Raw genomic sequence first — 114,671 nt, forward strand, 5'->3', positions numbered from 1 at the left:
TGTTGGAGCAGTGCTTGACAGTCGCCTTCCCCAAGGGGACTTGGTAGCGCAAGAGGGCCCTCCGCTGCTTTTAATCTTGCAAGAGAGAGATGGGTAGTTTGAAAGAGAAAAGACTGGATCTCGGGCTGGTGCGGGCTTTTTCCCTCCCATCTGCTGAAAGGAGGACCGGATGGGTTACCGTCACCCTCAGAATTACCTAGACATAGGAAATTGGTCTTGGGGTTACAGACTGCTGGGTCACTCAGCAACCCATAGTTCACTCAAACACAGATATGCCTAAGAAAAATTTCTGAAGCTTAATGGCTGTTCATTTTTGACAAGTGTTTGAGTGGTTACCTATGACTCCTAGTGGTAATAGAAGGAAATTTTATAGGAAGAAGGCCTTCGTGCTTAGAGTTCTGGAGCTATGATTTAGGGCCAACATTTATCCTTTGCCAGCTCTGGTCTACTATAAGATGTCTGTGTCTGATAACCATGCCTACTAAGCCCGAATCTCAGGACCTTAGACTGAACCTCAGAGCAGTCCATGAATAGCACAAGCAGGAACCTGTTTACTTTAGAATTGAGATAAAGCAAACTGTAGTTAGTGTGTAGAAACGCTGATAGAAGCATCATTGCAGTGGGGTACCCAAAGTATAATCGTCCATTGAAGACCTCAGACTTTTTCATATCCTGCCCTGTAGGTCCTCTTGCCTCTGGCCAATGTGGCGCTAATTGACTACACTCTGGAATTCCTGACTGCCACGGGTGTGCAGGAAACATTTGTCTTTTGCTGCTGGAAAGCTGCTCAGATCAAAGAACACTTGCTGTAAGGCTCCACATCTTCTTCTTTCCATGTTTCACCATCTTTTCCCAGTTTATTTTCAGGATGGTTATGACAAAGTTAAGGCATGTGAGGAGGGAAAAAATTTGCATCTGTTCAGCTCTCACATAAGGTTTAGTGTCTGCCTCGCTTCTCCTGAGGCAGGCTGCTGAGCACCCTCTGCCCTGAGGTTCTGGTGACAGAAAGTCAAGGCTGACGTGGTTTTCTGAGTCTCACACAGTTTGGTCCAGGGAGTTTTGCTTTTTATTTGATGGCTTCATTGTTACTAGAAGAGCATCTTTATCTTTCCACTGAGTTTCCAAATATTGTATGTTCTGACCCCAAGGACAAGAACAAGCTCTTAACCCTTCTCTCCCTGCCGTCCACCTTCGTTTCAAGCCCACAGGAACTTCTTTTTAACTTAAAATCTTGGGAGAGTGAGTCTCAGAATTTACGAGTTTGAGAAATAAAGGCTAATATATTAGCAGGTTTTTCATGATACAATGTTTAAATTTGATATGGATTTCAGAACAAGAAAGATGACATGAAAAAATATATTCCTGGAATACTTTCATACCCCAGATTTCAGCCAGATTTTGAATTCAAGCTCACATTTGAAGACAGAAGTCGAGGAACAGAAAGGAAATAGCCTAATTTCTCTTAACACATGAAACTAATGACACTGGATGCTGAAACCACTCATTATAGTTTATAAGTCTCTTTGAAGCCAAGGACGCTGGCAGGAACCCAGAGAAGCCATAGAGAAGTGTGGATGCTAAAGGGAGGTTGAAAGTCAGGTCTGTGATCAGTTGCTTAATTTACCATTCATCTCACTGCCTTTCCTGTAGGAAATCCAAATGGTGCCATCCTACATCCCTCAACGTTGTTCGAATAATTACATCAGAGCTATACCGATCACTAGGAGATGTCCTCCGTGACGTGGATGCCAAGGCCTTGGTGCGCTCTGACTTCCTTCTGATATATGGAGATGTCGTCTCAAATATCAATATTACCAGAGCCCTAGAGGAACACAGGTCAGGGTGGGAAAAATGGCAGGGATAAGACTTAGGGACCAGCAGAGCCCTAAGACTACTCTGCCTCATGTTCTTTATAGGTTAAGACGGAAGCTAGAAAAAAATGTGTCTGTGATGACAATGATCTTCAAAGAGTCATCCCCCAGCCACCCTACACGCTGCCACGAGGACAACGTGGTGGTAGCTGTGGATAGTACCACGAACCGAATTCTGCATTTCCAGAAGACCCAAGGCCTCCGGCGATTTTCATTTCCCTTGGTAAGTGGGTATCTGGGGAACCCCAGGTGGGAGGAGCTGAGCTTCTAGAAGGGTAAGTTAAAGCCTCTGTGACCTCTCCCACAGAACCTGTTCCAGAGCAGCAGAGATGGAGTGGAGATTCGGTATGACTTATTGGACTGTCACATCAGCATCTGCTCTCCTCAGGTGAACTCTCCAGAACAGGGCTACAGACCCAAAGAGTAGAGCTCTCGGGGGTCTGTTATCGCTCCAGGGATTATGTCTTCTCCCTCTTTCTCTTATCTGCTGTATAGTAAAGAGCTACTATTACCTCATTCCCGGTATATTGGAAACCAAGTCTATGTTTTGTTCCATAGTCAATTATTATGGGGCTGAAGGCTCTCTGGGACTTAATCTTTGTTTCCTGAGGAAGTACTTAACTTTAGCACATGCTGTTTCCCCCCACAGGTAGCTCAACTCTTCACTGACAATTTTGACTACCAAACTCGAGATGATTTTGTGCGAGGCCTATTAGTGAATGAGGAGGTGAGAAATAGTTTCCAAAACCTCTAGAAAAAAAGATTTATCTTACTCTGGTAACCGTTGGTTCCCTTCTGTGTTTCATTAAGCCTTCAGAGGGAGGAAGATAGCTAGAAAGCTGGGAGGAACAGTCCACAAAGGAAACATGGGCCGTCGTTGAGTGGCAAGGAGGTTTAGAACGGGGTTCTGCTTTGGGACTCTTTTCCTGTCTTCTGGACTGGGCGATCTCCCTTTCTCTTCCTTTAGATCCTAGGAAACCAGATCCACTTGCATGTGACAACTAGGGAGTATGGTGCCCGGGTCTCCAACCTACACATGTACTCAGCTGTCTGTGCTGACGTCATCCGCCGATGGGTCTACCCTCTCACTCCAGAAGTGAACTTCACCGACAGCACCACACAGAGCTACACTCATTCCCGACACAACATCTACCGAGGGCCTCAAGTCAGCCTGGGCCACGGCAGTGTTCTGGAGGAAAACGTGCTCCTGGGGGCTGGCACTGTCATTGGCAGCAACTGCTCCATCACCAACAGTGTCATTGGCCCTGACTGCCACATTGGTGAGCGCAGGTGTCCCACAGACACAGGGCTGGGGTGTGTCTCCAGAGGCTGGGGGGGGGGGGGTGCCAAGGGTTAGCCCTTACCAGTAGGAACTAGAGTGGCTATCTAAGACAGGAGGAGAGAGAGCGGGGAGATGGCCCCAGGGTTGAGAGCACTTACTGCTCTTGCAGAGGACTCGGGTGTGGTTCCCAGTACTCACATGGTAGTTCACAACCATCCTTAACTCCAGTTCAGAGGAATCCAGTGACCTCTTCTGACCTCCTCTGGCACCAAACATACATGTGGTACACATACATACATGCACACAAAACATTAAAAATTCAGTTAATAAATCTTGAGGGTGGGAGGAGAAAGAAAGAAGGAGAGTCCTTGTGCTTGTTGGCACACTTTTGTTTTTTGAGACAGCTGGCCTTGAGTTTACAGAGACCCACCTGCTTCCACCTCCCAAGTGCCGGGATTAAAGTCATGAGCCACCACCCACAGTGTTGGACCCACATTTACAATCCCAGCACCTGGGAGATGGAGACAGGAGGATTACAAGTGTGAGGCCAGCCTGGAACTGTATATTGAAACCTGTATTAAACAGCACAGGCAGGAGGGCAGGAAGAAGGAAGTTAGCTGGCCACAGTTGTGTATAATCCCTTCTACTCAGGAGCATAACTTGAGGCAGGGCTTTGAGGCCAGCTTGGGCAACAACACAGTGAGACCCATCTCAAAAACAGTTAACAAAAACAACAACAAACAAAAAAAAAACCAGAAAAGCGCACACAGGAGAGAATAAGAATTTGACAGCTGATACGTGGCCTATGACTCTTGGGGGGAGGGGGGTGGTTATCAAGACAGGTTTTCTTTGTGTAGCCCCGGCTGTCCTGGAACTCTGTAAACCAGGCCTACCTCTACTTCCTGAGTGCTGGGGATTAAAGGCGTGCCCCACTACCGCCCGGCCCAGTGTGACTCTTAAGATGACAGTTCACATTCTGGAATGTCCTCTGCTGTGTTCATATTTGGATCCAAGTGTAGAGTGAGCATGTACCTATGCTTAACCATTACAGTTTACAAAGGGCATGTGTGTTCTTTAGCCCTGGTAACAACTAATGTGAGGGAGTGCTGGGTGTTCTGAGTGTGGACTTGAGGTGTTCTTTTTGCTCTCCTATAATGGTGGTTTTCCTCTTCACAACTCAGTTTGGTTGAAGAATATAAGACTAGTAGTTAGCCCTTTGAATCCAATAGTAGGATTCAAATTCTGTAATCCACACATGACTGTTATAAGGTTTATTTATAGTTGATTCTGAAAAATCGTGAAGGTTCTCAGGGAAGCATATGTAGAGTGTAAAATTATTGTAAGCGTAGTAGAGAATGGGCAGTCTGCTCTCAGGGCTGACCTGGGAAGGGTCTGGATGTTTCGCATGTTGACAGGTGAATGTCAGAGTTAGGTGGGAGCTGGGGCTGGTGTCAATCAGCCTTGTCCTCCATGAAGGACTGTTTCGGAGGTGGACCCTGAGTGACCAGAAGTCCTCCTCATTCTGAGCCAGGTGATAATGTGGTCCTGGACCAGGCCTACCTGTGGCAGGGAGTCCGTGTGGCTGCTGGATCACAGATACACCAGTCTCTGCTCTGTGACAAAGCTGAGGTCAAGGAGCGGGTCACACTGAAGCCACACTGTGTCCTCACTTCTCAGGTAAGGCCCGTTCCAGGCTGGGCACAGTCGTGAATTGAGTAGTGATTGTGCCCGGTCGAGGGACCATATTCCCGTAAACATTTCTCTGACCTTCTGCTTAGCTTAGTATAAAGCCAGAACGAAACAGGAAGCATTATTCTGATGGTCAGTGCATTAAATCTGTGCCACTCCATCCTTTTTTCTCTCTCAGGTGGTTGTGGGCCCAGATATCACCCTGCCTGAGGGCTCGGTGATCTCTCTGCACCCTCCAGATGCAGAGGAAGATGAAGATGATGGCCAGTTCAGTGATGATTCTGGGGCTGACCAAGAAAAGGAGAAAGTGAGGCTGAAAGGTGTGAGGTTCAACAGGGGTGGGGCATCTGTGCATCTCCCTGCCCCGTAGGAGAAGTCGGTGCTGCTGCCAGGCCTTCTCGGAAGATCAATCAATGCCTTTTCCAGGTTACAATCCAGCAGAAGTAGGCTTTGAAGGGCAGGGATACCTCTGGAGAGCTGCAGATGTGAACATGAAGGAAGAGGAGGAACTACGGCAGAGTCTGTGGGGTAAGCCAGACCTTAGACCTGCCTGCCTGCTGCTTAATCTGAGTAGTTTTGAGAACTTCGAATGCTTCGGAATCTGATTATTATTGCATCCTCAATTCATACTGACAGGACCCATATTTTGATGTCTGTCAGTGTTTAGGTCTGGTTTTTTTTTTTTTTTTTTTTTTTTTAACTTAGTGGTGTGTGTGTGTGCACGCATGCCTGAGAACATGTTTGTGTGTTTTTGTGTGTGTGTGTGTGTGTGTGTGTGTGTGTGTGTGTGTGTGTGTGCGCGCACGTTTATGCATGCATGTGCCGTGTCAGTAGAGGTGAGAGGACCACTTCCTAGGCTAGTGCGCTTGCTGTGTAGTGAGCGTGACCTTGAGCCTCCTGCTGCTCCATTTCCTCGGTGCTGGTCTTACAGGCGTGCACAGCGCACCTGGTTTTGTGTGCTGCCAGGCTTCTGTACGTGGGAGCCAAGTACTCCACCACCTGAGCTTTTCTTGTTCTTAGGACTCACAATCAATGTGGAAGACGAAAGTGAAACTGAAAGTGAGCGAAGTGTGGATTCTGAGGACCTGGACAGCCGAGCGGGGTCCCCTCAATTGGATGACATCAAAGGTGTGAACAAAGTGGGAAGTTTACCCTTTGCTTGAATCAGCTAGCCAAAGGCTCAAGTTTCTCCCATCCCGGCTTTGCTGTAAAAGCCTGAACCAGATGACTTAAAGCAGAGCAAGAAGGAATTTCTTTCCTTTCAGTATTCCAGAATGAGGTCCTGGGAACACTGCAGCGAGGCAAAGAAGAGAATATTTCCTGTGACAATCTAGTCTTGGAGATCAACTCTCTCAAGTAAGAGCAACCCCTTCCTGTTTCTTCTCTGTGCTGCCCCAAGAACAGAGATGTTCTCTCCAAGCATTTCTTCCCAGAGTAGGAGACTGGATAGGAGAAGGCCAGGAGTGTTTGAAGCAAGAACATTGGCATCTAGCCTCAGAGTAGATTTCCTTTCCTCCAGCATGCTGTCAGAACCCTCCTGCACTTAGAGCTGAAAGACAGTGAACCCTGGAGTTACTTCTGCTGCAGCAAAAGGCCTGGAGAGAGCAGCTTGGGGAAAGAGGGCTTTGTTTTGGCTCACAGTTTGAGGATACAGTTCGCGGTGGCGGGAGCTGGGAGCAGCTGGTCACATGGCATCTGCAGCGAAGCAGCGGAAGTGAACGCTGGTGCTCAGCCCAGAGAATAGGTCTTCCCACATGTCCAGAGATTTGTCTGCTGGGATGATTCCAGGTCCTGTCAAGTGGACCGTCACTATTAACCATAACACGTGTGAATCTCCCCACAGGTATGCCTACAACATTAGCCTAAAGGAGGTGATGCAGGTCCTCAGTCATGTGGTCCTGGAGTTCCCCCTACAACAAATGGATTCCCTGCTTGACCCAAACCGCTACTGTGCCATGCTGCTTCCTGTAAGCAAAGACTGAGGCCAAGTGCAAGGGAGTGAGTGGAGGCAGCTAAACGTCTTTGCAGTGCTTGTCTTAGAGGAGGTTGGGAGGCAGTGGGCTTGCTGTGGGGCATATGTTGCTTCTGGGTCCATTCTCCTTGCCTGTGGAAGGTGGTTGGTTTCTGGAGTGGCAGTAGCGGGTCCAGGTCTGGTAGTATTTAATACTGAATGGTCTTTGAGACCCCAAGATTGAGAGCATTCCAGGCCCCCAAAAGGACATTCAGAAATAGTACTAGAAATCAGCTATTATGGAACATATCTGTAGTTTAACTCTTCCAGGAAGTTAAGGCAAAAGGATCACTGGAGCCTAGCCAGGATAACACAGCAAAATTCCATCTCAAGACCAAAGTCTAAAACAACATGAAGAATAGACCTGGTGTTACAGAGCCCACAGTGATTTGACCCAGAACAAGATTAACCCCTGGCTGGGGATAGGTATTTTGAGACAGCATCTATCTGACCCACTTTTCCCTTCCCTGAGAAAGGTAATTCTTTCCAACTTCTCATTGGAACAGTTCTAAATGCCTCTTACATGATTCTGTAATGCCTACATCATCTCCCTCTTGTCTTTCGTGTCATCAATATTGATTGTCTTTGCTGTTCAGCTTCGGGAGTATGCTAAGGAATATACCACAATTCATTTCCCCCTTCCCCTCCTTCTCCCATAGCTGCTCAAAGCCTGGAGCCCTGTTTTTAAGAACTACATAAAGCGTGCAGCTGACCATTTAGAAGCACTGGCAGCCATTGAGGACTTCTTCTTGGAACACGAAGCTCTTGTTACTTCCATGGCCAAGGTGAACACCATCTCACACTTCGTACCCTCCATGTGCTTTGAAGCAGGCCTTCATGACCCCTGTAGAAACACAAAACTGAGGTTAACTTTTGCCTATCCTAAGTTGGTTCACCATACCATCTGTCCCTGGGATCTTTTTTTTTTTTTTTTTTTTTGGTTTTTCGAGACAGGGTTTCTCTGTGTAGCTTTGCGCCTTTCCTGGAACTCACTTGGTAGCCCAGGCTGGCCTCGAACTCACAGAGATCCGCCTGGCTCTGCCTCCCGAGTGCTGGGATTAAAGGCGTGCGCCACCACCGCCCGGCTTGTCCCTGGGATCTTGCTAGGGTAATGCAGCGCAGAGCCAGACTGGTGCTGGTGAGGCAGCCATTGGGGCTGGCCTGAGGTTGCACTAGCCAACCATTCATCAGGAGGTCCACGGGTCATGTCTGTCTCAGTACAGTTCACTCTTGTCTCTCCGCTTGGTGTCTGTTTGTTTTCCTCAAACTGGCCTTAAATTTGTGATGCAGTTGACTTTGAATTCCTGATCCTCCTGCCTCTACCCCCAACCCCCAAATGTTGGCATTACAAGTGGCACATACCACTCTGCCCGCTTGTCTATTTTAAAGAGGCTACTTGGTGTGTGGGAGGAAGCTGAGAGCCTGGAGGTGCTAAGATCTCTCCGATGTTAGCCATTATTGTTATTATATCCTTGCTGGATCCAAGGACCCTGAGCTTCCCCTTTGCTGACTTCCTGTAGGTTCTGATGGCCTTTTACCAGCTGGAGATCTTGGCTGAGGAAACAATCTTGAGCTGGTTCAATCAAAGAGACATAACTGACAAAGGCCAGCAGTTGCGTAAGAATGGACAGGTAGGTTAGGCTGCCCTCCGCTCCCTGATGCCCTAGTCCTCCACCTAGTCCTCCACCTCCACTCTCGGGACTTTGTGGTCGGAGTTGTCTATCCAGCAACAAGAACAAGGGAGAACATGTTTCTCCCCTCTGCTTCCTTACAGCTGCAGAGGTTCATCCAGTGGCTAAAAGAGGCAGAAGAGGAATCATCCGAGGATGACTGACCTGACTGCCGGTTCCCATGGTGTGTTATTGGTAGTCCTCCTAACAGATGAGGCAGAACAAGAAAGCTACCTGCAGAAGCATGCATGGCCGCTACAGACTGAGACTTAACAGAAGTTGCAACTACAGTATTCTTCCTACTGCTGGCAACCGTGTGCTTCTCCTCCTGACTGACGTTGGGATGCGGGAGGTTAGGAAAAGTTAGACAGCCCCTGCAGTTGGAGGTAGGCCAGAGGAAGCCCTTTGTTCTCCAGCTTCCCTCGGGGACAGTAAAGAGCAGCTGACCCTCTCTCTTGTTCGTATTTGTTAATATTAAAAAGAGGGGTGTATTGGGCATCTCAACAACTCTGTCTGATCAGCCAGGAGAGAAAGTGAGGTGATCTGATTTAGCTGCTTTTAGCCAACACCTGGAGGGAAGCGAGAAGGCTTGTGGTGGCCACAAGGTGGTGCTATGCTACCTGATTAATTCCGTTCCCCTGGCACATGGGAAGAGAATGGCTGAACTGCCTTCCCAAGCTCCATAGACCAGTCTGTGGTTGTGAAGTGGTGCGCCAGAGCCTATTTCCATAGCCTTTCCTAGTCTGAACACCCTCTACCCAAGCGTGACGGTGTCAGGCATATATGAAGTCATCTGCCACTCGAGCCTTTTCCAGTTGACCCAGTACTGGTTCTGTCAGAGATACTGGGCCACATCATCTTAACAGATAAGGAAATCAATCCCCTGGATGTGAGCACATGCCTTTAATCCCAGCACCCTGGAGGCAGAGGTAGGTGGAGCTCTGTGAGTTCAAAGCCAGCCTGGTGTACAGAGTGAGTTCAGGGCCAGCTGGGGCTACACAGAGAAACCCTGAGGGCAATGGGGGAGTAAAGAAACCCACCTAAGATGTTATGAATCTTTCAGGGCATAACTAAGGACTTTGACCTTATAGTTCAGAACTCTGTCTGCTTTAGTGAAGTAGAAACTGTCGCAGAAGCAAATGAACCCAAAAGCCAGGGATGGATATGCTAAGAACATAGACATTCCTGTGAAGGATGCTTCCTCTTAGGCTAAGTTTAACATGTGGCAGGAGTTCTGCTAAATAGTCATGTGTTATTTGACCTTTGCCGTCAGCCTTGTGAAGTAGTTCTTGTCGTTTTCTGATGAGATGCCTGCAGCTCAGAGAGGCCATGTGACTGGTCACTCACAGAGGCAGAGTTGGCCTCTGACCTTAGAACTGGAGTCTGTCACTGCTATGCAGCTCCCATGACCTCAGCACTCTCCTTCTGTGAGGTCTTTGCTGCCTTCATATAGAGTGGGTCATTAAGTTTCTCATGACACTAACCTGTAGTAAATGTCACCCTACACACACCTGACATCATATACGAAAGAGGTGCCTTTGTTTGATTTGAGTGGGAAGAACAAGCTAAAGAAGGGGCTGCTAAACTCTGCTTGCTGCAGAGGCTTTTTTTGAAAAGGAAAAACAAAACCAAAAAAAATCTTGGCATGGTAGCAACACTTGTCAGCACTTGGAAAGTGGAAGCAAGCAGTTCAGGAGTTCTAGGCTAGCCTGGGCTATGGGAGACCCTGGCCAGGTCCAAGATCTAATACCTGGAGCACATACAGAGATGATGGCCTGACCTATGGGACAATTAAGCTGTAAGACATCTTGATCTGTTCCAGATAGTGCGCAGATCAGAAATGACAGAACTTTAAGAAGGGATCCTTCTAGTTATGGTAATAGAGAAGGTTTCACCAAACTGTGATGCTAAGTCAGCTTAGGAAGAGAAGAAGGAAGGTTAAAGCACATCCAAAGCAGAGATCGCCAAGTCCGTGAAGGGATGGTAGGAAGGCATGTGACTCTGTAAGAACAGGAGGGGTGGTGAATGATGTGGCAACACTGTGAAACATTGAAAATGGAACAGTAAGGGCTAGAGAGTAGATCAACAACTAAGAGCAGATGTTCTAACAGAGGACCCAGGTTCGATTCCCAGCACCCACTGAACATAACTCCAGCTCTAGGATACACATGCTACACAGACACACATGTAGCAAAACACTCATTCACATGAAATCAGTGTTGCTGGGTGGTGGTGGCTCACATGTTTAATCCCAGCACTTGGGAGGCAAAGGCAGGTGGATCTCTGTGAGTTCGAGGCCAGCCTGGTCTACAAAATGAGTAACAGGACTGTTACACAGAGAAACCCTGTCTCAGGAAAAAGAAAGAAAGAAAGAGAAAGAAAGACGAAAGAAAGAGACAAAAGAAAGAAAAAAATGTAATGGAATAGTAAAAGGTGACTTAGAATAGGTGGTTCTTCTTACTGGGGTAGTGTTATTAACAAGCCAGTATAAGGTCTAGCACAGCGGTCCTCAACCTTCTTTTGCCTCGACCCTTTAATACAGTTGCTCACGTGCTGACCCACAGCTATAAAATCATGTTCATCGCTACTTCATAGCTGTAATTTTGCGAATTACGAATTGTAATGTAAATATCTGTGTTTTGTGGTGGTCTTAGGTGACCCCTGTGAAAGGGTTGTTTGATCCCCCCCTGCCCCCCCCCAAATGGGTCTTAACCCACAGGTTGAGAACCACTGGTCTAGAGCCTTAGAGGAAAGTAAAGATGTGGAGAGAGGAGCTCACACAGAGATCCACTTATAAAGATGTCCCTGCACACACACCATTGCCACTTACAGATCTAGCCAGGTGACTAGCCTCTTCTCTACAAGAAATGTACAGTTAAGTCTGTAAACGATGGTAGAGAAGAGATCACCAGAGAAATAGGTTCAAGAAAGCCATAAGAAACCAGGCATGGAGCATGACTGTAATCCCAAGATCTGTGTATAGAGTTTACTGATAAGTTTCACTGTGGTAATGGAGTACTTGGGGGGTGAAGGCAGGGAGATCAGGAGCTCATGGTTATCCTCAGTCATACAGCCAGTTTGAGGTCAGTCCAGGCTATGTGACACCTTGTCTCAGAAATTGTCACAAGTTTCCAGACTTACAGAGCCTGTGGGTTCCCAGCATGATGAAAGTCCCATGAGATTTCAAGATGTCAGAGCCCTCGACTCAGTCAGAAATATGGTTGGGATGGGTATTAAGTTGACTGAAGAATTCAGGAAAACTGTGTGAGTGCTGGAACACTGCATCCACACATTTACTAGAACCCCCAAGTCTAAAACAAGTACAGGAAGGAAAACATGGCCTTTGAATGTTGACACTTTCCTTTCCTTAACCCTCCCAAAGAACAACTTCCCCTGACTTTACCACCCTTCAGTGAAACTTAAGTTATTAGCCGTAGCCCTTGTTCATGGAGCTCCCAACCTGCATTTTAGTGCCTTACATGCATTAAATTTTGGGCCAAGGCCCAAACATTGAAGAATCCTCCAGCATGAGAAGTAGAAACAAAACACATGAAGGGAAACAAGGGAGCTCTGGAAAAGTAGGATACTCTGAGAAGTTTGAGGGCAGAAAGCTATAATTAGGATTATGAAAACTCAAAAGAGGGAACTACTGTGTCCATAAAGAAAAATGTCACAAAAGGGGAGAATTGGAGAAAAAAGAGTTCTTAGAACTTCTGAGGGCTGGCAAGATGACCGAGCAGGTAAAAGCACTTGCCACCCCAGCCTGCTGACCTGAGTTCAGGGAAAAGTTCAGTCTCCAGGACTCATAATGAAGGCGAGAACTAACTCCTGAAAGTTGTCTGGCCTCTACATACCTGTGCAACTGCAGTAATAATAGTGACAGTCTTAAGTGACTGGAAGACTGCATAGGATGGGGACACCTCATTGCATGCTCAGCCTTACATGTGCTTGGCTTTACTCAGGAGCGGTCAGTTTGATTTCATTCTCCCCAAGCCTGGCTACACTTGTTTTTATTCTCTCTGGACCTACGTAAATACCAGTATATCGGAGTATTGAAATCTGATATATTGGATAAATAAGTGACTAGAAGGGTTCTAATAACAGGAAACCTTATAATAAGATGAAATTGTCAAAAATAGTAGAGGCAAAAAGGATAGGAAGAGTCAATCCAGAAGGTCCAACATCTAATGAGAATGACAGCAAGAAAGAGGTTAGGACAATATCCATTCAGGACATTGTTGCATTTCTAGATACTCCAAATGCCTGGCACCATGAATGAGGAAAGAGCCCCACTAAGCAAAGCCATTACATACCTCTAGTCCAGCTTATCAGATGCTGAGACAGGAGGATGATTTGAGCACAGGAATTTAAAACCAGCCCGGGCAACACAGAGTCCCAGGAATTAAAAAAAAAAAAAAAAAAAGCCCAAAGGCTTCTAGAAAGAAGCCAAGCCTTGAAACCATATCAAGCCAATCCCTTATTGATGGAACTAGAAAACAAATGCCTTCAGAATTCTGAAGGGAAATTTTTTTCAACTCATTTTTTAGAATGATTTTGCTTGTGTGGAGGTGTTGGGGAGCACACACATGCCAGTGTACCTGTGGAAGTCAGGCTTGCAGGAGTTCTTCCTCCATGTGGACCCTGGGAATCCAACTCAGGTTGTCCGGTGTGGCCTTTACACTGAACCACTGCACCAACTCTCAATCATAGATTAGCTATGCAGCTCAAACAACCTGGGCTTTAGTGGTAGAAATGTTGCTACATTCACAAGACCGTAAAAGGTGGAACATCAGTAGGCAATGTCTAGAATGTGTAAATCAAGAAATAGACCAGGTGATGGTGGTGCACACCTTTAATCCTGGCACTCAGAAGGCAGGGGCAGGTGGATCTCAGTGAGTTCAAGGACAGCCTGGTCTACAAAGTGGGTTCCAGGACAGCCAGGACTTACACAGAGGAACCCTGTCTTGAACCCCCCCCCCAAAAAAAAAAAAAAAGAAATAGACAGACAGGCTGGAGAGATGGCTCAGGTTAAGAGAGCACTGGCAGCTCCTCCAAGGTCCTGAATTCAATTCCCAGCAACCACATGGTGGCTCACAACCATCTGTAATGAGATCTGGTGCCCTCTTCTGGTGTGCAGGTGTACATGCACACAGAACATTGTATACATAATAAGTAAATTAAAAAAAAAAAAGAAATAGGCATCATGTTAAATGCCTGTAACCCCAGCCACTTGAAAAGCAGAGACAGGAGAGTAGAAGGTTCAAGGTCATTCTGGACTTTTCAGTTTTAATACTGGGGCCGGAGAAGTGGCTCAACTGTTAAGAGGGCTTACTGCTCTTACAGAGGACCTGAGTTCAGTTCCCTGCATCAACATCATCGGTGGGTGGCTCACAGTTTTCTGTAACTCTAACACCCTCTTCTGACCACTTGAGATACCTATCATGTGTGCACATACACACATATATAAATAAATCTTGCCAGGCATTGGTGGTGCACACACCTTTAATCCCAGCACTCAGGAGGCAGAGGCAGGCGGATCTCTGTGAGTTCAAAGCCAGCCTGGTCTACAGCGTGAGCAGGACAGCCAGGGCCACACAGAGAAACCCTGTGTTGAAAATTTAAATAAATATATTGTGGGCTTTTTTGGACTGCCAGCGCCCAAATCATGACACGAAGACTTATTTTTAGTTATGAATGCTCAGCCCTATCTTATACTTGGCCCATTAGCTCTTATAACTTAACCTGTTTCTCTTGATCTATATTTTGCCTCAGGGCTTTTTACCTTTTTTCTGTATACCCTCTGTGTCTGGCTGCCCCTGGGCATCCCCCTTTCTTTCTCCCTCGTTCTCTCTTCTCTTTCCTGCTGGCCACCCCAGCCTATCCCTCCACTGCCTGGCTATTGGCCATTCAGCCTTTATTAGATGAATCAGGTGCCTTAAGCAGTCAAAGCAACACCTTTTTACATTGTAAATAAGTGCAGCATAAACAAATGTAACACATCTTTACATCCTTAAACAAATGCAACAGAAATAAATGTAACACGTCTTTAGTAACACATCTTTACATCCTTAAACAAATGCAACAGAAAGGAATGTAACACATCTTTGCCTAAAGTAATATTCCACAACAATAAATCTTGAAAACAAGTTTTAATACTGTTTAGTTATGCATACACATTACTTGGAGAAAAAGATTAAATGAAGGATATGAAGTTAAAACATAGATTATGTAACTGGGGCTGGAGAGATGGCTCAGAGGTTAAGAACACTGGCTGTTCTTCCAGAGGTCCTGAGTTCAAATCCCAGCACCCATATGGTGGCTCACAACCATCTGTAATGAGATCTGGCTACCTCTTCTGGCCTGCAGGGATACATGCAAACAGAAACACTATACATAATAAGTGAATAAATCTTTAAAAAAAAAAAACAACATAGATTATGTAACTGCTCCTGATTATGTTCTTTTGCCTGTAATAAAATATGTGGTTATGATGTAATGAGAAAGACTATAGAGGAAGAATGATGTTAGATTATGAAGAACCTTGTGTAACATGTTGAGGGTAAAAGGCATGTTGGGTAATATGAAAGTTTTTGAGCAGAGGAGGTCGTGACATTTCAGGTGACTGAAATGCAGCCATAATAGCACATGATAATCCCAGAAAGGAGGGTTGCAGAGAGTTTTGAAGCCACCTCTGGTATACATTGTTACAACTGAGAAGCTGAACCACAGACTGGCTATACCCAGTTCTGATTTTGACACCTACTCTCCCAATCATACACATTCTCTCTCTCTCTCTCTCTCTCTCTCTCTCTCTCTCTCTCTCTCTCTCTCTCTCTCTCTCTCTCTCCCCCCCCCCCTCTCTTTCTCTAATTTTTGCATGTGGGGGTGGGGGTTCAAGACAGGGTTTCTCTGTTTAGCCCTGGCTGTCCTGGAACTCAAGAGATCTACCTGCCTCTGCCTCCTGAGTGCAGGGACTAAAGACGTGTGCCACCAAGCCTGGCTGCTTGCACTCTTTTCATTTTTCTTTTTCTTTTTTCTTTTTTTTTTGGGGGGGGGGAGGGGGAGTTGTGTAGCCTTGGCTGTCCTGTAGACCAGGCTGGCCTCGAACTCAGAGATCTGCCTGCATCTCTCTCCTGAGTGCTGAGATTCAAGGCGTGCACCACCACACCTGCCCAATCCATTTCTCTAACTTGCGCACAGGCGCTGAGGTTATAAGGATGAGAACTTGAACTTGCTCAGCCCTCAAGGAGCTTAGTTTAGTATCGTCCTATGACAGCAACTGTGTTGTCAGCAGAACCCAAAAAAGCTCCACACCGAAACCACCCTCCTCCGGGGATCCAGTTGGGTCTTCAAATCCATCCTTTCTGCAGAAGGTGGCACCTGTGTTCCACCCCTCTCCGGCTGCACAGGAGCCAGCAAACCGTTCCCTTGGCCCACCGGGTGGAGACTTCCACCTCCAGCGGCCTGAACCCGGATCGCCAAGAACCGAGCGCCGCCCGGCGGGTGGGCGGGCAGTCGGCAGAGAGCAGCCAGCGCGGCTCGGCGTCGGGGCGGGGCGGGGCCGCGCTGGGCTCAGCCCAGAGCCGGGAGGGCCGAGGCCACCGGAAGAGTCGCGGTCGCCAGCCGAGCGCCGGGGAGTGGGGAGCGGAAGCGGCGGCGGGCGGCGCTGGGACCCGGGAGCGGCCGGAGAACAAGGGAGCTGGCGCCCCGGCCGGCGGCTGAGCGGGGCTGAGCAGCGGGCCGCGCCGAGCGCCGAGCGCCGCGGGAGAGGCCCGGCCCCGCTGCCCGAGCAGGCCGCGCGCCGCGTCGCGGGGCCGAGGCCGGAGCCATGGGCGAGACCAAGATCATCTACCACCTGGACGGGCAGGAGACGCCGTACCTGGTGAAGCTGCCCCTGCCCGCCGAGCGCGTCACCTTGGCGGACTTTAAGGGCGTTCTGCAGCGGCCCAGCTATAAGTTCTTCTTCAAGTCTATGGATGACGATTTTGGGTGAGGATGGCCCCCGCCCCGCCCCCGGGGAGCCCCTGCCGCTCCGCTGCTAGGGGCCAACGCGGCCAGTTCGGACTTCCCTCGCTGCACTGGTTTCTAGCCCCGCTTGCAGCAAGGGAGCGGCTCGGTCACTTGGGATCCTCTTGACTTTGAGGGACTCCCGATCACCTCCTGGAGGCCTTGTCCCCCTAGTTCCTACCATTCAGGCCCCCTCCCTCCCCACGGATCAGCGGCCCCCGTAGACGTAACATCCCTTCCACTCCAATCCAAAGTCAGGAGTCCTCAGCCCGCCTTCCAGGTGCCACCTTTTAAGCACAGAGTTGGGGTTATTGACACCCAGCCTGCCTTCTCCCATCCTCTGAGCGCTGCGAGTCAGAGCCTTATTTGGAGTGTGCTGTATCTAAGGCCACAGCCGGTGGGACTTTGAACTGGAGAGGGAGTTGGGGGGTGTTCTGCCAGGCTAGATGCTGGACCTGATGTTTATTGAGCGGTCTCCCCTCTCCCCTGGGCAGATGGGGTGTTGCCTGACCCGGAGGAGGAGTCCTCACTAACCAGGTGCTGGGCCCTTTTCTCGCCAGATGGTGATCCCAGAGGAGATGTTGCATAGGGCTTCAGAGCTTGGATGGGAAGGCCAGGGAGGGCCTATTGGTGTTCTCTTGTCTTCCCCTCCCTACCCAGCTGCAGTTTGGAAGCAGGGACTGCCCCTTTAAGGGAGGTTGGAATGTTGGAGCCTGAGGGTTCTGTAGCAGCTGGCCTGAGAGGGGACACACACACACACACACACACACACACACACCCCTCTCCCAGGGGCCGAAGTTTGCCCACGTTAACTGGACAGTGGGCCTAGAGGCCATGGAGAACACACACACACACACACACACACACACACACACACCCTCTTCTGGACCCTCCAGGCCTGAAGGTTCCTCTGATGCACTTGCCTGAGGCCTGCGCTGTACTTGCAGCTGAGGCCCCAGAGCTGGGTGAGGGGAGACATTCTTCTCCCCAGTGTTCATTAATCTGGCTTCTCTCCCAAGGCCCGCCCTCCAAGCCCCAGGAGGCAAGCACCTTCTGTCTCCTGCCTGGCTTACTTGTCATCTTCTGCCCTGGATCTCCGCATTTGATGAGCTCTTGAAATACTGTGCATGGCAGTGTTTTGTACAGTGGAGAATAGATCTGACTATTCTCCTGATTCCGTTCTCATCCCAGGATGAGTACTCCACTGTGGTGATGCTTGTCTGTCTTTAGAGTTAGGCGTGCCTGGTTGGAAGATCTTTTCAGGATCTATCTGGAAGAGCTGGGGAGAGGTGGGTGAGTGTCTCAACCTGACTTGAGCAAAATAAGGGAGCAGGGCCTGAAGGAACTGGGATAATATTTCAGGGTATGCTGGGCCAGATGCCTTGAGAGATTAGAATAGTCTTGTTTCTCCACCCCCACTTGCCTCTGCCTCCCGAGCAGACCACCGTGGGCTGCTTCCTGCCTTCCCAAGGCTGTTGTGCAAGCAGGCCTCAGTACAATTATAAAAGGCCTCCCCTTGCATCTGCTCACCGCTCACAGAATGTTTTTCTTGAAATTAACTGCCTGTCCACTCTTTTTTTCTTAGCTGACTAAACTAATAATACTACATCAACTACAGACAGGCCTGATTATCTGTTTCTATTTATTTCTACACTATGTCACAAATAAATATTAAACTATTGAACGGAGCAGCGTTTATCATGTACCACCTGAAGCCATCCTGTACCCATCTGTGGTCCCGGAGCCCCCTTTGCAAATTATCAGTTGGCTGTTCTAGCAGGGTTGAGAACATGCTCAGAATGAAGTGGATGTGATTAATTGTTGACTTAACACACACACACACACACACCAAGGATAAATGAGCAAAAGACCCAGTAGGGCTCTCCTATTACAGAGGGCTAATCGCAGAGGCTCCTGTTCATTTTTTTTTAATTTTACAAGCCCGTCACATGGTACTTACAATCTGCCTGACAGTGATATAATTCTTTACACATCTTTCATCTCTGAGCCCTCATGCCAGCCTATGAAATGGGCACTAATGTCCCCACTTTGCAACAAAGGAAACGAGAATGCAAAAAGCCTGAAGAGCTTGGCCTGTGTCACACAGCTAGTAAGTGACAGAGATTGGTTGGTAGGGGGTCTCACTCCAAAATCTGAAGTCTTGCTCACACCGCTGTAGGGGTGTGTGTGTGTGTGTGTGTGTGTGTGTCAGAGAGAGAGGAAGCAGACATAATACTGAGGAATACTATGCAAATGACCATGTTATAGATTTTCCTCTTAAAAAGATAGTAAGCCCTGGCAAACTGGGAAAGTAACAGGGCGCTCCAGCCAGCCTAGGCCAGTGACCCCTGTTGAGAAGAGAGAAAGCAGGCAGGGAGGAGGAAGCCTGCCTTACCTCAGCCTCAGAGGTTAGAATGTGAGGCCTTAGGAATCCCACTCCCATCTGCTCTCCAAAAATATTTGTCCAGCTCGGGGTAGACTTAGCTCTCAAATTCCTTGGAGAGCCGATAAAGGCCCTTGCCTTGGTGAAGCCCGATGACCTGGGCTCTAGCCCCAGGACCCACATGGTAGAAGGAAAAATCCAACTTCCACAGATTGTCTCTGACCTCCATACACCTGTACACACACACACACACACACACACACACACACACACACTAAAAAGTAATAAAAATCTGGAAAAGAAAAGGGCACTTACATTTAATGAAAGAGTGTAGATCTTACTCAAACTAGAGAGAACCAGTAACTAGTTTTTATTCTATTCTAAGAGTCTCATTTACCAGGATGAGACAAAGGCGTGGATAAGTTAAAAAGACATCTCTAAGCTGGGAGAACTAAGTGGCAGGATAGGGATTTGAGCCCAGTTTGTTTATCTGACTCTAATCTGAGTAAGAGGGGGGGAGGGAGACTGCTGTGGAGCCCTGACTGCCCAGCCCTCCCACCAAGGGTGCAGTCTAAGGTTCCTCCAAAGCTGCTGAAGTCCAGCTGAGCATCTCGAGTCAGCAGAGGCTTGTAGGCCTGTTGGTGACCCCCAGAAAGAGAAGAAACATCTGGAGGATGGAGTGGTGGGGGGACTCAGCCGCACTTTACTGCCGCAAGGACATAGTGTCCGTGCTGTGTGTCATGGGAACCCTCTTTTCCTCTTGAGCCAGGTTATCATGCAGGGCTGCAAGCTTGGGGAACCCAGTGGCAGACTGGCTGATAGGTCTGGGCTTCTTTCTTAGGGTTGCTGTGGGATTAGAGATGGTAGGGAGCTAGATGGAAGGGAGATGATAGCCTTGGCTCAGGAGCTTCATCGTAAGTTCAAGAATGTGAGTATCACAAGGAAACCACTGTAAGAGTGAGAGGGGCCTGAGCTTCACAGCTTCCTCGCTTGCTGCATCCCCAGAACTGTAAGCATGTGGTCCTCTAACCTGTGGTCTGGTTGTGTACTCCTGGGGTGAGTGAGAGTGTGATGGTCCACAGCAGTTCCCATTCCCATCTCTGGCCCCAAACCATGGTCGGTATCTAACTTCTGGCCCTGCCACATTCCCAAGGCCAGACTGCATGCCAGGACCAGTTTCTATGGTCCTTCATGCCCCACATTACGTCCCCTCATCCCCCATAGACCCATTACATCTATCATCAAATGGGAGGAAAAAATGCGACATAGAGTGAAAAGAGAATTGAAGTCAGAACAGCCTGGGGTTCAATTCCAACTGTAACATCTCTTAGTATTGTAACCATGAATAAGTTAACAAATGTCAGTTTCTTTATTCATGAAATGAGAATTATGTTGTCTACCTAAAGGAGGCTGGAGTACAAATTATTTATATAAATATATATTTTATATATATATATTGTTTTGTTTTGTTTTTGTTTTTCGAGACAGGGTTTCTCTGTGTAGCTTTGCATCTTTCCTGGAACTCACTTGGTAGCCCAGGCTGGCCTCAAACTCACAGAGATCTGCCTGGCTCTGCCTCCTGAGTGCTGGGATTAAAGGCATGTACCACTACCGCACGGCTTATATATTTTATATATGTATGTACATGCATATATATTTTTTGAGACAGAGTCTCTCTGTGTATCCTTGGCTGTCTTTGAACTCTCTGTAGACCAGGCTGGACTTGAACTCAGAGATCCATCTGCCTCTGCCTCCTGAGTGCTGGAATTAGAGGTGTGTGCCACCACTGCCCAGCTTTTTTTTTTTTTTTTGTAAAATTATGTGTTCTGACTATAGTAATAGAAGATATAATAGATAAAAATGGAGAGTCACACAGACTAGGATTCAAACACCAGCTTTCCACTTGTTAGTGGTGTGTTTAGGTGGATTATTGAACCTACGCTTAGTTTCCCACTTTTCTCCCCTTATAGCATCATTGTGGGAATGACATGATGCTCCAAGTGCTTAGCATGATGCTGGGTCCATGACGCATGCTCAGTAAATAAAGCCAATCGTCATTCCTTTCCTTTTTTCAGGGGCAGGGTGGGTAGGGGTCCTCGTATATCCCAGGCTGGCCTCAAACTCAGTCTGAAGGTAAGGATGACCTTAAGCCGCTCCTCTGGCCTCCACCTCTCTAGTGCTGGATTACAGGCATGCACAACTGTCCCCAGTATGTGGTGTTGGGTCAAACGGTGTTGTGAATGCCAGGCAAGCACTCTGCCATCTGGCCTCCACCTTCAGCCTCCTTTCTTCCTTATTGTTTGTTCCTGATAGAATCTCATTATATTGCCCAGGCTCACCTCATAATCCTCCTGCCTCAGCTTCCCAAGTGCTGACTGGATTACAGATATGTACCACATGGATGTTCGTGAATGCCTTCTCTCCTCTTTCCTAGTTCCTTTAACTCGTGGCCCACAGCTCTCAGAACAAAGTCAGGATTCCTAGTTGAGAAATGAAGAATAGTAAGAATTGTGCTGCCTTTTCCCAATTTGAAGGTCAGAGGGAAAAGGAAAGTCATGCTGGGAATAGGGCATGCGCCCTAGGGGTTCTGAGGTGTGGCGTGGGGCCATTATAATTTGCAGTCACCCAGTGGCTGAGCCGATGCTCTAGTGAGGCAATTGGCCCAGATATGGCCCTGCCAGAGGGGTGGCCCAGAGCATAGTGTGTATTCCTGACTTCTGACTCCCCCCACAGCTCCTTCCTCTCTGTCCTACTTCGTGGAGGTGCTAAGGATATGTCCCTAGTCCCTCCTCACAGCTGAACAGTCTTGTGTTGATGGCTTGATCTCACACTTAGGGTAAAGGACAACTCAGATTATGAGGACCCTCCACTCCTACATCAGAAAGTTCTCTCTGACATCCCCCTTTCCCTGCAGGGTGGTGAAGGAAGAGATCTCGGACGACAATGCCAAGCTACCCTGCTTCAATGGCCGAGTGGTGTCCTGGGTAAGGAGCCGTCAGCTCTAGCTGTATCCCTGTGGTGGGGCAGAGGGAGGAAAGGCTTAGCTAAGACTTCAGCTGGTGATTTGATGCCCCCGTATCTGAATTTCTAATGATTTTTTTAATCTAGAGTCTTCAGCCTTTAATGAAATGTGAGGGAATAGTGGAAGGGGAGAAAGGGAGAAAGAGGAACACACAGTGTTGATTCAGAGGTCTCCTCTGTCCATCCAGACACCTGCTGCCAGCTGACATCCTCTGTCACTTGTGCTGTGCCCCAACTCTGCTACAGTAACCCGTGCCCGCCAGCCCCTCTCCCTCATGCGCCTGGCCAACTGCCCTTGCGTGGGCCTGTCTTCTTCTCTGTCTCACTCTCTCCTGTCCTTCGTGTCCTGCCGGAAGCCACAGCTTGCTTTTCCCTGGCCCCCCTGTGACCACTTATTTTCTCCTCGGCAGCTGGTATCTGCCGAAGGCTCACACCCGGAGCCGGCTCCCTTCGGCGCTGACCATCCACCGGAGCTGCCGCCTTCAATGGAACGCACGGGGGGCATTGGGGACTCTCGACCCCCGTCCTTTCAGTAAGTGGGACTTGAAGGTGGGCATGGCCCATGGAAAAGGGGCACCTCAGCTCAACCCAGGGCTGGATAAGGGAGCCCCCAGCCTGCTCTCTTCTCCACCAAGTCCTCTCTACCTTTTAGCCCTCATGCTAGTGGAGGCAGCCAGGAGAACCTGGACAATGACACGGAGACCGACTCCTTGGTGTCTGCTCAACGAGAGCGGCCCCGACGGCGGGATGGCCCAGAGCACGGTGTGTATTCCCCACTTCAAGCCTCCCCTCAGCAGCTTTCAGCCAGCTCCCTCCTTCTTCACCCTATTCCCAGAGTTACGGATATGCCTGGCGCAGCCCCTGGCCTGCCCGCCTCATATCCCTTCTTCCCTACATTGGGCCTGGCATGGACCCAGCTGCCTACCTCCCTTGCAGCAGCCCGGCTCAATGGAACTGCGAAGGGCGAGCGGCGGCGGGAGCCCGGTGGCTATGACAGTTCATCCACCCTTATGAGCAGTGAGCTGGAGACTACCAGCTTCTTTGACTCAGATGAGGATGACTCCACCAGCAGGTGGGCCTTGACTTTCATAGGTACTGGGATGGGAGTGGGGGCGCTGGGGGGGGGGCGGGGGGGAACGGGGACACGGCAAGTGACTCATGAGGAGGCCTGAATCCTCGGATGCTTCACCTCTGGGAGGGGTGTGGGCATTGTGTTGGAGCCAGGGCTGTGGAGTGCCTCTTACCGGGCCAGGATGGGCCAGCCTGGTGGGGAACGACTTTGGGCCCACAGGTTCAGCAGCTCCACAGAACAGAGCAGTGCCTCGCGCCTAATGAGGAGACACAAGCGGCGGCGGCGGAAGCAGAAGGTCTCGCGGATTGAGCGGGTATGGGCTCTTTGGTGTTCAGGATGAGCAGGGCAGATTATGAGTCCTTCCCACGCAGGACCACAGCTCTTTCTTCCTCGGAGCTCTTGTGTTTGGCTCGGTGTTTGGAATCTTAGTGGGCAGGGGTGGGAACCCCACGCCTGCCTGCTGCTCACAGCCACTGTGTCTTCCAGTCTTCCTCCTTCAGCAGCATCACGGACTCCACCATGTCACTCAATATCATCACAGTTACTCTCAACATGGGTGAGTCTGGGGAACAGGTTCAAGCTGGGAAGGCATCAGGGGCTTCTGGGAAATACAACATACATTTTCTGGGACTTGGGGTGGGATCTCAGTGACAGAGTACAAGGCCCTAGGTCCCATATCCAATACAGGAAAAAAAATATATGTTCCCTATTCTCAAGTTGTTCTTTTATGAATAACACTGATAAGTAATATAATCGGTTCAGTATTTCACTGTCAGGGCTATAACAGATAAACTCAGAGCTGTGGGAGCAGAACGTGGCACCCCGGGAGGCTTCCTGTGGGAGGTGACTTCTGAGAGCCCTGTCCCTGCTCATCTTGTCCCTGCATCCCTGACTCTGACTCTTTAGAAGACAGCTGATGCCTGTGCCTCGGCAGGTGGGCCCGCCCCTGAGCTAATGACCGGACTTCAGTCAGTCCCAGAACCCACATGGGAGAAAGAGAAAACTGACTCCCAAAGTTGTCCTCTCACCTGCACACACACAAACAACAAAACAAGTGGATAAAAATATAACACATTTTAAAGGCAGTTAAATATAACAGAAAGAGTTTAACTTGAGTCTGAGTTTAACTCCTGACACCCACTGGCTTAGGAAGGGCACTTACGTCTTGCCGATTTGTAAAAGTAAGTCTGGAATCCCTGCCTCATAACCAGTAGAAAAATCAAAAACATGTTTAAGTGCATACTGTACAGTAATATTTGCATGGTTATTATGTCAGTCACGGCCTCTCTGCCCTGTACTAATGGGTAGGAACCCGATGGCCCCTCTCTACCCTGTACTGATAAGGAGCCCTGCCCCTTTCTACTCTGTACTAATAACCAGTTCTGGCCCCTCTCTTCCCTGTACTAATGGATTGGGGCCCTGCCCCTTTCTTCTCTGTACTAATGGGTAGGAGCCCTGCCCTTCTCAAAGTGTTAAATTATTCCCTGCAGAAAAGTATAACTTCTTGGGCATCTCCATTGTGGGCCAAAGCAACGAGCGAGGTGATGGAGGCATCTACATTGGCTCCATCATGAAGGGTGGGGCCGTGGCAGCCGATGGACGCATCGAACCAGGAGATATGCTGTTACAGGTATCATTGCCTACCCTGGGTGGTAGAGAGCGAGAGGTCCCTGCTGTCTGGAGGAAGGCCCTCAACCAGCTCCCCCTCCGTCTCCTGAGCCCTGCCTCTTCTCTCACACTTAGCCCTCTTTTTCAGGTAAACGAGATCAACTTTGAGAACATGAGTAATGACGATGCAGTCCGAGTACTGCGGGAGATTGTCCACAAACCAGGGTATGAATGGAGTGGGGTTCGGGGAAGATGGGAAAGGCATTTCTGGAAGCAGGCTTGGTCTGGCCTTCATACATCCTGCCTTTACTAGGACAACCTTGTTTTCAGGCCCATCACTCTGACCGTAGCCAAGTGCTGGGACCCAAGTCCACGTGGGTGCTTCACATTACCCCGGAGTAAGTAGACAAGGGATTCAGCCCTAAAGTTGGTGTTGGCGTATGTCGACTCTGTCCCTCATGTCTTCAGCTTACACGTTGAGCACCAGAGTGGGCGGGGTGGGCACCCTGTGACCCCTCGTACTCCCTGCAGGTGAGCCCATCCGGCCCATCGACCCTGCAGCCTGGGTCTCTCACACTGCAGCCATGACAGGCACCTTCCCTGCCTATGGCATGAGCCCGTCCTTGAGCACCATCACCTCCACCAGTTCCTCCATCACCAGCTCCATTCCCGACACAGAGCGTGAGTATTCAAGCCTGTCCCCTGGGCCAGCACACAAGGCCAGGCGGGAGGCCCGATGACCCGCTTGTGCACCGTGGAGGGCCTTTGGGGGTCTCTGCTCATCCCAGGTGCCTCACACTGCAGCCCTTCCCCAACAGGCGCTTAGAGCCACACTGCACGTACTTGCTTCCTCACATATGGTGAGCGCCCACAGAGCCTCAGTTTCCCCACTGGACTCCCAGCATATACTTCACCAGGTTCTAAGTAGAATGTTATTACTGTGTGGTATGAAGGAAACACTCATTTTTATTGTCATAACATCTACACTGTGCTAAGTACCTTCATGAAAGCACTGAATTACTCTTTCACGTATTCTTGGGTGTACATTAAAGTACTCATTTTCACGGAAGGGAAAACTGTCCCAGTGGGAGAGCTGGGATGCCGCTCTTCCTAACTCCACGGCTCCGCTTTGTCTCACTACCCTGCCTCTCCCCCCAGGCCTAGATGACTTCCACCTCTCCATCCACAGTGACATGGCAGCCATCGTAAAAGCCATGGCCTCCCCTGAATCAGGGTTGGAGGTTCGAGACCGCATGTGGCTCAAGATTACCATTCCCAACGCTTTCATTGGTGAGAGAACCTTACAGCTGTAAGAAGGACGGGACAGGGTGGGGGGTCATGGAGCAGGGCAGGGGTAGAGGGTCATGGAGCAGGGCAGGGGTGGGGGGTCATGGAGCAGGGCAGGGGTGGGGGGTCATGGAGCAGGGCAGGGGTGGGGGGTCATGGAGCAGGGCAGGGGTGGGGGGTCATGGAGCAGGACAGGGGTGGGGGGGTCATGGAACGGAGCAGGGCAGGGGTAGGGGGTCATGGAGCAGGGCAGGGGGGGTCATGGAGCAGGGCAGGGGTAGGGGGTCATGGAGCAGGGCAGAGGTGGGGGGTCATGGAGCAGGGCAGGGATGGGGGGTCATGGAGCAGGGCAGGGATGGGGGGTCATGGAGCAGGGCAGGGGTGGGGGGTCATGGAGCAGGGCAGGGGTGGGGGGACCCAGCAGCCCCCATGGGCAACTCCTTTGAGCTGTTAGTGCCTCAGGCTCACAGCTTCTGTGAAGCCAGAGGAACCCAAACCAACTGGCAGCCTTATCCCCAGGCTCAGATGTGGTGGACTGGCTGTACCACAATGTGGAAGGATTCACGGACCGGCGGGAGGCCCGCAAGTACGCCAGCAACCTGCTGAAAGCCGGTTTCATCCGCCACACTGTCAACAAGATCACGTTCTCTGAGCAGTGCTACTACATCTTTGGTGACCTCTGTGGCAGTACGTGCCTCCCCACCGCCTTTTTTTTTCTCCTTTTTTTTAGAGATAGGGCCTTGCTATGTAGATCCTATTGGCCTGATACCTGCTGTGTAGCCAGCTTGACTTTGAAATTGCAGAAACCCTCCTGCCTCAGCCTCCTGAGGATTGGATTATAAGTGCATGCCACGACCATACCCAGGATCTCCACCTCCCCTTTCTTGTCCCCTGAATGGGAGTAAGGATGTGATGTGATAGCTGACCCCAGGAGACCTAGGTAGGCTCAACAGAGCTGGGGGCTGTTCAAAGCTTGAGCCCTGTGATCTAAGCAGCCCAGTCTGGCCTCTCCATTGGTCTTCCATCGCTGTGTTGAGCCTGGCATACTCCGAGTGCCTGTTCTGTGACTGGCATGGTGCCAGTGGTTTCTGAAGAGTCAACCTACATCCCACTCAGTCTTCACCTCTCAGTGGGGGTGGGGTGGGTCCTGTCCATGTTATCAAATGAGGAAATAGATTTATTGGTGTAAAATAGTCTACCCCAGGTTCCACAATTAGAAATAAAGGAGTTAGACTTGGATCCAGATCTTTTGGTTCTAGTCCCCACTGTTCTGGGCTGCTCAAGATACATGACGCTCCCAAAACATTGTCTCAGCAAGACTAAACAGAGTGCCTGCCCTTGTCCATGAACCAACAGGTACTACTGAGTCAGGATATGGATTGGCCAGGGAATCCTGTCTTTCTAAGAGCCTGGGGGTGAACCATACCATGGAGTAAAGCTGGAGAAATTGTCAGTCCAGTTGAAGAGGACTTTACAAACTGCACTAAGGAGTTTAAATTTGATCCTGAGAGGGTGCAAAGCCATTGAGCATAATTAAGTTGAATTCCCTGTGGAGACCCTTCCTTCTCGGTTGCCTCCAGATGATGACCTCAAACAGACATTGCTGTTCACACCAGCAGCTAAGTCCCAGCCCCAGTGCCCGCAGCCACCTCTGCCCAAAACAGCTTTCCTTCACACCTGTGGTGCTGGCTGGCACCCAATGGCTAACTCAGAATGCTTCTGGGACTAGAGTGGCCGATACCACAGAACACCATCCCTTGGTAGAGGGTGGGGTTCCTGTCCCTCAGCAGCCCTTACAGAGTTGTGATGGACTTTGGACTGGCAGTTCTGGGTTCAAATGTTAGCTCTGCCCTTACTGTGAACATCAGTAGGTGCTTCAACTCATAAGTCAGAGGTGGAAGGAAGGAAGAGTAGAACCTAGGCCATAGGGCTGTCTCGAACATCATATAATGTATGTAAACCACTTAGAACAGTGTGCAACCTACAAGAAGTGCTCCGTAAAAGTTGCCTACTATTCATATATTTAATTGATTATAAGGTGCACTTTTTATTTTCACATTCCATTATCTTAAATTGGGTATATCTTCCATTGATAGTTTAGTAGACTCATAGAAACTGGTTATTATTGATATTGTTAGCAGACATCAGCCCAGGGTCCCAGACCTCTTGCAACATACAAAGCTTCCAAGACAGCTATGGCAGTTTTGCTCAAAAGATGTTTCCTTCCTGGCCCCAACTTGGTCCTCCACCTAGGCCACCCAAGGCTCAGCTCAGGATGTGCTGACAGAAAAGCCTTTTTCTTTGCAGAGGCCACAAGTCTGAGCTGGGAATGTGGCAGGCTCAAAGAGGAACTATGTGCTCACCCTGGATATACTGTTGGTCCCCAGGGCAGCACCCTACCGCTCTTTGCGTTTGAGCCAGTACAGGCCACTGCTTCCCTTCATTGCCTGCACGCTGCCACCCCTCTGACAAGTTAGTGGCTTGGCTGGCAGGCTCCATAAGCAATTTCAGAGTCCCATACCCTGGCTTCTTCCTGCAGAGCTGACTGGATCACCTTGGTTCTTGGAAGAAGATCTCATGGTATAGAAGGCTTCTATAGAGCAATTATAGCTTTCTTAGAATTCATGTGCACATGAGCAAAGGATGTCCTAGGCAGGTGATCGGTCCTACTGTCCCTTTATACTCCTTTCAAGGAAGTTCTAGCTCTTGTGAGAACAGCTTACCTTTAGGAAGTGCACAATTTCAAGGATGTAAGAAAGGAAGTAGTGTTGTTGGTGAACTAGTACCAGTTCTGGCTGCAAGCAGGGTGGGGAGTTTTTTCTGGCCCTTCCTACGTCATCCCCACTCTCCACAACAGCACCAGGAAAATGTGATCAGGGCAAGAGCCTTCTACAAAGGAGGCCCTCAAACCATGTGTTCATTTAGGACTCTGCCCTCCTCTTGCTCTTCTAATTTACCCTGCATGCGGGTTAGCTGACCTCTCGGTCCTGCTGGAGTGACACAGATGTACACCCCATCAGCCCGTCCTGGACGCCCCTCATCCTCTTCCTCCTTTGAGACAGGATCTTACTGCACAGCTCTGGCTGTCCTGGAACTTACTATGTAGACCAAGCTAGTTGGTTTGTTTTTTTGTGGGGTTTGTTTTGTTTTGTTTTGTTTTGTTTTTAGAGACAGGGTTTCTCTGTGTAACAGTCTTGGCTGTCCTGGAACTCCATTTGTAGACCAGGCTGGCCTCAGTCTCACAGAGATCTGCCTGCTCCCGCCTCCCAAGTGCTAGGATTAAAGGCATATATCCACTACCGCCCAGCCCAAGCTAGTTTTGAAGTCTCAGGGATCGGCCTACCTCTGCCTCCTGAGTGCTAGGATTAAAGGAGTGGGCTATCACACCCACCTCATTCTGAACTTTTATTTTTAAGAATTATTTTTACTTTGTGTTATGAGTCCTTTGCCTGCATGTATGTCTGTGTACCATGTGCATGCAGTGCCCAGGAAGGCCAGAAGAAGTTGCTGGGTCCCTGGAACTGTTGTTACAGATGGTTGTGAGCCACCATACATGTGCTGGGAATCAAACCCAGATCTGTCAGAGCAGCAAGTGCTTTTAACTGCTGAGCCATCTTTCTAGCCTCATTCTGGACTTTTAATAAATCATCATCATCCATATCTTATTCTTATTTGTCTTGGGGGAAAACATTCACCTTAGTTGTCCCAAACATGCCCCTCCTAATTAATCTGAGAAGGTAAATGTATAAGGCCACTCTCTGCTCTGCTCTGTCTGTAGCTGGGTTAACTCAGGCTGTTCATTTGACCTCTCTGGACTTCTGTTTCCTTGCCTAGAGAATTGACGATTAACCCTTTGTGAGTTGCTGGGTAGTGTGTATTGTTTTAGTTTTTTGTTTTTAATGTGCATTGGTGTTTTGCCTATATGAGGGTACCGGGTACCTGTTATGAGAGGCCATGTAGGTGCTGGGAATTGAACCTGGGTCCTCTGGAAGCGCAGCGAGTGCTCTTAGCCTCTGAGTCATCTATCTCTCCAGCCCCATATGTAGTGTGCTTAATGAATCATAGTACAATACAGAGAGGCTTCTAGTGCTTCAGCTTTCCACTCCCTGACTTTATTTCCCTCTCAACAGAAGAGAAAATGGCTAAAGAGGTGAGAATGGGTGGGCGGGCCGGGTTGTTTTTGTTTGTTTTATTTTTACTTTGTTTTTGTTTTATTTGGGAGATTTTATTTTTCAGTTCTTTGAGACTGTCTAATAATGGAGGCCAGGCTGGCTTCCAACTTGCCATGGAGCCCAGGTGGGCTTGAACTCATTATCAGGTCTCTTGCCTCAGCCTTGAACGGTACTTAGGGAAATCTTGAAGGCACTGGGTATTCGATGTGGTGGATTGGCTGCAGAGCTGTGAGGAGTGGCCAAGGAGATCTGCAGGCCTCCCATTGTGGCCATAAACTTAGCATTGTTGCCTGCCGTCCATCTTTGGCTGCAGACCTCCTGACTGCGTGGGACACAAAACAGACCAGTTTACCGAGTCCTCTTCCCACAGATATGGCCAACCTGTCACTTCACGACCATGACGGCTCCAGTGGCGCCTCTGACCAGGACACACTGGCTCCTTTGCCGCACCCAGGGGCTGCCCCTTGGCCTATGGCTTTCCCTTACCAGTACCCACCACCTCCGCATCCCTACAATCCACACCCCGGCTTCCCAGAACTAGGCTACAGCTACGGCGGCGGGGGCAGCGCCAGCAGTCAGCACAGTGAAGGTAAGTCAGAAAAGCAGCCGGAAGGCGTCTGCAGCCCACCCAGGCATCCTCTGTGCCTCCATCCTGGCCCTGTCTGTTCCCTACAGGCAGTCGAAGCAGTGGCTCCAACCGAAGTGGCAGCGACCGGCGCAAGGAGAAGGACCCAAAAGCTGGGGACTCCAAATCAGGTGGTAGCGGCAGCGAATCAGACCACACTACCCGCAGCAGTCTGCGGGGGCCGCGGGAGCGGGCGCCCAGCGAGCGCTCAGGCCCGGCGGCCAGCGAACACAGCCACCGCAGCCACCATTCGCTGACCAGCAGCCACCGCACCCACCACACGCACCCGAGCTACGGCCCGCCCGGAGTGCCCCCTCTTTATGGCCCCCCGATGCTTATGATGACCCCGCCGCCTGCAGCCATGGGGCCCCCAGGAGCCCCTCCAGGCCGTGACCTGGCCTCGGTGCCCCCGGAACTGACGGCCAGCAGACAGTCCTTCCGCATGGCAATGGGAAACCCCAGTGAGTTCTTTGTGGATGTGATGTGATCAGGACCCCTTCCCACCCCCACCCCACCCCCGAGCCGGCTGCATCCCTTTCTCCATCAGTCGGTCTTTTTTTTTTTTTTTTTTTTTAACTTTGGTACCTAAAAGGGAAATAAATGGAACTAACTGCTCCTGCTTGCTGGTAGCAGCAAGGATGAGGGTCTCTGCTCATCCATGCTACAGCCCCTAACCTGCCTCTGGCCCAGCTGGTGCCTCTGCCCACTAACCAGCATCCGTTCCATCCGGTTCTGGGTTCCCAGAATTTTTCATGTCCCTGGCTCTGCACTGCTAGTCCTACTTTCCGATGCTCCATTCTCACACCCCAGTGGTGTCACACCCCAGTGGTGTCACACCCTAGTACCCACCTCCCCCCAACCCTTTTCCCCACCGCCCCAAGCATGTGTGCAGAGATCTTGATTTTACCCCGCCACACTGACACCAAAAAGTGGCCTTCCCCTTCCTAACTGTCCTGCCCACTACTTCAGGCCTTCACCCACAGCTGTAACCACCTCTAGTAGGCACCCATGCTGTCTGTCCCTGCTTGGAGCCGGCTAGTCAGAAGCCCAGAGAGCCTCCCTCAGGTGCCAGGACCACTAGTGGCTTCCGGGGAATATCTCTGCTGGGCCTGGACCCTCATCTATGCCTGTCCTGTGTGCTGGTTCTCTCAGATCTAACCCTACTAACCAACAGGCTCATCTAATTTCTGGGCCTGAAATTTTTTTCTTCTTTTTCTTCCTTCAAATTTCCCTGGGCCTGGAGCAGCCAAGAATTTCGGGCTCTTTGACTTTCTGTGAGCCCCCAGGAAAGGGAGGCCCAGCCTCCAAGGAGACCAGGAACTCTGCTTCAGCAGCCCCTCGGGGCTTCCCAAGGATGTCCAGCCCCCACACCCACACAAGTGCAAGGTTACTAGGCTTCTGGGAAGGACTCAGCTTCACCCAAGCATGACAGACTGTTCTTTCCAGAGAGAAGTAGAGAAGTTTTCTCCCTACCCCCTCACACAGACAGACAGACAGACAGACAGACACACACACACACACACACACACACACACACACACACACACACAGAGTGTGCCTATGCAAGTTTACATAAGCCTCAGGGCTGGTCCCTGCCCACAGGGCTGGACCCTTTCTCCAAGTCATCTCCTAGACAGTGGGGCTGGTCCCTAACTGCCCGCTCCTCTTCCTGCTCGTCCGAAAGCCTCCCACACATGTCCCCAATACCTCGGTACTTGGATAAAGGCCAAAAGCTGGGGCTCAACAGAGGGTTCTCCAGGTAACTGACAGGTCGCTCTCTACTTCCCTCCTGCCCCTGTGTCCTTACACCCTGCCCTGTCTTCATCTTCACCGTGACACCTGAGAACAGAGTCAGGAAACACAGGCCAACTGAAGTTATACAAGAGGACCACTGGGGCTTCCAGAAAGTTCCGGTTATTTTTAAAGTTGTTTTCCACCTTAAATCACAATTTTCTCTTTAAAACTCTGCTATAAACTCTACTGACTTCCCAGACTCACATTTTCAGGGCAAAGGTATCAGAGCTGGGGATGTAGCTCTGGGTAGAGTGCTTGCCTAGCGTGCCCTGGGGTTCAGTCCCCAGAAAATGCCTCCTGCCATCAAGATGTCCTTAGCCCATGTTTGGGGGCAAACTGAGGTGGGGATATTTTGACATTCATTCATTTAACAAATATTTCCTAGGATTTTAATGAACAAAGGGCTATGTTAGAAGCATGACTCAGTCTTACCTGTCTTCAGTACTCTGTGACTCTGCCATGTCCTGTTCTTTTGAGACCCCCTCCCCAGTGCTCATGCACTGGATGCCAGTGTTTCCATTGTCCATCTTTTGCTCACTTCTCTTTCTTTCCCAAAATAGTGTCATCCATTCTCCTTTCAATTGCTGTTGATATGCTGGCCACTTCCTCCACTCTTTAGATCTCTTTACTCACTGGACATCTCCATAGGCGTGTCCATATGTCCCTAGCCCAGTATTCTTCCTCTTGAATTCCTGTCTTGGTGACCTTCGTCACAATCTACATAGGCCCCCCAGCCAGAAACATTTATGCGCTTAAAATCCTTCTTCCTACATGGTGTTAGTCAGCATATCACACCCTTCCACTCTGACACTCTTTCTGAAGTTCAGTTGTTCCGCTCCCCTTCTTAATTTACAGAGCATGGGATTTGGAGTCAGGTTGGTTTGGGTTTGAATTCCAGTTCTCCATTTTTGGTTGTGTAATAGAGTTATTTAACCTCTCTGGAGCCTCAGTCCTCCTGTATGTAAAATGATGATAATAATACCTACCTCACAGGGTTGTTGTGAGGATTTAAATTAGATATTGTACGAAAAGTGCCGAGCACAGTGCCTGGCACACAATAGAGTAGGTGCTCAATAAATGGTAGCTATTATTATTATTATCATTACTGATTTACTCTAAACTGGCGAACATTTAGGGTATGTTGGGAAGGGAAAGCTTTGGCAAAGATAGACATGAAGCCTTGAATGGTGGTTCAAGGGTTAAAAGTATCTGATTTTGATCACTGAATAATGTCCCAAAGTGATGATCTTTTGAGAAATGTCAGGTCTTCATCCTGCTATGTCCTGGCTTCTGGAAGGAGGTTGCTAGGAAAAGTAAGGTTAGCAACCAGATTTCCCCACCCCACCCCCCTTCCTTTCTGCCATAGTAGTCTTGGGCCTGCTCGGGCAACAGGATGCCTCTGCCTACTGAGAGAGAAGAACCAAATTTTCTTGATTTGGCGAGAACCAGACAGGCTGTTTGTGTCCAGGGTTGGCTCCGCCTCATTCTCTCAGTCTGGATATCATAGAGGTGGAATTTCTTAATTCCATGCCCAGCTAAATTGGGGTGGAGGGCAGACAGGGTCTCTTATGTAGCACTGGCTGTCCTGGAACTCTCTATGTAGACCAGGCTGGCCTCGAACTAACTGCCTCTGCCTCCTGAGCGCTGGAATTAAAGGAGTGCATCACCAGCACACACAGTCACAGGTTTAACTAGTTTTGCCAAGAATTAGTCTCCCTCCCCACCCTTTGTCTTTGGATAATTATCCCTGGGAAAAGGCTCAGTCGTGACTGCAATAGATACATATACCTTGGAAGAATCGTGGTGTTAAAAAGCAGTAAATTCAGCTTATGCCAGGTTGTGTTTGTAAAGTGAAGTTAGCCAGTCTTCGGAATCTGGAGACAATAAAAGACTTAAGTACTTCAAAATTTACAACTGGTTTCAACAAACAGCTTTGATCTCTCGAAGCCTGCCGAAACAATCTAACTAGGAACAGGGAAACTTGCAGAGACTACACTTCCCGTGATACTCAGTGAAGCAAATGAATGGGTGGAGCGTACCACGACGCGTGTTAGCGCAAGCAAGACGCACTAAGGCCGGCGTCTGCTCTCTTTCTCGAAGGCGGTCGGTAGTTGTAGTTTTGCTAAACCTAGAGCAGTCTGATTTAGCAGCTTGAAAGCTGCGGGGGCTGACGGGACTTGTAGTCGCCGCTGGAGGCAAGCGCGCAGGCGCAGCTGAGATCGGGGCGGGGCGGGGCGGGAGCACTGCAGTGAAAGCCCAGGCAGCGGACAGGCGAGCAGGGGGCGGGCGGACATCTTGGGATCCGAGAGTGGCCAGGCCGGCCTTTTGGGGGCTGCTGACTCCAGGTGAGCTGGGAAGCTGGACTTACGGGTCCTTACCGGGCCAGCGAGGGCGCCGCGGTCGCCTGCCGTGCCTTGCACTGCTCTGGGTGGAAAACTGCCCGCACTCGGGAGTGGCCTCAGCCTTCAGACCCGGGAGGGAGCAGACGACCGGGCGGGGGTGCCTCGGGCGCGATTGCAGCAAGGGCGGGCAGCGACGCCCTCCGGTGACCCGCCGGGCGTCTCTGGGGAGAGACACGGGCCCGAATCCTTGAGCCGGGACGCCGCGCGGCGCCCCCGTCCCTAGAATCCTGACAACCGCTCAACCCTGAGGCTTCCCGTCTCCCCCATCCCCCCGGGACAGTGACATCTCCTTGTGCCACTCCCTTGGACAGTGACAGGTCTCGAACCTTGCGATATTCCTTCCTCCTGTTTACCCCCACGGCTCTCTCCCCCCAGACCTGTGACAGCCCCCGCATGCCGCCGTGCCATCTCCCCGGCCTGGATATCTCCTCCCTCGGCTGAGAAAACCCCACCAGCTTCTCATGCCTCACGAACCTCAGAGCAGGCCTGTCTCAGCTTTCCCTTTTTCTGCTGTCAATCTTCTCTGCCGTTTTTTTTTTTTTTTTGCTCCTCAAAAGCTCCTATGACCTTTGCCATAGGAGAACTTCTTGAGGGGCTTCCGCGGCCGTGTTTGCTGCCGTGGGGTCACCCTAGTGTATTGCTAGCAAGTACAGCTAACCGTTCCCTTAACTAAATATCCCATTTCTGTCCAGCACACACACACACACACACACACACACACACACACACACACACACACACACAGACACACACACACAACCTGCGGTTCTAGTGCCCTGAACCATCTACTGCTTGATACCTGTGGACTTGGTCCTTTGCTCAGGACGCAACCTCCATTTTGCATTTTTTTTTTTTTCTCTCAGCTTTGGAACTGTGAGATTCGCATGAGTCCACCACCTTAAGAGACTTGTCATTGGTCTTGGGTTTATTTTCCAGTTTCAGAAAGAAGGTCGATTAAACTAACCCCTGTGAAATTAATACCTGGGCTAATCCAGAAAATCTAGAACCAGATTATTAACCCCTTCTCTCAAATAGTCTAAAGTAGTTTTGACCCAAATAATTTGGACATTCGAGGCACTCTTATCCCTGACCATTGCTGATAAATGTCAGGCCTGCCATTGGTAGATCTGGAGTTACAACTTAGATGGCAAGATTAATGCTACACACAGACCTTATTTTAATTGCACTTTGAAATTTTGAAAGGACAGTGACCAGAAATAACTTTAAGAGTACTCACTGCTCTTCCAGAAGACCTGAGTTCAGATCCCAGCACCCCTGTCAGGTAGTTCACCACAGCTTCCACATCTAGCTTCCACACATACACAGCATACACACCAGCATGTACATTTGTGAAGGTAAAAATTCATCTTTTTTTAAAAGAACGGTAGTAGTCAGCTTGGATCATTAAGTGTGGTTTGTCTGCGCTGGGGCCTCTGCTCCTTTGCCTGCTTATCTCACTGCCTGGGAAAGACGTGCCTGCTTCAGCCACATTCCTGGGTCCACGTTCGAGCCTAAGGGCCGGCTTTCGCTCTCCTACCCTCCACCCTCCTCACCCTGCACACCCTTTCCTGGAATGTGTAGACTTCTAGAGGTCCATGCCCTGCTGCCTTCTTGGAAAGGTAGTGCTTGCTCTAAAGGTTATGCCTGGTGGCGGTCCCAGGCCCAAGCCAGCTAGAGTAATTCCTACCGCCATTCCTGCATCCGCAGGCGGGCCTTCTCAGTGACTCACGGGAAGGAGCCTGAATGAGACTCTGCACAGCAGGAGGTTGAGAAGAGTCCTTGCTGAGCGCAGCACTGTGAAGAAGGGGTGGGGGTTACCCTCCGGTTCAGCCGTCAGAAAAGGCTGGATGAAAATGGCCTTAATCCTGGGCCCCACACTCTGCAATTGCCTTCTCCTATCCAGTGTGGAATAAACAGGAACTGGAGCCTGGCTGAGGGGGAGGGGCTTCCCTGGGAGAGCGGCAGGGTCACTTGCTAGAGGACTGAGTCAGGAAAAAAATCCAAGCCTGTACAGCCCCGACGTGGGCAGGGGTTCTGAAGATTTCCTTTACCCTGCCCCCACCTTTCCTTCCTAGGTCTGTTCTCAGAGCAATGGGTCACAGAGACTGAGCTGCCACCATGATTGGAGGTTTATTCATCTATAATCACAAGGGGGAGGTGCTCATCTCCCGGGTGTACCGAGATGACATCGGGTAAGTTCCTTGGCTGAACATGCAACCTCCCTCCTGCCTCAGCCTGAGCATGCCATGTAGCCCGGTCCCCGTTAGGCACTGGCCTAGCAGCAAGGCTCAGGCCCTCGGAATGACACCCCCAACCCCCAGGCTTAGGAATTCCTGCCCTTCCTATTCCTGTATCTTTTAGGTATAGATCTGGTTGCTAAAGATGAGTGCTTTTTCCCAGTCAGACTGATTCTTCCTTTCGGGAGGGAGCACTGTCTCCAGTGGGTGTAGTTAGTACCAGGGGTACTAATCCATCTAAATCTTGCTTTCAAAATGCTTCTCATATTGAGAGCCTTCCCTCAGTCCCTGTCAAATCCTCTTTGGTGTGTTAACTCAGCTGTTTTCGGTTGTCCTGGGCCCTTCCTGGTTGTGAGCAGGTTTGAAGCGCTCTGTGGGCGCTCCGTGTCCTGAGTCCCTCAGACCTTACAAAGAGCTCACCACAGCCCCGTTTCTCACTCTGCCTCACACTGTGGCTCTTTGCTGACTGAGAGATCCTCCACTGCTCTAACCTGAGGCTGGGCTCCTCCAGGACTTCCTACCATGTGATTCTTCCTCAGAGAGCTTGAGATAAATAGTCAGAATAGATCTGTCCTAGCTCTCCTGTTTTCTTGTCTCCCTGGCTGATGGGCTAGCCTGGTGTGGCCTTGTGGCTGTATCCATTGTTTTGTGGCAGTACCTAGCCTAAGTGAGCCTGGCTGGTCCCACCCTTCCTGTTCCTCCCACCTCTGATGGTCCCGGTTGGTGCTACAGCTGGGCCACGTGATGCCCGCCCTGCATGCCTTGGTGTGCTCTCTACCTGTTGCCTGTCTTGTCCGCTTCCCCGTCATGGTATGTGCTGCCCCGCCGCCGCCGCCGTGGTGTGTTGTGTCGTCTAACCCTCTCTCTCCTTGCTGTCCCTCTCCTCCTCTTGCTGGCGTCATTTCTCTCATCCCATCTCATTGGCTGATGTAGCAATAGGTAAGCAGCCTGTCACGCTGCCTGCCACGCAGGTACAGGCGGGTAGGGGGTCCTGCTCCTCGGAATTGTTTCCCTTCATCTTTTTCCATCCCCTGAATTTCCGGAGTTGGATCTCAGAAAAGAATTGGGTCTTACAGTCCATAGCCCCTTCTCCCCCGATAGAATAGAGTCTTCCCCAAGGTCATTCTAGCCTTGTCCAGCTTTCAGAGGAGTTGGCTTTCCCCACTTCTCTCTTCAGGGTCTGGAACTTTCTGGGAAGCTAGAAAGGTGACAGCTGGGGTATATCTGGGAAGTTGAAGTCAGGCCTGGGAGTCACTTCCATCATTATCCTTTGACTCCCCTACTTCTCATGGCCTTCAGATAGCATCCCAACGCAGGCCTTCTTCCCATGACCCTAGTGGTTCAAGCCTTGACTCTACATATGTGGAGGGTGGAGCTGCCAGCATCTGTAAGTGACCTCATGGGCTGAGGTCTGCCTCGATGCTGAGCAGACTCTTCGCGTCCTTTTCCCTCAGGAGGAATGCAGTGGACGCCTTTCGGGTCAACGTGATTCACGCACGGCAGCAGGTGCGCAGCCCTGTCACGAACATTGCCCGCACCAGCTTCTTCCATGTTAAGCGGTCCAACATCTGGCTGGCAGCCGTCACCAAGCAGAATGTCAATGCTGCCATGGTCTTCGAGTTCCTCTACAAGATGTGTGACGTAATGGCTGCTTACTTTGGCAAGATCAGTGAGGAGAACATCAAGAATAATTTTGTGCTCATATACGAGCTGCTGGATGGTGAGGCTTTGGGGGACTGATGGCCTTGGTGGGGATTAAGCTCATTGGGAGGGTCTGGAGACTCCAGCATCCTCGGAACTTTGTTTACCGAGCCTCTGATCTCTTAGGTGATGACCTCTGCCCTTGATACAGCCAGTCCAAATCCAGACCTAAAGGCTGTTTTGAAGTAGAACACAAAAACAGGCCAGCCGTGGGGTGGGGAAGTTTTGGGCTTTGCTGGGGCTGGGAACTTGACTGTGGCTTTGGCGGCCGAGCCACTGTTCTAGCCTTTCCTCTGCAGTTGGAGCCTTCGTTCACAGGCTGTCTTCCCAGCTCTCACCTCAGCACTTGTGCAAGGCCTGGAGAAGAGGAAGTCTTGGAGGTCCCTTTGGCTGTGCGCTTTCCTCTCCTAGAGTCTGACTGCTTCCCCTTTAACAACATCTGTTTTCTGGAGAAAATGAGGACTCATGATTTTTTAGCCTCTTACCCACTGACCATGGGACTCTTCTGTGATTTTTTTACATTAAAAAAAAGTTCTAGCCGGGCGGTGGTGGCACACACCTTTAATCCCAGCACTCGAGAGGCAGAGGCAGGTGGATCTCTGAGGGGTTCGAGGCCAGCTTGGTCTACAGAGCGAGATCCAGGAAAGACGCAGAGCTACACAGAGAAACCCTGTCTCCAAAAACTAAAAAAAAAAAAGTTCTATTTTCTTATGAAGAGCAAATCATTAGCTGAGTGCTCTAAACTGGAAGGCCTTACTGCAGATGGTTACACATAGGCATGAGGACCTGTGCTAGCCAGGAGTACCCAGGCCAGGGGAAGGACTGGATTGATGGAAGGAGCCTTTGGTTTTCTCTAGAGGCTAGTAATTCCTTTCTTTTTATTCTGTTTTTTGTTTGCAAGACAGGTTTTATTTTCTTTGTGTAGCCCTGGCTGTCCTGGAACTGATTCTGTAGACCAGGCTAGCCTTGAACTCTGAGATCCGCCTGTCTCTGCCTCCGGATTGCTGGGATTAAAGGCATCTGCCACCACCGCCCAGCTATAATTCCCTTCTTGTTGCAGAGATTCTGGACTTCGGCTACCCACAGAACTCAGAGACAGGTGCACTAAAGACCTTCATCACCCAGCAGGGCATCAAGAGTCAGGTACTTGGACTGTGCAGAACCCAGGAGGGCACCTACACTCCTTTCCAGCTGGTCTCCAGCTCTTCCTGGCTGACTCATGAGCCTGCCCAAGACAGGAAGTGCTGGCCTCAGCCTCCTGCCATGCCTGCAGGCCTGTTTTGCCCTGGGTCGATCTCCTACCCCAGAAGCTGCCAACTCAGCTTCTCTGTTACCAGGAATACAGCTCAGTTGGTTTCTTCTGCACCGAGGGCAGGGGGTGTGGCTGCTCCGAAGAGCACGTGGGCTCTCCTCTCCGGCTCAAGCCTCATAGCTTTCCCCTTTTTTTTTTTGCTTACTGTGCTGCTTCCTGTCGCGACCTTGCTGGCTCTGCGGCCTCTAGCATCAGGTAAGTTGTTCCTTCACATCTGCCGTCGTGATTTCGCTCTGTACTACAGACCCGCCCTGTAACGGTTGTGAGGGAGGGTGGGTGACAGAGTAATGAACAGAAAGGAGAGCTTTCTTAGGATAAGGTTGGAGTGGGGAGAGGAGTGAGGTCACTGGCCACCTTTACCCCATATAGACAAAAGAAGAACAATCCCAGATCACCAGCCAGGTGACTGGGCAGATCGGCTGGCGGCGGGAAGGGATCAAGTATCGGCGAAACGAACTCTTCCTAGATGTTCTGGAGAGTGTGAATCTGCTCATGTCCCCCCAGGGTAAGTGCCTTCTCATGATAAAACCCGGGGGGCAGGGCAGACCCTGGCCTTTCTGCCAGCTTAGCTGCCGGGCCCCCCCCCCCCCCCCCCCCCCCCCGTTTCTCTCTTCTGTCACAGGGCAGGTGCTGAGTGCCCATGTGTCAGGCCGGGTGGTGATGAAGAGTTACCTGAGTGGCATGCCTGAGTGCAAGTTTGGAATGAATGACAAGATTGTCATTGAAAAGCAGGGCAAAGGCACAGCGGATGAAACAGGCAAGAGGTACTGAGTCAACGGGGCTCAAGGGAACAGAGATGGGTAGGCCTTTGAGAGTCGAGCAAGACTAGGAAGCCACAGGTTCCTCTTGGACTTCATTTCCCCTGGAGTTGCTGTCTTTCCAAGATCATCCAATGATAAGACAGATGAAGGGACCTCCATTGTCCTCAGAGAGCAGCCGCTTTGTTTGGTCCCCAGCAGCAGGGTTCTCAGGTGCTAAGGAACCTGAACTGCAGGACAGGGAGTCCCGCGTCAGGAAGCTGTCCCGTAATCAGAGTGGCCAGCCTGCTGTGGCCTGGTCTCCTAGTCTGGCACGTGCTGTACTGTGAGCGCTCTGCTTCTGTTCACAGCGGGAAGCAATCAATTGCCATTGATGACTGCACCTTCCACCAGTGTGTGCGACTCAGCAAGTTTGACTCTGAACGAAGCATCAGCTTCATCCCACCTGATGGAGAGTTTGAACTCATGAGGTGCCGCTGGGGTGTGAGGAGGCAGGGCAGTCCTGGAGGAGGTGGGAGGAAAGGTGGGACCAGCCCTGTGGTGTCCATCTGTTCTCTCCTCCAAAGATACCGCACTACCAAGGACATCATCCTCCCTTTCCGGGTGATCCCGCTGGTGCGGGAGGTGGGGCGCACCAAACTGGAGGTCAAGGTGGTCATCAAGTCCAACTTCAAGCCCTCGCTTCTGGCCCAGAAGATTGAGGTGAGGGCAGGAGACTTGGAGAGGGAGGACTTGACTCGGGGAGCAGGGCCAGGTGCTCTGAGGCCTTCACAGAGCTCACGGGTGTGTCGCTCCTAGGTGAGGATCCCAACCCCACTGAACACGAGCGGGGTGCAGGTGATCTGCATGAAGGGGAAGGCCAAGTACAAGGCCAGCGAGAACGCCATTGTATGGAAGTGAGTCTTGAGGAGGCCACGGCCAGGCTCCAGATGCCCTAGTGTACCTTCTCATTAAGTTTCACCTTCTGTCCTCTTATGTGGAGTATGGGGTGAGAGAAGTGTGCTAGGAACCTGTGCTTGTATCGTCAGCCTTGAGAGAGAGGGAGTGTGTGTGTGTGTGTGTGTGTGTGTGTGTGTGTGTGTACGCCTGCACTTGAGCTTGTATATGTGTCTATTTTTCAAAAGTATTTCCCACTGGCCCTTGTCTTGTGTCTGAAGCACACAGTCTGGGTAAGGGAGAGCTCACTCATCCATCTAAGAAGAATTGAAGCCCCAAGTACTTAAAGGTGTAACAAGTAGTTCTCAGGGTCCTGATCTCTCATCCTTATCCTGTCACTCTCATAAGCTCATATGCCCTTATTCCCTCTCCTCCTCTCTCTCCATGCTTGAAATAAGCAATCCCTACTTTAAAAATTCACCAAACTGCCACAGGCTCCTACTGCCCATTACCCTGTGTTCCTAGGATCAAGCGCATGGCAGGCATGAAGGAATCACAGATCAGCGCAGAGATTGAGCTTCTGCCCACCAACGATAAGAAGAAATGGGCTCGACCCCCCATCTCCATGAACTTTGAGGTATGGCAGAGGAGGGGCCCAGTGCCATGGCTGGGTATGATGGGAAAGTCAGTGATCATTCAGATCAGCCTCCACCCCTTAGGGATGAGGAAGCTGGGCCTCCATTGAGAAGCGTCTTGAGTTGATAGACCCATTCTCTTTAAACCTCTTAATAGTAGTTGAAGTTTAATCTGACAGAAAGCTTTGACTTCTCTTGACTTGTCACAGAACGGTTCTTGAGAAACGTTTAGATTGTTTGAAAGACTATAATTTTGTTAGAGACAAGACAACAAGCTGACTTTGCTTTGTGTGAATTAGACTTAGCAGCTTTTTTTCCACTTCATTTTTGCAGTCCATAGTGTTGACAAGGATAACTATGTTCAAAGGTAGTTTTCTGGTTACCTCCTGACAGTTAGAGAAGTGGTTAGCATCTCAGCTGGGCCTTCTTCAGACATGAGATGATTCCTAGTGACTCTTTACTCGGTAACCTCCGAGTGGGCTCCCACCCGAGTGCTCTTCTCTTGCTTCTGGACCCAGCCATTCAAAACCACCTGTGGTAGATGAGGGGGTGACCCATGGAGCTTGCCAGAGTAGAGCTGCCGTGATAGGAAGGTCGTGTTCCTAACCGGAGCTGTCCTCTGCCCAGGTGCCATTCGCGCCCTCTGGCCTCAAGGTGCGCTACTTGAAGGTATTCGAGCCGAAGCTGAACTACAGTGACCATGATGTCATCAAATGGGTGCGATACATTGGCCGCAGCGGCATTTATGAAACCCGCTGCTAGCTGCCCGTGGCAGCCGGCCACCTCCCCACCAACCCTTTTCCAGAAGTCCAAGGACCCCCAGTGACCACTCGCCAGTGTCTTCCCTCCCTCCTGCTCTGCTGCCTTCCCTTACACCGGCCCCTGAATCTAGGTCTCAGCCAGCCCCAGTGGGACTGGTGAGGCAGTCCCCGGCTTCTGGGCAGGGTGGTTTTTGAGGCTTCTCTTCCATCTGTCTGTCCTGGCTTAGTGCCAGGCCCTGAGTTTTGTGACCAAAGCCAGGTGGCCCCCTCTCCTTTCTACCCTTGTGGCCACACCTCTGCAGTGGGAAGGTTGACTACCCCTCACCTCAGAGCTCCCCCAAAGGCCAGTAACAGATTCCCAGCCCATAGCCCCTACTCTGCTTTGGGATAGTATGCTTCGTTTTGTACACGTGTGACTTCGTCCAGTTATAAACCCAATAAACTGTAGAGTGGAATTGTTGACTAGGTGTTAATGGGGCTGTTGGGGAGGGTCTGGTGGGACCCTGGCTGTCCTAGAACTCTGTGTGTAGCCTCTGCCTCCTGAGTGCTGAGATTAAATGCTTTGGTTTGTTTGGGTCTTGTCACATGTAGCCCTGGCTGACCTAGAACTTACTGTATAGACCAGATTGGCCTCCCAAGTGCTGGTATTACAGATATGTGCCTCCACTCCAGGCTTTGTTTGCTTTGAGGTGGGTTTCCATTTTGCACGCCCAGCTGGCTGCATTCAGGATCCTCCTGCCTCACCTCCAAGTGCAGTGTCGCAGATGTGCTAATTAGCACATATCAAGGAAGATTTGTATTGGTTCTCGCAACTGTCCTGAAAAGCTGATGTTTCAACTCAATCCGTCTCTCTATTAAGCTAGGTTCCAGTCTTGCTGTGTAAACCACCAGAGGAAAGATGTTTCTTTTCCCCACGCATCTTGTCAAACTCCTCTGGTGAAAACCTTCATCGCTCCAGAGTCTCCAAGGGAGTTGGTTGTGTGTTAGGACAGAGAGAAGGGTTGCCCTCGCCAGTTACAGCTTGCCAGGTTTCAGCTTTTTTAAATGAAAAAAAAAAAAAAAATCTACTAAAAGTAAATTTCAAGCATAAGCAGAATAATATAACAAACCCCACATCCTGTCACCCAGCTTCAACAGTAATAAACTAACTCATGGCCAAATCTAGTGTGTAACTTAACCTAAGGTAGCCTATAAAATTTCTACAATTGCATCAGGATCCAGGTATGCTATCAGATCCCCTGCAGCTGCAGTTACAGGCAGGTTATGAGTTGCCTGACATGGGAGCTAAGAACTGAACTTGGGGTCCTTTATAAGAGCAGTATGTGCTCTTAACCACCGAGCTGATTCTCTAGCCCGATTGTTTTTGGTTATTCATGTCCCTGAGTGTTATGCCTGCACCACATGCATGCAGTACTCCCCGATGCCAGAAGGGGGCATTGGATACTCTGAAACGGTGCAGAGAGTTGGGAGCAGTCATGTGGGTTCTAGGAAACAAGCCCCAATCCTTTGAAAAAGCAGCAAGTGTGTGTGTGTGTGTGTAGGTGCATGTAGAGGACAGTGTTGGTTCCTCAGTTGCCTTCCACCTTACTTTTCAACAGTATCTCACTGAACCTGGAACTCTGATTTGGCTCCACTGACGAGCTAGTGAGCCCCAGGGATCTTGTCTCTGCTTGCCCAGCACAGGGATTACAGGTGTGTGAGAAACAGTGTTCCTAGAGACTTGAAGCAAAGCAGTTTATTTTTTGACTCTGCAGAATCTGTCATCAGCCTGGAGAAGGAAGAGGCAGATGCGGCTGCCTAACCCTCTGATTTAGCACCAAACAGTGGTTTGGGTTTTTTTTTTTTTTTTTTTTTTGGTTTTTTTTCTGAGACAGGGTTTCTCTGTGTAGCTTTGCGCCTTTCCTGGAACTCACTTGGTAGCCCAGGCTGGCCTCGAACTCACAGAGATCCACCTGGCTCTGCCTCCCAAGTGCTGGGATTAAAGGCGTGCGCCACCACCGCCCGGCTAAACAGTGGTTTTTAGAGTTCCTGATCAAAATAAATAAATAAATAAATAAAAACCCTGCCCTTCCCCCGCCCCCAGGCTGATATTCCAGAGTCACAGTCTCTCCCATTATCTTTTCTAGCACTGTCCCCACCCCAAACCCCTATCCTCCTGGGTTGGAGGTCCTTCCTCAATTTCCTGGTATGTAGCTGACTGACTTCTCAGCTCTCAGGTAAACTGAAAGTGCCTAAGTAGCAGTTAATCTCTGCAAGCTAGGGAAAGCAGGGCGTCTTGCCTCCTGCTTACTGTGACCCTTCAATGAGCACTAAGTACACCTTACACTGATACAGACCATAGGGACTTATTTCTTACAGGTGACTTTTATTTGGATCAAACTCAGATCGTCATGCTTATATAGATAGCACTTTGCTAAGTCGTTTCTCCAGCCCCGATCTGTATTTACTGTAAACTGGTTATTACATTGCTGGGTGGTTTTTTTTTTTTTTTTTTTGGTTTTTGGTTTTTTGTTGTTGTTGTTGTTTTTGTTTTTTGGTTTTTCGAGACAGGGTTTCTCTGTGTAGCTTTGCGCCTTTCCTGGAACTCACTTGGTAGCCCAGGCTGGCCTCGAACTCACAGAGATCCGCCTGGCTCTGCCTCCCGAGTGCTGGGATTAAAGGCGTGCGCCACCACCGCCCGGCTACATTGCTGGTTTTGTAGCTATGGGTGACCTTTTTTTTTTTTCTTTCTTTCTTCTGAGACAAGGTTTTTCTGTGTAGTCCTGGCTATCTTGGAACCCACTCTGTAGACCAGGCTGGCCTCAAACTCACAGAGAGCCGCCTGGCTCTGCCTCGGGAGTGCTGGGGTTTAAGGTGTGAGCCACCACTGCCCAGCAATCTTGAATTCTTGGTCCTATCACGGCCTCCTGATGTTAGGGTTACAACAAGCCACCGTGCCCAGTTTTATGAGATATTGGGGTTCAAACACAAAGCTTCGGGCACAGTAGACAAGCACTGTATCAACCAAGCTATGTCCTCAGGCATACCGATAGCTCTTTTAAACTTTGAGCACCAAGACTGCTGCTGCCCATTGCAGTAATGCTTAAGACGGGTGAGTGGGCAGTCCAGCGTAGTGGCACATGCTTTTAATTCCAGCACTTAGGTGACAGGCAGGAGGATCAGGAGCTCTAGGTTACTTTGGACTGTATAGGGAGATTGTCTTAAATAATACGGTGTAATTTGAGCACATTAGGAACAATTTTCATGTTACTATGAAGCAGTAGTGTTATTTACAAAGTCTACTTGGCAAATCGAGGGGTCTGTACAGACCCTGAGATTCAGTTTTAGGGTGTAAGAAAATCTGCTTTGTCTGTAGATCCTGAATAAACAATTTATAGAGGGCTTCTTGCTGATGGTTTTCTGGCAGTGGGTGAGGTGGTGCCTTAGGGGGGTGGAAGCGTGGAATAGTCTAGTTCTCGATGACTTGGTTGAACACCCATGGAGTGTGAAGGAACTGCGCACAGGGGCGGGTAGAAGGCTGGGCATCACCAAGCTGATTCAACTAACTGGACGACACGAAACCGACAGATTCCGGACTGAGCAGAGCTGAGCGCTGGCGTGAGTCAGCAAAACGCCGCGGCCTCAAGGCCTGGGGGACGCACGGCGCCACGTGCCTGCGGGGAAGGCTCCGAGCTAGCAAAGCAGCCCACGTCCACGACAGAGGGGCTCCCCTCGCAGCACCTCCTGTGCTCCTCGCCCTGACAAACCTCGGGCGACTCTGCCACACCCTCGATCCCTTCACTTTCCAGAAAGCGGTGAAAATCGCACGGGTGACTGAGAGTCGTGAAAAAACACTGCGCAGGCGCACAGGCCGCCGTCCCTGCTGGACGCGGCGGCGTGTGTGTGCGCAGTTCCTGTAGCCCCGCCCCCTGAGCTCACGCAGACCTCGGCTTTCTTACGTCATTGCTGCGCGTGCGCCTCGGGAAGAAGGGGGCGCGGTTTCAGGGGGAAGGGCAGAGAGGCGGTCCTAGGCCCAGGTCTCATCACGACTGCGCAGACGGGATTCCGGCTGAACATGGCGACTTGCGCCGATATCCTGCGGAGCGAGTTCCCAGAAATTGACGGGCAGGTCTTCGACTACGTGACCGGTGAGCGAAACGGAATTAACTGCCCGGGGAGGCTGAAATGGAGATCGTGGGGGAAGACTGAGGGTGGACAGTGCAGCAGACTGCCACCTGGTCTCTCCTCTGCGTGACCTCGTATCTTGAGGGCCGCTGGGGTCTGGAGCCCCGAGTGGGCTGAACAGACCCTGAAACTGCTTGTCTATCTGCCCTACCCGGTGTCGTTCTTGTTCTGCGGTGCCCGGCCCAGGCGTCTTGCACAGCGGCAGCGCGGACTTCGAGTCTGTGGATGACCTAGTGGAAGCTGTGGGGGAACTATTGCAAGAAGTGTCCGGGGACAGCAAGGATGACGCGGGCATCAGGGCTGTCTGTCAGCGCATGTACAACACTCTACGCCTGTAGGTGCTAAGGGAGAGGAGTGCAAACGTGGGGCAAGGTCTGAACCCTGTAAATCTTTTCTCTCAACTGACTGCTTTCTGTCCCTACCCACGCAGGGCTGAGCCACAGAACCAGGGAAACAGCCAGGTGCTGCTGGACGCCCCCATCCAGTTGTCAAAGATAATGGAAAACTACGGTGAGAGTGAGGGGAGATTGAACTAGCTGCCTTCCGCCTCCACCCCCAGCCACCGCTCCTTGCGGCTTAGGACTCCCTCCATCTCTTCTACAACAGGGCTTGTAGGAGCTTGTGATACTTTGTGAACATAAAAGCTTGTGATGAGCAGGGCTTTAGTCCCAGCATTTAGGAGGCAGAGGCAGGCATGAGTTCAAGGCCAGCCTGGTTGGAAGGTTCCCCAGGCTGTTGGCTGTAGTAGGAGGCACAGAGCCTTGGAGCTACTAAACATATTTGGTTTTGCCGAGTTTGTGCTTTAACCAACAGCATAGTCTTGTCTTTAAGTGTGAGATCTTTTTCTTCCTTATTTCACGTTCAAGGCTGATAACCATCTATCCCAGTGGTCATTACTATTGTCTTAAAACACTGTCCTTTTTTTTTTTTTGGGTTTTTTGTTTGTTTGTTTGTTTGTTTGTGTTTTTTTGTTTTGTTTTTTGTTTTTTGTTTTGGTTTTTCAAGACAGAGCTTCTCTGTGTAGCTTTGTGCCTTTCCTGGAACTCGCTTTGGAGACCAGGCTGGCCTCAAACTCACAGAGATCCGCCTGGCTCTGCCTCCTGAGTGCTGGGATTAAAGGCGTGCACCACCACCACCCGGCTGTCCTTGGTTCTTGTTAGTCACTCAGAGTCTTCTCTTCCCTTCCCTCATGGAGAAGGTGACTGCTTTTCTTATCACTTACAGACTGTGACACCAAACTTCCAGGACTACTAAAAAGGGAACAGTCTTCGGTGAGGAGCAGAAGGGGGAAGGGGCTGTGCGTCTGTGGTGGGTGTGGGAGTTGACTGTCTAAAGAGCGGGTATATCTTTGGGAGAGGTTTCTGATGTTCTTCCCGTGAATCTTTGACTCTGTGTCATCGTGGGTAAGTGGTAAGGGTTTGAAGTGGTTCCTGCAGTGCCTTTTTGAACCTGTACCCTCTTCTAAACTGCCGTGTGTGGAATTCGCTCAGACAGTGAATGCGAAGAAACTAGAGAAGGCTGAAGCTCGACTGAAGGCCAAGCAGGAGAAGCGCTCAGAGAAGGAAACACTGAAGACCAGCGGCCCTCTGTGAGTTTAGCAAGAAGGACTCAGAAGCGGGGAGGACAGGTTCTGGTGTTGAAAGGCTGTCGGGAGCCCTAAAAACTGTCCCTTTCTCCTTTTAAAAGGGTCTTGGAGGAGGCGTCAGCTAGCCAGGCGGGCAGCAGAAAAGAGAGTCGGCTGGAATCCTCTGGCAAGAACAAGTCCTATGATGTGCGAATTGAGAACTTCGACGTGTCTTTTGGTGACAGGTGAGGGGATGGCCAGTGGCAGGATCTTTCCGATTAGAGGAGAATCTGGTGTTGTGAAGTGGTACCAAAACAGTGTTAGAGTTCCTTTGCACCTCTTTCTAGATCATTCTTCATCTCTTTCCGACCACCCCTTCAGGGTACTGCTGGCTGGAGCGGATGTGAACTTGGCATGGGGCCGACGGTATGGGCTGGTGGGACGCAATGGTCTGGGGAAGACAACATTGCTGAAGATGCTGGCCACCCGGAGCCTGCGGGTTCCAGCCCATATTTCCCTGCTGCACGTGGAGCAAGAGGTTGCCGGAGATGACACCCCCGCCCTGCAGAGTGTGCTGGAAAGCGACACCGTACGGGAGGACCTGCTGCGGCAGGAACGGGAGCTCAGTGTCAAGATTGCTGCTGGCAGGTGAAGGCTCCAGGCTAGAGGTTGCGAGCAATAGCTCTCTGTCCTGGTTGGTTGGTATTGACTTGACCCAAGCTAGAGGTGTTTGGGAAGAGGCACTTCAAGTGAGAGAGCCTCTGTGGTCAAGCCTGTAAGGCATTTTCTTAATTGATGATTGGTGTGAGAGGACCCCGCTCAATTATGAGTGGTGCCACCCCTGGGCTGGTAGTCCTGGGTTGAGGAAGAAAGCAGTCTGAGCAAGCCATGAGAAGCAAGCAAGTAAGCAGTGGTTCATGGCTCTGCTTCAGCTCCTGCCTCCAGGTTCCTGCCTTGAGTTCCTGCCCTGACTTTCATCAGTGATGGAGTGTGACCTGAGTTTTATCATAGCAATAGAAACCTGGACATTAAGACACTGTCTTTTATAGAGTGTCTCCGTAATTCGTGTGGCCTCCCTAGTAAGCAGTGGAGCTTGGGATTGGACCTGTGGAATTGTAAAGCCCTCATTCTTCCCAGTGACCTGCTTTCCAACTTAGAGGGTGCAAGACTCCCTCTTAGACTGTCTTTACACAAGCTGGTTGGGTCTTTTTCCTCCCCAGGGCAGAGGGCTCAGAAGCTGCACAGTTGGCAGAAGTCTATACCAAACTGGAGGAGATTGAGGCTGATAAGGCACCCGCCAGGTAAAATTCCCATGTCCTCTCCTCTTTAGTTGCTCTCTCATTTGAACTGTTCCAACTGGATTCTTTTCATTTTCATTCCCAGAGCATCAGTCATTCTTGCAGGGCTTGGTTTTACTCCTAAAATGCAGCAACAGCCTACCAAGTGAGTAAACTTGGCCGTTCTTGGCTTTGAACACTACTGGCCCTGGCCCTGGCCCTGGCCCTGCCTGTCCTGATGAACACCCACCCCTAATGTGAGTCTTTTGTCATTAGGGAGTTCTCAGGTGGCTGGAGGATGAGGTTGGCCTTAGCCCGGGCCCTGTTTGCCAGGTGAGTCTCCTCAGCCTGAGAATGTGTGACTGGAACACAGCGGGCTTATGGGATAGCCTGACAAGTCTCTTGCCATAATACTTCATCCGTGTGTTCTTTTTCGTAGGCCAGATCTGCTGCTGCTAGATGGTGAGTGTGAATGAGCTACCCTGACTTTGGAGAGAGACAAGGATGATAGCATCCTTGTTTCTAGTTCTCCAGACCTTCATTCCCAAGTATGTGTTTCTTGCTTCCTCTCCAGAACCCACAAACATGCTGGATGTAAGGGCCATCCTGTGGTTGGAGAATTACCTGCAGGTAAGTTCAGGGAAGGCTTTACACTGGGTCTGGAGAAAGTCTGCCTCCAAGACGCTGAGGGCCAGTTACCCTTCCAAACAGCCTGTCCTGTTATTCCTCAGACGTGGCCCTCCACAATCCTAGTTGTCTCTCATGACCGCAACTTCCTGAATGCCATTGCCACAGACATCATCCACCTGCACAGCCAGCGGCTGGACGGTTATCGAGGGGACTTTGAAACCTTCATCAAGAGCAAGCAGGAGCGGCTGCTCAGTCAGCAGCGCGAGTATGAGGCCCAGCAGCAGTACCGCCAGCACATCCAGGTGTGGCGGGCGGGCGGGTGGGGGAGGAGGCCGCAGCCCGTGGCTATCAGGGCTGGGGACAGAGCCTGAAGAGCGCCTCTTCTCCCGTAGGTTTTCATAGACCGTTTTCGATACAATGCCAACAGAGCCTCTCAAGTGCAGAGCAAGCTCAAGATGTTGGAGAAGCTGTGAGTACACATCCTTGTCCAGACACCAGCTCCTCTTCCCTCCTTCCTTTATCCTTCCTTCCCGGGTCTCTCTCCCCTCAGCTGGCTGCCAGCTTTCATTAAGCAGAGTGTTTTACACTAATCTCCCCTGGGCAGCCACAAATTCAGAGTTACCGTCTGTCTCCATATATTTGCTTTGTCTAGCTCTTCTTTCTCCCCGCACTGAAGGTTAACCTAGTGCCTGGAGCTGACCAAGTCTCACCTGTGTCTAGTTTCTCTAATAGCTTGTTTTCTAGGGTCGTCCATGTTGTGGTGGGAACACTTTGTTTCCTTTTGTGGTGGCATAATGACTACTACATTTTGTTCATTGAGTCAGGTGGTGGACTTAGGTTATTCCTAATTTGTTTTTAGGAATAATGAATGCTACTTTGAACTTTCTAGGGGATGTGAGAGATGGAGACCAGGTCTTAATCTGTGAGGCTGACCACCAGTTCACAATTCTCTTGCTGGTCTGCTATGAACATATATGTACAAGTTTTTTTATTTATTTTTCCTTTAAAGATTTATGTGTGTGAGAGTTTTGCCTCCATGTATGTGAAGGCACTCTGCATGTGTGCATTCGTGTGTGTGTGTGTGTGTGTGTGTGTGTGTCTGTGTCTGTGTCTGTGTCTGTGTCTGTCTGCCTGGTCAGGTGTCAGAAGTGGGAGGGGAGTCCCCTGGAACTGGAGTTAACAGGTGACTGTAGGCAACTCTGTGGATTTTAGAAACCAAACCCGGGTCCTCCGCAAGAGCAGTGGGTGCTCTTAACCTCCGAGCCATCTCTCCGGCCCCTGTGTTCAAGTTCTCAAGCAGACATTCATTTTGTTTTACTTAGGCACATATCTGGGTAATTTAACTTTGGAGGGTTTTTGCTGCTGTTGTTATTATTGTTAATCAGACAGTTTCACTGTACAGCCCTGGCTGGCCTGGAACTCACGGAGATCCCTTCCGTCTTCACCTCCCAGGTGCTAGAATTAAAGCATTCGCCACCACAGCTGACTCTAATGTTTAACTTTTTAAGGATCTGCCAAACTAGGTTTGTTTATTTGTTTTGAGACAGTTTTGTAGCTCAAGCTGGCCTTAAACTCTTACTTGTTTTTGAGACAGGGTTTTTCTGTAGCTCTGGCTGTCCTGGAACTCACTTTGTAGACCAGGCTATCCTGGAACTCACAGAGATCCGCCTACCTCTGGCTCCTGAGTGGCCTTAAAGTTCTGTGCAACCAAGGATGACCTCACTCCTGGTCCTCCTACCTCCACCTCCCAGGCGCTGAGATTATGGGCATATGTCACCATACCCAGTTTAACGTGCAGTGCTGGAAACCGGATCTGAGACCTGTGCACACAGGCAAGCATTCCAGCAACGGAGATGTGTCCCCAGACCCCTTCCAGACCAAGTTTGGTTTTTTAATTCAATAAATTTATACATTTGTGTTACATTGGACACACTTAACACAAATCTACTAAAAAGTGAATACAAGTCACATCAGACCTCTTTTTTGTTATTTTTGCATTTTTTTCATGATTTTTTTTTTTGAGGTCATAATCAAATTATTCCTCCATTCCCATTTCTCCCTCCAAACTCTACCATATACCTCCTTGCTCTTTTCATTAATTGCTGTTACATGTGCATATGTATGTGAATGTATTCCTAAATGTAACTTGTTCAGTCTGTCTAATGTTACTTGTATGTATGCTTTCAGGGCTGATCATTCGGTATTGGACACCAACTGATGTGCTCTTCCTGAGGAAGGTTATTCCTCCTGCTCTCAGAATTCCTTGGTTGCCTGTAGCTCTTTGTGTAGGGTGTAGGTCTCCTGCCCCCTACACACACATGTACACACGCACACACATACACATACACACACACACACCTGTCCCCCTACACACACACACATATACACACACACACACACCCCTGCTCCCCTACACACACGCACACACACACATACACACACACACCTGCCCCCCTACATACACACACACCTGCCCCCCTACACACACACACATACACACACATATACACACACACGCACACACACACACACACACACACTTCGGCATGTCTGTTGGCGTGTTTGTTCAGCTCATGTTTGGGCAGTCATACTGTAGAGACTTTATGGCTGTACTTCCGACACTGCTAGGAAACAGTCTCAAAGCAAACTCCCTGCCTCTCTGGCTCTTAGAATCTTTCCCTTCTTCCAAAAGTTCCCTGAGCCTCAGATGCTGGGGTGTTTTGTGGATGTATCCATAGGGACTATGTTCTACGAGTCTACATTTTGATTGGCTGTGGTTTTCTGTAATGGGCTCTGTTGCAAAGAGAAGTTTCCTTGGTGAGGGGGGAGGCTAGACCCTGGAGAAGGACTTGGACAGTCTGGCTGGGTAGGATAGTTGGATGCAGTGCAGAAAGGACCTGTGGATAGTTGCAGGTCCAGACCAGTCTTTTGTTTTTAGTTTGAGACAGTCTCTCACTTTGTAGCCCAGGCTAGCCTTGAGCTCCAGGTGTGTTGCTTCCCACGAGCTGGAATCACTTCCACTTTTGCCTTGCCAGACTTTGTTTTAAAGCATTATCTTCATGTGCCTCCTCCAGGGTGTGGGAGCTGTCCTTGTCCCGTATCTTTGCCAGTGCTTGTTCTTAATTTTGGCAGTCTCGGCCGCCCTAGCAGATGAAAAGCAACATTTCATGGTTTTGATAAGCCGTTCCATGACTAATAAAATTGCTCATTGAAGGCTTAATCTTGAGGGAGTTTTTCTAGAAATTCTAGGAGAGAGAGTAAATTCATAAGGCTTACAACTCTGACATGGAAACACATCACTGTATTTTAAGGGTAAAAGCTACCAAGACAGACTGGGAGCTGGGGCTGGGGCACAGACCAGTAGTCTCAGAACTAGAAAAGACTGAAAGCCGAGGACTTCACGTTCAAGGCTGGCTTAAGCAAGCTGGGGAGACCTTGCCTCACAAGCACAGCATAAAGGAATAGCACAAATTTAAGTTTTTAAAAAGCTGTTGAAAGATGGGGTTGGGTTTTGTTTTGTTTTGTTTTTTTAACTGGAGAACCATTCAGCTGGGAGAGGACTCATGGTAGAAATAAAATAAGAAATAAATTAATATTTTTTTTAAATTTTTTTGTATGTATAAATTTTATTTTATTTTGTTGTTTGAAACTACATACACTCTCTGTGTAGTCTTAGCTAGCCTGGATCGTGCTATGTAGAACATGTGGGGCTCAAACTCAGATCTGCCTGCTTCTGCCTCCCAAGTGCTAAGATCAAAAACATGCACCACTACACCCAATATATGTGTGTGTGTGTGTGTGTGTGTTTTAAATGATTTTTTGTTAGTTTTTTGTTTGTTTGTTTGTTTGTTTGTTTTTTATGTGCACTGGTGTTTTGCCTGCATGGATGTTTGTGTGAGGGTGTCAGATCCCCTGGAACTGGAGTTACAGACAGTTGTAAACTGCCATGTGGGTGCTGGGAATTGAACCCAGGTCCTCTGAAAGAACAGCCAGTGCTTAACCATTGAGCCATCTCTCCAGCCCCAAGTTTGTTTGTTTGTTTGTTTTTAATTTTTATTTTGCAATACAATTAAGTTCTACATATCAGCCACAGATTCCCTTGTTCTCCCCCCTCCCTGTTTGTTTGTTTTTTAAGCTGCAAAGAAGATGATTCTCTTTCTTAGAGATAGTCAACTAGAAGAATATATTGTAGCGTTAGCCAAATGGAAGACATACAGGTCTGTTTTCTCCAAGCACTTAACTTGTGCAAGAGGAACAGGTTTTCTTTAAGTTTTGTTAATTTTGTCATTTTGTTGAGTCAGAGTCTCTCTACATAACACAAAATGTTTATGTAGGTTGGCTTGGCCTCCTAAGTGGTAGGATTGTGGGTGTGTTACCACAGTCAACATAAAGTGGATTCTTTGGCTGCTTTTATTAGTGTGTTATCATAAATGATAAGACGTTCAGGTAATCGTAGCAGCTGTGAGCTTGAGTGCCACGGCCATGTCATACCCAGAAGACTGTCCCCTAACACTCCACCCCGCCCTCCAGCTCCTATTTCTTCTGCTCTCTCTTCCAACGTGTTCTCTGAGCCCTTGAGGGGATTCTGCCCTCCATGGCTGAGCACCCACCAGTCTCTAGTCCTCAGCACTTTGGCCAGTTCTGCGTTTCTGCAGTTAGTGCTTTTCAGACCGTAGCTGACTAACCTACGGGGTAGGCATCGGTACTGTAAGGCAATCCAATGGACACACCGTGGTGATTTAATGAATAGCTGTAGCTTCCACGCCAGCGCTTGTGTCCTCCCTGGCCACAGGTTTGATCTGGTTTGCAGCACAGACAGATTCCTCCTGTGGAGCAGGCCTCAGTTCCCATCAGAAGGCCCTGGGTTAGCCCACAGCAGGCTTGCCAGCGGGCACACTTGCGTGGGCAGTCAGTGGTGTGGCACCTGGGTCCATGGCGAAGGAGGACTGCTGATGCAGTTCTTCCCAGCACCGCGGGCTAGCAGGCAGGGCAGAAGCTTCACCTCCGCTGTCTTGCTTCCTCTGTGCTGTAACCACGTGTTTCTGCATAGGGGAGTTCTTTACTCCTGAGTTGTCATGGCCTTGATACTGATGCTGACGGTTAGGATAACCGTGTGTGTGTGTGTGTGTGTGTGTGTGTGTGTGTGTGTGTGTGTGTGTCCTGACCACCCGACCACCTTGTTCTGGTGAGCAGCTAACTATTGCCTGTATTGTTTTGGGTCTTCAAAGGCCTTCCTGACAACTGCTTGTAGGGAGGAATACCAGCCCTGGCCCAGGGACTTTAATAACCTGTGGCTTCTTGGAGCAGCTGTAGCCACACACACAGGATACTTATGTATAAACTTTTTTGGTTTTTAATTAGCTGATAAAGTATCAGGTCTCCTTGTGGCTTTTCCATACATTGTTAGTGTTTGTTGACCCTCGTCTCATCTTCCTGTCTCCCTTCCCTGCTTGAGCCTCTCCACCCCCCGCTGTTCTCCTTTCCACTCGCATGTCTTGTTAAATAATCCTTTCCCATCTCTCCTCCCAGACCTGAGCTGAAGCCGGTGGACAAGGAATTGGAAGTGGTGATGAAGTGAGTGCTAAGCCGGGGAGCTGACGGGGAACCTCTGTTTCTGGCTGCCTCCATACTCCACACTTGTACCTCCTGCAGGTTCCCGGATGGGTTCGAGAAGTTCTCACCACCAATTCTGCAGCTAGATGAGGTGGATTTCTACTATGACCCTGAACACGTCATCTTTAGTCGCCTGTCCGTCTCTGCTGACCTTGAGTCTCGAATCTGCGTGGTATGGTTGCTCTTCTGTTCTGTGTACAGAGAGAAATGGGTGGGACCTGGACATTAAGCTTACACTGCAGCGTCTGTCCTCTGTAGTCTCACAGAGTACCACAGAGGTGGCCTTTTTGAATATGTAGAACAGTCATTTACCTTACTGTTCTTGGTTCTGGATTATGTCAGTCATGGGACACGAAAGTAAGAACATAGGCTACAGGTCAGGTTTAGAATATGCCGTTCTATAGCTTGGTTTAGGAAGTTTCCTTTTTCTCAGAAGGGAAGTAAAGGCTAGGGAAATAGCCCAGCAAGTAGGAAGTGCTCTCTGCCCAAATGTGAAGGCCGGAGTTCAGTCCCCAGAACTCACTTCACGGTTGAGTGCTCATGGCAGCCCTCATAATCCCTGTGTGCAAGGGGCAGAGACGGAATCGCCAGAGCAAGATGGCTAGCCAGCTAGTGTAACTGTGGGTTCTAGAAAAGACTGAGGAAGACAGCTGATGCTGCCGTGGGCCTCCACATGCACACATTTGTGCCCAGACGAACCCAGACATGGGGACACACCACTCCTGGTTACTGGGAGGAGGAACCCTCGCTCCTTGGCAAGTACTCAAGTATCAGTTCCCTTTGTAGCTTTGCATGTGCTACTTCCTCAGAGTCCTTGGCATAAGGCTGGGACTACCCAGGGCCTCTTACTCCTTCCCTTCTGTGCCCCGCACATGCACACTCACTGAACATGCCTGTGCTTCTTACAGGTTGGGGAGAACGGGGCTGGGAAGTCTACTATGCTAAAGCTGCTCATGGGGGACCTGGCCCCTGTCCGAGGTATCAGGCATGCCCACAGGTAAGGGACCCTCCTGCCCCCACACACCATGAACTGCACTCTCAATACACATTCAGCTACCTTTACCACTGCACAGCGGTGCGCCTTCTGTTTTCATTTTGCGTCCAGGAATCTGAAGATAGGCTATTTCAGCCAGCACCACGTGGAGCAGTTAGACCTGAATGTCAGCGCTGTGGAGCTCCTGGCTCGAAAGTTCCCTGGTACGTTAGGATAGGGCTTGCAGCACCGGGTGTTTAGGCTGACCCGTGTACCTAGGCCTGCCGTGGGTCAGTATAAGCAGCTTGCCTACGTCTAGGTGTGAGAACATGGGCACCGAGAAGGAGAACCTCGGGAGTGGTGAAGGCGTGGGGCCGAGAGCCCATCTGATGTGGGGCCTCTTCCAGGGCGACCTGAAGAGGAATACCGACACCAGTTGGGTCGGTACGGCATCTCTGGAGAACTGGCCGTGCGCCCTGTTGCGAGCTTGTCTGGGGGCCAGAAGAGCCGGGTAGCCTTTGCTCAGATGACCATGCCTTGGTGAGGAGGCTTATTTTCTTGGGTTCTCACTTCTCATTCCCCCTTCTTGGCCAGTACAAAATGATTCTCAAATCTTTGTGTCATAAGAATCCATTTTCTCCCGTCTTGTAACTTCTGTGTTCTTCCTTCTAGCCCCAACTTCTACATTCTGGATGAGCCCACAAACCACCTGGACATGGAGACAATTGAGGCTTTGGGCCATGCTCTCAACAACTTCAGGGTGAGCACGCTCTAGCCTGCCTCTTCTTCCCTAGGTCTCAGCACCCTCACTCTCTATTCCCTTGAACACTTTTCTCCTGTCTTGCAGGGTGGCGTGATTCTGGTTTCCCATGATGAGCGCTTCATCCGACTGGTGTGCCAGGAGCTGTGGGTGTGTGAGAAAGGCAGTGTGACCCGGGTTGAGGGAGGATTTGACCAGTACCGTGCCCTCCTCCAAGAACAGTTCCGCCGGGAAGGCTTCCTCTAGAGCCCCCGGCTGATTAAGGCCTGTGCCTAGGACATGGACTGGTCTTGAAAGACCCCTGAGCAACCAACTCCAGACTTAGGACTTCCCTACTTGGGGACAGCCTTATTTCCCAAATTTCTCTTTTCCTTTCAACTGGAGCATCCTCTACACAATGTGGGGAGACCTACCCAAGGGCCTGTGAAGACAGTCCTGATGGAAAAGGGTGAGGGTGCCATCTGGGGTTACAAGTATCCCACTGCCCAGCTGGACAGGGCCCCACGTGGCTGCTGTGTAAATTAAATATCCTCCTGCATCTCTCTCGCCTCATCTCTGCTCCTTTGTGGGCAGGGCTTGCCATGGTTTTCTGCTGTGGTTCTGGGCTCTCTGACTGGTGTTTCTGGTGATGTCAGTCACGCAGACAGAGAAACAGCAGCCTTCTTCTTGTTGGGAGATGTCGTCGTCGTCTGCCCCTCGGGTAGGCTTGAGCTGGAGGAACGGGAAGCAGTGTTGTGGGATTACTAGTGCTCATACCCTAGCCTAGACTCAGCCTCAGCTGAAAGCATCTTGGGCTCCGCTGTCTCAACCCCTGCTGCTTGGGCGTTTGCATTGGTTCTGGAGTCGGGCCTCGAACGTGGCTCACCAACTGCTTTCTCCAGGGGCTCTGGTCCAGCCTCCAGTTCTCCAATCCGCACCTTAGGACTCAAGAGAAACTATTGTTGTTCCCAGTTTGCATTAGTGATTTAATGCTCTGGGTTTTTCCTCTAACCATGTAAAAGCGGCCTGGGAAGCAGGGGATTGTCTAAGTGAAAGGAACAGGACACACCTTCTTTTCAAATAAAGCGGACTTTAAAGAGGAAGATGTGCAGTGGCCTGTGTGTGTACTCCCACCCTGGGGCCTGAAGCTGGAGGACCACTTGGATCGATTTAAGAGACCAGCCTGGCCTGGGAAACCCATCTCTTCATAAAAGAGGGAAGAGAGGTGTTCAGCAGGAGTCTGGCTTTTACGTCAGTTCTCAAGGACTTGAATGCTATAGTTAAGCAGTAGGTAAAAGACATTACAATGGAGTCAACAGAGGAACTTGTCTCAGCCTACTAGAAACTGTAGTCATGAGTCTCAACCCAAGAATCTTGACCGAGTTGTGCTGAACGTTGTAGTCTAGGTAGTTTGGAAAGAGAACCTGTGGGGTAAGGGAGAATGTATGAGCTAGCCTTGTATTGTGACAGAGTTCTTTACTAAACACCCTAAAACAAGGAAAGGTTTATTCGGCCCATGGGCACTTGGCTGTGGTGCCTGTAGTGGGACAGAACACAGTGTGGGGCAGGTGCTGATACAGTAGCTCAGGGTAGCCATCTCTCACTTGCTGGAGAATGCCCCAAGGACCCACTCCCTCCTAAGAGTGCATAGGACCCCGAAAGCCACAGCTCTGAGTGTTATGCACTGGGACAGACCTCCAGCACATGAGCCTTTGCGTGACATCCCAGCTCCAGAAGGCTCTAGTGACCACAGAGCTGGAGCTGTTGGACTGATGAGGCCTGTCCACCCCTCAGCTTCCCTCCCTCAGGTCACAAGCATTCCCTGTACACATCCCTGTGCTTGGCTGTGTGTACCCCAGCAGTGATGAAAGCTTTTTCAGACCGTTCTCTTCCACCTTGAAGCCCACAGATAAGTACTGGGGAACTGTAGGCCCCGTGCCTGTCAGGCTTCCAGGCTCAGCCCCGAACCCCTCTTAGTCTGTAAGCCCCCTAGGAGTCATGCGAGTGCTTAAGGTCCCTGGGAGCACGTTGAGCACCACGAACACTGGAACTGAAGGTGGTGTGAGGAAAGGCTCCGCACTTGCTGGTATCCGTGGAAGGAGCCACAGTGGAACCAGAGTAACGCAAACGACCTGACCGCCGGGTTTTCGTGCCACCCTTTTTTTTTTTTTTTTTTTTTAAGATTTATTTATTTATTATGTATACAGTGTTCTGTCTGCACATATCCCTGCAGGCCAGAAGAGGGCGCCAGATCTCATTACAGATGGTTTTGAGCCACCATGTGGGTGCTGAGAATTGAACTCAGGACCTTTGGAAGAGCAGTCAGTGCTCTTAACCTCTGAGCCATATCTCCAGCCCTCGTGCCACTCTTAAGGGACCGGCCACCACACGGTGTAAAAGCATCCAGGAAGGGTTTGCTGGGTGCCCACACTGACTGGAAGGACTGGAAAAAGAGGACACTTCTGTAACTAATCACGGACCCGTCTGGGCTTAAAGAAAGGCTGCTGGCACCCAGGCTATCTTGACAGTGTGCTGGAGCCTCTGGGAAGGCACTGGGTGCTGACTACAATTCCGTGAACTGTGAAGAGCCCCACGTACAGGGAGGTAAGCCTACCCACGCTGCAAGAACTCTGAGATGAGATGACGAGAAGGTAGTGACCCAGAGGCCTGGGAAGGTGGCGGTGGCAGCCAGCCTGTTTCAGAAAACACAAGAGGGAAGGAGCCCCACACTGGAGCGCCCTCCATCGCAACAGCCCCCCGCTGCACCGGCTGACACCGGCTGGGAGTAGTCTATGGAGCTGTTCATCCTGGAGCTGTTGTGCCGACACCGGCCTTTGAGCTGACCAGGGCCCAGTCAGTGAAGGACCTTGGGCTCCAGCCTTCACTAGAGTCCTGGACTCCTTGCCTCTCTCGGCCTGGCCATACTCGCCAGCACCACCTGAGTAACTTGGCTGGCCCTCAGTAAGAAGCCATGGGTCCCTCAGCACAGTTCGCACAAGGCACTTAGGCCAGTCCACAAGCTGTTCACTCCCATATGCCGTTACTGCCTTGAGGTCTAGCAGACGTTTTGCTAGTTCCCTCTGGCTAGCTCTGCACTGGGCTTGAGCATGCAGAATGGATGCCATCGCCGGTAGGAGATGCTTGCAAAGTGGGCCCAGGCTGTGAAAGAATTTCACCTCCCTCGGAGGAGGCCTTCAACCTGGAGTGATGGGCAGGTCTGGAGGCTGTTCCCCAATTCAGCTAGTTACTTTCCTTTCCCGTTGTGATTCTTAGCTTTCATTAAGACTGTGGTAGCACTCACCTTTGATCCCAGCGCTTGGGAGGCAGAGGCAGGTAGATCTCTGAGTTGTAGGCCAGCAACATGGTCTGCATAGTGAGTTTCAGCACAGATGGGTACATACAGAGACTCTCTGTCTCAAAAAAAAAAAAAAAAAAAGACTAGTTCTGGAGTGGGTGAGATTGCTTAGCGGGGCAAGGCACTAGCCATAAATTTTAAAGACTTGAGTTTAATCCCCAGACCCAAACAGCAGAAGCAAGATTCCCATACGTTGTCCTCTGGCCTGACCTGCATGCATGTGTTGTGATGCACAGGCACACAGACCATGCTTTTAAAAAGCTAGATGTGGTGTAAGCCTTAATCCCAGCACTCAGGAGGCAGGGGTAGGCAGATCTCAACGACTTTGAGGCCAGCCTGGGCTACATAGTGATAGCCTGCCTCTACCTCCCAAGTGCTGGGATTAAAGGTGTGTGCCACCACTGCCCAGCTGCCTTGTTGACTTTTAGTGAGCTATTGCTTGTGATGCTATGTGACTGGAAAAACCACTGCATTTAGTCAGAATTCCTCAGTCAAAATGAACGCCTTCACTTCATGATGTTGGGCCCAGAAAGAACCTCTTCTTAGATTCTTCTCTACTGTAAAGATGTTTTCTTCTAATTCTTCTGCACACACATGCACAGACCACACACACACACGTCTAGTTCTTTCTGGATGCTCTATACTACACCTACACCAACACTTGTAGAAGGCCCACTTTTCATTTTCATCCCCTCCTCTTCCCGTGTGCTCCTCCTCCTCCTCCTCCCCTAGGTTGGTGACCCTCGATCCCTGGAGAAGTCTGGGTTTTTGCTCTTGTGTAAGACCATGCCAGGGAAGCCACTGTCTTGCTTTATTAAGATAGGGCCTACCTGAGGCTGGCCTTGGTCTTGTGGACGGTCCTTTGCTGCCTCTCTAGTGCTGGGATTATGGGCGGGCACCACCACCACCTGGCTGTCAGCTGAATTTCCAATGATAAATTGTTTCACTGGTGCAATGATAAACTGTTTCGCTGTAGCTTACTCTGGCAATAATAATTTAGGAAAACGTGCCTAACATTGTGCTCAGCTCCTTTTCTCCACCTTTAGAGTGTGTCTTCCCACCTCAGATAGCCTGGTCTAGAAACTGCCCACAGAAGCTGGAGAGACGTGAAGAGCTCTTGCAGGGGGCCTGAGCTCTGTTCCCAGCACCCATGTTAGACAGCTCAAGACTGCCTATGAGTCCAGATCCTAAACACAGGTCACACACACACATACACAAACTCCTATACACATTTTTTTTTTTTTTTTTTAAAGAAATTCCCTTCTGGGCTGGAGAGATGGCTCAGAGGTTAAGAGCACTGGCTGTTCTTCCAGAGGTCCTGAGTTCAATTCCCAGCAACCACATGGTGGCTCACAACCATCTGTAATGAGATCTGGTGCCCTCTTCTGGTGTGCAAGCAGAACACTATACATAATAAATCTTAAAAAAAAAAAAAAAAAAGAAATTCCCTTCTAAGAAATTCCAGAGGTTTATCTCTTAGGTGATTGTCAAGTTCACAATATTAACATGATGGTCTCCAATAGCCTTAAGTAATCACAATTGCCTACCCAGCTTATTTGACATGAACTCCAAGAAAAGAAATGGGTTTTGCTTTTTGGGGGGTTCTGGGGGGGGTTGTTTTTGTTTTGTTTTGCTAGGATTAAAGGCGTGTGTCACCACCACCCAGCAAAGAAATGTTCGGCTTGGCATGGATGCTTTCATTGATTCTATAGGGCTGTCTTCCTACTTACTCAGACCAGGGCTGATGTGTCAGAAGGGAAATTTGAGGTGACTGTTTCTCCACCCAGGCTGCCTCTCAGAATAGGCCACTTAATCATGATGGGCACCTCCACTTCAGTGTGGTTGTGACTTGGGACAGCAGCAAGGCTTGTTCTTAGGACATCTGGGACATCTTAGGACATCAAATGTCCATCTGATTGGACATTTCCTAAGTGTTCATGCTAGAGGCTTATCCTTTCCTTCTGTAAAACTGGTCTGCCAGGGGCTGCAGATAGAGTCCAGTGGCTAGATACCTGCCTAGCAAGCTCAAGGCCCTGATTCAGTCCACAAAGAGGAGGGGGTGGGTATGTCAATCCCCTGTCTTTTCTGACTGGTTTTTGTTCTAAAGCTGTGAAAAGTAAAGCTCAGAGATGCCTCCTCATGTGACAGCTCCCACAGCCCTGATGGTCCCTTGACTGTTCACTGGGCCTAGGCCTAAGGAACAGCACTGACTCACATGCTGTGCTTGTCCTCAAAGGTCGTTGTCCCGACAAGGACAGAGAAAGGTGAGAGGCACACCTGCAGGAGCAAGGTGAGGTCTTGAGTGTGCTCCATCACCACCACATACCCCAACCCTGCCCCTCGCAGTTTTCCTGATAAGCTCCTGAGCCAGCAGCCTATGATGCCCCTCAACGCCTCTCTGCCCTGCTAGATCATGTATCCCAGCAAAATGGAAGCTGATGTTGATTAGATGGTAAAGCTACATTGTTATTAATGTCTTGTCTGGGTGAGCATCTGTGGTTGGGCAGGAGTGATGTTGTCTGCAGGTAATGTACACTAAAATATTCTAGAAGGTTCAAATGGTTTCATGAAATAAGTTCTCTGTTCTGCACCAAAAAGAGATCCCTCCTAACTGTCACAGGTTCCGACCAAGGCAGCAGTCTCCCAGCCACAGCGGCCATCTCAGAGCTGGGCTCCAGAGGGAAGAGGATTCACATGGGCACAGGTAGAACAAACAGTTGAGCATTTGTTTTTAGCAGTCAAGAAAAAAAAAGAGATTGCACCCTCCTGAGAGAGGGCAGTGCAGGATCACCTGGGCTGTTGGCCTTCTAGGACCGCTCCCCTGGAGTCCTTACCCACAATGCAGTCTGTTACAGTTGGGTGCATAAAGGGGTGACTACTCAGAAAGTTGAGAGACTTACTGTAAGGGAAAGAAAAGGTTGCCTGCTCCTCAAAGAGGCGCTTCTCTCCTTGGGAGCTAGCCACAGCCTACCTGAGGCTAGCTTTGTCATTTTTCTCAGTGCACTGTCCAACATCTTATATAACTAACCTGGGTATCTCATATTGCCTAATTTTCTGAAGTCTTCATGTATGTGTGTGTGTGTGTGCATGCGCGTGCATGTACATGCAGAAAACAGAGCAGGACATTGGATGTTTTCCTTTGTCTCTCTCCACCTTATAGCCTTGAGAGACTCTCATTGAGGCAGAAGCTCCCCATTTGCTCTAGGCTGGCTGGCCAGTGAGCTCTTGAGACCCTCCTGTCTTCACCTTCAAAGGTTCAGTTACAGGCATATACAACCGTGCCTGACCTTTTTTTTTTTTTTTTTTTTGGTTTTTCGAGACAGGGTTTCTCTGTGTAGCTTTGCGCCTTTCCTGGAAGGTGTTGGGATTCAAACTCAGGAACTCAGGTCCTCATTGCTGCATAGCAAGTGCTCTGATGCACTGAGCCAGCCTTCACCAGTCCTAAAGCATCTTTAAATACATAAGTATCAGAACAAGTTGTATACTTAGACAAAGTTACATCCGGTCGACTGCTCCAGGCTGCGCTCCCTATGTATCTGTCTTAGTTACTTTTCTATTACTTAGAAAAGAAAACACTTCGTTTGTAGCTCATGATTGCAGAGGGTTAGAGTCCATGGCCATCATGGTGGGGAGCAGTAGCTGAGATCTACATCCTCATCCAAAAGTAGGAGGCAGAGAGACCTAACGGAATGGCACTGAGTCTTTTGAAATCTTGAAGCCCACCCCCAGTGACACACCCCACCTCCGTCCAGCAAGGCCATACCTAATCCATCCCTCTTCCACCAACTGGGGACCAAGTATTCAAACATATGAGTCCACGCGAGGCATTGTCATTCAAACATTTCACTCCCTGGCTCCCATAGGCTTGTGGCCATATCACAATGCAAAATGCATTTAATCCCAGTTCAAACATCCCCTATGATCTTAACACTGTTTAATTAAGAGTCCAAGCTCAGTTGTGTGTCATTCCCCCACCCCACGTGGCACCTCCTGCAGAAGGCTGTGTCGGATGAAGTTGAATATCTCCTTCCCAGCCACCTGCTGTCAGGAACTCACTGAAGGGGACAATGAATGCATGCTTGCAAGCTCTATATTCTTCTGTGAGAAGCTCATGGCCACAGATGTAGCTGTTGATGCTCTGGGTGAAGAATGGAAGGGTTATGTGGTTCCAATCCCAATCAGCGATGGGAAGAACAAGGTTTTCCTGTGAAGCAAGGTGTCTTGACCCACAACAGAGGGTGCCTGCTGTTGAGTAAGGGGTGGAATTGTTCTAAACCAAGGAGAACTGGAGAGGGGAAGTGTGAGTCTGTTCATGTGACAGGGCAAGACCCTGCAGAAGTTTCTCCATCTTCTATTCTTGCTGAGACCATTTCAGGTTTAACTAAAATTTGATCTCCTTAATGGAGAATTCCGTGAAAAATTACCCAACTCTATTTTAGGAACCTGAGGTCAAGATGCCCCCAGCTAATTTATCTTAGCTTCTGTTAAACTGCTTGCTTGCTGAAAACGTCCCCCTGCAACTGGATGTAGTTTTTGCCTTTAAAAAACCCCTACCCTAAATACTCAGGGCTACACTTGGGTCCCAAGTACTTGAGTATAGTCACAGCCTGTGATGAACCAACCTGCCTGTTTTAGGCTTAAAAGCCATGTTATAGTGAAGGCAAACTAGGTTCATTCCTGTTTATGATTAAACCTGTTTCTCAAGGATTGTACTATCCCCCACCTGTGACTTTAACTACTGCCTATAGGTTCTATACTGCCTGTTCCAGGAAATGGTCTTTGTTTCAAAAGTTGTTATGACTACCTGTTGTTATGACTACCTTGTTATGCCCACCCTGCAACCACGTCCTTGTTCCAGGAGGTCATTAGCACTAACTTGTTGTGGTCATGTTCTGCTCCTGTAACCCCACCTATTGCCTGCCAGCTTCCCTATGTGGGAACTCTCCACTCTTGAGCTATAAAATGTTTGTCTTCCTCACGTCCAGTGCTAACCTCTGGAACCCCACCTAAGGGGGGAGGCAGCCTGTGTACACTATTTAAAAAGCTTGCTGTAATCCTGCTGGTGGTGGCACAAGACTTCAGTCTCAGCACTCAGAAGGCAGAGGAAGGCAGATCTCTCTGAGTCTGAGGCCAGCCTGGTCTACAGAGTGAGTCACAGGACAGCCAGGGATACACAGAGAAAACCTATCTTGAAAAACAAAACAAAGCAAAAAAAGGCCGGGCAGTGGTGGCCTTTAGTCCCAGCACTTGGGAGGCAGAGGCAGGCGGATCTCTATGAGTTCCAGGCCAGCCTGGTCTACAGAGCAAGTTCCAGGACAGGCTCCAAAGCTACACAGAGAAACCCTGTCTCGAAAAAAACAAAACAAAAAAACAAAAAAATTTTTTTTAAAAAGCTTGTTTTAATTGTTTGCTTTAATTAATTTGGCCGTGATGATTTGGTTTAGTAGTCTTTCTCCTCCCATCTTTGGGATTAACACCAGCTGACATGAAGACCTTCTATTGGTTAGAAACTGTGGCTTAGTGCCCATTTCTGGTGGACTACCTGTAACATTCAGGTTGAATTGTGGATGCTAATCTAAATATTCTCAACTTGGTTATTGTAAAAGAGAGAGAGCCGGGCGGTGGTGGTGCACGCCTTTAATCCCAGCACTCGGGAGGCAGAGGCAGGCGGATCTCTGTGAGTTCGAGGCCAGCCTGGTCTCCAAAGCGAGTTCCAGGAAAGGCGCAAAGCTACACAGAGAAACCCTGTCTCGAAAAACCAAAAAAAAAAAAAGAGAGAGAGAGAGAGAGAGAGAGAGAGAGAGAGAGTAGATATTCCTGGACTGCCATGCCACTGTGCCTTGTTGGCTGGGGCCCAAAAGAGCTGGCAGAATCTGACAGGTTTTTAATCTCTAAAGAAGATAACGTGTCCACCAATATCCTGTCAGAAAGCCCTTAAAGAAAAAGCTCAGGACCAACACACCCAATATTCAGTGTCTTGTAACTCCAATGTCCTGCAATACAGATGTAGATGTATTGCTCAGAAGAAACAATGCACTAAGAAAAATGAGGAGGCTACAGGCTTAGAGGATGGAGCCAAAGGAAAATACCAGGAGCAGATTGCCAAGAGATGTAGGCTGTCCTTGTTGAGAGCTTCTGCTTCTGAGTCCAGTCAAAAATGTCTTGTCGAGTAGCAAGATGCTGGGGCATAGTGGCTCATCCCTTTAATCCCAGCACCTGGAAGGCAGAGGCAGGTGGATCTCTTCAGGTCTGAAGCCAGCCTGGTCTAGGTCAGCCAGGTCTACATTGAGTTCCAGGATATATATATAGTGAGACCCTTTATTAAAAAAATTAAAAGGAAGGAAGAAGAAAGGAAGAAAAGGAAAAGAAAAAAAAGTAACAAGTGAATAATCAGACCTTGTGAGGGGTGGGGGGATACTGAAACCCATCAGAGCAAACTTCAAGTCCTGCACCTCCATGTCTGATGTCAAGGGGTTTAGATGGCTCTGCTCTCCAGTTTTGCTGACTGCAGCACATAGTCCTGCTTGGGCTAATCCTACTCCCTGTTTCCCACTCTCCCTTGTAGACATCCCACAGCTCTGGCACCTCTACCATCTTGGGGGCTCCAGTGAAATTCAAGCTTCACTTTCACAGCTTCACACACAGCTTCTCAGTGTCTCCATATAGGAACTCCCCGGCCACACGCCTGGCCTCAGAGGCTTTCCTTAACCACAGAGGAAGATTCCACACAACCCCTTTACGATCCTTTATGATTCTAAAGTCAGAACCACATGGATGTCACTTCCAGTTTTTACTATCAACTTGTGCTGAACTCTGGTACCCTTGAATCATGTTGATACCAGCTTTGATTTACGGTTGCTTTTTAGGACCAGAAAAATCCCTCAGGCCTTGCCTGAGGGTCAGGAGTCAGAAGCTTGGCTGGATGGGGTCTTTCACTGAGGGCACTGCTCCATTTATTCCATTTGGAATCAGGCCTCTCTCTCCTTTCATCTCTGTTAGCAGAGTTCTTGCTGTTGTTTTGTCTCTGGCACAGTGACTGCACCTGAATCTGCTGCTGTTTCTGTCAATAACTGTGGCTCCACGGTAATTGGCCCACTTATCCATTAGTGGCCCTGTGGGACTTTTATATGCTACTAGATCTGCCTCTTTCCCCTGCCACCAAATATAGTTTTAACTAAATCTCTATTGTTCTATTTATCAATAAGACTCAGGAGTCAGAGGCTGGGGTGAAAACCTGCTAGCTCAGAGGTTGAGGAGCAACCAGCTGACCTTCCCTCTTCACCAGCATCTCCAAAAGAGAGCTAGCTTCCTTCCACTCCACCAAACCAAAAAAGACCACCACAAAGTCCCTCCCTACCACTTCCTGTGTGTCTCTCTGTCTTCCAGATGCTCTCTGACTCTCTATGATTACTTCCTGTCAAACAGTCGCTGGCTCTACCTCTTGACCCAAAGTTGATTTTATTTAATTAACGCAAATGCAAACTCAGGGTTCACATTTCCCCTTTTGTTTAAATAAAAAGGAAAGGTTTTTAACTCTAACACAGTAAAACTATATAGAGAAAGAATTGCATTCACAATGTCCAGTCCACCTGCATTTGACAGCTTTGGAGAAAGTATTCCATTATCTATCCTATCTTGATGAGTCCAGAGTTTTGTACCTAAATCACTTTCTATCATAATTTGTGTTAACATCCTAAAAATATCTTTCTAGACCTTAAAATATTTTCTTAAACAACTTACTTAACCTTTTATGTCTCTTAACCTTTATAAACTTTACATCTCTTTTGTGAGTTTCTTTTCTGAATTGACAAGAAAAGTTGTAAAACTATAACTATCTAGTCTTCAACCCCATCAGAGACCTGAGGATAAAATATTACCTGAGTAAATAGGAAGTGGAGAAAACAAGCAACTTCAAAAACTATAGAAATGACAGAGACAGCTGGCTCCCTGGACAGTCACCCAAGGTTCCTCTGCAATGTTGGGGAATCCATTTTCAGCCTACAGGCCCAGAATATCTGACAGACTTTTCTGTTCCAGAGGGTTAGAGTCCATGATGGAGGAGTGGGGAGCTTACATCTTGATCTGGAAACACAAGGCAGAGAAAGAGCACTGAGGATCACAGGAGACTTTTGAAATCTCAAAGCCCACCCCCTGTGACATACCTCCTCCAACAAGACCATACCTCCTAATTCTTCCCAAATCTAATAACTGGGGACCAAATATTCAAACATATGATCCTATGGAGGCTGTCTTAGTTAGGGTTTCTATTGCTGTGAAGAGTCACCATGACCACAGCAACTCTTACTAAGGAAAACATTTAATTGAGGTGGTAGTGTACAGTTTCAGAGATTTAGTCCATTATCATGGTGGGGAGCATGATGGTATGTAGGCAGACATGGTGCTGGCTACATCTTAATCAGAAGGCAACAGGAAGTGGACTGTCTCACTGGGCAGTACCTTGAGCTTAGGAGACCTCAAAGCTTACCTCCACTGTAGGTGGAGTTTTCCTGTCCCAACTGCCTGCTCCCAAATAACTATTCAGAGTCTTAATATTAATTGTAAATGATCAGACAATAGCTCAGCCTTGTTACTAGCTAACTCTTACATTTAAATTAACCCATATTTCTTATCTACTCTCTCATGTGGCTCATGGCTTATTATCTCATTTTCTACATGTCCTGCTTCCTCTGCATCTGCTGGCATCTCCTCTGATTCCACCCTTCATCCCAGCATCCTTAGTTTGGTTGTCCAGCCTATACTTCCTGCCTGGCTACTGGCCAGTCAGATTTTTATTAAACCAATTTGAGTGACAAATCTTTACAGTGTACAAGAGGATTATTCCACAGTACTCCACATTGATACACTTCCTTGATCAGGGCCAGACTTCCCACTAGTGCCACTCCCTTTGGGGTCATTTTTTTTCAAGCCACCACATCCAACTCCCTGACCCCCAAAGGCTTGTAGTCATATCATAATGCAAAAATGCATTCAGTCCAACTTCAAAAGTCCCCATAGTCTATCACAGTCTCAACAATGTTTAAAAGTCCAAAGTTCAAAGTCTCTTCTGAGATTCATGCAATCTCTTAACTATAGTCCCCTATAAAATCAAAATAAACAGATCACTTACTTCCAACATATAATGGCACAGGATATACATTACCATTTTAAAACATACGGAAGGGAGCATAACAAGAAAATACTGGACCAAAGCAATACCGAAAAACAGCTGGGCAAACTTCTAATTCTGCACCTCCATGTCTGATGCCAAAACGCTCTTCAGATCTCCAACTCCTTTCAGCTTTGTTGACTGCAGCACACTGCTTTCTGTTGGGCTGGTTCCACTCCCTGTTAACAGCTCTCCTCATCAGGTATCCCATGACTCTGGCATCTCTAATATCTTGGCGTCTCCAAAGCAATCCATGCTTCAACTTCACGTAATGGCCTCTCTAGGCCTCTACTCAGGGACATCCCTGACACAGGCCTGGCCTCAGCAGCTTTCCTTAGTCTTGGGCAAATTCTTTTTTTTTTTTTTAACTTTTATTGATTATACATACAGTAGTCTGCCTGCATACCAGAAGAGGGCACCAGATCTCATTATAAATGGTTATGAGCCACCATGTGGTTGCTGGGAATTGAACTCAGGACCTCTGAAAGAACAGCCAGTACTCTTACCCTCTGAGCCATCTCTCCAGCCCCAATCTTGGGCAAATTCTATAGCCTCTTTCTTCTATCCTTAGCTCCAGAACCACATGGTCAAAGCTGCCAAGTCCGGCTGCTTACTGGGGCTGGAACGTGGCCTCCTTGTTCAGTTATGTCTTCACCAGCTTTCTGTCCTTTACTACCTAAGCTTGGCTGTTCTGAAACCAGATCTGTAGACCAGGCTGGCCTCAGACTCAGAGATCCACCAGCCTCTACTTTCCCAGTGCTGGGATTAAAGGTGTGCCCCACCACACCTGGCTCTAAGCTTTTATTTAATTTCTTTTCATAAGTTGGAAATTTAACTGGGTGGGATATTACCCTGAGGTCACCATTCCCTTTATTCCATTTCTTTTTTTCTTTTTTTCTTTTTTTTTTTTTTTTTTTTTTTTTTTGTTTTTTTTTTTGTTTTTTGAGACAGGGTTTCAAGTCTTGCTAATGTAGTCCAAGCTGTATTCATACAACATTCTTCTTGCCTCAGCCTGTACCACAGCTGGCTAATCTGTTTGTTTGTTTGTTTGTTTGTTTGTTTGTTTGTTTGTTTGTTTGTGACAGGGTTTCTCTGGATAGCCTTGGCTGTTCTGGAACTTGCTCTGTAGACCAGGCTAGTCTCAAACTCATAGAGATCCACCTGCCTCTGCCTCCTGGGTGCACTACCACATCGGGCTCATCCTACCTATAAAAAAATCTTGCTGGAGGGGCTGGAGAGACGGCTCACTGGTTAAGAATATTGGCTGCTCTTCCAGAGGTCCTGGGTTCAATTCCCAGCTCCAGGGCTTCTGATACCTTCACACAGACATACATGCAGGCAAAACATCAATGCACATAAAATAAAATAAAAATGAATCATATAAAAAGTCTTGCTGTAGTTGGGGAAAGTTCAGGCTGGACATTTAGCAGACTTGGACTCAAAAGAGAAGAATTGCTGGGCAGTGGTGGCTCATGCCTTTTATCCCAGCACTTGGTAGGCAGAGCCAGGAAGATTTCTGTGAGTTCGAGGCTAGCCTGGTCTACAGAGCGAGATCCAGGACAGGCCCAAAGCTACACAGAGAAACCCTGTCTCGAAGAAACAAAAAAACAAAAAAAGAAAAAAGAAGAAGAAAGAAAAAAAAGAGAGAGAAGAATTATTATACTTCTGGCAGGGATTCTGTGCTCTGCAGCTGAGAGGTCTTCCAAGCTCAGTACAGACCATGGAATTTCACATTAGTACAGATTAGATTTATCACCACAAATTTACCAAATCAAGAATTCCAGTGGGGTCGCTGTGAGATGGCTGAGTGTGTAAAGACAGATGCCACTCAAGACTGGTGACCTGAGTTTGATCTGCATACAGAAAGGAGGAGAGAATTGACTCCATAAAGTTGTTCTCTGACTTCCACATGTGCACTATGGCACGTGGCGCACACACACACACACACACACCACATGCACTGTTAAAAAGGATGACAATAATTCCAGCTAGGGCTGGAGAGGTGGCTCGGAGGCTGGGAATTGAAGATAATCTATCTTCAGTAATCAAAACTGTGATATGGGCAAAATAACAAATATCTAAGAAGCATCATAGAAAACCAAAAGCTGGGGCTGGAGAGATGGCTCGGTAGTTAAGAGCACTGGCTGCTCTTGCAGAGGACCCGGGTTCAATTCCCAGCACCCACACTGCAGTTCACAACTGTCTGTAACTACAGTTCCAGGGGATCTGACACCCTCATGGAGACGTACATACAAGCAGAACACCCAATGCACGTAAAACAAGAATAAATAAATCATTAAATTATTTATTTATTTATTTATTTATTTATTTATTTATTTATTTTATTTATTTTTTTTTTTGGTTTTTCGAGACAGGGTTTCTCTGTGTAGCTTTGCGCCTTTCCTGGAACTCACTTGGTAGCCCAGGCTGGCCTCGAACTCACAGAGATCTGCCTGGCTCTGCCTCCCGAGTGCTGGGATTAAAGGCGTGCGCCACCACCGCCCGGCTTCATTAAAAAATTTTTAAAAAGAAAACCAAAAGCTACCTTTAGACAAGCATAACCAGAAGACTTTTAATTAAAAAGTTTTAAAATTGCATTTTATTTATTTTGTGAGCATTTTTGTAGGAGAGGGGATGTGATGCCAGAGTGCACATCCTTCTACCATGTATGTTCTAGGGGCAAAACTCAGGTTGTCAGGCTTGGTAGCAAGTGCCTTCAACCACTGAGCCACTAGCCCATAGGCCTACAGACTTATTTCTGACAGATGCAAGAGCAGTTCAATACAGGAAAAGAGAGCATTTTATTGTTATTGTTATTTTTTTTTTAATTTTTATTTTGCAATACAATTTAGTTCTACATATCAGCCACAGATTCCCTTGTTCTCCCCCCTCCCCTCCCTCACCTTCCCCCCAGCCCGCCCCCCATTCCAATCTCCTCCAGGGCAAAGCCTTCCCCACAGACTGAGATCAACCTGGTGGACTCAGTCCAGGTAGGTCCAGTCCCCTCCTCCCAGGCCGAGCCAAGGGACCCTGCATAGGCCCCAGGTTTCAAACAGCTGACTCACTGCTGGCAATGGTCAAGAGACAGTCAGAACTGACCTACTGTGGTGATGGGATGGCCAAACACCCTAATTGTCGTGCTAGAAACCTCATCCAACTACTGAGGGATCTGGATGCAGAGATCCATGACTAGGCCCCAGGTGGATCTCTGGGAGTCCAATTAACGAGAATGAGGAGGGTTTATATGATCGAGAATTGTTGAGACCAAGGTCGGATAAAGCACAGAGACAAATAGCCAAACAAACGGAAACACATGAAATATGAACCAATGGCTGAGGGGTCACCAACTGGATCAGGCCCTCTGAGTGGGTGAGACAGTTGATTGGCCTGATCTGTTTGGGAGGCATCCAGGCAGTGGCACCGGGTCCTGTGCTCACTGCATGAGTCGGCTGTTTGTTATTGTTATTTTTTTTAAACCGGTACCCAAATAACCAATCAGAGGTTTAATATTAATTACAAACTGTTTGGTCTATGGCTTAGGCTTATTGCTAGCTATTACATCTTAAATTAGCCCATTTCTATTAATCTGTATTTTGCCATGTGGCCATGGCATTGCTGGTCTACTGGCATGGTGCTCCTTGGGCAGTGGGCTGGCCCCTGACCCTGCCTTTCTTCTCCCTGTATCTTTGCTAGGATTTCCCACCTGGCTATAACCTGTCTTGCCATAGGCCAAAGCAGCTTCTTTATTAGCCAATGGTAACAACACATACTTACAGCATACAGAAAGACCACCCCACAGCAGAAGGTCTCGTATAGACCAGGTTGGTTTCAAAGTCAAGATCCTCCCATCTTTGCCTCCCAAAAACAATATTTAAAAGTTTTTTTTTTTAATTGCATATATTTGGAACTGGAGAGATGGTTAAGGGGTTAAAAGCACTTGTTCTTGCTGAGAACCAGGGTTGGGTTCCCAGCACCTACACAATGGCTTACAGCCATGCAAAACTCCAGCTCCAGGGCATTTGATGCCCTTAGACACCAGGCATGCATGTCATTCACATGCAGACAGGTAGGTGAGGCATTCACATACCTTGTAGGAGTAAATGCTCTCTTCCCACCATGAGGCGTCTCAGAAATCAAACTCAGGCTTTCAGATTTGCCAGCAAGCACTTTTACCCTCACCTGCCGAGCTATCCCCAAATAGTTCCGTTTGGTTTTTACGAGATGAGGTTTCTTTGGTAGCTCTGATGAGTGCTGGGATTAGAGGCATGTGCCACCACACCCAGCTCCAAATAGTATTTTTAACAAACAGTGTGAGCTATTGGACTCTGTATATAAAGCAAACAAACAAAATATCCTTTAGTTCAATCTCACAGCTGAACAAAACTTACAGTGGCCCATCCGTGCCTGTAATCCCAGCACTGAGAGGCTAAGGTTGGAGAATTGCCACAGATTTTAGGTCAGCATGGTTTACAGTGTGAGATTCCCCCCTCCCCGAGCCAAAAAATAAAAAATAAAAGAGGGACTCAGGTGGCCTAAGCCTTTAATCCCAGCGCTCAGGAAGCAGAGGCGGGCTGGTCTCTGTAAATCGGAAGCCGGCATGCTACATGCTACTCTACAGAGTGAGTTCCAGGACAGCCAGAGCTGTTACACAGAGAAACCCTGACTCCAAAAGCCAAAAACAAAACAAAACAACAAAACCAAAAAACCTAAAGGGGACGGGACAGGAAAATCTCTGCAGGCAAAGGCCAAACCCTGTCTGTCTTGCTAACAAAAGAGAAGGTTGGGACTGAGGGTTCAGGTGAGGCGGGGGTTGCTCCTAGGACTGTGTGGTGATGAAAACTGGATTTAGCCGGATAGAGTTAATAAGAGAGGGGTGGAAACGCCGGGGTCTGGCTGAAAAAGCCATTCCTCCCGGGCTGCCTCCACCCACAGCTCTCCTTAACTTCTCTTTGCAGAACTGGAGTAGGGCATCTTTAGGAGTGCTTGCATCGGTGACCCCAAACATACGTCCTCCCACTTCCCGAGATTCTTGGACTCTTCCCTCAAGGTCCTGGGGGAAATCTTACAGAACACTGTCAAACCCGCGAAAATCCTGCCAATAACAAGAGACCTGTTTTTGAAGCAACAATGTTTTCTTCCCTCAGGTGCTATGCTGATGGTGGGGGGCGGGGGTCGCTGCTGTGACAGGAACAGTCCACACCCCTGGGAAAGCCGGAAGGCTTTTCAGTCTCCAGGCTTACTCCTTGAGTAAGCAAGCCACCCGGCACGTCTTCCCCACTCCCAGCAGAGGAAGGGAATAAGCGCAGTGATGGCTGGGCAGGCTGCTTCCGGGTGGGGACGATGCGGCAGTAACGGGGAGCCTCGATTGAGGGTAGTGAGCACACAAAACGGAGGCACATGCCGCGAAAGGAGAGGTTTCTAGGTAACTGCGAAGTATTTTGCTTCTTGCGGGGACGAGGCTTAGATGGTGGGACACTGGTTTCCGCTGCGGTTATGAGGGAGGGTCACTGCAGTGAATGGCAGTCCACCAAGGGCGGGGTGGTGGTGGGTGGGCCACTGCAGTGCTGGCAAGCGGGCGTGTGTTTGCACACTCGGCCGCCCTGGTTTGCTCACGAAACTCCTCACCTCCTCCAGAGGGATGGAGAGAGGTGGGGCCTCGGAGTCCTCACTCTGGCATTGGTGGGGGTCGTGCAGCCGCTGGGGTGCTGTCTCTGCACTGCGGAGTCTCGTCTGGCTCCGCCGGCCTGGGCTGACGCGGAGGCGGTACGGTGCCCGAAGGAGGGGAGCCGCAGCCCCCACCGCAGTGGCGAGCGGGCGGGCGGGCGGGCGGGGCCGAGGCGGGCTGGAGGGGCGGCCCCTTGCAACCCGGGCGGGACCGCCAGCAGCCAGACTGGCGACGGTCTCCCGGCTCACAGCACCTCGGCTGTAGTTCCTAACCGGACCCCGCAGGTGCACCGACAAGGGCAGCCTGGAGCCCAGGGGAGGCATCACCCACTCTTGTCTGGTCGCGACGCCCACAACTCCGCCAAGAAGTGACGGTGAGGCTTGGGCTGCCCAAAGGGAGGGGGTGATCCCAAGACCCACCCTGTAGCATCCCCCGTGGCTACCTCAGCAGCCATCTAGTCTCAGGCCAGCCTGGGCAGGGAGAGGCGCTCTAGACAGATCCCATGGACTCGCGCTGCCGCGACACCTCTGCACAGCCGACCTCCCCAGAGGCGTTTTCGCGTCCCTTTCTTGTTCTTCCTACTGCAACCTTGCAAGCCAGTCTGCAGCCTCTCTCAGTACTCCAGTCTCGAAAGGCAAGGAGAGATAAAGACTGCAGCCCTCTCGGCTCCTTGTCTCACCCGGGCCCTGGGGACCCTTGGGAGCTAGGGGCGCCTGGGTCGATGCTGGCCCTTTAAACCTTTGATCTCCAGAGTATCTTCCATCTCTCCATACGCGCCACTTCCGACAGCTGGCAGCCGTGGGGAACCCAGCGGAAGGGGGAAGGTACGGGGGTGGTGGCGAGGCCCCGAGAAGGTGCGGGAACATCTGTGGACACCCCCGACACACACCCGCAGGGGGACTGGCGGGCGCCTGGACTGGAGGGTTAACCATTAACCCTCCACTTCTCCGCTGCTCAGAGCTGCCCTACGCTCCAGCTACCCAGGTAACGGGCAAGGATGCCCATCTTGCCATCCCTACAACCCCCCCTTTCTTATCTGCCCCACCACCTGTCTGCCTGGAGGCGGGGGAGGGGGGAGGGAGTTCCCGGCTCTGCCTTGCGCCCTCTCCTCTCCAGAGTGCCCAGCCCGAGTTAGGGTCAGGTAGCATAGCTAGCCTTCAGGGCGCAGAGAGGGCCGCCCCTCACCTAGCCCCTGTTCGCGCAGGGTGGGCACCATGCCCGGCCTGTACTGCCCCTCCAGCTGGACGCCGCTGCCGCTCACCGACTCCTGTGTCCGGGCCTATGCCAAGGGACCCTGTCTCAGCCTGCGGGCGCGGCTCACCTACCACAACCCGCAGCCCCAGCCGGTGGACGGTGAGGCCTGGTGCGGGCGCGGGGAGGTGGCAAGTGTCAGGCGGGGTTCGACAGCGCATCTGCCCGCTCCGCTCGCAGGCGTGTTCGTGTACCCGCTGGCCGAGGCGGAGGTGGTGTCTGGCTTCGAGGCCGAGGCAGCCGGACGGCGCGTCTCCTTCCAGCTGCAGAGCCGGCGCCGTTCCCAGGCCCCCTGCTGCCGCGCTCTGGGCCCCGGACTGGGGACCTCTACACCCCGCCGCTGTGCGCAGGGTGAGCTCTGAGCCCGAACCCGCGCCCTCGAATGCCAGCCACAGCTCGGGTTCTTGCACCCTCGTGCCTCCTGCCAGTCTTCTTTCTTCTTCCAGACACTGATTTTATTTTCCATCCATTGATTCATCCCTTCATCCAACAATCATAGACTGGGAGCCTGACCTGGACCTGGTGCTGGAAGAATGTGGCCCAGGCCGAGTCTGAGGTTCACAGCCAGGCAGACAGACACAGCAGGCACTGTACCTACCGTCCAGGTGGCCTGGTCTCTTTAGGATGAGGCAGAGAGCACTCTTCCCCGAGGGAGCGCTCCCCAGTCCCTTATCTCCTAGGCTACACACCTGAGCCTAGTCCCCGTGAACCTGTGAACTGACTAGTTCCTGAATCAAATGCAAAGCCCTGCCTAGCAGACCAGGTTCTCACTCCATCTCGCTAGCCTCCCTCTGGCACCAGGTACCACAGAACTTCCGCAACAGCTCCTTTTATACCTTCCTGCTCTACCACCCCTGGTTCTAACTAGCGCATCTCTGCTCGTTCGTTGAGAGTTATTCGAATGCTTCTCCTTACAAAACTCTCTCTCCCTCATCCTCCACAAATAACTGATTGCACTCTTCCCTTGCTCCTCAGCCCGAAGCACTTAAGAGGGAGCGGAATTGTCACTGCACCTGAAGCATTAGCTCCTGAGTTCAGGGCTGTGCTTTGGTCTCTAGACCCTATCATCTGACACAGAAAAGGGACCCAGGCAGTCTGAAGGGGACGGAAGTCCCGCCCTGTGCTGTGTTCTGTGGTTCGCACCCTGTTCTTTTGTGTATTCATTTATATACTCATTCAATTCTTGCCCATACGGACTATCAGGTAAGAAAAAGGACAGAATCCACTGGTGTTGAGAGTTGGATTAAAGCCTCACACAGACAGGTAGACTCAAGAATAAGGTCTGGGCTCTGACCCCAGGAATGTTCCAGAAAGAGGAGCCAGTATTTAACTGGAAGAGTAGAAATTGGTGAAGTGGAGATTAGGGGTGATGGTATAAACAAAAATGATAGCAATACAGGACCCCAAGTGATTTTCAGCTTATGAAGCCTACATAAAGTTCTATACTATACACAATGTATAGAATGTGCATTGTTTCCCTTGACCTCTTATTGGCAATGATGGCCATGGCCCTTGAAGTTTGGGAGCTTGGCATTCGTTATTTCATTTATTCCTCACCATAGTCTTCAGGATATAATTGTGTTCTCCATTTTATGTAAGAGGAAATGAAGGCTCCCAAGAGGATTGTCAAATGACACAATTAGAAGTCACAGCGCTCAGGCTCAAAACCTGACTGTCTTCTTCTCACTGTGTCAGTCATCGGCCAGCTGCACGGGAGCCCCACTTTGTGGTGGTTGTTTGTTTGTTTTTAGTTTTTGAGACAAGGTCTCACTAAGAAGCTCTGGCTGTCCTGGAACTCACTCTGTAGCCCAGGCTGGCCTCACACTTTCAGAGATCCACCTGCCTCTGCCTCCCGAGTGCTCCCAAAGGCGTGTACCACCATGCTGGGTTTTCTCTCACTCCCTCTCTCTCACCTACTTTTTTATTTAACTTCCTTCTTTTTTTTTTTTTTTTATCTTTTTCTTCCCTTAACTTATTCAGCAAGTATTTCTGGAAAGGATGAACAAATGATTGTTATGAGACAAGGCAAAGTGGGACTGTAAAGGTAAACTGAGGCCAGACTGGGTAGATGGGATTCACATCCAGCAGCAATGGTGACTCAACCCCACTGGTCCTCAAAGAAGTCTACATTCTAAACAGATTCCGTCCTTTGCATATGAACGCTGTTCTGTGTCCTCCAAACCGCTTCTAAGCACATTGCTGCCCCTAACCTCTCTGAAAAGGTAGAAACTTCAGGAGCCACCCTAGTGGGCACTTTAGGGCCCTGGACCTTTTGTGAGCAGAGTTTGTGGAGGTGTCCGTCCACGCACGAGAGGCTCTTGAGGGTGACTGCAGACGAAGGTTGAACAGGACCTTAGGAATGGGTGTGCCCCTCCCTCCAGAGCTCCATCAGCTGTGGTGTGGATGTGCTCTTGCCTGGTGACCGCCAGATCCCCCATCAGCTTGCCTCTCTCACCATTGTTCACCTCACAAGTCATCCTGTCTCATGTGTCTTGCCAACTACACAAAGTCCTGCTTTGCCAGACTTTGTGGTGACTCAGTTTCCTCACCACCACTATCTTCCCGCATCCTCCCTGCTTCTAGTATTCTCTGACTTCTTTTCTTACTTACCATAGGTCATCTTGTCTTGGATCTGGCCCAAGCCCGGTCCACGCTGGTGTTGCCCACTGGCCTTGTTGCTGCGGCTGGTACCATGACAGTGACCCTGTGCAGCAGCCGGGAGTTGCCCTCCAGGCCTGATGGGGTGATGCATGTGGCCCTGCCCACTGTGTTCACCCCGCTGGCCCAGCCAGGCCTGCCAGGGTCCCCCAGGTCTCCGGGGCTCTGTGACGACAGGTTGGGCCTATGGTGATTCTCTTCATCCCTCCCTCCACTTCTCTGGGTCTAGTGAGGGTGAGGGGGCCCCAGGGGATGGGCGGAGTGAAGAATGGTGGGGGTCAGTCAGCCAGAAGGGCGAGTGACCTTCACAGTAGCCCACCAACCCTCCCCATGCTCCCTTCTAGCCCCACCAGCTGCTTCGGGGTAGGCAGCCCTGAGGAGGAAGGGCTGACCTGGGAGCAACCAACTGCCCCTCCGGACGTGTTCTCAGGCCCTGCCCACTGTCCAGCTCCATATACCTTCTCCTTCGAGATGCTGGTGACTGGGCCATGTCTGTTGGCAGGTAGGTGTATCTAGCCTAGCCTACCCACCCTACTCAGTGTGGCAGACTGGGAAATGACTCACAGCTCATAGGTAAGAAAACGGGTAAAAAGAAGGCAGAGGCTGGTCTTAGGAACCTCTAATTAGTATTTTTTGTTTTTGATTGTGTGTTTGTTTGAGACAGGGTTTCATATAATTCAGGCTAGCCTCCAACCTGTTAGGTACCTAAAAACGACCTTGTACCCCTGATCCTCCTGTCTCTCTCTACTGCCTGTACCAGACTGGCTCCCACACTATTTTTATCAATGTAATTCATTTATGTACTACTCTATTCATCGTGTCAAGAGCGATACTTAACAGTGGCAGTGGTCCAAGTAACGAAGTAGATTTTTCTTTGTGCAAGAGCTGGAGGGAGGATGCTAATTGACTATGTCACCCTCTGACCAGCTCGAGCACAGAACTGGGAACCCACATTCTAGCCCTTGTTAGCAGATGTAGCCTTCCTTCTCTATGTAAGCCTGAAGATCAGACTTGGAACATAGCTGCATCAGCCACTCTCCCTGCCCATAGCCAGCATTATCTGGGAAGCCAGTCCTGTGTCTTGGGGCCTGGGGTGACAAATGAGTGACTCATCTTTACCTCTTTGTCCCGCAGGCCTGGAGAGCCCTTCCCATGCCCTGCGTGCGGATGCCCTCCCTCACGCCAGCTCTGCAACCACTATCTGCGTCACACTGGCAGAGGGCCATCAATGTGACCGGGCCTTGGAGATCCTCCTGTACCCCAGTGGTGAGAGATGGGGCACACGGTGGACCGGCTCTGATACGCTTATGAATGGCATGCCTGAGAAGCAGTTTTCAATTACAGTTTAGAACTCCAGGCAACATGAACCGAGTCATCTCGGAGGATGGGCCCCGTGAGGCAAAGAGGCTGAACCTGCAGGCATCCTCTGAAGACAGAGGCTGGGCAGTTGGGGTTCAGAGGCAGGGGCCGCCTGACAGAGTTGTGTATCCTCTTTTCAGAGCCCCATCAGCCACACTTGATGCTGGAGGCTGGTAGCTTGAGCGCAGCAGAGTATGAGGCCCAAGTGAGGGCTCGCCATGACTTTCAGAGGTTGCAGCGCAGGGACAGTGATGGAGAACGGCAGGTATGTGACCAGGCAGTGGAGTTAGCTAAAACCGCACGTGAGAAGCAGGCAGATGGACCCATGTCGGGACGAGTGGGGCTTCTGTTCTCAGGACGCTCTCAGTAGTGCCCCGCCACCACAGAGGGTAGCCGATAATCACAGGAGCGTGAATGAATCCCTCTGAGATAGGTCTCTGAGGGGGGAGGCAGGTCTAACGTGGGCAGACAGCAGCCAGGATGTCATTCAATTGCTACAAAAGAGAGCCCCCTTTAGGTGAATCTGCTAGAAAAAAGGCCCCAAGGCTGGGTCCCCCTGCCCCACCCAGACATAGCTGCACTGAATCTGGCTTACAGCTAACTCTGGCTCCTGTGCTCAGGTGTGGTTCCTGCAGCGGCGTTTCCACAAGGACATCTTGCTGAACCCTGTGCTGGTGCTGAGCTTCTGCCCAGACCTGAGCTCCACACCTGGACACCTGAGTGCGGCCACTCGGGAGCTCCTCTTCCTGTTGGACGGCAGCAGTGCAGCACACAAGGCCTGTGGGGCTCAGTGTGTGGGCGTGGGGGTGGGCAGCAGGCTGTGCCAGGCGGTGGCAGACTCTTGAGGTCAGGGATTCCCTCCCTGGTTGCTTACCATACTATCTACCAAAGAGGGGCCCAATTCTACCTCCGTGGGTCTCTCCCAGACTCCAAGAGCCACACTCTGTGTTCCATTTTGTTTTTTGAGACAGGAGCGCTCTCTCTCTCTCTCTCTCTCTCTCTCTCTATATATATATATATATATATATATATATATATATATATATATATATATATATATATATATATATATATACCTCCTTGGCTGTCCCGGAACTCACTCTGTAGACCAGGCTGGCCTTGAACTCACAGAGATCCGCCTGCCTCTGCCTCCCAAGTGCTGGGATTAAAGGCGTGCGCCACCACCCCTGGCGCTCACACTCTGCCAACCAGGCACAAAGATGAAAACTATATACTTCAAGGCTCCCTTATGTTCCCAGGGACCCACTGCTTCATATGCTCGGGGCTTCTCTCACATGACCTCAGCCAGCCCCTGTTTAATGATAGCCTGGAGAAGACAAACACTCTGCTGTTCCTTGCTCTCTACCGGTGCCAATGGGGCCTCTCATGCTTTTCTTCCTGGCTTTCCCCAGGATGCCATTGTTTTGGCTGTAAAATCCCTGCCAGCCCAGACGCTTGTCAACCTAGCCACGTTTGGGACGTTGGTACAGCCACTCTTCCCAGAGAGCCGGCCTTGCAGTGATGTGAGTATGAGCCAGTCTTTGGGGGCCTCACGGAGCTGTTTCAGTCTAGCCCAGCCCAGCCCAAGCCTTTTCTCTCCAGGACACTGTGCAGCTGATCTGTGAGAGCGTTGAGACTCTGCAGGCTGTGAGTGGGCCCCCTGACGTGCTGGCTGTATTGGATTGGGCCTTAGGGCAACCCCAGCACAGGGCACATCCTCGGCAGCTGTTCCTGATCACTGCCGCCTCACCAATGGCTGCCACTTCTCACCAAGCCCTGGAGTTCATGAGGTGGCACAGAGGGGCAGCCAGGTATGGAGTGGGCAGGTGTAACTCGCTGAGATCGACACCCCTAAGATACTCCTGAATGTCACAGCTGCTTCCCTCCCCTGCCAGGTGCTTCTCCTTTGCATTGGCACCTGCCTGCCACCAGCTGCTCCGTGGCTTGTCTGTCCTCAGCAGGGGGCAGGCCTACTTCCTGAGGCCTGGGGAGAGACTGCAGCCTAAGGTGAGTGTGAGCCTGTGCTCACTTACCTACTTCTGGAGGGCTTTCTCCAGAGCTGCACGTGGAATCTGAAACAGCCTGGTCAGGCCCTGTGATCTTGGCACTCTTACCAGACTTCTTTGTAGTCAGTCTCTCTCCCCGAGAAACCCACTAGAACTATTGATGCTACGACGAGGGAGGCTGTGGAAGGCCAGAGGTACGGGGACGCAGCCTCTGGCCAGCCCCTGAAAGGAGCCTCATCTTCAAGTCTGTCCCACCCAGGAGACAGACCAAGCCCCAAGACTGCGTACTTGGTTCCTTTGCTTGAGTATACCCCAACTCCTTCTCCTGAACCCAGCCTGATTATGCTCCCCATCAGCACAGGGCTGGACAGAGGACATTGGGGAAGGGCAGCCTGCCAGCTCTGGCTGTCTGTCTGTCCGTGACATCCTCCCCCCATGTCCTTTGGCATCCCTTCCAGCTGGTGCAGGCTCTGCGGAAGGCGCTGGAACCTGCTTTGAGTGACATCTCTGTGGACTGGTTTGTGCCTGATGCTGTGGAGGCTCTACTGACACCCCGGGAGATCCCAGCACTCTACCCTGGGGACCAGCTGCTTGGCTACTGCTCACTTTTCAGGGTGGATGGCTTCCGGTCCCGTGCTCTGGGGGTAGGACTGGGCAGGCTACGGTATGCTAGGTGGGCTTGCAGGGGCTGAAGTCCGTGTATCTCCTTCCCTGTCATCCTTCCTTTCTTTTTTGGGCTTTTGAGACAGTTTCTCTTTCTTTCCTTCTTTCTTTCTTCCTTCCTTCCTTCCTTCCTTCCTTCCTTCCTTCCTTTATGTGCATTGGTGTTTTGCCTGCATGTATTTCTGTATGATGGTGTCAGATACCCTAGAACCAGGGTTACAGCCATGTGGGTGGGTGCTGGGAATTGAACCTGGGTCCTCTGGTAGGACAGCCAGTGCTCTTAACCACTGAGCCACCTCTCCAGCAGGAGACAGAGTTTCTCTGTGTAGTTTTGGTGCCTGTCCTGGAACTCTGTCTGTGGACCAGACTGGCCTCAAACTCACAGAGATCCACCTGCCTCAGCCTCCAGAGTGCTGGGATTAAAGGCATACACCACCACTACCTGACTTTATTCTTTTCAGAATTTTTTAAAATTACATTTACTTGTTTTTGTGTGTGTAAGTGTACACATGCATGTGTGTACTCGCAATGGTGTGTAATTTGGAGGTCAGAGGACAACTTGTGGGAGTTTGTTCTTTCCATCTACCATGTGAGGCATGGGGCTTGAACTCAGGCTGTTAGGCTTGGTGGCAAGCACCTAAAACTTCACACAGTACCTTTCAGAAGGCACCATCTGGGCTGGAGAGATGGTGCACCCGTTAAGAGCACTTGTTCTTGTAGAAGACCCAGGTTCAGTTCCCAGCACCCACATGGTGGCTCACAACCATCCATCACTCCAGATCTAGGGGATCTGACCCCCTCTTGTGACCCTGGGCACTAGGCACACACATGGTGCATAGGCATAATGCAAGCAAAACACCCTATACATAAAACAAAACTTAAAAGTCTTTTTAAGCCGGGCGGTGGTGGCGCACGCCTTTAATCCCAGCACTCGGGAGGCAGAGCCAGGTGGATCTCTGTGAGTTCGAGGCCAGCCTGGGCTACCAAGTGAGTTCCAGGAAAAGGCGCAAAGCTGCACAGAGAAACCCTGTCTCAAAAAACCAAAAAAAAAAAAAAAAAAAAGTCTTTTTAAGCAAGCAAGTACCGCCTGGCCATTCTGGTGACACTTGCTGATAGGAGAGCTCATGTCTGTGCTGCTCCTGTCCCAGCTCTGTCACAGTCTGGCCATTTGATGTCAGCACGTCACTTAGCCTCTCTGAGTCCAGTGCCTCCTAGGGAAATAATGCGGCTTTTGGTAGTGTTTTGAATTAATTTATTTTATGAGTGTTTGCATGTGCCCCCCATGTGTGCCTGGAGCCCTTGGAGGTCAACGGAGGGCATCAGATCCCCTGGTACTGGGGTTACAGATGGTTGTGAGCTGTCGTGTGGGTGCTGGAACTAAACCTGGGTCCTGTACAGGAACAAGTGCCCCTAACCTCTGAGCCACCTCTCTGGCCACAGATGACGTGTGTCATGGGCTGCCGGGAAGCAGACCTTGAGTGCTCTTGGCAGGATACTTCACACAGTAGGGCTTTGAGATGTAGCTGTTATTTATTTATTTTTTATGAAACTCTCTCTAGAGGAACTACTCATGCTTCCTCCGTTTTTGATTATGAGGCCACAGAACAGACTGTGTGCCCTTGCCAGGTGGCCAGCTCAGGCCAATTCTGCAGCTCAGCTTTACAGCAGCTTTATTACTGTCAAGGCCAACATGTTGGCTTCGTTTTATTTATTTTTTTATTTTTACTTTTATTTGATGTGCATTGGTGTTTTGCCTGCATGTATGCTGTGTAAGGGTGTTGGATCCTTTGGAACTGGAGTTACAGACAGTTGTGAGCTGCCATGTAGGTGCTGGGAATTGAACCCGGATCTTCTGGAAGGGTATCTAGTGCTATTAAATTTTTTATGTACATGAATGTTCTGCTGGCACCTGTGTATGCGCACCATGTGTGAGCCTGGTGCCTGTGGAGGTCAGAAGAGGGTGTCTGTTCCCCTGGGATTGGGGTTACATACAGTTGAGCCACCATGTGGGTGCTGGGAATCAAATTTGGGTTCTCCACAAGACCAATAAGTGCTCTTAACCACAGAGCCAACTCTCCAGCCTCCTGTTTTCTCTTTAATTTTTTTTATATTTAATTTTAAAAATATTTTTTGGCTTTTTATTTGTTTTTCAAGACAGAGTTTCTCTGTGTAACAAACAGTCCTGGAACTCTCTCTGTAGACCAGGCTGGCCTTGAACTCACAGAGATCCACCTGCTTCTGCCTCCTGAGTGCTGGGATAACAGATGTGTGCCACTACTGCCTGGCATATTTAAAATTTTTAATTAAAATCTAATTATATCACTTCTTCCCTTCTATTTCCTCTCTCCAACCCCTCCAATGCCCCCACTCCCTCTCAAATTGATGACCTTATCTTTATTATTGTTTTATACACACACACACACACACACACACACACACAGCTCAATTTGTCTAAAGTTGCTTGTGTGTTTATGATTTCAGGGCTGACCACTTAATTAGGGGACTCATCCCTGGGAGAGACTGATCTTCCCTCTTTCAGCAATTATTAGTTGCCTATAGTTCTTCGTCTAGGAGTGGAAACGGTATGGTTTCTCCCTTCTATGTTAGCAGAATTGGCAATAAGTATAGTCATTGTTAGGTCTTGTTTAGGCAGCCATGCTGAGGTATCATGGGTCTGGCTTTCCTGTCATTTCTAGGAGATACAATCTTACAGCAGATTTTTTTTTTCTTCGAGACAGGGTTTCTCTGTATTTTTGGTGCCTGTCCTGGATCTTGCTCTGTAGACCAGGCTGGCCTTGAACTCATAGAGATCTGCCTGGCTCTGCCTCCCGAGTGCTGGGGTTAAAGGCGTGCACCATTTGGGCTTGGGCTTGGGCTCAGTGTGTTAAGGCACTTGCTGCCAAGTCTGATGACTTGAGGTCAATCCCAGGACCCACATGGTGGAAAGAGAGCACCAGCTCCTGCAAGTTGTCCTCTGACCACCACAAGTCAGCTGTGGCTTGTACACACATACAAACACATCCCTAATGACAGTAAATAAAAGGCTTGTACGCACATATAAACACATCCCTAATGACAGTAAATAAAAGGCCTTTAAAACCTTATTACATTTTTATTTACTTGAGTGTGTGGCTGTATGCATACCATCACATTCATGTGGAGGTCTGAGGGCAACTTTGTACACTCAGTTTGTCTTTCTACCTTCACATTGGTTCCAGGGGTCAAACATAAGTGGTCAGGTTTGTACAGCAAGTGCCTTTACCCACTGAGCCATTTTGCTGGTCCTTGTTTCTTACTTGTTAGCTTTTACTTGCTATGACTTAAAATTATGCTTGGAGCTGGATGTGGTGGTGCACGCCTTTAATCCCAGCACTCAGGAGTCAGAGGCAGGTGGATCTCTGTGAGTTTGAGGTCGGCCTGGTCTACAGAGTGAGTTCTAAGACATCCAGAGCTATATAGTGAGACTCTGTCTCAGAAAAACAAACAAAAAAACCCATACATACACACACACACACACACACACACACACACACACACACACATACATACACACATGCTTGGGAAAAGGTATTAATTAGTATAAATTTTCCTCAATACCGTTTTCCCCAGGGCCAAGAGCCTGGTTGGCAGAGCTTGGGCGGTTCAGTGTTCCCATCTCCAGAGGAGGCATTCTCTGTCACCAGCCCTGGCACTGAGCCTACACACACCACAGAGCCACTGGGAACAAGCACTGTGTCAGCAGAGCTGTCGAGCCCGTGGGCTGCAGGAGACTCAGAGCAGAGTGAGCACCCTGGCATGTGTTTGTAGCTGTGTTGGACAGGGTGAGGGGAAGGGTCGGGGCTGGGCTTATTCTCCCGCTTTCCAGCAGGCGTCGAAGCCCTGGCAGACCCAGGCATGGACCCTGGACCCAATCCCTCATCTGACACAGCTATATGGCGTCGAATCTTTCAGTCCTCATACATCCGGGAGCAGTATGTGCTAACCCACTGCTCTGCCAGCCCTGAGCCAGGCCCAGGCTCCACCTGCAGCAGCGAGTCCCCAGGATCTCAGGGCCCTGGCTCCCCCAATGGTAGTCTTCCCCTGGACCCCCCTTCTCAGCAGGGCTGCCGAAGCCTGGCCTGGGTAGAACCTGCAGGCTCTCGCTCTTGCCCCCTGCCTGTACCCCCACCAGCTCCATTCAAGGTGAGATCTAGCACACATTCATCCATCATGTATCCAGCAAACATTTATTTACCATCTTCAGTGTGCAATGTTTATTATTGTCTAACTAGAGAGATAGACGTGTAGTCTACATCTGTGATGTCACAACCAGTAATGAGCATAGAGACATGGTATGGGTGCTTAGAGTCAGAACGACTGTTAGAGGGAGTTAGGAAAGCAAGGTATGCCAAGGAGAAGAAGCAAATTCTTGCACATATATAAAAAGAGTCAAGAAACAATCTGAAGTGGGAAATACTGTTAGATGACATAGAATTATGGGCAGCTGCCAAGTTTATGATGGCCAGAAACTGAATTCCTTGACTAGTGACCTTCCACATCTCACCGACAGGTGGGAGCCCTGAGCGCTGAGGTGCTGGGCCGTCGGCACAGAGCAGCTCTGGCTGGGCGAAGTCTCTCATCTCCCTCAGGCCGGGCAAACCCAGTCCCTGGTAGACCCCGGCACCCCTCTCTAGATGCAATAGCAGATGGAACAGGCCCTGAGCCAAGACAACAGCTGGGTCAGGGCCTGGATGATTCAGGTAAGGGTTGGGTGGGAAACTGGGTTTCTGATACCAAGGCTGTGGGGACATGCAGCATAGCGCACCATGTCGCCTATACCCGACATCTCTCCCCAGGAAACTTGCTCTCCCCTGCTCCCCTGGACTGGGACATGCTGATGGAACCATCTTTCTTATTCAAGGCTGTGCCACCCAATGGGGATTCAGCCCCTCCAGCAGAGCCTCTGCCTCCCCAGGCTCCACGTTGTCATGTGGTGATCCGGGCCCTGTGCGGGGACCAGCCAATGTGCTGGGAGGTGGGTGTAGGGCTGGAGGAGCTCTGGGATCCTGGGGATGGCTCACAGCCTGCATCACTCCCCGTAAGAGAAGCTGCGTGGGATCAGGCACTCCACCGGCTGACCGCAGCCTCTGTGGTCCGGGACAACGAACAGCTGGCTCTCCGTGGAAGAGCCGAAACCACAGCCGAGCAAGGTAAGTGGCCAGTAGACACAGCTCAGGCACAAAGGTTTGGAACAGAGACTAGTAAAGTGCGGGTCTGTGTGTTAAATCCCGGCTCCTCACTCGGTCACAGAAGATTTGAGGGGACTCACCACACTGACAAGGGAAGAAATTTTGCAGAGTAATAAGAAAAAGTAAAAATAAAGGAAACTAAGGCTGGAGAGATGGTCCAGTGGTTAGAGCACTGGCGGCTCTCCCAGAGGACCCAGGTTCAATGTCCAGCATCCACATGGTGGCTCACAACCGTCTGTAACTCCAGTTCCAGGAGATCCAACACCCTCTTCTGGCCTCTATGCGCACCAGGCATGTATGTAATGCAAAGACACACATGCAGGCCAAACACCCACACACATAAAACAATAATAAATGATAAAAGGAAACACAAAGGTATATTACAAGACACACAACATTAAGTTATATACCCTTGCAAGCATAGGACCCCAAATTAGGATGCTTCCTAGCAGCCAAAATGGAAGGCAGCATGATCTTGTAATAAAGTGAATGCAACAGGAAAATAAATCTTCCATTCAAGGAGACTATTAAGATCCAAGTTAAAACTTCAGTTCCTCACTGTCCCTGGCCACACTGTAAGTACCCAACAGTCACATGACGTTAATGACTACCAGGTTGGATCATGCAGACAGAACTGGGAGGAGGAGCCTGTGGCTCCGCCCACCCCTGCAGTTGCTTTCCATGAACAACTGGAATGGTGGACAGTACACGTGCTGGGGGTCGTGCTGGGGGTCGGGGCACTTGTCTGAAATCCTAGCAGTCGGCAGGCTAAGGCAAGAAGATTGAGAGTTCTGGGCCAACCTACGTTACATAAGACCTTGTCAAAAATAAAGAGCCTCCCTGATGTCCTGGGGTGGGCCATCCAACACCCTTGGATACTCTAAGACTTGCCTATGCCCAACCTCCTCCCTACATTTGAATCATACAAACAAGAAGAAAAGCTGGGTGTGAGTGTGATGTACATCTCAACACTGAAGGCAAAGGCAGGAGGATCACTCTAGGTTACCAACTTCTGGGCTCTGGGGGGTCCTGGTCCTACCGTGGGTTGGAGACTCAGCCTATTGTCAAAGTCGGGAAGAGCTGGTTCTGGATCACCTTTGGCCATCCTCGATGTTCAAAGGGAACAGGAGCCATAGGGAACATTCTAGTTGTGTTTGAGACAGGTTCTCACCCTGTAGTCCTGGCACTCACAGATGTCAACTTGCCTTAGCCTCCCGAGTGCTGGGATCAAAGCCACTTTTGGCTTTCCAGTGTTTTTATGCATCTTTCTATAGATGGTGGGAGTTGAGCATGCTGCTGCTTTGATTTGCAGGCCGAGTCAGAAGGTCCTGGCTCCGAGCCGTTCAGACGAGCAAGGCCAGCTCTGCCCCATCCCACTTCACCTGCCCTGTTGCTGTAGATGCTTCCACTAGGGAGGTCTTGCCTGGAGCCCTGCAGGTGTGGAGCTCAGGTACGGTCCTTCCCTGGTGTGACTCTCACCTTGCTGGCTACCCAGTGGGCCTGACTCCTGTATTCCTGTAGATCCAGCTGAGCTCTCGGGCACTTCTGTCTCTCAAGAACCTCTAGCTGCAGCCCCTCTGCCCACGGCAGTCCACTCTAAAGGTATGCAGTGGGTTGGGCACACGGGGCCTTTAGGTATTGGGTGACCCTACTGTAGGACATCAGGGAGGCTCTTCTGCAGGTGCCTGGGACCCGGACCTAAATGATAACTCCAAGTCGGCATTGGGGGAGCCCATATCTCCTACTGGAGGTCATCGTGGCTTGCCCCGCCAGCCTTCAGCCTCTTCCAGGCTCAGCCTGGGTCGTCATCGCAGACTCTGCAGCTCCAATAAGGGCCAGATTAGTGACAGCACCAGTGATGGCAGCAACCACGACTACCTGCCTTTGGTGAGGACTGGGGAGGTGGAGGGTGGCACCACCGGGGCCAGAGCTCTGTCTCAGCTCCCCTCTCCCCCCACCTCTTCTCTCCTCAGGTGCGACTGCAAGAGGCACCGGGCTCCTTCCGCCTGGACGAGCCCTTCTGTGCCGCTGTGTGCATTCCTCAAGAGCGCCTGTGCCGAGCCTCGCCCTTTGCTGCTCACCGTGCCAGCCTCAGCCCCACCTCAGCCTCATCTCCTTGGGCACTGCTGGGCCCTGGTATTGGCCAGGGTGACAGCGCCACGGCCTCCTGCAGCCAGTCCCCCAGCTCAGGCTCTGAGGGTCCAGGCCAGGCAGACAGTGGCCGGGGCTCAGATACTGAGGTCTCAGAAGGAGTGGAAAGGCAGGGCAGCTCTGACCTGCGGGGGCGCACCTGGGCCACAGCAGTGGCCCTGGCATGGCTGGAGCACCGCTGTGCAGCTGCCTTTGGCGAGTGGGAACTGACAGCATCCAAAGCTGATTGCTGGCTGAGGGCCCAACAGCTGCCTGACGGCCTTGAGCTGACTGCGCTCAAAGCTGCTGCGCGGGGCCTCTTTTTGTTACTGCGACACTGGGACCAAAACCTGCAGCTACACTTGCTGTGTTACAGCCCTGCAAATGTGTAAGGCTGCCTGCAGCTCTGGCTAGCGACCCCCTAACATGAAGTCACTGCCACCCAGGGCCAGTCTCTTGGTGCTGGGAAAGAATAAGTTGGTGTCTGCTGTCCCCTCCACCGCTTCATTCCTCCCCCAAGCCCCCTTGCCACCACAGAAAGTGCCTGCCTGTGCTCTCTTCTCTCCTCCCACACCATACCCCTCCCATGGGCTCTGAGCTCTCTATAGGACAACGGAAGAGGAGAGAGCCACAGCCCCAAACCCTATGCAATAAAGTGCCTCTAAGACTGCCTGATGGGTTTTTATCTGTTGGGAAGATGCACCTCATAGCACCTAGGCACAGGACGGCCTAGGCATGAACAACCACTACCTTTATGTAGGCTGCACAAAGGTGGACTTGGCAAGGTTTATTCTAAACACAGAGTCCATTCCACCCACGATCCTGGGCGGGTCCTAGAAGGATGAGGTGGATTTCAGTGAGTTTTCTTGCTAGGCTGGATGCTCTTGGGGAAAGACTGAGGGGACAGCCAGAGCTGCAGCAGGATGACAGCATGGCAGATGTGCAGGGAGGCAGAGCTGAAGGATGTGGATGGATACGTGTTCCACGAGAGCTCAATGAGTCCCAGCACCAGCAACCTGGAATCGAGAAATGGATCTTATCCATCTCCAGGTCTGCGGCTCTTGGACTTCTCAGGCCCTAGACCCACCCACCGTGCTCTTCTAGGGCCACAGCTTTCGGGGGGAGGAGTTCCCTAGCCTTTGCTCCCTCTCCCAGGTTGTCCCAGCCAGTACCTGAGCAGGTGTGTGAGCCAGCGTGCAGGCATGGCCCACAGGAGGTAGGGCAGGGTGTGGAAATACCAGACATAGAACTGGTAGTGGAGGGAGCGGCTGAAGCAGATGCCGATGAAGTTGGAGGTGAAGAGGGTGGACACAATCTGTAATGTGGTAGTTAAGGCTCTGGGCAGGAATAGAGGGGTGGGTGGAGGGTAAGGATTCAAAAAGAGGGGCAAAGTTCTGGGGTCAGAATGCACCTTACCCTGGCTCGGCCACTCCCACATGCATGCCCCGACAAGCCTCTCTGGATCTGTTCCTCAGTTTGGTAGGGTGACAGGAATGTTTGGGACTGTAAAGCCTAAAGGAGTTTGACTCCCTCGCTAGCCCTAATTCTTCTTCTGTAAAATTAATCCAAGTACCTCCCCAACTCAGGTGGATTTTACACATTAGGACGTATGGAATCTTAGGACAATACAAAGAGGTGTGCACACACCCACAATGCTGGCCCTGTATGTACAATTCAGAACAAACTGTGCTAGGATGTGTAAGGTGCTCAATGCAATATTTGCTGCAGAGGACAGGCTCTATGAATGGGCTCCTGCCTCTTCTCAAGATAGCCAGCTCTGGAATCTGAGGCCAACAGACTGAGCCTCTACCTGCACTTGGACAGATCAAAACTTACTTTTCCATGATTTAAAGGATATGGTTAGGTGTGAGGGGTTGGGGTGGAACTTTCCTCTTGGAAGGAACCTTCAGCAACAACAGAATACTTTCCCCTGTTCTGAAGAGAAGTCAGTGAGAGATTTAGCAAGCCCCAATTGTGTGCCAAACTCTAGATCAACCTCCGTGAACTTAACGTCTCCCCCAAGTAGCTCCTAAGGCCTAAGCTCTTCACTTCATTCCCTGAGTCGTCCCATGACAGTCGCCCTGGTTTCTTACCTGTGCCACCTACAGAGGGCGAACAGCAAGAGGAGGGTAAGATGGGCAGCCAACAGGGCCAGATGGAAGGCGCGGTGCAGGAAGACGGCCTCGGGAAGGAAGCGCCAGTTCACTGTCCATTGGAAGAGAAACTGACGGCCAAGGTCAAAGGAGCGGGAAAGGTAGCCAACGGGGTTCTCCAGCAGGAAGGGCAGTCCTAGCACCACCTGAGGACGGGGGTGTGCCAGCAGAGCTGCTAAGGCTCACCCCAGCCTTCAGGGTAATCATTAGGGGCACACAGTGGGACGGAAGCCCCAGAAGCTCCGGTATTCCCACCAGGAGTAGCAGGAAGCCCCCCCCTACTCCCACCCCCTGCCAGAGCCAGACACCACGGCAGCAGCATAGGAGGGAGGTGATCACACTGCCTTCCTCAAGAGTCTCCCTGATTGTCCCGGCTGGCCTGGCATTTGCTATGTACACCAGACTGGCCTTGAACTCAGATCCACCTGCCTCTGTCTCCCAAGTGCTAGGGTTAAGGATGCATTCCACCATGCCCAGCTGATTCACCAGGTCTTAAGCAGGCAGCTCTAGGAAGCCTCTCAGATGCCTGCCAAATTCAGTAGCCATGGAAACTAAAGCACAGAGCCAGTGGCTGCCCAGCTCAGAATGAACTCCAAACTCTGTCTGCTGGCTTTTGAGGAAGCCGCAGGAGATTTGAGGGGACCTGAAAGTGGTTCTTTCTCATCGCTAAGGGGAGGATGAAGAGGCACCTGAACAGCAGCACAGATGGCCAGCTTGGGCAGGGCACCACGGAAGCCAAACTGAGTAAGAAGAAGGAACAGCAACCCAGGGGCGAAGAGTAGCACATTCATCTTCACAGAGACGGCCAGGCTGAAAGGGTAAAGGAGGGAACGGTGGAGGAGCAGCTCCAGGACTATGTGCCCCATGCAAAGACACACCCACCTCCCTACAGATGTCTCCCCAGGCCAGCAAGCACCAGGATGTGGTTCCCATCCAGAACTGCTACAGGGGCATAAGATGGCCAGAGGGAGGCTGAGAGGAAAGGAGTAACACCTCGTCCCTATGTCCAGACTAACTAACACAAACTGAGTAACACATTTTCAGTGCTCAAGGGCCAACTCCAACAATGGATGCCATGGGGACAAGATGGGAAGAAAACACAGGGAAAGAGGGACTTTTCTACAGACCTTGGACTTGTTCAGGGAGGCTTAGCGTGATGAACATAATGACTCTTTATGGCCTCTGTTGCAGAACACCGGGGAGAAATGGAAATGCCCATGGTGACAGAGGGGGCTGAAGGGCGAGGCACTGACCTGAAACAGCAGCAGCCCCAGCCCCAGGAGTTTGCCAGGAAGAGGTTGATGCTTAGGAAGAGCAATGCCATAGCCACTGGGTCATTGAAGAGCCGCAGCACAAAGATGGAATGGACCCGGTAAGAGGCGCAACACATGAAGAAAAAGACGAAAGGAGGCACCTAAAGGGGGGCGGGGTGCCAGGGTCAGCTTCCCAAACCTGAGTCATCCCCGTCCCCACTTCAGGCCAGGGCTAGCTGGTCCCATGGCATAGACTCACCTTGGAGGTCTGGTGGTATATCAAGAAAACAAGTAGCAAGGTGACCAGGTAGAGCACAGCAAAGATGTTCTGGGCCATGGCGATGTCCGTGCCCCGGCCAGTCACATAGTACAGCACCATAAAGATGTACACAAAACCAGCTGGGTAGCTGGGAGATGGAAGGGACCGTGAGCCTCGGCCAGGGCAATCAACTTGGTGCCCTCCCAGCCCATCACAGTCCCCTCAAATCCCTGTCCGCACTCACACAAGAGGTCCGGTGTCACCCTGCAGCTGTGTGTAGTCATATGTGCCATTGATGACACCCTCCACTTGGGCCATGTAGGCTTTCCAGTCAATCTCTGTGTCTGGAAGAAGATGACATGGTCCAGTTACTTCTGAGTCCAGGACTTGCCTGCCTCTAACCCCCATGTCTTCAGACCACCAAAGCACAGAGTTCTTATTCCAGGGGCTTCTTCCATCATCACCCCTTGTCTAACTGCACAGAGTACATTCTCTGGGTGATCCCAGGTACTGTGTGTGTGTGTGTGTGTGTGTGTGTGTGTGTGTGTGTGTGTCTGAAGGCCAGGGGTTGACGTCTGGTGTCTTCCTCCATCACTTTCTACCACGTGTGTATGTGTACACATACACAGACATATGGTACATCTGTAGAGTCTAGCTAGTCAGTTTGCTCCAAGGACCCCCTGCCCTGCCTCTCCTGTGCTGGGATTACAGGTGGGCCACCATGCCTGCCTGGCATTTATGTAGAGTACTGGGGTCTGAACTGTTTTTCACACTTGCACGGCAAACACTACCTGCTAAGCCATCCCCTTCGTCCCATGAACCCAGGTATCTCAAACTCAGCATCTAGAACTGAATTTATGATCTTTCTTCCTACTCCAAATTCACTCTCCTTCCTGGGTTCCTTGAATAGTACCACAAGCCTGGGTACCATGTTGTCATACACTTCTCTCCTTTTCACTTTTTTTTTTGGGGGGGGTGGGGGGAGGGTTGTTTTCCCTGGCTGTCCTAGAACTCACTCTATAGACCAAGCTGGCCTCGAACTTAGAGATCCGCCTGCCTCTGTCTCCCAGGAGCTGGAATTAGGCGTGCGATACCATTGCCTAGCTTCCTTTCCAGTTTTTGTTTTTGTTTTTGGTTTTGGTTTTCTGAGACAGGGTTTCTCTGTGTAGCTTTGCGCCTTTCCTGGAACTCACTCTGTAGCCCAGGCTGGCATTGAACTCACAGAGATCCGCCTGCCTCCGCCTCCTGAGTGCTGGGATTAAAGGCGTGCACCACCACCACCACCACCACCACCACCACCGCCCTGCTTTTTTTTTTTTTAATGATTTATTTATTTTTATTATATATGCATTGGTGTTCTGCCTGCTGTATTTCTGTGTAAGGGTGTCAGATTCCCTGGAGCTGGAGTTTCAGACAGTTGTGAGCTGGGAATACTGGTGCTAGGAATTGAACCCGGTTTCTCTGGAATGGCAGTCAGTGCTCTCCGGCCCTCCTTTTCAGTTCTTAAAAGGAAAAATGCTTGCTCTCTTTCTCTCTCTCTCTTTTGTGTGTGCATATGCACATGTGTGTGTGCATATGCACATGTGTGTGTGCACATGTGTGTGGGTGTGTATGCATATATGTGTACATGAGGCTAGAAGTTAATGGTGAGTATCTTTCTTGAATGTTCCTTACTCTCATTAAGAAACCAAACCAACAACAACAAAAACAGGGTCTTTATGAAGTCAGTTATGGTGCCCGCCTTTAATCTCAACATTTGGGAGCCTGAAGCAGGCAGATCTCTGTGAGTTTGAGGCCACCCTGGTCTATATAGCAAGTTCCAGGCCAGTTAGGACTACACAATGAGACCCTTAAAAAAAAAGTAGGCTGATCCCGGAAAAAAGACACCAGTAGTACCTAATGAACTCAAGTGTTCACAAAGTTCTTCATTCTTCAGAAGGACTTTCAAGACATAAGAATTAAATGCATGAAAAAACAGATCTGGGAGGGGAAGTGACTGTCTAAGGGTACAGACAAGTAGCAGCAACGGCACATTAATTGTGGCCAGAACTGACTCCCAAGCGGCTTATGCTTTCTTAGCAGGCTGGATTTTAAATGCTGAGGGCAATCTCTAGGATCACCTCCCTTCCTTATGGGAGAGAGATGATGATCACTTTTCTGGAAAGCGGGCTCGGGGCTCGGGTAAAGGGTAGGGTTTGAATGATGAATGAATGCTCTGTAATCTGGTTTGCGTCGAAGGTTCGGGTCTCCATCCCTCCCTCCAGTTCTCTCCCCTTCAGTGAACTCACATGCCACCCTGTGAATGACCCAGAAGGTGATGCCCACCTCTGCTAGGCAAAGGCAGGAGGCCACCAGCAGTGTGTAGCGCGGCTCTCGCAACAGAAGGCAGCATTCTTGCCAGGCCCGCTGTAGCCATTGTTTCCAGAGTCCCGCCGGCTGGGCTACGGGACCCGGCGGGCCGCGTTTCCGCAGCCCAGCAGCCATCTTGACGGTGCGCCACTCTTGCGGTCCCACCATCAGGGAAAAGCAACCCTAAGACACTAGGTTCCGCTCCCCGCCCCGCGCGTCCTCTGGAACGAAACGCTGATCCGAGTAACAAGATTCTTTTTTTTTATTCCGTTGCTGTTTATTTCTTCTAATCGGGCTTAGGGCGCCAGGGTTTCCAGCTAAAGATGGTTCATTGCATACACGTTTGGTGCTTATAACATGTAGTGGTGAGAAATATTTCTAATATGGATATGTGGACGTGAATAGGGTAAGATAGCTGGCGCTCAGAACGCATCTCCTTTGGAGGACTACACGCTGTTGTAATAAAAGTATCCACACACTTCTCGGTGTATGTACCGTACAGAGCACATAAACGCTAATATATCAGAATGTTTGCCTAGAAAATAGCAGTTCAGGACTCTGTTCTCCAAGCCCAGTTTTCCACTTGGCCTGTGTCGAGTCATTGTGTTTACGGTAGGTGGCAAAGCTTCTTTCTGCTTTCCTCTCGCCTTCCTTCGGGCGATCCAAACGTCTTCGGAAGGGAATCTCTCATTAATCAGGCTTCTTAATGGAAAGCGTTGTTGAAACCTAACCCGAGAGGACGCCGTGATGAGCCTGGGTGAGCCTGACACGAGAAAGTGGGAGCGAGTTGAGAGGGGAAGTACGTTAAGACGCCAAACAACTCGGCTTCCCAGCCGGAAGATTTTCAAAACAGAGCTTAGAAAACGCCGGAAGTTCCACGTGTCTGCGGAGAGCGACTGCAGGGGTGGGCGGAGCCACAGGCTCCTCCTCCCATCTCTTCCCTCTGCGATTGGGCTCCTAAGCCCCGCCCTGGCTGCGGCGCAGCCCAGAGCATGGCCTCTCCGCGGACTCCAGTGTCCCCTCCGGAGTTACCCGAGCGGAACTTCCAGTACTGCCAAGTCCAATACTGGGACCGGCGCTACAAAGATGCGGCCGACTCTGGACCCTATGAGTGGTTCGGGGACTTCGCTTCCTTCCGTGCCCTCTTAGAGCCGGAGCTGTGTCCTGAGGACCGTATCCTCGTGCTAGGTGGGTAGTCCCGGTGCTGTCCCAGCCAGGGATCGCTGGCCAGACCGCAACCGCTTTCTTCCCTTCCGCTTTCTCCTGTACGAGGACACTCCGTTTCGGAGTCAAGACTCAGTACCTTCAGAATCCGTCTGTATTTAGCCAGGGCAAACAGAAATAAGAGATCGTCAGTACTCTGGAAAAAGACAGCCCTTCAGTGTCCCAGAGAGAGGGGCATTACCCTGCCCCAGACACTGGAGGCAGCCTAGCACACCGGAGAGCTCATCTCTGTGGACCTACTTCAAGTCTCAACATAACTGGCTGTGTAACCTAGGACAAGTCATGAATCCATTGTGTGCTTCCGTTTCCATGTCTAGAAATGGGATTGCGAATTTTTCTGGAATAAGTCATGTGCAGGCATCTCGAGCATCACATCTAGTTTTCTTTTCTCACCAGTGGGTACCTGGAGCTATTGTCAGGTAAAGGGAGTTACCACTTCTCTGAGCCCTCGCTGAAACTTGGTTCTAAACACTGAGTGTGATGGGAAATTGCTGCTGAGGTAGGTGTCGTTTCTCAAAAAGAGATGCTACAGTGCAAAGCGGATCTCCGTGAGGTCCAGCTGTGCCGTTTGGTGTGTCTCTCCCACCCACTGTCAGCCGCTGGAAACTCTTAGGATGTAGAGTTGACTATCAAATACAGTTTTTGAAATTTGTGTTCAGTAAAAGCTTGTATACGTTTTGTTTTGTTTGAGACAGGTCTCACTGTGTAATACTGTCTGTATCGGAACTCACAGAGATCCACCTGCCTCTGCCTCTAAAGCCTGTATACATTTAAGTGAAATACTTGATAAAAGATAAAAAGGATATCTCATACATACAGCATATATGTAAAGTATAAATAATATAATGTGTGTGTCTGGCCTACTCAATTTGGGAGTAGAACATGACCAGGACCAGAAAGTATAACCTAGTGGCTAAGAATTTGAACTCTGGGATCAGGTAGTTAATGTAAGAAATTTGGCTTAGCTGGTATTGGAATCTTGCACAAAATCTTTAAATGGCTGTGCCTCTATTCCCATGCTTTAAGAAAATGAAAACTTAGCTGGGTGTGGTGGCACACACCTTTAATCTCAAGCACTGGGAGGCAGGAGGCAGGCAAACCTCTGTGAATAGGAGGCAGTCTGGTCTACCCAGCAAGTTCCAGTACAGCTACTGCTACATAAAGAGACCTTGTTTCAACAAAACAAATCATAAAATAAATAAGGAAATGAAAACTTACATATCAGGTTTTTTGGGGGAGAAGGGGGGTGTTTTTCATGACAGAGTTTCTCTGTGTAACTGCTCTGGCTATCCTGGACATTGCTCACAGAGATCCACCTGTTTCTGAATGCTGGGATTAAAGGTGTGCACCACCACTGCCCGACTTTCATATAGATTCTTTTAGTGATTAGATGAGCATGTGAACTATCTAGACAAATACCTGGCAAAAAGCTTCATGTGTTTTCAGAGTTTCCTTGTAGTTTTCCCATAACTTCTCCACACTAGAAGTAAACAGTTTCTTGAATTTGTAGTTATATAGTATTGTGTTGATTTGTAGATTTACCATAGAACTCTGTTTATCAAAATTTAGTGCCTTTCAAAATTAACTGGCAAGCTAGGTACCATACCGAGACTTCCAATTCCAGGGAGATCTAAGATAGATTGTAGGTATTTTTTTTTTCCTTTTGTTGAAATAGGGCCTTGTTATGTAGACTGACAGGCCTGAGGTTTACTAATTAGGACAGACTAACCCTGAACTAGCAACCACTTTCCACTCTACCTCCCAAGTGTCGGGATTGTGGATGGGCACCAGCCAGCCGGCTTCAGGACTCTGTTTCCAGCAATCTCCACAGCTGATTGTCTTGCTGCTGGTGGGCAGGACACTGAATTAAAATCTTCTTGACTGGGAGGTGTCCCTTTTCTGGATAGGAGGGATGAAAAGTCTAAATGTAAAAGTTAAGGTTCTCAGAAAGCTTAGATCTTCAATATCTAAAAACAGGACTCAGGGGGCTGCAGAGATGGCTCAGAGGTTAAGAGCACTGGCTGCTCTTCCAGAGGTCCAGAGTTCAATTCCCAGCAACCACATGGTGGCTCTCAACCATCTGTAATGAGATATGGTGCCCTCTTCTGGCCTGCAGGGATATGTGCAGACAGAACACTGTATACATAATAAATAAATCTTAAAAAAAAAAAAAAAAAAAAAAACAGGACTCAGAATTTGGGGAGTCAGTCACCTGTATGATATTTCATCTTAACTATGAGTAGAGCACCCAGCAATGCTGGGCCCTTCTAACTTATTTAATCAATTTCTAAAGCTGAGGAACAAGTATTAAGAGTTACTGAACATTAAGGGTCTATAAACCTTTCTAAACATGACCAGATAATGAATATTTTAGGCTTCACAATCTCTGTCACGGATACGCAGTTCTGCTATGCCAATAGACACACAGCTATAGATAGTGCATAAAAAAGAACTGATGCTCTCTAATAAAACTTCCGTTTGCGACAGAGTCTCGTGTAGTCCTGGCTGGCCAGAAACTCACTAGTAGACGAGTCTGGCTTCAAACTCACAGAGATCTGTCTGTCTTTACCTCCTAGGTGCTGAGATGACAGGTATGAGTCACTGTAACTGCCCCAAACCTTATTTATAAAAAGAGATACTGATTCTACTGTGAGTCATTGTTTTAGGTTGAGTTCCCCAGAAAGAATCCTGAGGAGATTCATATCCAAGTAATTCTTCCAGTAGTAGCTTCCAGGAGAAACTGGTAAGAATGGGGGAAGGGGAGAAAAAAAAAAAAGAAGAAGAATGGGGAAAGGCAAGAAGATAAACAAAATTGTGATCTCAGGTAGAATTTCCCCAAGAATAATTTCAGCCTGAAGTGTCACAGATGAAAACCATTAGAAGTAAATACATACCAAAACCTGGGGACATATCAAAACCTATAAAAGGCTACCGGCGTCTGGGGGGAACACAGACAGTATCTGCTGCTGTCATGTGACATGTGAGGAAACAGGATGCTCTCTGACTTCAGAGTTTCTAGTTCTGCTGTTCAGACAGGGAGAGGCAATGAGAACTCTGAAATGGCTTACATAGTGAATTACAGCCTACTGATCATGCTAATGTAACACAAGCTGGAGGGTCACCACTGGACTGGAGTGGGCCTCTTGAAAACTGAAAGGCAGTTGAGTATGGCATTTAAAAGCTCTGGCTTGGAGTGAAATATGTAGGCCTAAATTCTAGCTCCTTGACTCTGACTTTACTCTGCAGCCTTGGAAAGTTCCTTATCTACTTTTCCTCAATTTCTGTATCTAAAAACTGGAAATGATAAAATACTAGTTCTGCATGAATCTGTATTGAAAATAAACAGATAATTCTTACAAATTAGCATCATACTGAGTGTTCAGTGACTATTAACTGTAATTATTTGGTGGGGAGGGCTGGTTGGTTCAGTGCTTGCCTACCATTCAGGAAGCTCTGGGTTCAGTTCCTAGTATCACATAAATTGGGAATGGTGATACACATCTGAAATCCCAGAGCTCCAGAGACAGATATCAGAAATTCAAGATCGTTCTCAACTATATAGCCATCCTATCTAAAAAGAAAGTACTTTTAAAAATGTAGTCTTTTTTTTTTTTAAAGCAAATCTCACTCTGTAGCCCAGGTTGGCCTGGAACTCAGAGGTCCACCTGCCTCTGTCCCCCAGTGCTGGGATTGAAGGTGTGCACCACAAAGCCCAGCTTGTTTTTGATTTTTGAGGCATGGTGTTACATAACATAGGCTGGCCTGGAACTCATTATGTAGATGAAGCTGGCCTTGAATTCCTAATCTCAGGATTCCATGGCACAGATAAATAAGGATTCAAAGTAGCCAGGGTCCCAAGGAGAGATCCGTGTACGGGACCTGCCAAGAGCTGCTGTCTAACCCCATTCTTAGCCCAAGACCAGCCGCAGGAGACCACTGCATCTTCCCAGCAGGTGTGCCGACTGGGCTGTGTATCTACTCTCGTAATCTCCACCTCCCTCTCCTTGTCCCTGCCTTCTTAGAGACTGCGTTCTTTTGTTGGTGGTGGTGGTGGGGGAGGGGGGTTGGTTTTTCAAGACAGGGTTTCTTGGAGCCTTGGAGCCTGTCCTGGATCTCACTCTGTAGTCCAGGCTGGCCTCGAACTCACAGAGATCCGACTGCCCCTGCCTCCCAAGTGCTGGGATTAAAGGTGTGCGCCACCATGCTTAGCTTAGAGACTGCATTGTAGACACTTTACCGCAGACACCCCTCCCCCCCCCCCCCCCCCCCCCCCCCCCGTCCTCCCCCAAGACACTGCTTGCTTTTCAGCTCTTCTGAGGAGAGGCTGTAGTCAGCATCTGAAGTTCTTGGCAGCCTACTTCTCTGCACGTCTCCACCTTGTTCTCCCTCAGTTTATTAATTCTGCCTTGAACGTCAACGTAAGATTAGAACCCCTAACGTGACATCTTCTGGGGGTTGGTATCTTCCAAGAGCCTCTAAGAGGTTAGCGATATCATTAGGGTAACAGTATTGTGGTCCTAATGATGCCAATATTGTACACATTCTGAATTTGAGGGAACCGGGGCCCCAGAATCAAATGTTTTTCTGTGACTGAGAAATCTTTGAATTCTTAGAATCCAAGTCTTTGAACTCTTGAGTTCCAAGCTCCTTCAGCAACTCCACAGATGACTTCAGCTCTTAAGTTTAGTGCACTGCATCTGTGGGTAGGCTAGCTACTGACTGTTCTCGTCATTCTCTTCTATGGAAATTCCAAATTCTTGGTACAGAAGCAACTTACTCTAGTCCACATAGCTGAAGATGAGCGACAGTTTGTGCCCAAGTCTCTGTGATTCCAAAGCTCAACAGTCTTCTATACCTGTTGCTTTAAATACTTGGTGTGGGGTCAGGGGGTGAATGGAGAGAAAATGGGGCCGATAGTGATTAATAACTGGAACATGAGAACCAAAGCTAACCTAGCCCTTTTGCTACCCACCCCACCCCATGGCAGGTTGCGGGAACAGTGCCCTGAGCTACGAGTTATTCCTCGGAGGTTTCCCTGACGTGACCAGTGTGGATTACTCTCCAGTAGTGGTGGCAGCTATGCAAGCCCGCTATGCCCACGTGCCCAGTCTGCGCTGGGAGACCATGGATGTGCGAGCACTGGACTTCCCTAGTGATTCCTTTGATGTTGTACTTGAGAAGGGCACACTGGATGCCCTGCTGTCTGGGGAGCGGGATCCCTGGAACGTATCTCCTGAAGGGATCCACACTGTGGACCAGGTGCTGAGTGAGGTGAGGAAGCAGCAAGACAGCAGATCAAGATGCTGGGGACGGGGGCTGAACCTTCGAGAGATCGGAGGAACTCAAAAATCAGAAACTTCGAAAGTAATGGTTTTCTGAAGAACAGATGAGACTGGAGTGGCCAGGCTCACAAGTACTGGTTTGACACAGGGAAGAGGTAGTTAAGTAGCCAGGTTCCAGACAGGTGACACAGATTGGGGAAGTGAGTGGCTGGCAGGAAAGCAATACCTGACTATGCTCCTCCCTGTCCAGAATTGAGCCCCAGGTAGAACAACCAAAGGCGGAGAGTGGCTTACTCCGCTTCGGAAAGCCTGAGCTACAGGATAGAGAGTGGTATCTAAGGTTTGATTAGGTCGTCACTGTGGGTAGTACTGACCTTTGAGAACCTGGAGATGATTCCACACTGATGGCTTCTCTGTCTGCCTTGCAGGTGAGCCGGGTGCTGGTCCCTGGAGGCCGGTTCATCTCAATGACTTCTGCGGGTCCCCACTTTAGGACCAGACACTACGCTCAATCCCGTTATGGCTGGTCACTGAGGCATACAACCTATGGCAGTGGTTTTCATTTCCACTTTTACGTCATGCATAAGGGCAGAGAGCTCAGTGTGACCCAGCTGGGCCTGGGGGCCCAGATGTTGTCACCCCCCAGTCCTCCTGCCTCACCCTGCTTCCTCCAAGACTCAGATAATGAGGACTTCCTCAATGCCATTCATCTGTGAGATTGGAAGTGTGGTCTCCAAGCCTCCCTGGCTTTGTGCATTAGGTTCCTAGGGATTTGGACTTCCCAAATTGGGGCCGAGGACTTGGTTACTGGGTTCTCAAATCCCAGAGGTCTCATGCATAAACAGTGCTGGTGGGATCAAGGCCATGTCAACCAATACAGTATGAGTCCAACTAGGTCCCAGACCCCAGGGTTCTGGCTTCTAGGTTTCTTATTTCTACAGGCTTCTCCCACCTCCTCCAACATACTGAGTGACCTATGATTTATCTTTTGGGGTAAAGTTCAACACGGCTCCTCTGCAAACCAGCCGGCCTTGGGTATCCCCATCCAAGGTGGATTTATCCTTAAGAGGCTAAGAATCTTGAATTTAGATTGCTTATGCTTCTGATCCCAGCCCAGCCCCAACACTGGCGACCTGTCCTGCTTAGGCTAAGCATGTACTTAAGCAGGCCATATAGTTAAGATGTTCCCACACAAGGGTGCCCGGCTAGTGCTCACTCGGTGACCCTTCCCCACCAGGAACTTGCACCCAAGATTGTCCACACCTGTCTCCCCGCAGACTGAAGTAGCAGACACACACGCACACACACTCACACACACGGAGGTCTGTGTTTATTCACACACTCCTGTTACATTGAGGATGGAGAAACATTTTTACAAAGGACAACCCTGGGTTGAGAACATCTTCAGGTCCACAGGTGTCATCCAAAGGTACTGAGCAGTCCCCATTTGGGTTCCCAGGGATAGCATGAAGGGGTCCAAGGTAAAATCAGATCTGGGCCCTTAAAAGGTGATACCTTGGGAGGAAGGAGTCTCCCAATGAGCCTCCTGGGGTCAGGTTTGGGCGGACTGGCCATGTGGTTAGTTACCATGTTGGGGGCTTGTCCCATCCCAGTCTCAACACCCGTCCTATCTGCCAGGCGCAGAAGAGCATGGCGGAGGCTGTGGGGGAAGGGCACAAACCATGAGAGGAGCCAGTAAACAAAGAATCGGATATAAAAATACAAATGTGCTGAGGAAGTCCCTTAGAAAGAGGCTGGGGTCACGCCAGACAGGGATACAGTTGAGGAAAGGCCCGGAGGGCTAGGCTGAGGTGGGTAGGAAGCTCATGCAAATATGCAGCCAAACCTCCCTGGCCGCGCAGTCCGACGCCGCAGCTGCCCGGGCTGCAGACCAGATTGATCGGAGGAGGGGCGGGGCAGGGGAGCCGTGCGGGAGGGGGCGGGCTGGGGGCCTTGGGTCTCTGTGTCGGTTCCGGTGTGCGGGGTGGAGCTGCGGCCCGAGGTTCTAAAGTGCATGAGTGCGTCGGCGGGCTCCGGGCTGGTCCGCACCACCACTACCGCCGCCGCCGTGGTGCTGAAGCGGACAGCTCCGGAGCGCCTGGCAGCGGCGGTAGCAACACTGACCCCGCGGCGGCCTGGCCCTGCAGCCCCCGCCCGCAGGCACCTCGGCCCGGGCGGGGGTGCGCCGGCAGCCGCATCGCCGGCCCGTGCTCCTGGCCGCTGCGGGGCTGGGCCCGGAGCCCGCCGCCAGAGCCGGCGCGTCTACACTCCGGACGGAGGCTTCTCCCCCATCCCCTTCAGCACGTCGTCTATCCGGTCATCCTCGATCACCACTGCACAGGGAGAAAGCGCATCAGCCGCGTGGTCTCGGGGGGCGGCGGCGAGAGTGGGGCCCGTGTCCTCACGCCCCGCGCAGATCTACTCTACTGCTGCCTATGTTCCCGCGACACCACTCGGAAACCCATGCCCTCCCCACCCGAACTCTCCTGCGGACCCTGCTACCTGCTACCAAACCACCTCCTCCTCCTCCTCCCGGTGCGGGAACACCCCTCTTCCAAAGACTCCCAGTGCGAGCCCTCCCGTCACCTGAGCCTTCCTCCACCTAAACTGATCGGAAACCTCTCCCTTCGACAGAGACCCCTCCTCAAACTGGGCTCGGATGAAACTGCCACCTGGGGCAACCCTCTCCTGCACCTGAATCCCTGTTCTGAGACTGGCACCCGGGAGTCCCCTCCCCGTGCAAACGACCAAGACAACCGAACCCTTGGCCTCCCTGCCCTCCAGTAACATCCACCTACTCATCTCAGCCCGAGAAATCGGCCCACCATGCTGCGTTCCCAGCGCCAAGCGGCCCCAAATACCCTAAGCGGCCCCTCCCCCTCGACCAGGAGCCAGGGCTCTTTTTCCAGAAGTGGCGAGCTTCGAATCCGGGACACTGTATTCCCGGGAGAGGGAAAGAATGGGACAACTCCACAGCAGGGACCCTCCCCACCCCGGGCGGGTGCGCAGCTGGCTGCGCTGGTCTGCGGCAAGAGCAGATGCCACTTGACGGGGAACGGCAGCCTGAGGACGCCGAGCGAAGGGTTTCTGGGTCAGGCGGCGACTCCGGGCCCGGGCCGCGTACCTCTCTTGGCTCGGCCGATCTGGCCCAGCTTGGGGGGCCGCTTGGCCTGGTTGCCGGCGAAGAAGGAGTTGGTGTCCTGCAGGCGGCAGCTGAAAGAGAGGTCGGAGCCCTCGGGGTCTGCGCCGAAGCGGCCCATCTTGTCCTCGCCGTAGGGTAGGATCTCGGACATGGCGGGCACCGGGCGGGCTAGGGACTGCGGCGGGGCACGGGCAGAGGCTAGCTGCCGGACCGGCCCTAGCTCAGCAGGGGAGCCGGCGGAAGGATGAAGTCATACAGCATCCGGGACTGCGGAGCCGAGCGGGGCCTCCTCCCCCGCGCCTCCGCCTCCCGGGCCGCTGGGCAGGCGGCGGCGGCAGCGGCGGGGACCGGGCGGGGGCGGGGCGGGGGCGGCGGCGGCGGCGGCGGCGAGAGCGGAATGACGATGAGCGCCCGACTGCGGCAGAGAACGGCAGGCGGGGCGCGGTGGAGGCGGGGCGGGCACCGGCCAGCGGAAAGAGGCGGGGCCCAGCGGTCCGAGCGAGCCCGGTGATCCCTGGAGTGGAGCGAGCAGCCGTGGGAGGTTCCCGCGATGTGGCCCGGAATGGCCGCCACGTGGGCCCGGGGGGACCGCAGCGGCCGGTGCAGATGAGGGCTAGCCGAGAGCGGGTCGCCTAGTGCTTAGGGGAGAAAGGGGAGGGTCGGACGCCGCGGCTAGGGGAGAGCGCCCGGGAGCCGAGCGCCAAAAGCTGGGGGGCGCGGCGGGGCCTCGGAAGGCGGCGGGCAGACTGGCAGTGGGCACGGCCTGGACTCTGAAAGGCGCCTAGACAGGGTGGAATACTCGTGAAGAGAGGGGAAGGTACCAGCAGACCGGAGCGCGGGAAGAGCTCCGGCCTGGGGGTGGTGCCACCGTGCTTGGCGCGTCCCTGTATCCTGGATGCTCGCAGGTCTCCAGCAGTTGGTCAATTTGTATTCGACTGTCTCTGCATCTGTCAGTCTGCGTCTGTGCGTCTGATCTGGCCTCTGTGTGTCGGGTTTGGACTGTCTGTATCTGCCCCCATACCTGGCCCCGGTATGCGTACCAATGGGTCTCTCCCCAGACACTACGATGCGGCCTTTCGGAAGGATCTTAACACCGCAACCGTAGCGCGCAGCAGAGTAGACTCCCCACAAACCCTAGCCCCGCTGTTGGCGCCAAAATCCAGACTCAAAGCGCCAGTCGCTCCACGCGGTTCCCTCAGCCCTGGAGGCTCGCTCTAGCTGGCAGTGTGGGAGAAATGAATGGCAGCATCGCGGCGGCTGGCGCCCTGGATGCGGATGACGCAGGGAAGCCCGGAGTGCCTGAACACAGGACGCGCGCTAGTAAGCGCCAGGAGGGACAGGGTGTCCCCCGCCCTTGTTGCTGGGGCCCGGGGTAGAGTTCTCCCCCCCCCTTCCCACCACCACAGATCGGAACACGCACACTTCCCTGTACCTCTTACCGCCCCCCAAACCCCGCCTCTGCCCTGCTAGCAGTCAGTAGCAGCGTCACCAGCTCTCTGGCGCGAGAGGGCTCTGTCGCAATCACTGGCCTTGGGAGGGAGGGTGTGTCTCATTCACTCACAGTGAAGGGCTGGTAAAAATAATAATGACGCCGTTGGTTCTGTCCATGCCCCAAGCAAGACGCCTTCCCTTTAGTCCCGCCAAATCATGCAGCTAGCGAGATTGCTGGGTGCTGGCTTTCCTTTCGTCTACACCGTTTATTCAGGTGTTAATTGCCAAGATAGCTGCTGTCACATGGGACCTGTGAGGTCGGGAGGAGGTGTGCAGGACTGCCTCGGTGTTGTTACCTTTGGGTCTCAGCCTGACCAGAGGTTCCTTCTAACACTCCTGTACTCTGTCCTCGTGGCTGGGAGGGGGCCACCAGCTGGGCCCTGTGGTGAGAAGGTCCCTGACATCTAACTCTGGGTGACTAGAGAACCCAGACTATCTCCCTCCCTTGGAAGTTGCACAGCAATGACTTTCAATGCATAATCTGCCATTTTCTGAATGACCTTGAATTGAAGGCCCAATAATCATGTTATTTTTTTAAATCATTTAGGCTGGTCCGGGTGGTGCTGGCCTTTCATCCCGAACTCAACCAGGCTGATTCCTATGACTCTGAGGCTAGCTGAGTCTACATCATGAGTTCTGGGCTAGCCAGGGCTACACAGTGAGACCCTGTCCTTAGAAAGAAAGAAAGAAAGAAAGAAAGAAAGAAAGAAAGAAAGAAAGAAAGAAAGAAAGAAAAGAAAAAAATCATTTCTACTTGTATAGCTTTAGAAAAATAAAGAAAACCACACTGGACCTTGGCTGTGTATCCTTTGTCTTCCCCCATGAGCATGTGCACCTCTCTGAGCTGGTACACTAGTCTATACAGAGAAAACAGCTTACCCAGTAAGGCCAGTTTTGTGGATGAAATGGTCCTGAGCTAAACTCCCTTGTTTCAGGATCTGAGAAGCCCCTCACCCAAATTGCTGAAGGAACTCTTGGGGTTCTTGCCAAGGGTGACACTGTATGGGAACAGAAGCAAATCTCTTTTCTCTCGAATGAGAGAGATAAGGATAATAATTTAACCTGGAATTCATTCACTCATTTTTTTTTTTTAAAGAGGGGATCTTGCTGTGTAGCCCAAGCTAGCCTGAAAGCTTCTTATATAGCTCAGGTAAGCCCCCTAGCCTTAGCTTCCAATGTTTCCAGGAGTACATGGGTGTGCATCCACACTCAGCTGGTTAGATTCTTCTGTTTTGTTTTGTTTTGTTTGAGACAAGGTCTCAATATGTAGGCTTGACTGGCCTGGAACTTGTTGTATAGACCAGGCTAACCTTGAACCTCCCAAACCTTAAATAATAATGTTAAATAATCTATTCTTGTCTCCCTGAGCGTGCTGGATCGTAGTTAAGCAAAAGATCCAAGTGCAGGACTATAAAGACTTTGTAATAGTGAATATACATAAGTTCTACTTAAGTTATCAAAGTGTGAGGAAAATTCCTTATATTCTGATCCTCTACTCAAAAGTTTGATGTTCTTCATCCCTGCTGAGATAAAATTTGAAATATTGTAATAGCACTTTGAATTTTTTTCTAAAGATTTATTTATTTATTATGTATACAGCATGTATGACTGCAGGCCAGAAGAGGGTACCAGATCTCATTACAGATGGTTGTGAGCCACCATGTGGTTGCTGGGAATTGAACTCAGGACCTCTGGAAGAGCAGTCCGTGCTCTTAACCTCTGAGCCATCTCTCCAGCCCCCCACATTGAATTTTTTTTAAATTGAAAATCCTGAGGCATAGTAGCACACTCTTGTACCCAGCACTCAGAAGGCTAAAGAAGGAAGATCTCAAGCAGCCTGGGATATATAATGAGTTCAAGGCCAGCCTGGACTACATTGAGAACCTGTTTCAGAAAAAGCAAGGGCTGGAGCTTGCACACTATGCATAAGGCTGTGGGTTGGTTCCCCAGCATGGAAAAAGAGCAACAACAAAACCCCACTGATGATAGAATACATTTAAATACACTAAAGGATCACACTGGAGCCCCGACACATCAGTTGACTCCGGTAGACTAGTGTGGTGATTAATGAGTATGAAGTTTAGATCAGAATCCTGCCTTATGTTTACGATTTGATTTGAGGCAAGTTGTTAAGTTTCCCAGTCTCTTGGGTTTCTCATCTATAAAACAGGGAAATTACATTAGTGGGATATATTTTATTAGACTATAAAGATTAAATTAACAAGTAAAGTGCATAGAAATTGTAGCTGTTGTTATACAGTGACAACAGGCTTGTTCAATGGCTCAGTAAGTAAAGGTCTGTGCTGTCAAGACTGACAACCTGATTTCAGTCCCCATGATGGAAGGAGAGATGCCCACAGGTTGTCCTTCTGACCCCTCCATGTGTGCTATGGCATGTGCAAACATACATATAATGAATAAATAAGTATAAAAAAGAGGAAGTAACATCATCATTGGGCACATTCACACTAAACATTTTGTTTACATCCTTTTGACGTTTTTACACCCGTGCTTGCATGTATGTATTTGTTTATTTTGCTTTATAAAAATGAAATTAAAAAAAAACCCTTCCTCTCTTAATTTTATATGGCATTTTCTCCTATTGATTATTCCTCTTCTATTATTTGCATGTGCTGCATAGGGTTCCAGTGTGTGGATGTTTGGGTTATTCCACAAGCCCTCTGTATTTATACATTATTTCCTCCCTATTTGGGGGGTTATTGTAAATACTGCTGTGATGAGCACATGTTGTAGAAAAAAACCCAACATTTTATAGCTCTCCCAATACAGAAGTAGAGCCTATTTCTCCATCGCTAAGTCTGACTTTGACCACAGGACTCGATTGCCCTGTGGGGGCACTACCAAATGTGATGAAGCAAAGGTCTGAGAGGTGGCTGTGTACTGGAGCAGGATCCTGTTTTTGTTGTTGTTGTTGATGATGAGAGCTCTAATGATGAATAACATTAGCTCAATCTTTCGGTTTTTGTTATTCTGATATAGCATGGTTATTGGAAGAAGAGTTAATTACACAGGATTTGGTCATCCCAACCGAAGCCCATAAAACAAATGAGGCCATCTAAGTACTGTAGACTATCCAGCCCCTGAAGAGCCATCCAACCAAACCACTGAACATGAAAAGTAATAGTACTTACTCTATTTATTCTGGTTTTCGAGACAGAGTTTCTCTGTGTAGCCCTGGCTGTCCTGGGCTATAGACCAAGCCTGCCTCTGCCTCCCAAGTGCTGGGATCAAAGGTGTGCACCACCACTGCCCGGTTTAGTTCTTACTTTAACCCATTAAATTTGGTGTGGTTTGTTATGGAACAAAAGCTATTTAATAAAGACATCTTTTGGATAACATTTCCTGACACAATTTTCTAGAAGTAGGCTTTCTGTATCAAAATGTACACACATTTGCATCTCTCATAGTACAAAGAATATCTGGATTTATAAGCTAACTGTAGTGTATGGAGGCGACCATATTCTCCATCCTTGTCAATATTGACCATTAGTATTTCCTATCATCATGACTACACTGTCCTTGTAAATGTGGGAGAACAGTGTCTGCCCATTCTCCCTTCATTCAAATCATTAGAGGGAAGGAGACTGAAGGGTGGTAGGAAAGCCAAGCTTGGAGGTATATTTCTACTGAACTAAATACCCTGGACACTGAGACAGAAGGATAGAAAGTTTGAAGACAGTCTAGACTACATCCTAAGACTCTGTTACAAACAAATAAATGAGTGATACATAGGGAAGGAGGAACGGAGAAAGGAGGACACAATAGAATAGGGGGGAATGGATGGTAAACACAAAGGGAAGATAATAGAATTAGAGAATAGAAGTATCTTCAAGTTTCTAATAAGAAATGTAGACAGGAGCAGTAATGGGCCAAAAGACTGATTTTGATCATGAAGGAGACATGAAACAAATATTCAGGTTCAGTCTTTGTGAACCTGAGAACACTGTAAACGTACTAGAGTCTCCTGTGTGGGTGGTTGCGTTTAGTTCTCTGAGATAGGGATAGTTGTGTTTGTTTTACAGCATGGAAAATGTAGTGCTGTCCAATAACTTGATAAAGACGTTAGCTAATAAGAAAAGGAGCCTAGATTTGAATCCAAGTTAGCCTGGTTTCAAAACAGACGTGTTTCTTCTTATTCTTCTTGGAGGAGAGATGGTAAAAGAGCAGCAATAGTATCGAAGAAACCTGGCTTTCGTTTGAGACACATTTCCAATCTGCTTTCCAGAAAGGAGTCAGAAGCCCTGAATTTGGATCCTAGTTCAGCCAATTAGAAACTGTGTCACAAGGATGAAGGAGTCTGCATATGTAACACATCCAGAACAGTTGTCTTAGTCACTTTTCTGTTGCTGTGAAGAGACACCATGACTAACACAGCTTACAGAAGAAAGTGTTTCATGAGAGCTTGCAGTTTCAGAGGGTGAATCCGTGGCCCTCATGGTGGGAAGCATGGCAACAGGTGTGCAGGTATGGTGCTGGAGAAGTAGCTAAGAGATTATAGTCCACACACAGGAGGCAGAGAGCTAACTGGGGTTGGTGTGGGAAACCTCAAAGCCCACCCCCAGTGACACACCTCCTCCAACAAAGCCACGCCTCCTACTCCTTCCCGAGCAATTCCACCAATTGGAATGGACCAAGTATTCAACCAGATGAACCTATGAGGGCCACTCTCATTCAAACCAACACAAGCTGAAGTGCTGTGTGTACCTGATGGTTTGGGTTTCCCCGTCCCTTCCTTGTCTTTCAGTTGCTGGGAATTGAACCCAGGGCCTTACGCATGCTAGCAAGTGCTCTACAACTGAACTATATCCCCAGTCATCTTTCTCCTTTTGGTTTTGTGACAAGAGTCTTACCAAGTTGCTCAGGGTGCTCAGGCAGGCCATTTTAAATTTGTTATCCTTCTAGTTCTGAGTAGCTGGGATTGCACACCTGTACTACCAGCTCTGACTCATTCTGTTTTGTTTTTTGTTTTGTTTTGTTTTGTTTTGTTTTCTCCCTCTTCCTTTCCTTTTCTTCCTTAGATAGGGTCTCATATATCCTAGCCTGGCCACCAACTCACTGTATAACTGAGGATGGCCTTGAATGAATGGTCTTCCTGCTTCCACATTCCAGGCATAGGCGTATGTCACCTCACCTGACTCTTAAGTGCTGAATTTTCTTTCATCTAGTTTTGGAAGGGAGATGGAGAGGTAAATGCTGTGATGCCATGTCACCATTAGAGTGAGCCTGAGGGGCTGGAGAGATGGCTCAGAAGTTAAGAGCACTGGCTGTTCTTCCAGAGGACCCAGGTTCAACTCCCAGCACCCACATGGCAGCTCACAACTGTCTGTAACTCCAGTTCCACGGGATCTGGCACCTTCATACAGATGTACATACATGTAGGCAAAACACAAATTGACATAAAATAAAAACAAATAAATTGTTGGAGTGAGCCTGAACAAGCCAAAGACTCGTCCCAAGTAGATCGCTGCCTCAGACTTCAGTATGGCAAGATGTGAAAACTTGTTGCTTAGGGAACCCCTGACTAACCTAGCCTGCTCCGCCATCAGAGAAATAGAATATGCTACCTCCAGGCTAACTAGTCCTACTTACTCTAGTTATAGGGCTTAAATGATAATAATAATTAAAATACCAGGGCATGGTGGTGTACACTTATATCCAGTACTCAAGAGGCAGAGGTAGGAAGATCACTGAAGGTGGAGACCAGCCCAGGCTGCGTAGTGAGATCCCGTCTCAAAATAGACAAAATAAAATAAAATCAGGCAGGCCTGTTAATTTCAGCTACTGGGGAGACTGAAGCAGAGGAATTGAAAGTTTACAGTCAGCTTAGACAATTTAATGAGATTTTCCCTTAAAATAAAAATAGTATATATTTTTTTAAGACA

At 50.0% G+C, this 114,671-nt stretch overlaps 8 protein-coding genes across 12 annotated transcripts in view; 6 read left to right on the forward strand and 2 right to left on the reverse strand.

The window, feature by feature from the left end:
• Window positions 1-9,043, forward strand: part of Eif2b5 (eukaryotic translation initiation factor 2B subunit epsilon) — a 9,518-nt gene extending 475 nt beyond the window's left edge. Inside the window, exons 2-16 of one of the 2 annotated variants that reach the window (XM_059277221.1) lie at window positions 684-808; window positions 1,651-1,836; window positions 1,917-2,094; window positions 2,179-2,259; window positions 2,521-2,598; window positions 2,839-3,151; window positions 4,685-4,830; window positions 5,021-5,162; window positions 5,269-5,370; window positions 5,863-5,970; window positions 6,108-6,198; window positions 6,686-6,809; window positions 7,513-7,638; window positions 8,374-8,484; window positions 8,628-9,043. In XM_059277221.1, coding sequence (XP_059133204.1) covers window positions 684-808; window positions 1,651-1,836; window positions 1,917-2,094; window positions 2,179-2,259; window positions 2,521-2,598; window positions 2,839-3,151; window positions 4,685-4,830; window positions 5,021-5,162; window positions 5,269-5,370; window positions 5,863-5,970; window positions 6,108-6,198; window positions 6,686-6,809; window positions 7,513-7,638; window positions 8,374-8,484; window positions 8,628-8,687 — 1,971 coding nt within the window. In that variant the 3' untranslated portion in view covers window positions 8,688-9,043. Of the gene's footprint in view, window positions 1-683; window positions 809-1,650; window positions 1,837-1,916; window positions 2,095-2,178; window positions 2,260-2,520; window positions 2,599-2,838; window positions 3,152-4,684; window positions 4,831-5,020; window positions 5,163-5,268; window positions 5,371-5,862; window positions 5,971-6,107; window positions 6,199-6,685; window positions 6,831-7,512; window positions 7,639-8,373; window positions 8,485-8,627 lie in introns of those variants that run through there. The other variant, XM_059277222.1, reaches the window with a different exon arrangement.
• A 7,260-nt stretch (window positions 9,044-16,303) lies between these two features.
• On the forward strand, window positions 16,304-33,588 carry Dvl3 (dishevelled segment polarity protein 3). The gene is made up of 16 exons (XM_059277293.1): window positions 16,304-16,512; window positions 21,828-21,897; window positions 22,345-22,466; window positions 22,587-22,696; window positions 22,871-23,006; window positions 23,226-23,319; window positions 23,493-23,562; window positions 24,497-24,636; window positions 24,763-24,839; window positions 24,945-25,012; window positions 25,146-25,295; window positions 25,773-25,904; window positions 26,421-26,588; window positions 30,444-30,662; window positions 30,749-31,159; window positions 31,945-33,588. The coding sequence occupies exons 1-16, from the start codon at window positions 16,352-16,354 to the stop codon at window positions 31,974-31,976; spliced, it is 2,160 nt and encodes a 719-aa protein (XP_059133276.1). The 5' UTR covers window positions 16,304-16,351; the 3' UTR covers window positions 31,977-33,588.
• A 1,137-nt stretch (window positions 33,589-34,725) lies between these two features.
• Ap2m1 (adaptor related protein complex 2 subunit mu 1) lies at window positions 34,726-43,629 on the forward strand. The gene is made up of 12 exons (XM_059277416.1): window positions 34,726-34,837; window positions 36,970-37,086; window positions 38,586-38,851; window positions 39,893-39,975; window positions 40,334-40,339; window positions 40,514-40,649; window positions 40,767-40,908; window positions 41,253-41,372; window positions 41,469-41,604; window positions 41,701-41,798; window positions 42,304-42,415; window positions 43,041-43,629. The coding sequence occupies exons 2-12, from the start codon at window positions 37,013-37,015 to the stop codon at window positions 43,173-43,175; spliced, it is 1,308 nt and encodes a 435-aa protein (XP_059133399.1). The 5' UTR covers window positions 34,726-34,837; window positions 36,970-37,012; the 3' UTR covers window positions 43,176-43,629.
• A 3,482-nt stretch (window positions 43,630-47,111) lies between these two features.
• Abcf3 (ATP binding cassette subfamily F member 3) lies at window positions 47,112-58,691 on the forward strand. 3 transcript variants are annotated; one of them, XM_059277227.1, is made up of 21 exons: window positions 47,112-47,301; window positions 47,525-47,672; window positions 47,769-47,848; window positions 48,563-48,609; window positions 48,829-48,926; window positions 49,025-49,147; window positions 49,284-49,550; window positions 50,123-50,203; window positions 50,286-50,345; window positions 50,456-50,512; window positions 50,619-50,641; window positions 50,754-50,809; window positions 50,911-51,111; window positions 51,202-51,278; window positions 56,339-56,383; window positions 56,462-56,594; window positions 57,331-57,419; window positions 57,528-57,619; window positions 57,803-57,935; window positions 58,068-58,155; window positions 58,243-58,691. In XM_059277227.1, exons 1-21 carry the CDS (start codon window positions 47,229-47,231, stop codon window positions 58,399-58,401), a joined length of 2,130 nt encoding a protein of 709 aa, XP_059133210.1. In that variant the 5' UTR covers window positions 47,112-47,228; the 3' UTR covers window positions 58,402-58,691. The 3 variants fall into 3 exon arrangements, with proteins under 3 accessions (XP_059133210.1, XP_059133209.1, XP_059133211.1); XM_059277226.1 differs by having other exon boundaries at window positions 47,168-47,301; window positions 47,525-47,676; XM_059277228.1 differs by lacking the exons at window positions 47,112-47,301; window positions 47,525-47,672; window positions 47,769-47,848; ... (1 more) ...; window positions 48,829-48,926; window positions 49,025-49,147 and having other exon boundaries at window positions 49,451-49,550; window positions 50,098-50,203.
• An 18,843-nt stretch (window positions 58,692-77,534) lies between these two features.
• Window positions 77,535-92,281, forward strand: Vwa5b2 (von Willebrand factor A domain containing 5B2). Its single transcript, XM_059276860.1, has 19 exons — window positions 77,535-77,673; window positions 77,752-77,922; window positions 80,187-80,406; window positions 80,574-80,731; window positions 81,364-81,495; window positions 81,729-81,853; window positions 82,209-82,364; window positions 83,001-83,111; window positions 83,191-83,399; window positions 83,484-83,595; window positions 84,053-84,238; window positions 87,867-88,038; window positions 88,126-88,439; window positions 88,807-88,996; window positions 89,093-89,446; window positions 90,798-90,935; window positions 91,007-91,087; window positions 91,167-91,372; window positions 91,459-92,281. The coding sequence occupies exons 1-19, from the start codon at window positions 77,535-77,537 to the stop codon at window positions 92,005-92,007; spliced, it is 3,723 nt and encodes a 1,240-aa protein (XP_059132843.1). The 3' UTR covers window positions 92,008-92,281.
• A 106-nt stretch (window positions 92,282-92,387) lies between these two features.
• On the reverse strand, window positions 92,388-98,473 carry Alg3 (ALG3 alpha-1,3- mannosyltransferase). Of its 2 annotated transcripts, none has more exons than XM_059276863.1 (9): window positions 97,569-98,473; window positions 95,525-95,624; window positions 95,281-95,428; window positions 95,022-95,182; window positions 94,458-94,578; window positions 93,709-93,914; window positions 93,473-93,550; window positions 92,788-92,931; window positions 92,388-92,631 (listed from the first exon to the last, which is right to left on the reverse strand). In XM_059276863.1, the coding sequence occupies exons 1-9, from the start codon at window positions 97,795-97,797 to the stop codon at window positions 92,469-92,471; spliced, it is 1,350 nt and encodes a 449-aa protein (XP_059132846.1). In that variant the 5' UTR covers window positions 97,798-98,473; the 3' UTR covers window positions 92,388-92,468. The 2 variants fall into 2 exon arrangements, with proteins under 2 accessions (XP_059132846.1, XP_059132847.1); XM_059276864.1 differs by having other exon boundaries at window positions 97,606-98,472.
• Window positions 98,474-98,531: 58 nt separating this feature from the next.
• Window positions 98,532-105,026, forward strand: Eef1akmt4 (EEF1A lysine methyltransferase 4). The gene is made up of 3 exons (XM_059276865.1): window positions 98,532-98,817; window positions 103,841-104,124; window positions 104,564-105,026. The coding sequence occupies exons 1-3, from the start codon at window positions 98,622-98,624 to the stop codon at window positions 104,849-104,851; spliced, it is 768 nt and encodes a 255-aa protein (XP_059132848.1). The 5' UTR covers window positions 98,532-98,621; the 3' UTR covers window positions 104,852-105,026.
• A 1,332-nt stretch (window positions 105,027-106,358) lies between these two features.
• On the reverse strand, window positions 106,359-107,622 carry Camk2n2 (calcium/calmodulin dependent protein kinase II inhibitor 2). Its single transcript, XM_059276866.1, has 2 exons — window positions 107,260-107,622; window positions 106,359-106,468 (listed from the first exon to the last, which is right to left on the reverse strand). The coding sequence occupies exons 1-2, from the start codon at window positions 107,426-107,428 to the stop codon at window positions 106,398-106,400; spliced, it is 240 nt and encodes a 79-aa protein (XP_059132849.1). The 5' UTR covers window positions 107,429-107,622; the 3' UTR covers window positions 106,359-106,397.
• Window positions 107,623-114,671: the final 7,049 nt, after the last annotated feature.

Source organism: Peromyscus eremicus, chromosome 12 (genome assembly GCF_949786415.1).
Source record: "Peromyscus eremicus chromosome 12, PerEre_H2_v1, whole genome shotgun sequence".
NCBI classification, from domain to species: domain Eukaryota; kingdom Metazoa; phylum Chordata; class Mammalia; order Rodentia; family Cricetidae; genus Peromyscus; species Peromyscus eremicus.

Coding starts and splice junctions, on each gene's coding strand:
- Eef1akmt4 (XM_059276865.1), top strand. CDS start 98,622: ATGGCCTCTCCGCGGACTCCAGTGTCCCCTCCGGAGTTACCCGAGCGG. Junction 98,818..103,840: donor GGACCGTATCCTCGTGCTAG/GTGGGTAGTCCC, acceptor ACCCCATGGCAG/GTTGCGGGAACAGTGCCCTG. Junction 104,125..104,563: donor TGGACCAGGTGCTGAGTGAG/GTGAGGAAGCAG, acceptor TCTGCCTTGCAG/GTGAGCCGGGTGCTGGTCCC.
- Camk2n2 (XM_059276866.1), bottom strand. CDS start 107,428: ATGTCCGAGATCCTACCCTACGGCGAGGACAAGATGGGCCGCTTCGGC. Junction 106,469..107,259: donor GATCGGCCGAGCCAAGAGAG/GTACGCGGCCCG, acceptor CTCCCTGTGCAG/TGGTGATCGAGGATGACCGG.
- Alg3 (XM_059276863.1), bottom strand. CDS start 97,797: ATGGTGGGACCGCAAGAGTGGCGCACCGTCAAGATGGCTGCTGGGCTG. Junction 94,579..95,021: donor TGGGGCTGCTGCTGTTTCAG/GTCAGTGCCTCG, acceptor TTACCCTTTCAG/CCTGGCCGTCTCTGTGAAGA. Junction 92,632..92,787: donor TGGCTCACACACCTGCTCAG/GTACTGGCTGGG, acceptor TCTCGATTCCAG/GTTGCTGGTGCTGGGACTCA.
- Vwa5b2 (XM_059276860.1), top strand. CDS start 77,535: ATGCCCGGCCTGTACTGCCCCTCCAGCTGGACGCCGCTGCCGCTCACC. Junction 83,596..84,052: donor GGGAGAGACTGCAGCCTAAG/GTGAGTGTGAGC, acceptor CATCCCTTCCAG/CTGGTGCAGGCTCTGCGGAA. Junction 89,447..90,797: donor CGAAACCACAGCCGAGCAAG/GTAAGTGGCCAG, acceptor TTTGATTTGCAG/GCCGAGTCAGAAGGTCCTGG.
- Dvl3 (XM_059277293.1), top strand. CDS start 16,352: ATGGGCGAGACCAAGATCATCTACCACCTGGACGGGCAGGAGACGCCG. Junction 23,007..23,225: donor GAGGATGACTCCACCAGCAG/GTGGGCCTTGAC, acceptor TTGGGCCCACAG/GTTCAGCAGCTCCACAGAAC. Junction 30,663..30,748: donor CAGCAGTCAGCACAGTGAAG/GTAAGTCAGAAA, acceptor TGTTCCCTACAG/GCAGTCGAAGCAGTGGCTCC.
- Ap2m1 (XM_059277416.1), top strand. CDS start 37,013: ATGATTGGAGGTTTATTCATCTATAATCACAAGGGGGAGGTGCTCATC. Junction 38,852..39,892: donor CATATACGAGCTGCTGGATG/GTGAGGCTTTGG, acceptor TTCTTGTTGCAG/AGATTCTGGACTTCGGCTAC. Junction 41,373..41,468: donor GGAGAGTTTGAACTCATGAG/GTGCCGCTGGGG, acceptor TCTCCTCCAAAG/ATACCGCACTACCAAGGACA.
- Abcf3 (XM_059277227.1), top strand. CDS start 47,229: ATGGCGACTTGCGCCGATATCCTGCGGAGCGAGTTCCCAGAAATTGAC. Junction 48,927..49,024: donor CTGAAGACCAGCGGCCCTCT/GTGAGTTTAGCA, acceptor TCCTTTTAAAAG/GGTCTTGGAGGAGGCGTCAG. Junction 50,810..50,910: donor GGTTGGAGAATTACCTGCAG/GTAAGTTCAGGG, acceptor GTTATTCCTCAG/ACGTGGCCCTCCACAATCCT.